Genomic DNA, 144,179 nt, shown 5'->3' on the forward strand with positions numbered 1-144,179 from the left:
CTACTTCCTCCTCGACCTGCCACCATGGGCGGGGCTCCACGTCCCCGACCCTTCGCCACCTGCTGCAGTAACACTCTTGTCTTTAAATCCTTTGCCTTCTTTTCTTGCCTGTCCTTATTCTCATTCTCTCTATGCTCGTAGTACTGGGCCATGCTCAAAATTCCAGAGAGAGTGGATGTCGTCCACGTACTCTCCGATGCCTGCAATCGGGTTGATATTTCTGGCAACAAATTTGTTACAAATCTGTTAACAAAAAGTCGCAGCCCTCCATCTTGAGAAATATCCTGACCCCTGAAATCCATGAACGTTTCTTCAAAACGAGTAAAGAAATCTGAAACTGCCTCATCCTTCTTCTGTCTGCAAGCGGTCAACTTATCCCAATCTACTTTCTTAGGGGGGATAAGTGAGTGCATATATTTTATTATACGCCCTGGCAACGCTAAAATCTCAGCCTTCGGCTTCTCCCCTGGCTTCCGCTCCTGATCCCAATCCTTGAATGCCTCTCGGGTACCACCCAGCTCCTCTGCATGATCTGAACCCTTTACCTGTCTCCATACATCCACCGGAACCAACAAACCAAAAAACAATTCTATACCTGCTAGAGTCATGACCGTCGAGGAAGCTGCTTCTGTTAACTCTTTGTAATAAGCTGTCGGGTTTTTCCTCGAGTCGGGTAACTGAGCCTTTAAGGCAAGTACCTCGCTCCTTTTCCAGGGTGTATATACCCATTGTTCCTGGAAATGAGCATCAACACGAGCTCGGGTAACAGTATTTGTTGTCGGATCTAACACTTCAGGTACCTCGGGATGAAAAATTGGGTGTACTTCCCGCATTGGGTGTATCCCAGGAAAATGGGGGTTCCCTGATGATGGTAACTCATTTCTATACTCTAACAAGGATCTCAGACTGCGTAACACATCCTTCATCCCCGTGTTGGCCCTATAGGCTTTATCCTTAATGTCATGTAGAATCGCCGGTGCCTCTCCACCATATCCCTGTTCCCACAACGCTATCAATGTCATTGACATGTGCCATAAAGCATGTTGCTGCATTAAAGGCTCATAATCCTTCATCGTAGACCAAATGTCTTCCAGTGAATAAATATTATTCCTGGCCCATTGACAGGCTTGATTACCTACCATTGTCTTCTTATCCAACCCAACAGCAGAGCGCGTAAGTAACTTCCGTACCTGAGTAAACAGTCCGCTCCCCGCTCCTCGAGTTGGGGTCAGTAACGCGCTCTGGGGAATATTACTGGCGGAAACAGTGGGAATAGCAGGACCTGTGGGGAACGCCGGGGAGAGCACAGAAGAGGCAGACGGGCTCGTCGCAAAGAGAGAGAGCAAGGGTGCGGTGACAGAGGAGGGAGTTTGTTCGACCACAGAGGAGGCAGGGGTACCGGACGAGGGAGGGGCACTCATTTGGGGAACCGAAACCACCGCCGGGGAGGCGGAATCCGTTAGCATGGGGTACAGTGGCTGTGGGGCATATGGGGGAGGGGTCGAGTGTTCAAAATGTCCTCCATCTCATCTTGGTCATCTTCTCTTACTCCATAGCTTTTATTATCTAATAGCCTGAAACGTCTGTCAGCGCGATTCATCCGCAGCTCATTCTCTTTCTTAGTGTGTTCCCTGGCCTTCTGCGCCATTGTTTGTGCCGCCCTCTTCTGAGCCACCTTCTCCTCCCTCATCTGTCGCTCCCTCACCTCCTTCTGCCACATCCGTAAAGAATCGAACATACTCTGGCGACTGCGCCTAGCAAACAGTCTATCTTGTAAGTAATCTAATTTTGCTCCATCGAAAGAGCCAAGCAAAGGCCACTGTAGATCCACATTATCCTTTGTATATTTATGCCACAAAGTAGAAAACAAAATCGGAGGTAAGCCGTGCTTAACATACATTTCAAAATTTGGAGAGCCCTCCACCGGAGCAGGTTGGCTCTCGGCCAATCTAGTGTCCGAGACACCACCGCAGCACCCTAGACACCGTAATTTACTGAAACACGGCATTTCTGCTCACGCAATCACACACCAACACAAAAGGCACACTCTCTCACTCACCCCCAATAAACCACACAATCACTACTTTATATACACAACATCAAATCCTTGCCAAAACACGTGTTTCAAAAATGGGACAAGGCCCGTCGACCAAGTCCTGGGGAACCTGGACCCTACCGCAGACCGAACAGCATACCCGCTGTTCCAAGATTGGAGAACACACCCGTCTCCTGGACAACACTACAAATCGGCATGCACTACACCGCATGAGATCCGGCACTCATTCCCCACGAACCGCCACCCTAGGGGTTCGGGTGAGTCCCGGAATCCCCTCGCAGCAAGCCACACATCGACTGCAGTATCACCCAGTCGGATGACTATAAACCAACGTTCACCCAATCTCCGCCAAGTCTGTCAGAGCGTCACTCGCACTCTGAGTTCCCCGGAGCACACTAGCCCCAGGAGCACACCGGCTCCTCCACTCACCAGAGACACACCGGTCTCTCGGAGCACTCCGGCTCCCTCAAGCAACAGTCGGACCACTCACCTTCTGTACGCGGCACCGACCTCTACCGTTCTCCACCTCCGGCTTCCAGGACCAACACGGTCAGCTCCAAAGTTCCACCTTCCGGACTCCGGCGTAGGATCATAGACCGGGACCTCTCCCGATCAGCAGGGCGGGGCAGCGCTGCGAGAACCAAGCTCGGCATCAAAATGGGTACCCGGGCCCACCGTGCCGACCAGAGGGTCCCCGGCCTTCTGCTACCCACTTACGGGTGAGAAAGATCCTAATCGCGGAGTCCCTGTTCGGGCACCATCTGATAATCGTGGCTCAAATCCACCCGAGTGACTTTCCGCACTCACCTATAATTATCCAATAATAAGTCAGCCGGACAGTGGAGAAGAATAAACAAGCAATTTTATTAGGCCACAAACTCCCATATGAGAGGGCCCTGTCCGACCTCACCCCTAAGAGTGCGCCGAGAGGACTGACTCATACCATCACAGTAACACATTATAATACGTAAAAGTAAAAGTAAAACACGCCCATAGTGGAAAAGTACTGGACCCCGGAGAGGGTGAACAATAGCCTCATACAAGAGGCATCGGCACCTGCAATAGCAACATTTCTGTTATCTCGTCCCAAGGACACGGAGCCAGGCCTTAGCATCTCCAGCACATGAGAACAGTGTGATAAGGGGTTTCGCTAGTAGTTTCAGTCACAGTAAGCCAAGAAGCAAAAACCGCTGACATGTGGAATATTTCTATTTCCTACGGGAGGGGGAATGAGCAAGTGCGACTCACGCACAGAGAGAAATGCTTCAAAATGGTGGCACACAGGCTAAGCTAAGAAAACTGAAATATCGTCACACGCATGAATGATATAAAAAGAATATGAACATAAATGCATAAATGAATATATCATTAGTTAGACACATTCTGCTAACTCATAGGCATAATATACGCAGTGGGCGGGGCATGAAAAACTGAAACCTATCACTCCTATATGGGCGCCAGCCCAGATCGCTCTTGGAAATTACCAAGGAAGCTTGGGAAAGAGAAGAGGCGGCCGATCAAAGATCCCTATTGGAGTACACCAAACAATTAAAATCCAGGTTAGGTAAACTGAGAGATCTAGCCTACTCCTACCTGGAGAGAACTCAGGACAAACAGAAACAACACTATGACAAGGGCAAGAAATGGAGGACGATGAACAAAGGTGACTGGGCCTTGGTACTTCTCCCCTCTTCCACATAAAAGTTTAGAAGCGAATGGAAAGGGCCTTACAAGATCATGGAGACCATAGGCAAAACGACCTACCGAGTACAGGTCACGCCCAGTCGGCAGCAGACCTTCCATATCAATCTTTTGAAGAAATGGATAGGACCCCGCCTAAAACAACCCACCTAGTGTTGCCCTCACGAGACGAAGGCACTACATTAGACCAACTCCCCGTTAACCCAGAGCTGACGGCGACCGAGCAAGGGGACCTCATGCAAAGGCTGCAACGGTTCTCCCCTCTGTTCTCGGATACTCCGGGTTGTACCCATTTAGCAGAACACTGCATAGAGACCGAAAAGGGTAAGGTGGTCAAGCAGAGAGCATATCGTATTCCGGCTGCCAGGAGAGCTGATGTAAAGAGAGAAGTCAGGGACATGCTTCAGCTCGGAGTCATACGACCATCACGAAGTAATTGGGCTTCACCCATAGTGATGGTCCCAAAGCTGGATGGGTCCACCCGGTTTTGTATGGACTTCCGTGCTTTAAACGCTATATCCTCCTTCGATGCCTTCCCTATACCCCGAGTGGACGAGCTGATAGAGAGGATAGGAGAAGCCAGATTCATCACGAAACTAGACCTGACCAAAGGCTACTGGCAGGTACCGCTGCGAGAAAGAGACAGGCATAAAACAGCCTCTGCCACTGACGATGGCTTGTTCGAGTTCAATGTGCTACCGTTCGGGCTACACGGAGCCCCGGCAACGTTCCAGAGATTGATGAACACAGTATTAGACCCCCACACCGAGTACAGTTCAGTGTACCTCGATGACATAGTCATCTTCAGTCTGACTTGGGAGGAACACCTAGAACACATAGACCAAATCCTCACTGCCTTACAACATGCAGGTCTCCATGTGAACTCAAAAAAATCAAGGGCCGCATATCCCAAGGTAAAATACCTGGGGTTTATGTTGGGGGAGGGGGTGATCGCTCCCCAGGAGGAGAAGATACGTGCCATAACTAACTCCCCCTTTCCCTCTAACAAGAAAGAACTAAGGGCCTTCCTGGGTCTTATCGGCTATTACAGGTGGTTCATAATGAACTTCGCAAATGTAGCCGCTCCCCTGACGGACCTCCTCAAAAAGAATGTCAAACTCAACCTAGGAAAACCCCCACCCGAAGAAGCCAGAAGGGCTTTCGAGGAACTAAAGAGAGCCATCACGTCCAGTCCAGTGCTGATACCCTCAAACTACGAGAAACCATTCACTCTAGCAACAGACGCCTCAGATACTGGGGTGGGGGCTGTACTGTCTCAGGAGGGGGAGGACGGTTTAGAACACCCCATCCTCTACATAAGTCGGAAACTCCACCCTAGGGAGCGCAAATACCCAACAGTCGAAAAAGAGTGCCTAGCGATTCGCTGGGCTGTGGACAAATTACGATACTACCTGGAGGGGAGGACTTTCACTCTACACTCGGACCATGCTCCCCTGCAATGGATGCAGACGAATATGTCCCAGAACTCCAGAGTCCTTAGATGGTTTCTTTTCCTCCAACCCTTTTCCTTTAAAATAGTGCACAAAAAGGGGACAGACAATGGCAATGCAGATTATTTATCGAGGGTACCTGTTGTCCCCAATCGGGAGAATCCAAGGGGGGAGGAGTGTAACAGGGTCGGGGCGGGAGGCCTTGAGGACTGGTGGACCCCTGACCCCAACTCCCCTCCTTCCCCGCAGACCGACTCTTCGAGGACAGAATGGGAAAGCCGTTCGGAACAGGACGGTGAATATGACCACGGCGCCTTTAACTGGGCGTAGATGACCTAGACGAGACTCCGCCCCCGGCTTACGTCTGAGGCTCCGGATTGGTGAAAGGGCAGGAAGTCCTGTATGCGGCGTGTGACATCACCCCGGAGGTCGGAGAAGGAAGCGAAGGAGAGGGACCGAAGAAGAAGCAAGGAGAAAATGGAGAGGACAAGAGAATTGAGAGCGGAGGAGAGCCAGGAGGCCAACGACCCCGTGAACCGCCGTGCCACAGTCCCGAGGGAGGAGTGTGACTTTCTCAGGTACGGCGGCGTTGGGCAACCTGGGTGGGGAAAAAGAGCGCCCCTTTGTAAATATTGTAGATTCCCCTGTGTGTGCCTTTCCCGTGTCCTTTCCTAAACCCTCCACCCCTCCTTACCTATCCCACGTTCCTCACGCCACTCCTCCTCCCTCCTGAGCACGAGCACGTTAGCCTTGTACATACCACGGGTGCTCCCTCACAACCACTCGGTCCTAATTCGGGCACGCCGGTATCAGGCGACAAACTAACGGCTTCCCTCTGTTGGTTTCCTTTTTCCATGGGGTCCGGAGACGGCGTACCGGAAAAGGAGGAGAAGACATCTACCAGGAGCTACCTCGGCCAAGAGACTCCGCCACCACGGACAAGCTGGAGTTTGCTAGAGAGAGACTCACTTTTCGAACCCGGCGTACTCTGAAAATAAAACCCAGTTTGAAGCAGTATTCTGGTCTCCAGCCGGTTACTGCTACCGCGCCCATTTCCACCTCCCCTCCCACGCCCACAAACATCTAAAGTAGAGGGTACGTTTGTGTCGCCCAAGGTAGCCATCATTTCATGAATATGGGGCCAGGGTTGGCTCTCTACAACTGCTTGCTGGTTCAGTTGGTGCAGGTCAGTGTGTACCTGATGTCACCCTTTTTCTTCTTCATCACCTCCACCGGCGATAACCATGCATATGTGGCAGTGAGTAAAATCACCCCCTCCTTCAGCCAACTGTTCAACACTTTTTTGATATCTTTGCAGGTGGAAAGGGGAATGTCAAACACTTTCTGCTTGATTGGCACTGCATATTTTTTTAATTTAATGAAGGGAAACATGGCGGCAGCGAGGAAGCTGCCGTAGCGCTCTTGTAGTCCAGGTGCCTTTCCGAGTGTCTGCTGAATGGTAGAAACACTGTTATAATGTATTTTTCCCCTAAACGTACTGGGGCAGCGATTACTTACCCACGAGAGTCTTTCTGTTGTGGTTTGTTCCTCTGTGACATCTTACAGAGCTCCGGAGTGGTTCTGAACGACCCCGCGACGGATTCTGCCGGGCTTCGGAGGAGCAGAGGAGGAGGCTTGACCCTGGAATTGCAGCGTTGCGGAGTGCTGTCTTGCCGCCTGCCGAGAGCCTCACGGGCAGTGGACCTCTAGTGAACTGTTTCGGGGGCCATAACGCTGTAGGCGTATGAGGCGCTGCAAGCGCGAAGGCATTAGACTGCTTACTTCGAGCCCTCCCGGCCGGCACAGTGGGGCCCAGGGAGCCCCAGGGGACTGGGGATTATGGATTATTAAAGCTGAGCAGGCTGTGAGGAGTCGCGGGTCACGGCGAGGCTGCAGTATACCTTGAGAAGAGGTTTCTTTTCCTTCTTTCTCTCGGCAATCGGCTGCCTGTCCTGGGCATTCATGTGCTGGCCAGAGGAATTGGAGCTGGATTTGGCGGACTTGGCGGTTTTTCTTAGACCTCAGCGTGTCCTTCCAGGACTACAGCACGGCCTCTTGCACTGGTATTCAGCCGCCCTTGAGCTGAGAAGAGGGTGCAAGATACGGAGTCTTCTCCGTGAAGCACGAGGGTGTTCCTCTGTGGGTGAGGTTAGCGCTGCATTAACTAGGAGGTGGAAGGAGGTGGGGGGGCTCACGGCTAAGGTGAGTGGGGGTCCTAACCAGTCGTCAGAGCTGTGGGAGCTGGTTCAACAGCAGGAACAGTGGAACTTAGCCCTCTTAGACCCCGTGCCGGCGGATACGGAGGTTAGGGGGAAATGAAGGGCCAAGCGAGAGGGCAAATTTAACTCTGCATTGACGGTATCACAAGGTGTTAAGGGCCTTGGAGGTATTGAGAGTAGGGGCAAACCTCAAGTCGATACAGCTGATATTGTATGCAGTGTGAAGGCTCCTCTTTTTCCACAGGCACCTAAGGACTCCAATGCTACTAGCGCCTCTGGTCGCAGGGTTTGAGTCCTGAGGTCAGTTGCAGTACTAATAAAGAGTCTTCTTTTCTGTGTGCGGAGGTTAAAGCCAAGCATTCTAAGCGGGTTAAGTTAGTAAAAGCTCCCAAGGCCTCTAGGGGTGCTAAGGCTGCTACTCTTGCTCTGAGACAGGGTTCAAAGATAACACTTTCTCTTTGATCCTATTTTAAGACTGTTCCTCAGGTTTTGGATCTAGCTAGAGAAATTCTGGTTACTTCCTCCCCGGCCTCACCCTTTTCTATTCCTTTTTCTCCGCTTGTTTCTGCCTCTGTCTGTTTATCTGGGATAGACTCAGAGATTTCCATGGAGGGAGGGCCTTTAGACATGAGCAACATGGCTGCAAGTAGCGAGTTACAACCGGTGGTAATAAAGGGAACGCCGATCGATAAGAACTTTGATGAACAGGCTGAGCTGGAAGAATTGGTATTAGAATCAGAATTCGATTTGCTAAGGCAGTCCTCCATCCAAGTTAGTGACCCCAGCCAAAACAGCAACAGCAACTAAAGCTGCGAATAGAGGAAAAGATACCAGTAGAGATACCAGCGCAAGTAGCGGTAGCAGCGAACTCTGAGCAATTAAACACATTAGAGTCTTCACTGGGGAACCAGACCGCAGATGCGGATTGTGCTGATTCTATACATCCTATACAGGAGGGTAGTATTGGGGATTCCTCTGACAATAAGTTAAAATCAATGTTCTTATCCTTGACTTCGGATATAAAAAAGGGTTTGAGGTCTCCGCGGCTAATCAGGCAGAAATAAGGAGCTTTTGTGAGTCGCTAGACAATAAAATTGATGGCCTCAACTCTAGAACTACAGCCCTCGAGGAAACAGTGGCCCTGACTTTCACTCTACTTGGACCAGGCCAAGGTTGACATTGCCACAATTAGAAAAGAGGAGATCGATCTCTCTGATCGGATGGAGACGTTAGAAAACAATGCTTGACGTAGTAATTTGCGAATTCTGAATGTACCGGAGGGAAGTGAGGGCTCAGACATTAAGCAATTTGTCATCAAGCTATTAAGGGAGTCCTTGGAGCTTGAGCAATCAGAAGAATTCTTGAGTGTGGATATCCAAAGGATCCATAGGGACCGTTTTAGGTAAAGTCCTCAAAGAACTAAACCAAGGAAGATTCTTGTTAACTTTCACACCTATAGCCTCAAGGAGTCGATTGTTACACAAGCCCTGAAACTAAAGTCCTTAAAGTATAAGGGTTTTACTTTCCAGATTAGATCTGATCTTTCCAGGGTTACATTGGACAAGCAATGGGAATTGGGGAGGAGACTTGAGGCCTTCAGGCAGTTAGGTGCTACTGCCCAACTTAAGTTTCCAGCTGCATTAAAGATCATGCACAAAAATAAAATGTATAACGTAAGATCGATACAAGCGGCAGATGAACTGTTGTTGACCTTGGGTTGTAAAGGTGGGTCGTCCTGTTAACTAGGCTCAGACTTAGCTCGACACAACACTTCAATACGACTCCACTATCTCTGTATTTGGGCATTTTGTGAGGGTTTTCCCTGTTTATTCCCTCTTGTTTTGAAGTATTTTAAGATAAGGGACAAAGAAAGAAAATGAGGAAGGAAGAAGGGAAAGGAAAAGAGAAGAAGGGAAAAAAAGACGAAAAGGAAGAGAAAAAAAACAACAAAAAAACTTTCAGGATCTTCATAGATACACAATAAGGAGGTTCATTTGTTTCCTCTTCTAATATTCACTACACTAAGAGAGTAGAATCCTTTACTGTGTTCACCCCTGGGCTCCAGAGGCCTTTTCTCTTTTCTCTTTCAGGGAATAACTAAAAAAAAAAAAAGGGGGGGGGAAATAGAAAAAAAAGGGGGGAATCAAAAGTAAAAAAAAAAAAAGAACTTATATAATAAGATCAATACACTCGGCTGGGCACGTGGAGGGAGGGGCGCTATCTCTGGACATGTTCCGGATTGATAGGGCAGGGGTTTCCCAGGGTGGGTTGTGGGGTAGGACTGGGCACGGGGTTAGTGGGTGGGAGTGGTTGGGTAGGAAAGCAAAAAAGTTCCTCATTTTTCTCCTGGTCACTCTTGATTATCTGTTTTGTTTTGAAGTGATCTTTGGCATGATCTCTTTGCTTTGGGTCGGAATTTTTTCTCTTTTGGCAGGCTCCGGTAGTATTGTGGGTGATATACAACCCAGCCATGAATAATTGTCAATTTCTCTCCTGGAACATCAATGGCCTTCGTACCAGTCCCCGTACGGACAGTATTTTACAGTATCTACGTGATTGTGAGGCGAGGGTTATTGTTCTCCAGGAGACACATGTGACTGAGATAGAATTTCATGCGCTAGCTACAAAAAATCCATGGGTTGATTTTTTCATCTCTACAACGCAATCTACCCATAATAGGGGAGTTGCGATTCTGTTTAAAAAATCGTTGCAAGCTCGTTTAATATCCAAGCTAGTAGATCCCTCCAGCTGATGGGTTATCGCTACAGTTATTATTTCAGGGGCGCAATTTACTATCGTTGGATACTATGGCCCAAATCTCGATGACCCCTCTGTCCTGGAATCTCTATTTCTTCACTTACTTTCCTTTCCAGAGCCTGTCATTTTTTCTGGTGATTTTAATTTAGTTCTTGACCCTTTGTTAGATAAATCATCAAGCACTCGAGCTTTGATTCACTCGAAGTCTAGAACTCTCCTGTTGGCCAATATGAAATTATATGGTTATCTAGATATATGGAGAGTTAGGTCGGGGAGGCGAATGGGAGTGTCTTTTCGAAATTATAAGTACCATCATCAATCCAGGATTGACTATGTTTTAATTAGTCGGTTACTGGAAAGGGTAGTGAAGAGTATCACGTATCACCCCTTACATCTATCCGATCATTCAGCCGTTTTGATGACATTGGCTATGACTGATTCGCTTAAAGTCGTTCCCAGAAGTTGGTCCTTTGATCGTTCTTTGCTTGCGATTCCGGATGTGATTTCATTCTTGATAAAAGAAAGTGAGAGTTTTTTTAACATTAACATCGGTTCGGCTAACTCTGTAATAGTTTGGGACTCATTCAAGTCCTTTCTACGGGGTCAAATAACTAATAGGGCCTCTCATAGGAGTAAGGTATATAAAATGGAAATATCCTCTAGTGAGGACGAGATAGCTAGTCTCCAAGGTGAAATAGATCTGCACTCAGCCGCCTCCCCTTCTCTTTTGCAAGATCTAAAGAATAAATTGATTCGTGCAAGGGGGGAGTTAGATTCAACACTTAATTCCCATATCCTTCAAAGGTGGGAAGTTAGTAAAATTGCCCACTTTCAGTACGGCGAGGGTGCAGGGAAGCTTTTATCATGGAAAGCAAAGACCGATCGGGTCCGGAACAACATTATCTTAATTCAGATGGATAACGCTTCATATTCTTCAGACGAGGACATCAGGACAATCTTTCAATCCTTTTTCGAAGATATTTATACTGAAGATAAAACCATTAACCAAGCCTCTGCTAATGAATGGCTGAATGAGATCTCTTTGCCATCACTGACCCCACAACAATCTATCGTATTAGACCAAGAGATCACCCAGGAAGAAGTTAAAAAGGCTATTCAGAGCACCAGGTCTGGGAAGGCGGCTGGACCAGATGGCCTCCCGGCCGAGATTTACAGGGCCCTTGAACATGTGGTTGCACCTTTTCTAACCATCTTATTTAATCAAAGTTTTCAGCAAGGGTTGGCACCACCAAAATCTTGGGATCATGCCTTCATTACCTTAATCTTAAAACCAGGTAAATCACCATCATCTTGCGGGTAATACCGACCAATTTCGATTCTAAATGCTGATTATAAGCTTTCTTCTTCCATCTTGGCTAATAGGTTGGGTTTAGTTGCGGGGGATATTTTACATCAGGACCCGAGAGGCTTTGTTAAGGGGCGGCATCTTTCAGAATTGACATACGATCTTATAGGGGCCATTGATATCGCTTCTCATGTTCTCATGCCTCTTTACCATAGGCCGTTCTCACTCTCGATGCCACCAAGGCCTTCGACAGGGTGAATTGGTCATCCCTGTCGGGGGTCTTGGCTAAGTTCAACATTGGGGAAGGCTTCCGTCGGGCAGTGAGACTGTTCTATCAGAACCCTACGGTCTCTCTGTTGGTGAACGGAGCATTGACTGACACCTTTAACATCTCGCGTGGAACGCGGCATGGCTGCCCTCTTTCCCCTCTTTTGGTTGATTTATACATTGAGCCCTTCGCACAGCAATTGAGAGACAATACCACCATCAAGTCTTTCAGTTACAGTGGTTGGGATAAGAGGGTGGCCTTATACGCTGACGATATTTTGATTTTCTCTTCTGACTTTAGTTCTGCCTTGCCGGTTGTCATCAAGTTAGCTCAGAACTTTGGCAAAATCTCCGGATATGAGGTTAATGCCACTAAAACAGAGATTATGACCTGGAACCATGAGCACCTATCAGTGGGGGTTCAACCCAGCTCACGAATGCGATATCTGGGGTTGGAAATTGTCCAGGACATTAATAAGATTGTCGACACTAACTTTTCTCGTATTGCTAGGGAGTGTAGGCAACTTATGAGATCCTGGACCTCGTTGCCATTATCAGTCATAGGAAGGGTTAATTTAATAAAAATGACGGTCTTGCCAAAGATTACTTTTTTGTTTAATAACATCCCTCTTTATTTTGAACCTTCAATGTTTGTCAAATTACAGAGCGATATCAATTCTTTTATTTGGGCATAAAAAGCATCGAGAATAAGTTGGAAAAAGTTGAGACGCCGTAGAGAGAAGGGAGGATTGGCAGCACCAGACCTTCAAATATATGCTTGGGCATTTCAACTAAGTCATTCTCGAATGTTGCTTAAAGTACCCACTTGCGGTGGGATTGGGGATATGTTCAGAGCAATGCTCAGCGGGGATGGCCTTACACAGGATGGGTTTCTTTTTAAGTTCGGGAACCCGAAATTTTTCAAAAAAATTAAACTGAAGGTTCTACAAGGGCTCGCTAAAACATGGGCCAAGGTTAACGCCATCACAAGGACGGGTTACTTCTCAAGTAGGGCGCCCCTATGGGATTCACCCGGGAGCCCTATCTGGCTCGTGGACAGTCTTGCGTTGCCCTTGAGGAAGGCCGGCCTGTCAGTTTGGGGTGATCTATTTGTTGATGGAGTATTATTACCATGGGAAGCTTTAAGTACTACAGTTGGCCCTAATTTTTCCAGATATAAATACATTCAAATAGCTAGCTGGACACGCTCACATGTCACCCCTAGGTCTAAACATTTACTGGGGGGAGGCACCTTGATAGAATCCCAACTTGTCGATAAACCCCCAGCTAAAAAGGAAGTATCATTGTGGTATCATCTAATTCTGGAAGAGATGGAGTGTGATTTACAACTGCCAGAAAAGCTTTGGGCAACATCTTTTCCAGATTTGGAGGTAGGAAGCCTTTGGACCACTTCGTTTAAATTGTTATGGGACATTGTCAAGCCAGCTTGGCTTCGAAGAAATCATCTCTTTGTTCTGCATAGGGCCTATTATTCGCCCCAAAGGCTTTCTAAATTTTCGACAGACCGTCAAGTCTCCTGTGCAAAGTGTGGGGCAATAGCAGCATTTGATTAACATATGTTCTATGAATGTCCACTTTTAACTTCTTTTTGGCATTCTATTAATATTTCTCTTACAGCCAGTTTGGGTTACCCGGTCACGTTAAATCCTGCGTTAATTATTTTTGGAGTTTCGGAGGGGGTAGTGGGTCCTTCAAAAAGTTTGCTCTTTTATTCCATTCATCTGACCAGGAGGGAGATTTGCATGAAGTGGAAGGATTCAGCTCACCCCTCCTTCTCCGATTGGCAGGCCTCAATACTGCAGGTATCGAAACTCGATTTATTAAGATCAGGCAACCCAAAGAAAAGAGCATTCTGGCATCTTTTAAAGTGGGCATAGTTTTAAGACCAAATACGGGGGGGTTGTGTTTTTTTTCCCCATTTGGTCCAATGATTACGCTGCTTTTGGTTATTCCCGATTTTCTCTGCGAGCAGAACCCCGACCTGTAAAACTTTATCTAGGTTGTGGATACTCTGGTGCAGCAAACTATTACCCCGAGGGTGCCTGAGTGAGGGCCAAAGGGAGTTGGACCTCACTAATTGGTAGGCTGGTATATATCATGCCCTCCAAACCAGATCTCTGAGGTAGTGAGCCACTCTCGACTGACTCTTACAACGGACCAGGGTAGATAATGAGGACCAAAAACAAAAACAAAAAAAGAAAAAAAATTGAAATCCCTTCAAATAGCCCAAGTTTCCAGCAAAACCAGATTCAGACTCCATGATGGTTTGTTTACATGTTTTGTGCATTTGGTCTGGTCACTCACATTGCAATGATAGAGGATGGCTACAAGTAGGAACAGGTCCTCTCATCGAGATACGTTCTGTCTTCATCTTGTTCCTGAATGGCAAGTAGTTTCCTATGATGATTGCTAACCTGACAAACCTGTGCAAAATTATCTCTTTTACCACATTTGCTCCATATTTTACCTACAATGGGACAATTTTCGTAGGATGCAACATGGTTACCAGATAAGAAACAATAGCATTCATTAAGGGTTGTGATCTCCGGTTTGGAAGTAAGCGTGCCCACCCTGTTCCTGGATTTCAGGTTTCATGTCTAGACGTGATGTGGGTCTGCACAAGCTTAACTTCAGCAGCATGCTCCGCTGATTTCTTAAGCATTCTCCCCCTTTGATCAATCAATCAATCTGTATTTGTGGGGCACACTTGTCACCCCGAGGGGAATCCAGGCACTGTGTGAGGAGGAGTTTCTCAAACACCCAGGTCTTGAGTCCACTCCTGAAATCTGCGAGGCAGGTAGAGGTTCAGAGGTTGATGAGGAGGTCGTTCCAGGCTTTGGCTGTGAGGTGAGAGAAGGAGCGACCTGTGGCTCAGTACGATGGATGCCGGGGATGGTGGCGAGGGAGGCATACCACAGGTGTCTGGTAGGGTGGTGGAAGGTCAGATGGTAGTTCAGGTATTCTGGACCCGTGTCGTGGCGGGCTTTGTAGGCACGTGTGAGCAGCTTGAAAAGGCATCTCATATTGACAGGAAGCCAGTGCAGGCTACGGAGGTGGAGGGAGATATGGAAATATCTGGGTAGGTCCAGCATGATTCTAACTGCTGTATTCTGGACTGTTTGGAGGCGTGTGAGGAGGAGGGCGGTGGTTCCAGCATAGAAGGTGTTCCCGTAGTCAAGTTACCAAGTCTTGCTCGCCTCTGGACCCATGTCCACTAAAGACCTTGAAAACTTGCAGAAAGTCTGTGCTTCCTCCTCTACTGGAAGTTATGAATCTAGCGATCCATGAGGGTATATTTCCATCTCCTTGGAAGACCGCTATTGTCAGGCCTCTACTTAAAAAACCCTCCCTAGACGCAGAAATCCTGAAGAATTATCGCCCCATCTCCTTGCTCCCGGCTCCAGCCAAGATCTTGGAATCCTATATAAATCAAAATCTGTCTGCTTTCATCGAAAATTCCAACATACTTGACAGCTCCCAACATGGCTTTCGATCAGCCCACAGCACTGAGTCTGCTCTCACTGTTGTGACAAATAAAATCCGATCTGAGGTTGACAAGGGACACCCTTCGCTGCTTGTGTTATTAGATCTCACAGCAGCATTTGACACCTTGTCCCTGTCAATATTGATCTCCAGGCTCAAGGACATCGGATTAGGAGGCTCTGCCCTTAGTTTACTCTCCTCCTTTCTCCATCATAGGGAGCAGAGAGTGAAAATGGGCAACTTCCTTTCCGACCCTCAAAAGGTGCAATGTGGGGTTCCTCAGGGCTCCTCGTTGAGCCCTTTACTATTTAACATCTATGTTACCCCACTTGCAAAAGTGGTTAGATCCTTTGGCCTGGATGTGCTATCGTATGCCGATGACACACAGATATTGGTATCCCTCACCCAGCCAGCCTGCGAGATTGCATCCAAGTTTAGAGCTTGTATGGAGGCAGTCTCGCAGTGGATGGCGCGTAATTTTTTAAAACTAAATGGTGAAAAAACTGAGGTCATGGTTTTTGGAGGGAGTCAAGATCTCTGGTCTAGGGACTGGTGGCCCTCATCCTTGGGAGACTGTCCTACCCCTACCGCTACTGCCAAAAATCTGGACGTACAAATTGATTTGGCCCTCTCGTTCGATCGTCAGGTAAATAGGACAGTGTCAACTTGTTGTGGCATTATTAGAATTTTAAAGAAAATTGCCCCTTACCTATCTCTCGCAGCTCATAAACAAGCAACAGCTGGCTTAGTACTATCGAGGCTGGACTATTGTAATGCCCTCTATGGTGGCATCAATAAAGGGGCTATCCATCGCCTCCAAATGGTGCAAAATGCGGCTGCCAGGGTGGTATTAAGTCTTCCTAGGAGAGCGTCTGCAACAATGGCCAGAAGAGATCTTCACTGGCTGCCGATCCCATCTAGAATTTCTTTTTAAATTCTATGTCTGGCCCATGGTGCCATCCATGGATCAGGATCTGAAGGCATTAGATCGCTTCTGCGTGCCTATACTCCCGCCAGAACTCTTCGTTCATCTTCGAAGAATAGGCTTGCGGCCCCCAGGTTTGCAAAAGTAAAATGGGGAGGCAGAGCCTTTTCCGTCTTGGCTCCTAAACTGTGGAACTCCCTCCCCCTCGAACTCACAAGTCAATCTTCCCTGGTAATTTTTAAAAAACTTTTGAAGACCTGGTTTTTCTCTCAATCATATTAGACTATGCCTTTCCAATGGCGTTTTATTCTGGCTACTTGGTAGTTTGGACTTTTATGTTTGTCTGTATTGCGCCTTGATGCCCCTTGGGGCTAAGTTTTGCGCGGTATAAAAATGCCTTTCATTCATTCATTCATTCACTGGTGATGAGGTTATGAGTAATGGTTTTTCTGGTGCTGGTTGGGATCCATCTCAAGATTTTACGTTGCATTCTGAGAGCGTTGAAGCAGGTGAAGTTAACCTGAAGTCTCATGGAGAGCTCGCTGTTGAGGATGATTCTGAGGTTGCGGGTGTGGGTAATGAGAGTGGATGCTCATCTGATGGCAGTGGGCCACCAGGAGTCGTCCCATGGTGAGGGGATCTTCCGAAGAAGAGCACTTCGGTTTTGTCGGTGTTGAGTCTGAGACAGTTCCCTCTCACCCAGTCGGCGACAGTGGTCGTGGTGTTCTGGAAGTTTGCTCTGGTGGCATCTGTGACTTTGTTGAGGGAAAGTATGAGCTGGGTGTCATCGGCGTAAGAATGTTTGTTGCTCTTGATAGTACTAACAACCTTGTCAAGACTAAGGTTTTTGTGGCATAATAAACTATCCTATGACTTGGTACAGGTGATGTACATGATGACTTGGTTGTGGATCATTTCATTGGCATTAGAAAATTCACATGTCAACACCAGAAGCATAGTAAAAAATACTTCACCAGGCTCTCCTGGGACTTGGTATCTATAATAGATGTTATGTTGTTCCATTATAATGCTAAGGGTGGTGACAAAATGTTCCTCCATCCTCCTTTTAGCCTCAGTGTAATGATCCCAGTCAGCTTCGCCTTCTGATTTTACCACTGGTACCACATTATCAAAAAAGTCATCTACCTTCAGCACACAGACAATTAATTGTCAAGTAGAGCTTACTTGTGGTCTGCAAGCTTCAAATCCACTGACACCACCACTCTTTGGGTGGTCCAGGCAACTCCAAGAAGGTCACTAGCATAGCTACAGCATTCATCACCCCAGTGTGGCATAAGAAACAGGAAAATCTCTGGTGGGTTAGAAACATGAAAAACTGGAAACACTGCATATGGAATGCAAAGTTGTGAGCATGGAGGATTTTTTCCCATGGGCAAAAAGAATTACAAATGTGAAATGAATGGCTGGCCGCACAGAGTGAATTAATGACAATGTCAACAGGTTAGTAAGTGCAGATGTTGTGAAAACATCAACACTGCAAGGTGGTTGGCCCCACACAATGGTAATTCTGAGTAAGTAGGTGGTACATATACTACATAGGCAAGCTATGTGAGAAGTTGGCCTGATATATGATGCTCACTAGTTCTAGTGACCACCTTGTATCAGTCCAAACAACCCTTATGGTGATTGGTTGTAAGTGAACCTTATAGACCAGCTATCCTAATGGTAGCATGGACAAAGCAGTCTTAGGCTAAACTCTTTTGGCATGTGAAGCCAGCTGTTTTACCACAATTTAACCCCTTGAATACCAGATGAAAGGACACCACACAGGTTGTTATGAAAATAAACAATATATTTATTAATAACAAACACCTCTGAACTCTTTATGAGGTCAGAGGGCTAAGCACATGACAATCTCTTAGGAAAAATACGATAAGTTGCACAAAATTACATGGTGCCCTAGGGGCACGGCAAACCATATACTAAGTAAATGGGTTAAGGAAGTCTATAGAAGAAATGGAGCTGTCCAGAGGCTGTAGGACCGCTGGGACTACGCTATCCTAACTTTAGGTAAGTAATAGGAGGCCCACGGGACGCGGGTGCCGAGTGTGAACTCACACGCGGGATGCGTAACAACGTCTATGGACAGTACAGTTCAAGAAAAAGGTGAGTACGGACAATCCTGACTAGTTAGGACTAAAACAACTGTGAATCTGGACACTAGGAGAGTCAAGCTACCCTTGAGCACCGAAATGCTCTTGTTACCTCACCCATGGGCTGCGGGTGCATAGGTGCGAAGTCGTGTCGGGTTTCTGCGTTGAAGTCTATGGAGCCTGAAAGAAAAGATGCTGCAGGCGACCAGGAGGAATATGTCCGGTGTGATCCAAGGGTGGATCAGGAAAGCTGAAGACCTGAAAGCAGAGGGGACAATGTTCAAAGTCACTAGCCAGTGACTGGAGTGGAACCAGGAAGGAACCAGATGTCGTTGTCGCGATCAGGTGAAGAGTGGACGCTTGACTCTGCAGCCACGTGGACCAGGAGGTGTCTTCGATGACCAGGATGGAGGCCCGAGCTGTCCCACGCAGGCTCTCGCTGTCGGCGGTGTCTGTTCCGGATTCGGCGTCAACAGGCCTTCGCAAAGGCAACCCACGCGGTGAGTGGAAAAAGCGTCTGGTGCGGACTAGGAGAGTCCGGGGTGCTCCTCTTTTGGAAGGGAGCAAGGGCCAGTCTGGAGCAACCAGACCAGCAGTGTAGTTTTCAAAGTTCGTCGTCTAAGAGGGCACTACCTAGCCGGCAAGTGACCAGACAACGCGTCGAGCAGCAAACAAGCAGAAGGGCCCCACGCAGATCTCGTGGAGGCTGGAGGGCTGATCTTCGGTGCAGGGGCTGCTCGGGGCTGGGGCTTCTCAATCCCCAAAGCACTTGGTCGAGTTTACCTCGGGAGTTGTGCTGGAAGCGAAGTGCAGTTTCTTTCAAGATGGCCGGTCCCACGTGTCTCGTCGCACCCACGGATCTCAGCTGTGCGGCAGATGTGAGTTGAGGTCGGAGAGGTCTGGGAATCCGGGTCTCGTCGGGCTCTGAAGTCTGGATCCTCGAGGGAAGACAACAAAGTGAAGCCGCTGGATGCTTGATGGTGCCTGCAGTTGCAGGGTGGACACTCCTTGCCCACAAGGGAGATTCTTCAGTCTTCTGTGGAGCAGAACGTCGAAGTCCAGAGTTTCTTCTTGTAAAAGTTGTTCAGGATAATCTAATTTGGAATGGGACCAGCTCCTACCTTTATTCTCCTAAAGGTGGCTGCACTACTGACTAGGTCCCTCCCCTGGGTGAGACCAGGAAGGGGGTGGTTACACCACCTATCCTTTGTCCGGTTTTTGTGCCAGAGCTGGGGCAGGGATGCCCCAGCAACTGGTTTGAACCGGTGTATGCACAGGGCACCTTGTGTGCCCCAGGCATGTCTCATTCCTTTCAGGCCTGTCCTACCCAATACACAAAATCCTGTCTGGGGTGGTGCTAGCACCTCCCAAGGCAGGAAACCCTTTGTCCAAGCCTCCCTCGCTGGAAGGACTCCCAGCAGCAGGAGGTCAGACTTGGGTCTGTGGTGGCAGCATCCATTTTGTGATGCCAAGGCTCGAGTTAATTTTGACCGGGGTTCACAGTTACATACATGTTGTGTCCCTCTAGAAGGGTGGAATGCTACCCCCGTCGCCAGAATTGGCGAGGGGGTAGTATTCCAATTCGTACGACACCTTACTCGACATGTTTTGATAATGCTATACCAAAGTTAGCATTCAACCGCGAGGATGATAATGCACTTAAGAGTATATGGTATAGCGTTATCATGGAACAGCTATTAGGACTTGGTTCCGCAAGCTGCAGACGGGCTCAGCTCATGCCAGAGCACCATCTCACATAATTCCAAGCACTCTGCCTTCAGGATTGATAAGGCCTGCCATAGGAGTGACTGATAGGAGTATATGTGTCAATTTTAGGGTTAGATATAGGTATACTATATCTACAGCAAAGGTGATTACACCACCTTGCCCCAGCTGTCTTAGCAGCCAGTTGTATCTATTTTAGATGGCCAGCCAGGGGTGGCATAATACATGCTTCAGCCCCTGGTAAGCCCTGGGTACACCTATGCCCTGGGTACCTAAGGTACACTGTACAGGGACTGATAAGGTGGCCCAGTACCAATTGGTAAATGCACCTAAAGTACATGGATGTCAATTTAGAGAGAGAACAGCTAGGCTGTGGGTCTGATTAGCAGGCCCACAGCCAGGGAAAGTCGTAAACCAGTGAAGCAAAAAGCAAAAATCTGGGGTGACCATAGGATTGCAGACCCCACTCTCCTAAAAGCTCTACATCATTTCTTTATACAACTTAGTTTCGGTCTTTCTGCAACTCTGTTCTCAGCCATTTGGACTCAAAAAGATTTCTCTTTTTCCTTTAGTTACGAATTCAAATCTTTAAATCCTTCAAGGAGGCCTCACTTCCTTTTCGTCAATCTGTTCCGCATTTATTTCTTCATCAGATTCTTTGTTTAAATCTAGATTCTCGAATTCCTCAAGAATCACATAAGCCCATTCAGGTCCTTTGAATTTGCTACTCAAGCCCTTTAATCTTGGACTTCTTCGAACATTTCTAGTAACTGACTGCTCAGTCTGAGTTTGGCTAGTAATCTCATTTACTTGTTCTGAATTTTCATTTGTTTTTCTCAGGTGATATTTCAATTTTTTGACTCCCCCAGGCCAATTATCACCTTTTCTGACCCGTTTAAATGGTACTGCACTTTCACCTTCTTCGTCTCTTTCACGAGCTCTCTTATTCTTGTTATGTTGTGGCACAACTTGATTTCCTTCGTTTTCTGAGTCTCTCTACCTTTCCTTGTTCAGGTCTTGTCTGTGTGGCTTTTTCTGCCAGAACTCGTTTTCCATTTTCTAACTGTTCCTGTTCAGTGCTTTCTTAATCTGCTCTTCTTCTTCCCGAACTTGTTCTTTTCCTAACTGGTCCTGTTCAGGTCTTATTACAATTTGATCTTCTGCCGCCTGAACGTGTTCTTCTATATCTATTTTTCCCTGCTCAGGTTCTTTGACTGATTGGTGTACCTGAGTTTGTTCTTCTGTCCCTATCTGGTCCTGCTCAGAGTCGCTATTTTCGTGGTTTTCTTTTTCCTGAGGGTGTTTTCCTATACCTAACTGGTCCTCTCTAATCTCCTGCTCTTCTAATCTGGTTCTGCTCCTTGTTTTGATAAACACTTTCGGTATGTCAACCACTGGTATCCAGTCCTCCTGACTTGTGTTCAATTGTTCTCTGTCAGTTTCCCTTGAATCTTGTGCTATACATTCTTCAACTGCACATCCTTCAGCTTCCCCAACTGTTTAAGTTAGTTGTGGTCCTTCTTCATCAGGAGCTGGCACCCTTTTGGTATGACTGGCATGAATCCAGTTTGGTAAACCTGAACACTGCACTGCTATGGTGGTGACTAATATGACTTGCCTTGGTTCATTCCACCTTGGTGCTAGGCACGACTCTCTGGTGTGAATCTTTACTACCACCCAATCTCCTGGATTCAAATCATGTGCTTGATGCAGCAGCCTGGTCACTGCGTCTTCTCCAACCTGGTGAGAGACAGAACACACTAGGTCAGGCCCCAAACGCTTTGCGCCCAAATCCGGAATCAGGATATGACAAAAGAGTTCTGTGGGTCTCGTTTCTTATCAGGTGTATTCTCACATGTGACTAGCTGTGAAGGACACACTTTTCATAATGCATTAAACAGCAAAGACATTTCAAAGTGAAAATCAATTACATTCTTGTTTGACCCTTGGTTAGTCCAACAATTAACAATTAGATGGCGCAGTGGAGGCCCCGGCAACACAGGCTCAGCCAGCCTAATCATGACATCATTTAATAGTCTTTCAACAACAGTCAGTTGACTCAGACACACTCAAGTCACCACTGCCTGCACTGGGCATTGGACAAGCATCAGGATAGTGAGGTTGAGACACATTATGTAAGTGTTCTAAACAAAACAAGAAGTGTGTTCATTTTGTCTATTGTGCATTATTTTGTGTCATTTAAAAGCTGCACTCTCTCTGCAAACATGTGACGTGGCTGGTGCTGGCTTTGCAGACACAGAGGTGGTACACTCTTTCAATAAGAATAATGGTTTCAACTTTCTAGAAAAGTCACAGCTCCGGATCCAACTATCGCTCCTTTTATTATGCTCTAAATTATTAGCAGGCTCCATGCACATCCTGCACAAGAGAGAGGTCCACTGTGCTGTCTGTTAGCTGCAGCAGTGAGCACTAGTATTTATGTGTCTGGCGCTGCACACTTTGTGAGTGCGGCATTGTGTGTGTGCGCACATTTGGAACTTTAAGCGCTGTACTTATACCTCGTAATCCCATCGGCAACTGAAAGATTATGCCCCTCACTTGACTTTTGGGCTAGGGCAGCACACTTACTTTTTTTGCAGTGGGTAAAGGTGCTGCATGTATTGTGTGGTGTTGTGTGTACGCAGCCTGCAGATTTCTTAGCATTACCCTAATCCCGCCAGCATCTGAATGATTATGCCCCTTAGGGCTAGGCCACTTACTTCTTATGTTTTGCTGCGAGCTCACCTGCCCCAAGTCTGGTGAGCTGCAGCGCATGCGCCGCCCGTCACATTCTACTCACCAGCAGGTTATTATATTTAAGCAGCCAGCACTCTCTGGGCCACAGCGTTTGACAGGCACAGCTGAGGAGGCGCTAATATGCATGAGTTCGCATTTCAGTGCGGTGATGCGGACCACCACACTGAAATGCGTTAGTCTAACACCAGATGCATGGTACTTGTCAGGGCTGTCTTTGACACTCTCCTAAGATTGCTAAGATGTTGTCATGTGTCTTCTTTCTCTATATGCTTAGGATAATTCTCTATTTACTTACTTCTTTTGCTAGATCATAGTGGCCCAGGTAATATTAGTTTCCAGTCTAGTTTATTGTAATTGAATCAGGTGGTTCTGTTGATTAATGCATCCACTTGAGGAATCTATGTTTGGCTTCATGGTCACAGGCTTGAATCCTAGTGGGTCCACTTAACCATTTATCCTTCAGAGGCAGGGGCGGTTCCTGTGCCTGAGCATCGGGGCTCCGTCCTCCTAATTTTGTGAAGCATGCAGATGTTTTAATTGCTAAAAGCAAAAGCAATTACCATCCACATGACTAACAAAATAACTCTGTTCCTCTGTGCCTGCCTGTCCTTCACCCTTGCTCAATTGATGGTCAGGCATCCAGGCCATTTTCCAGTGTGGCAAATGCACTTGTGCGCATGTGCCAGACAAAATTTTAGTTTCCTTTTTGCTACGTAGGGCTGACCTAACGCCAGCCCAGGTGTGCTGTAAATGGGGTTCCTCGGGGACCACCCAATAATGATGCGCAGCAGAGCCATATTTTAGAAGCAGCCTGGGCGTGCAGGGCATCAGCCCTGTACTACCGGGGCTGCTTGTCAGTCATTGCTGGGACTGCATCACCATCCCACCCTAACTGCTACCATCCCTGACCCCACCCTCTGACGACCTGGGAAGGGGTGGGGCTGCAGGAGGCTGGTTGTGATTCCCTTGTGTCTATGATCCAGGAATCGTTTTGTGCAAGAGGGGACTGAGGCAGGGCATTAGCACACTCAAACATGCATACTAAGCCCCCACCTTTATTTATCCCTCCTGCCCCTTAACATACACTTGTCCTTGTCCACGTTTCGGTCACTGGACTTATTGTAAAGTCGTAACAGGCATGATGACTCCACTCCGAAGACTAACCGACCCGGCAACAGGGGACTTTGATGTTTCTTCTATTTCCCTGATCCTGGGGTCCTCAGCCCTGTGCAGCTCCCGCCTCCTCTCTTGTACCAGAGTACAAAAAAAGTTGGACATTTTCCAGAGAGTGGAACTGTGTGCCTGGACACCTAGGTATCCACTCCTGCATTTAATTTGTTTACATTATGCTCCACTAGCAAGTGAACAGTGTCTGTTCACTGCTGAAGCACTATTTGTGATTTTGTTGCACACTCTGCAGTGCTTTTACAGCAACAAAGAATGAGGCATTGGCTTAAGAGAAGCCAACCACTACATGAATCAACCAAGAGGCCACTAGGTGTAGTGTACCACATTACAACCCATAAGCACTTGGTGAGGCCTGGTCGCTCTTTTCAGATGTCTAAAGTGATTTATGAACCAAGGCAGGCCGTGAATAATGAAAGTAGCTCTCTTATGGTGGTTTTATACAATAAATGTCTTTCTGTTTTAAATGCATTATAGTGGTTCCTGAGTGGAGACGGTGTGGCTGAGGGGAAACAGCCATCACATTGCATGCGTTACGACGCATGCGATTGATTACAATGCCATTGTTACAACGCCCCGTTGTTACATCACAGTCCCATTACAACACAAGTCGTTACAACGACTTACTCTAGGGGGCGCTCTAAACTAAAAAATAGTATTATTTATTTTTCCAACACCTTCCCTACTGTTGCACACACTGGAGTTGGAATAGTAAATTATACTATTTCTAATTCCAGAGTACCTCTAGAACGAAGTTGATGTAACTACTTGTGTTTTAATGGTACTGCGATGTAACAATGCGGTCGTTGTTACTGCTGCGTTGTAATCGCATGCGTTTTAAAAGCATGCAATGTAACCATCTATTTTCGTGGCTGACTGGCTGTTTTAGTTCTGGATCCTGCCTGGAGAGACGGAGGTGGATAGCAGTTAGCAGCAGGTGATGCTCTTCTTGAAGGATACCTCTGAATGGATGGCAGTTTTGTTTCTTGTGTGCACCAAGTTCTTTAAATTGTAGAAGGGCTGACCTTGGATCTAGTTTGCTTGTAATGGGTGCACGATGAGTACCACGTTTATTTGACACTTCAAAGTCTGTGAATTCCAGAAAGCGCAATGGTTTCCACTTCAAATGCTTTGGTACAGTACCATCTTCGGAGGAAGAGGGGCAGGATGTTTTTCAAGTTCAAGTTTAATAACTCTCACTTTGAATAAATACTTCTCAATGGAGGGATGCAATCTGATATACTAAGGTCAAATGCTTCTTTTAGAATATAACAGGGTGTCTTCAATATTCAAAAAAGTTTATTTTTTAACACCCAGTAGCATTTCACCTTAGTACATCTGATTGTATCTCTCCATTGAGAATCATTTATTGAAAAGTTAGCGTTTTAATACCTGAACTGAGACACATTCCTGGCCCAATTTTAATAGCAATGTTAGTAGTGAACTAAGAAGGAAATCTGTGGTTATGAGACCCTGTATGTGGACTAGATTCCTATTATACATGCACTGTTACACCAATTTTGAAAACAATTCTTACTGCGAGAACCACTTCTCAAAGAAATGTTCGCTTGCTTTGCAAAATTCAGTTCGGAGGTCTGACACAATTAGTACATTGAGTTGGGTAACGTCTGTTATTTAATTTAACATCAAGACGCCCGAGGCTGAACATGCTTTTTACGGTATAAGTCAATATTCTACTAGCCTATTTAACTTTTCGTTTGGAACTAAAGCATATGTCCTTTTGAAATGTAACTGGTCCTATAAAGCGCTCTGACACCTTCGGGTAAAGTTCGCGACTTATAAAAACGCATAAATAAATGCTAAATGCCGCAGCCTAACATGTCACAAGTCCTGTTGCAGGCTTTATGTGCCTTAGTAGCTATTCATTAACTCGATTTTGTAGCACGTACAGTTCTGCTTCCCGGAATAAACAACCTTAGAAACATGTGATAAAGGTGTTCACATCAATTGGTCAGAAAAACAAGATCTTTGCCCGTAAACGTATTCTTAGATGATCATCGACACAAACGAGGTGTTCGTCAATGGTAATAGAAACAGAAGCCAGACAACCCGACCTTTCCGTACTACTGATGTAATTGACAGCGGGATAGGGATGCGATTTTTTTTTTTAACTAGCGCTATTATAAAAAATATATGTTGCAGTTAATTTACAAATCATAGAAGTATAACGATTGGCAAATCGAAGCGTGTCACTCTCATTGTTAAAAAAGGTTCGGTAGTTGCTCCGTATAAAGGTTATCTGGAATGATTGTCACTGCATCGATCGTACACTCACAGGGGATTTTTGTCATTCGATTTTCACTATCACTGCTACGATTCACCATAAAACATGTAGGCGAGGAAGGAAACTAAGGTCAGACTACAATAGCATATGTAGAAGAAAGACTACTGGCCGCTTGTGACGCAGGATAAGAAGAGTCAAATTAACCCGTTTCCCAGGACAGCGGGGCTGGCTCAGGTAGTTAAGGAGAGGGCGCAAAGAGCCGCCTGGTCTCACACATGTTCGAGTTCGAGCCCCGGTCTAGGTTCACTCAGCCTTTCATCCTTCAGAGGTCGATTAAATGAGTACCAATTCGTTGGGTAATAACTGCTGCGCCTACGGATGCGCTTGGGGGACCTAGAAACGGACCTAGATAAGCGCTGCGTTGTATGGAAAAGGCAGGAAGCAGTTATTATTTTTATGCTTTTAAAAAAATCATATAAAGTCATGAAAAAACTACATCGCTCGGTTGTATTTTCAGCGCTCAAAGTGGACAATAAATTAACATTCGAAAGTGTTTTTTTATTCTAACGCTACCATTCCTATTACAAATTTCGATAATGTTAGTCTCATATGTGTATAGAAGCACTATACGTCTAACTTTCTCACCTCACGTGTGTTCAGTAGAACAACAGTCACACGTGCTTAGGGGCAAATCCCCAAAGAACCATTTGCTTAAACCCTGCTCTCAAAGGCGCATGAAGACCTGGATTAATAAAGGAACTCAGCGAGTAGACAGTTTCCGCCATAAAGTGTGATTTTCTTCACTGCTACGTAACAGCCGCTAATAGTAAACTTGGTGAAAACAGTCTTCTATGCAGGTGTCAATATAAACATTAGCATCTAGGGCACAAGTCGGACGCTCGGGTACAGAATACCTCCACTATTTCTAGAAAGAAGATTCAGAATGCATGCCAACATTCTTAAGCAGGCTAACGGGAGACCAAAACAAACAAGCATTGAAAATGCAACAGGTCTCGCCCTCTTTTAAGTTAAAGCAATTCTGTTTGTAATTAGGCTGCTTTTTAGCTTCGCTTTTATTAGTGTTTTTCAAATTTTCATGTACATAACATGCATATGTATGCATATATGTATATGTATGCATGCATACATTTGTATTTATGAGAGGTAGATGTAGAGAGTAGAGAGTAGTAGAGAGAGGTAGAGAGAGAGGTAGAGAGTGAGTAGTATATAGTGAGCAGTAGAGAGTGAGTAGTAGTGAGTAGTAGAGTGTGAGTAGTAGAGAGTAGTAGATTGAGTAGTAGAGAGTGAGTAGTAGAGCATAGTAGAGAGTGAGCAGTAGAGAGTAATAGAGAGTGAGTAGGAGAGGGTGAGTAGTAGTGATAGAGATTGAGTAGTAGAGAGTGAGTAGTAGAGAGTAGTATTGAGTAGTAGAGAGTAGTAGAGAGTGAGAAGTAGAGAGTGAGTAGTATAGAGTAGAGAGTGAGTAGACAGTGGTAGAGAGTAGTAGAAAGTGAGTAGAGAGTAATAGAGAGTGAGTAGTAGAGAGTAGTATTGAGCAGCATAGAGTAGTAGAGAGTGAGAAGTAGAGAGTGAGCAGTAGAGAGTGAGTAGTGAGTAGAGAGTAGTAGAACGGTAGTAGTAGAGAATGAGTAGAGAGTAGTAGAGAATGAGTAGTAGAGAATAGTAGAGAATGAGTAATAGAGAGGTTCGGTATGTACTGCCTGAATTTAACTTTTAAGGATGTAGAAAAATCTACCGATCAGCATAGAAATGAATGTTTTTCTCTGTGTGCCCTCTGAGTACCTACTCTAATCAAACCAACAATACAGCATGGCAACGGTAAACACAATGCAGCGCAACTCAAGCCACAATGCCAACTTTAAATTTGATCTCAGTCCTGTTTTGTGACCAATCCTATTGTAACGGTCACTATTTAGCTGAAAATGTAACACAGTAACAATTACACGAACGTGTTAAAAGAGGCTCAAACACAAGACAGGACGCCTTGATCACATTTCTATATCACAAATAACAATAAAATGAATTTGGTTTGGGTATCACCGTGCAGGATGAATGCTTTTCAAAGTGCTACGGAATTATAGAAGTAAACAAAACGTGAATTTAAGGGCAATGTGAAATATGAACAGTCTCAAACCGAATTCACTTTCATATAGACTCGTCAAAGTCCTTGGAAGCTGTAGTCGCCAAGTAAGAGTGCAACTGTGAATTAACCATTATGAGAAAGTTCGTGGCGTGTTCTGTTTTGAAACTTGGTTTACCTTTCTCTCATGCTAGTGAGATGGGTCCGTGGGGAGCATCGCCTGTTGAGCCCAGACTACAACCTCGAAGGCAGAGACGGATGCCGTACCACGGGGCTGGCTCATCTGTTCATGCCTCCAAGGAGGATCGATCGTTACTGAGTTAAGCAAAGGAGCCTGATCTGAGAGGCGAGAAAGCATACGCTCCATAAAGCCCCATTGAACGCTTGTGATTTGATAACTGTGCTCCATCAGCTTCTTATGGACAGTTGTCATTGGTTTAGAATGCTTTTAACATTTCACCTGCAGCCCTAACACAGGAGATGTGTAGGCATTAACAATGTGGAAAAGTCAACCATTATACCGATGTTGCAGGGGTAAAAAATACCAATGGCTACAAATAGATCGGCACACATGTACAGCTGGTAGACAAATGGAAGCGTACAACAGCTGGGACACAGTCTGTGTACAGATAGATTTATCAGAGACCTTCGCAAAACCAGAAGGTGGAGCAGATAGATACCAGTGATAAGAAAAACAAGGCACATTTTACACGCAATGACAAACACAAACAGAGAAAAGGCATGCATTTTTAGAGGCCGTGGGCCGGGTATCTCAGTGTTCTGGTATACACCGCGCAATGTACAAGTCCATTGAAGAGAAAGAAAAAAAAGGAGAAGATATCTAAGGCAGACCAACACGTACTCACACCGGCAATAGTGTGAATGGCTGTTAGACATGCTGACGGGCCATTTCTTTCGCCTCGTCCAGTGCCTAGACTGTGTACACGGACACTACAGACAGTTGCAGAAGGTGCAGCCTCAGCGTATAATCCAGTGATAGTGTAAGGAGTGCAGAATGCAGGCACCGATCGGCATGTACAGCTGGTAAAATGCAAACAGCAAGGACAATTTGTATCAGAGCACAAACATGAGCAGTCTGTAACCATATATAGATTAAACATACACTCTACATGACAGCACAGGAGAAGCAGTCTATCAAGGCACGCAGTGCTGAGGCACATGTATACTGCAGAAGAAATGTCTGCAATGTACACTATATATATATTACCTGTGTGTACACGGACTTGATACGCACATGCAGCCTGTATTTTTAAGACCCACAGAATCAGCCCTAGTAGCATGTGGGCACAGAGTACATGTGCACACAATGTAATATTAGTTACCTGTAGGGTTAGCGGGTACACGAGACACAGGTGAAGCCTTAATAAAAGACCTGCTCATGAGATCTACGTTTGTGCACAGCCACACAATCTATGCATATGCACAATGTATAAGAAGTTAGCACATGTACAGACTGAGCTCAAGGAGTGTAAGAGCAGAGAGAAAGTTATCTGTGCATGTTCAACATAAAGTACCAAGCTGTACATATACAAACAGTTACAGTAATCAATACTGGCGCATTGTATCAAACATATGCAAAGCATGAGCAATCGGTACGGAGAAACGGAGCTACAGCAAGCGGGCACAATAGCCCAGTCAGTCCATGCATCACATAGAGAAATGACACACCGTGCTTGTATATAAGGAGCTTTTGCCTTCTGAGCATGTCTATATATATGCATATTGTAGTAGCTGTACGCGCATGCATGGGTTGTAAAATTAAGGCACTCGGCTGTGGCTGGTACTCTATACTTGAATGCATGGCCCATTAGCCGTTCGTACACATTAGTCTAGTCAAGTTAGTTAAAAAAATGGGCTAACCTAGAACTAATTGCAATACAATTTCTGTGAGTGGATTCTTATTGAAAATTTGCCGTAGAATGATGGTGAAAAGTCTACCACTCTATCATGACGCGTTAATCCAATATGGCAGATTTTTCAAAATGGCTGCCCATTATTTGAGATATAGGGTATAACTGTTTATATGCCCATGTGTGGTATCATTTTATATGTTTTTAGGGAAGGGAAAGTCAAAAATAACATCAAAAATTGTTTCTGATGACTATAACATCAAATTGAGATTAATACAATAAACAACTATAATTATATGGTAATATGCCAAACATAGTTTTGACATTATTTTTTATTTACATTTTTTTAACATCATTTGAAAAGTATAAACACATTTAAACTATATAATATAGCACTACTCAATATGCCACTGACAAATGAAAATTGTAAAGAGATAAATTCAAACAGCACTCCTTAGTATAAGAAGAGTATGATTCCAATCATCGTCCATGTCCACTTCCATGGATTTGCAACAGCTTATTCCTCGACAATCCGTGCACGCATCTGTGCACACTCTTCCCTGTCTTTTGCATATACATTGCAGAGTCGCACATTGACTCTTGATACAGTTACATTTCACACATTTTAATAAATGATCTGGTGCTGGTGCTTGACTCATTCTAATGGGAGCCAATCTTCCATCTTTCACTTCAAATCCCCACTGTAATGGATCCATATGAATACCCATCCACTGCTGCACCTGATGATATACTCTGAGCAAATGAAATTTTCAGGCCTCCTCTGTAGGAGGCAAGACTTCTGGTTTCACATGTATTGTTGATTTTGTTGCCTTTGAAGTGAAGTTCAAAGTCTCATATCATGTAGTGTGCTGTCTCCTGTTATTCCTCCATACAACGATATAATAGCATTAAGACCAGCATTTTCAATTTCTTATGTTGATTTTTGTGAAGTTTGGAATATGTCAGCACTTTCTTTGAAGCTGCCTGATTTTCTTAGCAACTTTATGGAGTCACGTTTTCCTAATCCAAATGGTTTGGAGGTGGTATCACATCCTAATACGGCGTGCACACATGCAGCGCAACTCAAGCCACAATGCCAACTTTAAATTTGATCTCAGTCCTGTTTTGTGACCAATCCTATTGTAACGGTCACTATTTAGCTGAAAATGTAACACAGTAACAATTACACGAACGTGTTAAAAGAGGATCAAACACAAGACAGGACGCCTTGATCACATTTCTATATCACAAATAACAATAAAATGAATTTGGTTTGGGTATCACCGTGCAGGATGAATGCTTTTCAAAGTGCTACGGAATTATAGAAGTAAACAAAACGTGAATTTAAGGGCAATGTGAAATATGAACAGTCTCAAACCGAATTCACTTTCATATAGACTCGTCAAAGTCCTTGGAAGCTGTAGTCGCCAAGTAAGAGTGCAACTGTGAATTAACCATTTTGAGAAAGTTCGTGGCGTGTTCTGTTTTGAAACTTGGTTTACCTTTCTCTCATGCTAGTGAGATGGGCCCGTGGGGAGCATCGCCTGTTGAGCCCAGACTACAACCTCGAAGGCAGAGACGGGTGCCGTACCACGGGGCTGGCTCATCTGTTCATGCCTCCAAGGAGGATCGATCGTTACTGAGTTAAGCAAAGGAGCCTGATCTGAGAGGCGAGAAAGCATACGCTCCATAAAGCCCCATTGAACGCTTGTGATTTAATAACTGTGCTCCATCAGCTTCTTATGGACAGTTGTCATTGGTTTAGAATGCTTTTAACATTTCACCTGCAGCCCTAACACAGGAGATGTGTAGGCATTAACAATGTGGAAAAGTCAACGATTATACCGATGTTGCAGGGGTAAAAAATACCAATGGCTACAAATAGATCGGCACACATGTACAGCTGGTAGACAAATGGAAGCGTACAACAGCTGGGACACAGTCTGTGTACAGATAGATTTATCAGAGACCTTCGCAAAACCAGAAGGTGGAGCAGATAGATACCAGTGATAAGAAAAACAAGGCACATTTTACACGCAATGACAAACACAAACAGAGAAAAGGCATGCATTTTTAGAGGCCGTGGGCCGGGTATCTCAGTGTTCTGGTATACACCGCGCAATGTACAAGTCCATTGAAGAGAAAGAAAAAAAAGGAGAAGATATCTAAGGCAGACCAACACGTACTCACACCGGCAATAGTGTGAATGGCTGTTAGACATGCTGACGGGCCATTTCTTTCGCCTCGTCCAGTGCCTAGACTGTGTACACGGACACTACAGACCGTTGCAGAAGGTGCAGCCTCAGCGTATAATCCAGTGATAGTGTAAGGAGTGCAGAATGCAGGCACCGATCGGCATGTACAGCTGGTAAAATGCAAACAGCAAGGACAATTTGTATCAGAGCACAAACATGAGCAGTCTGTAACCATATATAGATTAAACATACACTCTACATGACAGCACAGGAGAAGCAGTCTATCAAGGCACGCAGTGCTGAGGCACATGTATACTGCAGAAGAAATGTCTGCAATGTACACTATATATATATTACCTGTGTGTACACGGACTTGATACGCACATGCAGCCTGTATTTTTAAGACCCACAGAATCAGCCCTAGTAGCATGTGGGCACAGAGTACATTTTCACACAATTTAATATTAGTTACCTGTAGGGTTAGCGGGTACACGAGACACAGGTGAAGCCTTAATAAAAGACCTGCTCATGAGATCTACGTTTGTGCACAGCCACACAATCTATGCATATGCACAATGTATAAGAAGTTAGCACATGTACAGACTGAGCTCAAGGAGTGTAAGAGCAGAGAGAAAGTTATCTGTGCATGTTCAACATAAAGTAGCAAGCTGTACATATACAAACAGTTACAGTAATCAATACTGGCGCATTGTATCAAACATACGCAAAGCATGAGCAATCGGTACAGAGAAACGGAGCTACAGCAAGCGTGCACAATAGCCCAGTCAGTCCATGCATCACATAGATAGAGAAATGACACACCGTGCTTGTATATAAGGAGCTTTTGCCTTCTGAGCATGTCTATATATATATGCACATTGTAGTAGCTGTACGCGCATGCATGGGTTAGAAAATTAAGGCACTCGGCTGTGGCTGGTACTCTATACTTGAATGCATGGCCCATTAGCCGTTCGTACACATTAGTCTAGTCAAGTTAGTTAAAAAAACTGGGCTAACCTAGAACTAATTGCAATACAATTTCTGTGAGTGGATTCTTATTGAAAATTTGCCGTAGAATGATGGTGAAAAGTCTACCACTCTATCATGACGCGTTAATCCAATATGGCAGATTTTTCAAAATGGCTGCCCATTATTTGAGATATAGGGTATAACTGTTTATATGCCCATGTGTGGTATCATTTTATATGTTTTTAGGGAAGGGAAAGTCAAAAATAACATCAAAAATTGTTTCTGATGACTATAACATCAAATTGAGATTAATACAATAAACAACTATAATTATATGGTAATATGCCAAACATAGTTTTGACATTATTTTTTATTTACATTTTTTTAACATCATTTGAAAAGTATAAAGACATTTAAACTATATAATATAGCACTACTCAATATGACACTGACAAATGAAAATTGTAAAGAGATAAATTCAAACAGCACTCCTTAGTATAAGAAGAGTATGATTCCAATCATCGTCCATGTCCACTTCCATGGATTTGCAACAGCTTATTCCTCGACAATCCGTGCACGCATCTGTGCACACTCTTCCCTGTCTTTTGCATATACATTGCAGAGTCGCACATTGACTCTTGATACAGTTACATTTCACAAATTTTAATAAATGATCTGGTGCTGGTGCTTGATTCATTCTAATGGGAGCCAATCTTCCATCTTTCACTTCAAATCCCCACTGTAATGGATCCATATGAATACCCATCCACTGCTGCACCTGATGATATACTCTGAGCAAATGAAATTTTCAGGCCTCCTCTGTAGGAGGCAAGACTTCTGGTTTCACATGTATTGTTGATTTTGTTGCCTTTGAAGTGAAGTTCAAAGTCTCATATCATGTAGTGTGCTGTCTCCTGTTATTCCTCCATACAACGATATAATAGCATTAAGACCAGCATTTTCAATTTCTTATGTTGATTTTTGTGAAGTTTGGAATATGGCAGCACTTTCTTTGAAGCTGCCTGATTTTCTTAGCAACTTTATGGAGTCACGTTTTCCTAATCCAAATGGTTTGCTGGTGGTATCACATCCTAATACGGCGTGAGCAAATAAGATGTGAGAGCAGATGTCATTACCTAAATCTTTCGAATTTTGAATTTCGGAGGACTTTCAGAAGGTTCCACAAGGACAGGTATAGTATTTCCTCTTTCTGCTGCAGCTGAACGTTCAAAATGAAGAACTTCTGAATAGGAGCTGCAGAATCCCATATGATTTACTGCTTCAACTACAAATCTCAAACTTGTGTTGTCATGTAATTGAACTGCCAGCCCTAACTGCAACTTTGCAACTAAGACTCATGGGCGCACAGCTTGCATAATGGCATGTCCTATAGAAGCTACTTTTCTCTCTCTGTTGCTTTTATCAGTAACAGAAACTGATAATAAGAGCCTTAACGAATCAGGAATTTAGCTCACATTGTAGTCAACACTACTCATGTTTTCAATGGGTGGATATATTTCTGGTTCTACAGGGATGTCTTTAATATAATTTCTTATTATTTCAGCAGCTGCCATAAGGAGATTGTTTCGATCCTCTTCAACATCTTCATGGCTATGACTGTGGTACTCTTGCAATACATAAGCTGCTGTACTTTTAAAAGTAACGACATCAGCAGTCCCTGCAACTGTTCCCATGAAGATTTCATCTTCAAAATGCTCTTTGAGTTTTTGTTTCTTATACGTCGAACTGTATGGTTCGCTATCTTCTGGCAGTAATTCTCGCATTTTATTAACATGTTCTTTAACAGTAGTTTGTTCTTCATAATTTTCCTTCACGTATTTAACTACTTGAAGAAAAGTTACCTGGCGAACTGAGTCCTCTGGTCGACCTGAAGATATTGGAGGGTTATCAGTGAACTGCCCGGGAATGAATTTTCCAGTATAAAAATTGACGTAACACTGTTTGTGGTAGCATGCATCTACAGCATGTAAATCAGACACATTTTGGATACGTCTCTTAACTTTGTCTACCCATTCATCATTGCGTTAGTTGCATTTTTGCAAAACTGATGATTTGAATTCAACTGTTCGTGCATTAAACCACGCATTTTTTTCCTCTCCCTGAAGTATAAACTTAACTCAGTACCACAGAAATGTTTTTTTTTTCTAAAATCAAACGGGGTTTCACACAACTGTAGAACACGAAAGGTTGTGGGATCTGATTCTTTCTCCAGGAACAGAGTTTTCAAGTTAACACAACGCACTCTACATTTCTTGTGAACTTTCTGCCCAACACAAACGTGAAACTTAGATATTTTTCTCTCCTTGCATGTTTTTTGAATTCCAGTCACTCCTCTTTCAGTGAGTACAGATACATTGTCATCTTCTTGAAACACCACATCACAAATGAAACACTTATCTACGTCCATTTTCACTGTATCTCACAGCAACTCGCAAGAACCTGTAACACATAAAGGAAACATTTTTGATTAACAAAAAAACAAACAATAACAGCAAAGTTACAAAACAAAACACAAACAATAGCAAACTTTTTATTTCAAAAGTTAATTGTAACATTTACGTTTCTTCACACTTTCTCATATAAGTCAACGAAAAAATTATACAAACTTTGTCTATCTGACATATTCCGCGATTATTTGATATTATGGTCATCAGAAACCATTTTTTATGTTATTTTTGACTTTTCCGTCCCTAAAAACATATAAAATGATGCCACACATGGGCATATAAACAGTTTTACCCTATATCTCAAATAATGGGCAGCCATTTGGAAAAATCCGCCATATTGGAATAGCGCGTCATGATAGAGTGGAAGACTTTTCACCATCGTTTTCTACGGAAAAATGTCAATAGCAATCTACTCACAGAAATTGTATTGCAATTAGTTCTAGGTTCCGCAACAAATTGACTAGTCTACATGCACTTTTCGATCAGTCTGTGCGAGGCAAGTTTACATGCTAAAGGTGCTGTAATAGGCCTTAAAGGTCGGTCTCATCGTGACAGAGTGCAGTGTGCGTGCAGTTGACCCTGGTAATCAGTGCGAGACACACCCCGCTTTGAACAGCGCCTGCAGCCAGGAAGATGCCAGAGAGCCGCATAACGCAGCTCCGGGACAAAGGCTGTGGCCTCGGGAAGCACAAAGAGTGAGGGGCTCTCTCCAGCTCTTAACTCGCCCAAAAGTTCCTGCGAGTGCTGTAAGGTGACCCCACGGGCACAGGAAGGGGCTTCCACAGCAGTATTTTTCGTAGCAAACTAAAGTGTGACGTTTGTTAGAATAGTGAATAAAGCAAAAGAGGATCGCTCACCCGAAAGTTCTTTGCCAGGGCGTCCACTCCTACTTACACAGATAAATGGATGGGAGTGTATCTCTCACAGGAGTTTGTATTCAGTAGGGAATGTCTGCCTGTGAAACAGATCAACAAGTGATGTTAATTTCTTATCAAATGTAGCCGTGCCAAAGGTTAATTGTGGCATCCTATTACAGAAATAACCATAATTTGCTGGTTTTCCTGTGATGCACCGTGTGTGTCTACCGAGATAAGATCACTAGACAAACAAGACAGTTGTCTGCTTCACTTGATCTGTTTCCCAAAAACACAAAGTATCAGCCATTGTTTTTGAGATCCTGGTTAGGGAGGGTTGCAGGGGCAGGGCGACAATGGAATAGAGTTAAAGTGCTCTCCCAATTGCGAATTATGTCCTTGGCGACTGTGATTGAAATACGCTCTTCGGCATCCACAGCCAATGCTTCCGTGCTAAACCCCATGAATATTGTTTTGACATTAGGAGAGTTCAGCAAATTCTCGCATCAGCCAACTTCCATGGATCGCAAAAATGTATTTAATTTTTGTTTCTAACATTTTTTAGTCTCCTAAAAAAACGTGAAACACTAACTTTGTCATATGTTCTCAGACAAGTTTGGGGCGGCATGCGTAGCTGGCCGCCACCGACACACAGAGCGCGGGTTTGTGCAGGTGTGTAGCTTCCACTTGTGCAGCAGGTACAGTGGCACCGGGGTCCGTAGTCCTAAAGGACCCACCAAACCCTAATTTTTGTTTGTATTATTCAAACAGCAGACACGGTGTCCATAACACACTAGCTGTCGCTAGTGCCTGCTTCCCCATTGTAAACACATACCTTGTCCTCCATTGAGAGAGAGGGCTCACATGAAAGCGCTATGATGGCGAGCGCATGCCCTACGGTGCTGAAAGCCGGCGCCCCCCCTCCCTTTCGTGGGTGTGAGTGAGTCAAGGACAGCAGGGCAGGAGGGGGGCACGGCAGATCTCGAGCGCAGCCTGAGGCCGCGGGCACTCACCACATTTACACATTTACAAATTCCGGCGCAGACACCACCAGGAGGCCGCATAAAGGCCTGTCTGTGGAAATCTCCACACTGCCCCCACTCGAGCCCTCCCCCACACTCCTACAGTTGGGGATCTGGAGGGGCAGTGTGGGGAAGGGGGGCTGATTATGTATTTCCCCGACACCGTGAGCCTTTCTGATTACTGTTTAATGGATTTAAATGTGAAAAGGTGGCCTTCCTGGAGGGGGCCGTGGGAGGGTCGCCCTTTGTTCGGCATGGCTGCTGAGGCGCTGCGCTTACTTAGCATTCGCTGGGTCTGGGGTCGCTCGCTCTTCCTTTCTATCTGGGGCTCATTAGCATAGCAGTTGTTTCATGAGAGGGGGAGCGAGGACAAAAATAATAAAAAAAAAGAGGGGGCAAACTCGGAGACGGTCCGGGAATGAATGGACCCGAAATAGCCTGAAAGGAGAGAAAAGAATAGAGCAGGTTTGAGGGGGGGGGAGCATTAGGGTGGGCAAGTATCCTGTATTTTGAGTGGCAGTCCTTCACTTTTAGCTCACCAAAAATTACCATTTTAGTCTCCTCGGCTTGTGTACATGCACAGCCATCAGCAGCCGAGCTCCCAAGTGCTCCTCTGCAACATACAGCTGCAAAAAAGGTGCAAGCTTGACGTATAGTTTTCTCTTTTTCTTCCGCCCCACTTGGATGGCCTCGACCTGCTTTCCTTCTGGCGTAAAAGGTTTTTATTATCTTTATGGGGCCATGTCTTTAGCCCCATAAAGATAACAAACCTTTTAAGCCAGAAGGAAGTCAGTCCAGGCCGTCCATGTGGGACGGCTGAAAAAGAGAAAAGTGTACGTCATCAACAGCTCTTTCCCAATGGCTGGCAACCGTTTAGCATAAACGATGACACTGGCCAATTGGAAAGAGGGGCGGGGCTTAAAGCATGCTAGTGAAAGCTACTACAAATCATTAAATCTCGCAAATGCGATACTGCGCGTGCGCAGCCTACGCAGGCTCAACCCAAAATGTTGGCAGAATGTATTTTCAAATACCACACAACACCTCGGGTCTACAAAGGAAGGTGAAAATGAAGAAAGGTAAGGATAAGCATATGTCAAAAAGTTAAGACACCAACCTCCTCTATTCGAGAGGAGAACCTCTTTTGCCAGAACCCATCATTCACAGATTGTGAGGTTTCATCATTTGGGTCTGGCCTCCTCTCACCAGGGAACTCAGTCTCAAGAATTGACTGGGGTACCCTTAGCTGATTGAAGATCTAGAGGATGGCTGATGACTCCACAGAGTACAACATAGAACCCAAAGGCATATACTCATGCTATGTGAAAAGGGTTTCCAACAAAAGAAGAAAAAACGTGCAGCGCTAAATAATACGAAAAAGTGTATTAAAAATGACTAAAGGAACTCCATACCAATTTTATTCCAAGAGTACCCTTCTCATGTTTAAAAAGCAGTATGCTAACATTTGAGATTATCAACTGTTAAGCAGAGAAATTAGGTCGACATGTTTCTGCCCTCACAAGGATCTACTAATATCGGGGCATTCTTCAGGACCAGACAAACAAAAAATACAGAGCTGCTGCTAGTTATCGACAAGTGGAAAACTATACAGTGATGAATGTCAAATGAAACATTTCATATACTACACCGGTAATGTCCAACTAGGCAGAAGTGGAAGAAATTACTGGTTACCTGCAAAGACAATATGCATATATTAAAGTATTGCTTACCCATACCCAACATATTCACCAAAAAAGCTAGCCTCTCTCATATGAAAGGGCTAAAATGAATCCCTGAAGTGGTTTCAAAGAAGTCTATATAGTACATACACTTACCCGTATCAATTGGGTATCAACCTCACCTCTACCTGGTCACTACTCAGGGAAGGGGGCCCGCTCTGTAACAGAAAGTGATGTCCACGATGCAATTTATCATGGCATGTCTATCTATCACAAGATTCTTATTTATTAAACATCCTACACAATAGCGATGCATTCTCAATACAAATAGTGGACTCCTCTAGTGGTTCAAAAAGCAACTCTAATGATTCGCATATTAAAAGATGGTGTAATGCAATCCAATGTAACCCATGGTTACACTCATTCATGGCATACAATAAAGGAAGGCCAAAAACAACATTCAAATGAATTCATAGTTTTGTGACTATTATTGAATATTGTTTTTAAACAGAGTGTATAGTTAAGCTAAATAATGAGTCAATCTTAAATTAGAGGAATATTTCCTTCATCTATGATTATCATTCTATCTCTGCCATTGTGGAAACAGCGTGTCTTATGCGGCAGAGAAACTATACGGACATGCATTTCTAAAGCCCGTTAAGTTAAAAGTCACAAACTAAGGCTCCGTCCTTAAAGAGACGCAGCGTCTCCCGCGGCAGAGAAAACATCCGGACAAGTAAGTCGAAAGCCTAAAAGAATAAGAGTCACGAATTTTATCAAAATAGGCCTTACCTCTCCGTCGGTACCCCAATACGGTCATTTAATAATGACCGGAGGTACCGGCGGCGGCCATGACACGATCTTTTAACCCGGGCGTGGGGTGGCGTCTGGGGTCCTAATAGGTCTCTGATCTACTGCCTATAAGGAAACCCGCAATGTGGTCCTACTGCGCATGACAACTAGGGAAAACGCTCCCCGGTTGCGCATAGTCACATCGATCAAGTGGTTGTGTATTGTTAATAGCCTAAAGCGCACGCGCTGTATTATTATACTTGTCTTTACATAAACTTTATTGAAAACATGCAACAAGCATTGCACAACAATAAAATGGTAGTGTGTTAATAATCATAGGCGCACGCTCTGTTTTATAATACTTGTCTTTACATGAACTTTATTGAAAACAAGCAACAAGCATTGCACAGAAATGGATTAGCGCAATGATTATTAGATGTTATGATTAGCCTTATGTAATTTCATTATCGTCTGTATCGATACATTCTTTATTAATATCAAGTGTTTTGACAAATATAATAAAAAATGAAAATAAGCTTAGCACAATGCAAACAGCTAAAGTGTGTCCAATGGTTATTCAACACCAGTTGGTGATGCCCAACCATTCTTCCCTGGGCCATAAGTACGTACATACACAAAGGTGGATTCTGTATGTACTGTTCTAATCTGCAATCAGATGTTCAAAGTGACAACCATGGTATCTCATCATTGAGCCCAACGAGGTCACTTTTCAATCTATATACCCATCTTTGCTCCCTGCGCAGAAGAAAATGCTGAATATCTGTCACATGTGCAGGGATATATGGTTTCTCTAGAACAACCCAATGGAGATCGGTGTCTGTGTGTCCTGCAGCTATGTAATGGTTCGTGAGTTTAGTTGTGCTTTTTTTGCACCGAATGGTGCTCCTATGCATAGAAATTCTCACTTTGATTTTACGTGAAGTCATGCCCACATATCTCTTGTGGCATGGGCATGTTATCAAATAGATAACCCGGTCGGAATTACAATTGGTATGTTTGTTAAGCACCCAGGGAGTAGATGTACCTATGTCAACCTCTGTCTGGTGACTCGTCAGAGGGCATACTAAGCAATTTCCGCAAGGGAAGTGTCCCTTGACTGGCGGAAGGCCCCATAAACTCGACTCTGCGATTACAGATTTTCTATCTCTGGGGCGAGTGGGCACCAACTGATCTCTCATGCTGTTGCTTCATTTGTAAGCGAACAGTGGTGAAGGTAGTGTCTTACCATCGATTTTAAATACCTTCTAGTTCTTCAAAATGCTTTTCTTTAAGGCATTGGAGTAGCTGCAAAAGGTATTGACACAAGTAATTCTCTGGGTTGAAGGATCTTCTATAAGCGTCACCTTGGGTTCAAGTAGGGAATCCCTATGATTATTGTAGGCCCTTTTCATAGAAGCTTTCACTGTTCTCCTCGGGTATTGTCTATGCCGGAGTTGAGTAGACAAAAGATTAGCATGTTCTCTGTATCTCGAGACATCCGAGCAATTCCGACGGATTCTCAAAAATTGTCCAAAGGGCAAATTTTCTCGTAGTGCTTGAGGATGGTAACTTTTCAAAGTTAGCATCCTCAAGCACTACGAGAAAATTTGCCCTTATATAGCTGCAGGACACACAGACACCGATCTCCATTGGGTTGTTCTAGAGAAACCATATATCCCTGCACATGTTACAGATATTCAGCATTTTCTTCTGCGCAGGGAGCAAAGATGGGTATATAGATTGAAAAGTGACCTCGTTGGGCTCAATGATGAGATACCATGGTTGTCACTTTGAACATCTGATTGCAGATTAGAACAGTACATACAGAATCCACCTTTGTGTATGTACGTACTTATGGCCCAGGGAAGAATGGTTGGGCATCACCAACTGGTGTTGAATAACCATTGGACACACTTTAGCTTTTTGCATTGTGCTAAGCTTATTTTAATTTTTTATTATATTTGTCAAAACACTTGATATTAATAAATAATGTATCGATACAGACGACAATGAAATTACGTAAGGCTAATCATAACATCTAATAATCATTGCGCTAATCCGTTTCTGTGCAATGCTTGTTGCTTGTTTTCAATAAAGTTCATGTAAAGACAAGTATTATAAAACAGAGCGTGCGCCTATGATTATTAACAACACACTACCATTTGATTGTTGTGCAATGCTTGTTGCATGTTTTCAATAAAGTTTATGTAAAGACAAGTATAATAATACAGCGCGTGCGCTTTAGGCTATTAACATTACAGAACCACTTGATCGATGTGACTATGCGCAACGGGGGAGCGTTTTCCCTAGTTGTCATGTGCAGTAGGACCACATTGCGGGTTTCCTTACAGGCAGTAGATCAGAGACCTATTAGGACCCCATACGCCACCCCACGTCTGGGTTAAAAGATCGTGTCATTGCCGCCGACGGTACCTCCGGTCATTATTCAATGACCATCCTGGGGTACCGGCGAAGAGGTAAGGTCTATTTTGATAACATTCGTGACTCTTATTCTTTTAGGCTTTCGAATTACTTGTCCGGATGTTTTCTCTGCCGCGGGAGTGTCACGATTAAGCCATGGAGTAATGAGAAAGTAGACAACTACATCTCCCAGAATGCCTGAAGTCTTGTCCTACTTTCCTTTCTCTTTTCTTTTGCCTATCTAAACCTGCTCCTCCCTTTCCCCGGTGCTTGTCACCTGAGGACTTCCTGGATTTCCCCAAGCCGAGTTCTCTTGTTTGTTCTTCCCCAGGTTACTGGGGTTGTTGTACGAGACTATTTTCAAACCGCGCTGGAGCGCGTTTGTGTTTCTTTACACTCTGCTTTGTTTCTCGACATTGGAATCAGCGCCGGAGCGCATTCACGGCATTAGCCGGACCTAGTGGTATTCCTTGTGCCTCGTGATAAAGAACACGGATTAACGAAGGAAATACTTTTTCCGCCTTGAAGGATATTTAAACGGAAAGGATTTGATTTTGTTAGATATGAGGTATTGACTGAAACTGAATTCGTCATCATTGTGCACCGCTGTTTCTGAAGGAAGAAGCAGCGCAGGATTGCCTGTTTGGAACACCTGAAATCACCTGTATTGCGTGATCGTTCGTAAGGGCAGCTAAGTACAATTCTTTTGACCTTTTACTTATTGGCTAAACATCGGAAAGGTCATGCTGTTAATACCTGGATGATTCATTGACTTTGAAAAGCCTATAGACCCTTGTGATTTCTTTTCTTTATTTTTTTCCATTTGAACTGTTTTTGCTTGGAGCTTGTGGGGCAGTATATTCTGTAAGTGTGTAGTTGGATGTTTCTTACGTCATTGATACCTCCTTCACAAGGGTAGTGAGGGGTTCACTTACTGTTTGTTTGTTAGTGTCACATGCAGGTACTCAGGGGCGCCTAGAGAAGCGAAGATTGCTATCTCCCCCTCAAGTCGAGTCTTCTTGATTTACTGCACCAACGTTTTTGTTTCCTTTGTCCCTTTTTACCCTTTCCCTGGCTATGGTATGTATCTGTAGAGTTCTATTAACTGACTCACAGGTGTTGCCAGAGTAGGGGGATTGGTATCCTAGCATCGCTCCTGTTGTATCCGGCAATTGAGGTTAGTGAACCTGCACTCTGTGACAGGTAGACGCTGCGTCTCTTTAAGGGCGGAGCCTTAGTTCGTGACTTTTAACTTAACGGGCTTTAGAAATGCATGTCCGTATAGTTTCTCTGCCGCATAAGACACGCTGTTTCCACAATGGCAGAGATAGAATGATAATCATAGATGAAGGCAATATTCCTCTAATTTAAGATTCACTCGTTATCTAACTTAACTATACACACTGTTTAAAAACAATATTCAATAATAGTCACAAAACTATGAATTCATTTGAATGTTGTTTTTGGCCTTCCTTTATTGTATGCCATGAATGAGTGTAACCATGGGTTACATTGGATTGCATTACACCATCTTTTAATATGAGAATCATTAGAGTTGCTTTTTGAACCACTAGAGGAGTCCACTGTTTGTGTTGAGAATGCATCGCTATTGTGTAGGATGTTTAATAAATAAGAATCTTGTGATAGATAGACATGCCATGATAAATTGCATCGTGGACATCACTTTCTGTTACAGAGCGGGCCCCCTTCCCTGAGTAGTGACCAGGTAGAGGTGAGGTTGATACCCAATTGATACGGGTAAGTGTATGTACTATATAGACTTCTTTGAAACCACTTCAGGGATTCATTTTAGCCCTTTCATATGAGAGAGGCTAGCTTTTTTGGTGAATATGTTGGGTATGGGTAAGCAATACTTTAATATATGCATATTGTCTTTGCAGGTAACCGGTAATTTCTTCCACTTCTGCCTAGTTGGACATTACCGGTGTAGTATATGAAATGTTTCATTTGACATTCATCACTGTATAGTTTTCCACTTGTCGATAACTAGCAGCAGCTCTGTATTTTTTGTTTGTCTGGTCCTGAAGAATGCCCCGATATTAGTAGATCCTTGTGAGGGCAGAAACATGTCGACCTAATTTCTCTGCTTAACAGTTGATAATCTCAAATGTTAGCTTACTGCTTTTTAAACATGACAAGGGTACTCTTGGAATAAAATTGGTATGGAGTTCCTTTAGTCATTTTTAATACACTTTTTCATATTATTTAGCGCTGCACGTTTTTTCTTCATTTGTTGGAAACCCTTTTCACATAGCATGAGTATATGCCTTTGGGTTCTATGTTGTACTCTGTGGAGTCATCAGCCATCCTCTAGTTCTTCAATCAGCTAAGGGTACCCCAGTCAATTCTTGAGACTGCGTTCCCTGCTGAGAGGAGGCCAGACCCAAATGATGAAACCTCACAATCTGTGAATGATGGGTTCTGGCAAAAGAGGTTCTCCTCTCGAATAGAGGAGGTTGGTGTCTTAACTTTTTGACATATGCTTATCCTTACCTTTCTTCATTTTTCACCTTCCTTTGTAGACCCGAGGTGTTGTGTGGTATTTAAATGTTATATAGGGGAAATACACCTTGCAGGTCTTTAAAATTTCCCTGAGACCTCCCTTAATGTTTTGTTTTCCAGAATGTATTTTCCCCATTGAACTATATTAAATAGAAGGCAATCTGCCTGAATAGGGCCCATTGGCATTTCATTTTTGGCAATTTATCCCCTTCGCTGCTATGCCTTTCCCCATGCTAAGCCTTTTATTAGCTATTTGGGGTAGTAGGCGCTTAGTCACCTGTAACATTTTGTCCATAGAAGGTATCCACGCCAAATTTGCGTGCACTTCTTCCAACATCCTGAGGATAATAAAGGTACCCAGTTTGTGGATTCCTCTGGAGGGGACAGAGATATCCAAAATATAGCTAATTTTTGGGGAAGAAAGCGTCTGTTTTTTCCCCTGCAAATAGTATCAATGAAGGGTTTGCAGTGCTTAAATCACCGTCTTCCCAGCTTTCAGGAACAGGCAGATGTTTTTCAGAAAACCAACATTTTCTACACAGTTTGGCATTATACCGGGACATAGCCTATTTTTCCAAATGTTTGTGCTTTCAACCTCCTTCCAGTTAGTGGTAGAAACGGGTGCGAAACCAATAATGGACCCCGGAAAGCTATACATTTCTAAAAAGTAGACAAAATTCTGAATTTAGCAAGGGCTCATTTGTGTAGATCCTTCAAGGATTTCCTATAGAAATTAACAGTTGAAAAAAAATAATATTGAAATTGAGTTGTAAAAAGCAGCCATTTGTGACTAAGTTTTCACCTGTAACTTCTTTTAAGTATGGCAGCTTTTTAAAAGCAATGTACCATTACGTCTGGAGGACCCTTTTGGTTGCAAGGATATGTAGCACTTGTAGGTTCACCAAGAATCCAGAACCAATAAATGAGCTGTGCCTTGCAATGTTTTTCATTGTGTACCGGGTATACAGCAATTCATTGGGTAAAATATAAAGAGTGGAAAATAGGTGTCAAGGAAACCTATTTCCGTAATTGGAGTAAAATATGGTGTTTAGAAGCAGTGGTTATTTGCGCATCTCCAAATTTGTGGATACCCAAACGCATGTGAATTAGAGAGCATTTTTCAAAATGACGTCTTTTTTTGCGCATTATGCTGCATTTGGAAGTCAGAAATGCATAGGAAATCAATTGGTAATAACACTTAATCTACAATTCTGTTTTCCCCTAAGGCTCCCAATAAGAATGGTACCTCACTTGTGTGGGTAGGCCTAGTGCCCGCGGCAGGAAACGGTCTAAAACACAACGTGGACACAATATTTTTCCAGTGAAAAAAAACGTTTTTTGCAATGTGCCTTGCTGTGGATTTTGGACCCTAGCTCAGGCAACACCTAGGGAATCCTAGCAAACCTGTACATTTCTGAAAACTAGACACCCAGTGGAATTCAGGATGGGGTGACTTGTGTTGCTCTCCCCAGGTTCTGTAACCCAGAATCCCTTGCAAACCTCAAACCTTGTAAAAAACAACACATTTTCTTCACAATTCTGTGATGGAAAGTTCTGGAATCCGTGTGGAGACACAAACTTCAACCCATCCAGCATTCCCCCAAGTCTCCTGATAAAAATGATACCTCACTTGTGTGGGTCACTTGTGTGGGTAGGCCAGGGCCCACGACAGGAAAGGGCCCGTGGACACATCATTTTTCCAGTGGAATCGGACCCTTTTTTGCGGTGTGTCTAGTTGTGGATTTTGGACTCTAGCTCAGTTGCCACCTAGGGAATTCTAGTAAACCTATACATTTTTTTAAACTAGACACCCATGGGAATCCAGGATAGGGTGAGTTATGTGGCTCCCTCCAGGTTCTGTTACCCGGAATCCCCTGCAAACCTCGAACTTGCGGCCATCTAGATAAACCTACCAAACGCAGATATTTCCGAAAACTAGACACCTGGGGAAGTCCAGTGAGCTGTGGCTTGCGTGGATCCGTCAACAAAGAAGGGACTAAGGGCTTTTGGATGGGTCCAGCATAAAGGCCCAGAGATAATAATTTCAACAAAAAGGTTATGCTGTTCCTCTTAAGTGGAGACGGTAAACAGAGGATTATGGGCCAACCAGATCACTGAGGTTCAAGTTGGGAATCCAATATGTTGGATTGGAATGCCCTCACACACCCTGTCGGGTGTCATGCTTCATCATAGGGCTGCTTCTTGTCGGGTTGGCAGTGCAATATCCGACGGGCTCCCTATAGTTATGTTATGTTAAATATATTTGTATCACGCTCAGCTACTCGACAGAGTGTCCCGGCGCGTGCGGAGGTAAAGGCAGACAGTACCAAGGAAACCTCTAAAACAGGAATGTTTTAAAGTTTTTTTTAAACATCACATGGTCCTGAATGCTCCGGAGCACCAAAAGAAGAGCATTCCAGGCTGCACTAGCTTTCCTGACAAGCGAACAACCGCCCAACCTGTGGCGCTTGAATCTGTGGGTCTGCAACAAGAGTTGAGAAGAGGATCTCAGCTGTCTAGCAGGGTAGTAAAAGACACATCTATCCTGAAGATACCTCAGGCTTTTGCCATAAAGGGCCCTGTGGGCAATGGAAAGCAATTTGAATTGAATTCGAGCCTCTGCGGGGAGCCAGTGCAGGGAGCGCATATGCACATGCACACTGCACCTTATTGACAGGCCAAGCAGGAGTCTTGAGGCAGAGTTTTGAGCAACCTGCAATTTACGTAAAAGGTACCCAGGAATGCCCACATACAGGGCATTCGCGTAGTCCAGGCGAGATAAAATTAAAGCGTGAACCACTGTTTTCTTAGCAGGTCCTGGGAGAAAGGGAAGGAATTTTCTCAGGGCCTTCAAGGTGCCGAAGCATGTCCCAACAAGTTTGTTAACTTGTGTCGAGAAGTTCAGATTTTTCGAGAACCAAATCCCTAGATTTTTTGTAGTATTATTCCCTGCACTAGACAGGGGAAAACCTGGAGGCCACAGCTTAGCTCTGAAGTCGACCGGAAAAGTTCCATACAAGAGAACCTCGGACTTCCCTTCATTGCACTTCAACTAAGCCTGGGCCAGCCAATAGAAGACAGAGGCAAGAGAGTGTTGTTCCGACTGGACCAATTCATCGTCTCTTCTCCAAGAGAACAGAAGTTGGGTATCGTCGACGTAGGCCATCACCTTAGCCCCCAGTGATTCCACTAGAAAGACCAGCGGGGTAATATAGATGTTGAATGAAAGGGGACTAAGGGATGATCCCTGCGGGACACCACTGGCCAGCTGCTGAAGCTCTGAGGCACAAGGAGGGAGCCAGACTTTTTGCCTGCAGGCTTCGAGAAAGGACCCAATCCAACCCCAGACAGAGCTAGAGACGCCAATTTCCAAAAGACGAGTGAGGAGCAGAGCGTGCGGCACAGTGTTAAATGCCGCCGAGAGGTCAAGCATAACCAATGCAGCCCTCCCGCCGGCATCCAAACACTCACTAATTGCCTCTGCCACCTCTACCAAAGCTGATTCCGTACTGTGGGCCGCCCGGAAGCCAGATTGTGCTGGATGCAGCAGGCCGAATGCCTCAACATAGTAAGTAAGCTGATTGTTGACTACTTTCTCACAAACCTTGGCTAAACTAGGCAGAAGCGAGATTGGCCTATAATTTCCGGGTATCGCAGGATCAAGCAATGGCTTCTTAAGGAGAGGGAAAATCAGTGTCTGCTTCCATGGCGTAGGAACCATAGCATCACTGAGGGACATATTAATAATTCGGTTAATTTCCGGATTAATAATGTCCGCAGCGGCGGCAAGGAATCTGGCTGCACAAGGGTCCTTAAGGGATCCCGACTTCAAAGCTTTAAGATTTTTTAAAGTGTCCGCTGGATCAACAGGTGCAAAAGTTGACAGCCTATTAGCAAAGCCAGACATCGGATGACTAAATGTGGAGACTGTAAGCCATCCCGTCTGGGCGGAAAAAGGCGCTTGAATGCTACTTATTTTATCCACAAAAAACTGGGAAAGCGTGTTACACCAGGTGATTGAGACAGGCATTGCTCGAGCTAATGCTCAGGGGGCCATGACATTTTGGACTATAACAAATATCTCCTTTGAATCATTATTAGCCAAATCAATCCGTGAGGCATAGTAGAGACTTTTAACGACGACAATGGAAGAGTAATAACTTTTTTGTTTAGCCCTAAGGGCCTACATTGCGATGTAGGACTGTAGCACCCAGAGCGCAAAGTTCGCTCCAAAACTTTGCATTCATGTTTGAGGTCACTCAGCTCCTGGGAAAACCATGGTTTAGAGGGTGAGTCTCTAGCCAACTTGGATCGGCAAGGAGCAGCCAAAGCTAACACTGAATCTGAGATCCAAGAGTTAAACCCATTAATATATCCTTCTAGGTTATCTTGGGGGAGGGGTCTGGAGGCATCCAAGGAACTGATAAACTGAAGGGGGTCAGTTTTGCTATAGGCCGGAGGATGCTGGCAGCCCGCTACCTGAGCTGGCCGCGCCACTTTCCAAGAAAAAAAGACCAGGAAGTGATCCGACCAAGAAACCTGCAGGGGTTCACCTAGATTTGAGCAGATGGGGGTCAAACGTATGACCCGCTTCATGAGTCGAATATGTGACCCATTGATTTAATTGGACCGCTTGAAGTGCTTTAAGGAAGGCAGCCGTTTCCAAGGCCTCTTGGTGGTCCAGATGGAGATGAACATCCCCAAGAATCACATAGTGAAAGAAGCGCAAAGCTCGTTCTGTCATAGCGTCACCGCAAGCATTCAAAAAGCCCTTCGGTGTACCAGGGGCTGATAAATAAGGGACCCACCCAAAGTGAAATGGGTGGAAAGCTCCACATTAAAATCTAGAGCTTCGCAATCACCCCAAAGGCTAGAGGGTTCACTGTGAAGAACCCAATTCGCTCTATACATAATGGCAAGGCAACCTCTCTTACCGACCAGACGATCCGCTCGATGGACTTTATAGCTGTGGCGGAGTGGCCAGTGTAACGATAGGGTCTGATGAGACATCCAGCCACGTTTCAGTGATAAAAAAAGAAAATCCAGAGAATGATTGGCAACCAGATCAAAAATGTCCACATAGTGTTTCTTCATTGATCTGGCATTAATCAGGGCAGGTAATGATAATTGTTTTAAAACAAAGTGCTCCGCAAAGCAACACCATTCAGCCTGAACCCACAGTCCGGGCAGATAAACAACATATTAGACAATGGTGGGTAGCAACAATGTGTGGGGCATGGAGGTGGTCTACAATTAAGAAGCAACTCTCAATTAAAATGGGTATCCTTTCTGCTTACAGGTCCCTCACGGACAGCGTTTCTGGCCCTGGGCTCTGACTTGGTGCGGACGGGCGCAGACGGTCTTGCCTTAGGCGCGCCTTCAGCGTGCATCGGCGCGCCAGCTGCGCAAGTCCACTGCACGTCTGAGGAGAGAACATTGAATGGGGGAAGGCTGATGTGGCGTGCGACGTGCAGTGACTAGAGCGCTGCAGGCAGAAGGCGCAAGGCACGTCCAAGATGGCCGCAGGCCGGGACTAGCCTCGCAAATGTAAAATTCAGAAGGAAAGGAGTATAACACACTCCGAAACAATAGCAGCAAAAATTCAACAGTCCCAAAACATTCTCCCCTGTATAGCCCCCAGATTCAGTTTTTTCTATCAAATTTTTAATAAGAACATAACAGTTTAAAAAGTAGAGCGAGAACCCCCCCAAATTCCCAACTTATACAGAAATGCAGAAATTTTAAAGATTCAGGCGCTAAACAGGCACAGCTAAGCCTTTACCAAAAGCACTGCTCGCCCCAGCACCCCCGTTAAATAGAGGAAGGCTGATGTGGCGTGCGACGTGCAGCGACTAGAGCGCTGCAGACAGAAGGCACGAGGCACGTCCAAGATGGCCACAGGCCGAGACTAGCCACTCAAATGTAAAAATGCAGAAGGAAAGGAGTATAACACACTCCGAAACAATAGCAGCAAAAATTCAACAGTCCCGAAACATTCTCCCCAGTATAGCCCCCTGTGAAAAGGTGCAGGAGGAGGACGAGGACTCACGTCTGTCGACCGTGTTTTTTCCACACGATAATACGGGACTCAAGGAGTTAATCGTAAACCCTCCCTCATCTCTACAGGAAGCTAAGGAGAAGGAAGGGCACACCAACCAATGGGAAAGAAGAAGCTCACCGGAAGAGGCGGGACAACCCACTTTATGGGAGTGGACGCCGGAGAAGACGGGGAGCAAGAACCCGGAAGACGCCGCGGAGGTGGAGGCGACGGATCAACGGGCTAAGAGGAAGGTCCAATGAATGAATGAATGAATGAAATAAAACTTATAAACGCGCGACTTTGCCCGAAGGCGTCAAGGCGCCTACAAAGAAAAATGAAAAAACGAATAGGCAGAACCAAAGAGCTAGGGGTAAGCTTTTACAAAGAGCCATGTCTTCAGGGTCTTTCTCGAAGATTGAATTGAGGGTAGCATCCTAATTTCTAAAGGGACAGTGTTCCACCATCTTGGAGCCAGATTAGAAAAGGCTCTGCCTCTCCACTTAGCTCTTCGCACTCGGGGGGCTGTGAGGAGGGCCTTCAAAGAGGAGCGAAGGTTCCTGGCGGGAACATAGGGAATCAGGAGGTCTTTTACCCCTCCAGTCTCTTTTCTGTTCAGTGCTCCGAACACCAAACAAAGCACTTTAAATGAAATCCTGGCATCAATTGGGAGCCAGTGCAAGGATTTCCTGGCGATAGTAGCTGACGACCTTCTAGGCAGGTCCAGTACAAACTTCGCCACTGCATTTTGCACCAATTTAAGTCTTTGCAACATGCCTTTATTAGCTCCCGCGTATAGGGCATTACAATAATCAAGCCGAGATGTTATCAATGCTACCACAGTTTGTTTCCGGGCTTGCACGGACAGATAGTGCTTAATTTTCCGCAGGATTCCAATGATGCCCCAACAAGTGGAGATGGTCCGCTTTACTTGGAGGCCCATATCGAGGGCCGGGTCAATCATAACCCCCAGATTTCGTGCTGCGAGGGTTGGAGCCGGACAACTCCCCAAGGATAAAGGCCACCATTCCGCCGACCAGATGTCTTCCTTCTCGCCAAACACAAGGATCTCCGTCTTTTCGCCGTTTAGCCGCAATGAATTGTCAATCATCCAATGGGCCACTGCCTCCATACAGAGTCTAAACTTGGAGGCAGAAGATCTGACAGGCTGGGCGAGGGACAGCAAGATCTGAGTGTCATCGGCGTAGGACACTACCTCCATCCCAAAAGATCTAATAAGCCTGGCCAGTGGGGTGACGTAGATGTTGAACAGGGTCGGACTTAACGCCGACCCCTGTGGGACCCCCCACTTCATCGGCAGGGATGGAGATAGGAACTCACCCAGCTTCACTCTCTGTTCCCTCTGGTCCAAGAAGGAGGCCAACAAGCTGAGAGCGGGCCCCTCCACCCCTATCTCCCTCAGACGAGATGTTAAGACGAGGGGAGACAGGGTGTCAAACGCAGCTGTAATATCCAAAAGGATCAGCAACGTACTCCCACCCTTATCGACTGTGGTGCGGATGTTATCAAGCACCACAGTCAGGGCGGATTCCGTGCTATGACCCTTTCGAAAACCATGCTGCGAATGATCCAAAAGACCAGAGGTTTCCGGAAAGGATGAAAGATGCTGGTGAAGATGGATTTCCAGCATCTTTGCTGGGGCTGGGAGCAATGAAATGGGGCGGAAATTTTTAAGCACCTCCGGGTCCAGCGACGGCTTCTTCAAGAGCGGTTTCACCACCGCTTTCTTCCATTGGGAAGGAAAAATGCCATCCCTCAGAGCCCTATTCATGATCTGAAGTAAAGGGGGCAGGAGAGTGTCCTTACATTGTTTAAGGAGATAGAGAGGACAGGGATCGAGAGGTGAACCAGACTTGGTCTTAGCCAGAAGGACTTCCAGTTCCGGTAAGGAAAGTGAGGGAAAGCTAGACAACAAGGTCGTATTAGCAGGTCTAACAGACCCTAGGAGGGGAGGGATCTGAGAAGTAGGAGAGGTAGGGGAAGATGTTGGAGTCCTTTGGAGCTCAAGGGCCGAGACAATATCAGCTATTTTGTCATGGAAAAATTCAGCTATGTTGTCGCACAACTGTTGCGAACAGGTAACAGGATCGGGAGTCTTCAAGGTGATCAATGAGCCCACGATGTTAAAAAGCTCTTTCGGCGAGGTAAAAGCCCCGGTGAGGTTTGAGAAATATTCCTGTTTAGTTCTAATGACCTCAGCCCTATATTCCCTCAAAAGAGTTTTATGAATTATCCTATCCTGTATGTTCCCACTAGTCCTCCAAAGTCGTTCCCGCTTTCTACAGCCTTGTCTTAATAGCCTTAAAGACTCGGCATACCAGGGGGCCGACGGCCTTTTTCTAGCAGTGCAACGTAAGGAAGCAGGTGCAAGCTCATCCACGACGGCAGAGGTGACATCTTCAAACCTCCGTACCGCCGAGTCCACGCCCTCATCCATCGAAATTACCATGGTAGAAATTAAAGGAGCTAATAGCTCATTAGTAACCCTCCTCAGATTCTGCCTGAGTTCCATTTTGCTGGGACCCTTCGGGATATTATTAGTAGGAGTGGTGTCCAATTGCAGCGGCACAGCAAAATGGTCTGACCAGGTGAGCGGTATGGGGGCATCTGTGGACAGAGGCCTATCATTCGAAAAGACGCCATCTAGCGTATGGCCCGCCTGGTGGGTAGCACCTTTAACTAATTGCTGCAGACCACATGCAGATAAGGTGTCTAGGAGACAGAAAGTTTCTTTTTACTCTGGTTTTTCTAAATGAAAATTCATGTCTCCCAGGACTGTAAAATTCTCACAGCCAAAATAGGGTTCTAGAATACTAAGCAGATGCTGACTAAAATCTACTCTGGGCCCCGGGGGTCTATATATAAGCACGCCCATAAACGGGACGGTATAGGATGCATTAATAGAAAAGTGTAGGGCCTGGATAGCTTCATGTGGAGCTGATAGAGGTGTAATGCGACACGAGTGGGAATCCCTATACAAAATACCAAGCCCTCCACCAATACGACCCACTCTATCTAATCTGACTAAGGTATAACCATCTGGGACTGCCTCTACAAGATCCGGCCCAGAGGAATCTTTGGCCCACGTTTCAGTAATAAAGTCCCACGAGGGTTTATTAACCACAACAAAGTCCTTAAAAGAGACGTTGTTCCTAATCAAAGATCTGGCATTAATCAAGAAGCCATGCTCTCCACTTGTGTGGTGTGAGGAATTTACTGAAGAAATTGCGTTTGTGGACCGGGGGGAAAACACAGCTCCTGTACAGCGAGACCTAAGACACCTACAAGTGGGTAAAGAATGCAGAGCCTCGGGGGTGAGCGAGTGGTGGCAGGATAGCCGAGCAGGTTTAAAATCCAGCAAAACCTGGTAAGAATACCTGAATCGGCCATGTCCGCTCTCGATGAAGCTAGGTGCCCCCTCGTCCAGCTCGTCCGTAGCGCGGACGGGCGCAGACGGGCTGGACTCTGGCGTGACTCCGGCGTTACTGCGGCACATACGCCGTGCGCATGCGCCGTGTGCTAGCATCCTCGTGTTTAAGTAGGGCTCAGGCTAGTCAACCTGACTGCTGGAGCGCTAACCTGCAATGGCATCCAGCGTCCCTTTCGGACCCCTAAGGTGGCATGGAGGGTAACGGGGAGCGCGCAGGAGACCAGCTAAACCGCAGTAAGGGCACAATTTAAGGTGCAAGTGTGTGAAGAGTCAATTTAAAAACGAGGTAACAATTAAATCAAAATAACTCAAATAGAAAAAACGGGATATTTAAAAAGCACAGCGCTTTCAGCAAAGCAGTTACACGCAGCAGTGGCTTGCCTTGTCAAGGCTGACCTACCCTTTGTTCAGCCCTTAAATGCACTTTGCGCTCGCCTCAGACCAGTCAACCTGACTGCTGGAGCGCTAACCTGCAATGGCATCCAGCGTCCCTTGCGGACCCCTAAGATGGCGTGGAGGGTAACGAGAGCGCGCAGGAGACCCGCTAAACCGCGGTGAGGGCACAATTTAAGGTGCAAGTGTGTGAGGAGTCAATTTAAAAACGAGGTAACAATTAAATCAAAATAACTCAAATAGAAAAAACGGGATATTTAAAAAGCACAGCGCTTTCAGCAAAGCAGTTACACGCAGCAGTGGGTTGCCTTGTCAAGCGACGACGGAAGAAGACGCTGATGGGGAGGACGTGGAGAACTGGTCTGGGGACTGGTGGACGCCCCCGGAGGTTACTGAAAGGCCGCCGCAACTCTGGAGAGTTGCGGCAGACTTGGTGAGTGTCTTTGAGCAGAAGGGAGGGGAGGAGAAGGGAGAGGAGGGAGAGAAATACAGGTAAAAGATTCGACCACGGGGCACAATGTTTGTTTCCATTCGTGTGCACTGACTCTGGCATGCCCGAAGCTCCTAAGTTCCTAGCACTAAAACCAACTCCCTTGCCCTCACAATTCTGTAGCAAAGTATTTTCAACCGCACGTGTATGATTTTTCTTGGACTTAAGAGGCATCTTTTGAAGAGACCATATACGGCTGTTATATAAACGGGAAATCCTCCCATGACTTAGCCGCCCTTATTCCTTTTAGCCTAAAATGATCAACAGTTTCCCAGTTGAGGGGAAACCGTGCCAAAGAGAGTTTTCAGGCATCTTTTCTTTGTTGTAATTTTCTTTTTCTTTGCAATTTTAATGCACTTCGGGTGTGGTGACGGTAAAATTATTTGAGACCTCAAACAGTCCACTGACCGCTCTTTCCTTCTTTTTAAGCCTTGAGCCTTCCGGGACGGCCATTCCCAAACCTGGACCAAAAAGGAAGAGAAAAGCGAATGGGCAAGGCGATCTACCCCGCAACCACCTGACAATCCATCACAGCCACCTGACCAACCACCGGAACCTTCATCCCATCCACCATAACTTCTGTACTGTACTTTCAATAAAATCTCACAATTCAACCCTCACTCAGGCCTCCTAGTTTCCATTTCCGCCCATCCCTCCGACACCCCTAAATTCTGTTTTTTCTATAAAATGTTTAGTAAGAACATAACAGTTTAAAAAGTAGAGCGAGAACCCCCCAATTCCCAACTTAGACAGAAGTGCCAACATTTAAAAGATTCGGGCGCTAAATGGGCACAGCTAAGCCTTTACCAAAAGCGCCGCTCACCCCAGCACAGCCGGTTTAATGGAGGAAGGTTGATGTGGCGTGCGACGTGCAGCGACTAGAGCGCTGCAGGCAGAAGGCGCGAGGCACGTCCAAGATGGCCGCAGGCCAGGACTAGCCTCGCAAATGTAAAAATGCAGAAGGAAAGGAGTATAACACACTCCAAAACAATAGCAGCAAAAATTCAACAGTCCTAAAACATTCTCCCCAGTATAGCCCCCAAATTCAGTTTTTTCTATAACATTTTTAGTAAGAACATAACAGTTTAAAAAGTAGAGCGAGAAACCCCCAAACCCAACTTATACAGAAGTGCCGAAATGTAAAAGATTCGGGCCCTGAACGGGCATAGCTAAGCCTTTACCAAAAGCGCCGCTCGCCCCAGCACAGCCCGTTAAATTGAGGAAGGCTGATGTGGCGTGCGGCGTTCAGCGACTAGAGCGCTGCAGGCAGAAGGCGTAAGGCACGTCCAAGATGGTCGCAGGCCGGGACTAGCCTTGCAAATATAAAAATGCAGAAGGAAAGGAGTATAACACACTCCGAAACAATTGCAGCAAAAACTCAACAGTCCCAAAACATTCTCCCAGTATAGCCCACAAATTCATTTTTTTCTATAAATTGTTTTGTAAGAACATAACAGTTTAAAAAGTAGAGCGAGAACTCCCCAAATTCCCAACTTATACAGAAGTGCCGAAATTTCAAAGATTCGGGCGCTAAACAGACATAGCTAAGCCTTTACCAAAAGCGTAGCTGTGCCCGTATTAGGGGCACTTTGACGGAGGTCTTTTACCAACAGCCGTTTGGTGAAGTGCGGGGGGGGCCTTGTGTGCGTACCCGGGCCCGGTAGGAGTGGGTGGGTCTACAAGCTCTGTGCAGTCGGCACAAACTACATGAGGAACCCCTCATGTGTTTAACCTACCGGGTAATGTGATGCCTGGATAGTCCATTGGTTAGGATAGTTCTGGTGATACCAGGTATCCGATGATTTAGTCTGATTAGTTGTTGTGAGTGAGCCGCCATAACACCAATTACATTTTAGTTGTAGATAGTAACCCTTGGTCCTGACGAAACAACCCACTACTTATAAGAGCGCCACAATATGGGACATTACTCCAACCTTGCAACTTATAGTTTTTGTTTTTACTCAGGGTAGGAGACCCCTGATTAAAGTTGTTTCCGTAGGTACTCCAACCCTATTTTATATTCACCTCCAAACTCCTGTACACATCTACACACACAAGACCCCCCACCCGCACTTACCAAACACTGTTGGTACAAGACCTCCGTCAAAGTGCCCCTACTATAGGGAGCCCGTCGGGTATTGCATCGCCGACCCGACGAGGAGCAGCCCGATGATGAAGCATGACACCCAGCAGGGTGTGTGAGGGCATTACAATCCGACATATTGGATTCCCAACTTGAACCTCAGTGGTCTGGTTAGCCCATAATCCTCTGTTTACCATCTCTCACTTAAGAGGAACAGCATAACCTTTTTGTTGAAATAAAAAAAAAAGCTTGCATGGATCCCCCAATGTTTTTTTACCCAGAATCGCCTGCAAACCTCAAATTTAGCTTAAAAAAAATCAAATTTTCCTCACATTTCTGTGTAGGTTCAGCATGCCAGCACAAATTTCTTGCCACCCAGCGGTCCGCTCTGTTTCCTGATAAAAATGATACCTCACTTGTGTGGGTGCCCAAAGCAGAGTCAGCCTAAAAATGTATAAAATGAAAACTGAGGGAGAACCAAAGCGTGTCCATAAGGGCAGTTTTTTAAATAAGTTTGTAGGCTGACTCTGCTTTGGGCACCCACACAAGTGAGGTATTATTTTAATCAGGAGATCAAGGAACACTGGGTGGTAGGACATTTGTGGCAGTGTGGTAATAAAAATTCTGGGGGATCTACACAAACCACATCACCAGCTAAGTGCCAGTCCACGCACACCACCTGCAAAGCGCCATCCACGCACACCGCCAGCCAAGCACCATTCAACACACACCGCCAGCCATGCACCATCCAACACACACCGACAGCCAAGCGCCTGTTCACACAATTCCAGGCACGCACTAGTCCACTCACACTGCTACCAAGCACTAGTCCACACACACCACCAGCCAAGGCCAAGTCCACACCCACCACCATCAAAATGCCAGTACACACACAGCCAGCCAAACGCAGGTACACACAGACCATCAGCCAAACTCCAGTTCACACAAAAACTCCCTGGTATCTAGTGGTTTTCTGCCCCCAAGCCCCCCCCTCCCCCCCCCCCCCCCGGGGACGGATGAGATTAAACATATGGGTGATCTGCCCCCAGAGGGGCAGAAGCGGCTAATATTTGTGCCTAAAAAAACAGGAGCAACCCTTGACTCTGGGACCATTCCCTGACATGCCCATAAACATATCTCTAGTGCCTTGTGGGCTTCTTCCCCCACCTGGGGGACACATCAGGTGTAATGGACACCATCTGTCCCCAAGGAGGGGGACAGAAAGACTGTGCCCTTTTTTTGGAGAGCAGTGGGGATAGTGGCATCAGCATGCCCATTCTGGGCAGTCCCACCCCTACACAAAGTATAAATAGTCCCTGGTGTTTCGTGGGATTTCTGCCCCCACAGGGCAAATTGGGGGCTGTTGTCCATATCCGCCCCCCAGGATGGCAGAAAGACTGCATCCATTTGTTTGGGGGAGGGTGGACGCATCGGCTTGCCCCTTCAGGGCAGCCACAACCACTGCACAAGGAAAAAATTAGTCACTGGTGCCTTGTGGGTTTTTTGTGCTCCCTGGGGAGGGCAGAGTTTGGGCTATTGCCACAATATGTCCCCCTGGGGGGCAGAACAACTGTGCTCATTTTTTATGGAGGGGTGGAGACATTCACTCACAGCGGAGCCACGTATGGGGCAGGAAGGAACTTTTCTCTCCAAGGAATCGTAGCAAATTGGCACGACAGTCCCGTACGTGTAAAGACTCATGAGGCATCTATGAAGAAAAAAACATGTTTCGCAACTTGCAGAAACTATTTATCATGAAAACTGTAGGTACATTGTAGCCTGCACTAGATTTCACTTTTGATAAACAAAACTGAATTTTAAATAGAAACACGTGAGTAAGGTGGGGATTTGTGTACCCCGTCCTGAAGAAGGAGTTACGACTCCGAAACATGTTGACACACAGGAGGTAGTGCACATAGTACCGCTTGAACACCTCCATCTGTACCCCTTTTGTAACAGTACCAGCCCGGGGGGTCATTACATTTTTCTGTCTACCCCACGAGCCATGTTCTTTTTAACCATCACTCACTTTATAACCTCACCTCTCACGCACATGGAAAAACCCCTCACATGCACCACACATAGCCATTTAAGTAAGTGCTCCCGCGTAGTCGTAGGTAGGAGCACACCGCATCCCGTAGAGGGGTGTGAAGACCCCAATGATGAAGCATGACACCAAGGGTCCTTTTGGTGTGTGAGGGGTATTTTACAAGCACTGAGTGCGCCCTACCACTGTAGGAAACACTCTCCACATCTAGGTGGATTCCTATTGTTTGTACATACATGACCAGGGAGAACGAATCCATACAATATATATCTCTCTCTCCCCTCCTTTGTTATTTTCTTGGGGTGGGGAACATTGGCATGCCCATTCTGGGCAGACCACAGCCCTACTCTAAAAAAAGAAAACAGTTCCTGGTGCTTAGTGTGCTTTCGGTCCCCGCAGGAGGAAGATATAGAGCTATTACACCCATATGCTCCAGGCAGGCAGAAAGACTGCCCATTTTTGGGGGGGTTGGTGGCATTGGCATGCCCATTCTGGGCAGCCCAATCCCTCTTTTATGAAAATAAAAAATGGCATTGTGTCTAGCGTGCTTTCTGCTCCCCCCTCCCCCAGGGAACATATCGGGCCTTAATACCCCCATCCGCCCCTTGGGGGCAGAAAGACTGCCCCTTTCATGTTTGGGGTGGGGCATTGGCATGCCCATTTTGGGCAGCCACCACCCCTACACATTAAAAAAATGAATCCCTGGTTACTAGTGGGCTTTCTGCCTCCCGGGGGCAGATCAGGGGTAATAACCCTCATCAGCAGGAGGGGCAGAAAAACTCTTATTATTAGGATCTAGGGGTCTGGGGGCAGTGGCATGCATATTGTGGGCAGCCCTTTCACTTATTTATGAAAAAACAATAATCCCAGGTGCCTAGTGGGCCTTCTGCCTCCCCCCCATTGCTGATCTGGGTAATAACCCCATCTGCCCCTGGGGGGGCAAAAAGACTGTCCTTTTTGTTTTTTGAGGGGGTGGGGGCCTTGGCATGCCACCCCTCTTTTATAAAAAAAATAATCCCTGGTTCATATTGGGCTTTCTGCCTCAGGGGTGGGGGGGACATCGGGGGCTCTTGCCCCACATGCCCGCCAAGGGGGAAGGGTGCAGAAAGACTGTGGCAATTTTTGGGAGGGTTGTGGCTTTATAATGCCCATTCAGGGCACCCCCACTTCTAATCATCAGTGATGTCATTTGAGATGTCATCAGTGATGTCATCAGTGATGTCACTGACCATGTCATCAGTGATGTAATATGTGACGTCATCAGCAGTGCATTGCGGGCGCGTGAGTTATTGTTGGCTCAACTAGCTCTGTTTTTTTATGAGTCAAATGTCCAACTAACTATAACGTCCCTGAAACCTATGTTTTTTCAGTGAATTTCTAAGGTTTTTTAAATGCTAATTCCTAACTATAATGTCTGTAAAACCTATGGTTTGTTCAGTGAATTTCAAAGGTTTTTTATATGTTAATTTCATATTTTAATATTTATAAAACCTATATTTTTTGTAATTATTTTTAATATTTTGCAACTCTATTATCCTTTTTTAACTTGAAAAATGAGGTAATATTTTATATCTTCCCCCAAAAATATGTATATCTTTTTTTGTTTTTTTTGTTGAGAAAACTACAGTCCGGTACCGGTAGTCTACCAAGCTCGATCAGCACATGAATCCTATCCACCACATTTAAATGATACGCATTCCGTATCCGACGGGTTTGTGGTACTGTGTCCCGCGTAACAACATATACATATGAGGTCGCACCAGCTGCTACTTTGGTATGCGACAGGTACGCACTACCAAACCTCGCGTTATGTTATATACGTAGGGGGTCACGCCCGCTGCACATTGCGTATGTGACGAGTGCACGCTGCCATGCCCTGTGTTACATCATAGACGTAGGGTGTAGCGCCGCGTACACCATTCCCTCGTTTTTTTTGTCTCAAAACTATATCTAAATAACTTTAAAGTGTATATGAGAGCAAGCGATAATGAAAAATATTTTAAACATTTATATATTTCTAAATGTATAAACTTATATCATAGTAAACATATTTTCTCAAAATCACGTTGGGTTCGGTCTCCTTGCTCGCTGGGTGCGCGATTGTCATGTGACCATAAAAAAAAACATTTCATTAGTTTATAACATTTCCCATTGTGACAGTTGGAAAACGCCATCTATTTTAGTCAATCTCTGTACTGCATTTGATGAGACACACCTCTTCTGCTTAGAGAGCTTTTTTCTAAACTTTTTGCTATGTACACATATCTTACACTACACACAACATGCAACCATCAATATTCATGTTCTGTAAAGTAGCCTTCCACCTGTGATAGCCATGCATCTAAATGATACATAACCGAAGTTTTCTCCACTATCAGAGGTAACATGGTTGCATACGCTGTCCACAGCACAATGTAATGTAGTACGGCCCAGAGGCAGTATCATGCATAGATAATGAACACACGGACACAGATAGATAGTGGAAGTGGGTATGGGCACGTGCGCTCAACTCCTCTTTATTACCAGAGTCACATATCCAGTGACATCTGTGCTGGATGCGTGCAGGGTGAGTTTAAAGCAGCCCTGAGGGGATTGTTGCTGCTAGCATCAACTAAACAGTAATCATTGGATCACACACAGAGATTCAATATTAAAATAATCAATAATTTGTGCTGCAGTAAGGTAGGAACAGTAGATGTGAAATAATACAGAAAAAATTCTATAGTAAAAGAAACACAACTTGTAGTATACTGAGACACATTCAATAGATCTGAAATAATACACAAAAAGATTATATCATAAACGCTCCATCAGTTCTAATGCACTCACATAGCCACATCAAAAGTATTCAGCATGTGAACAGCCAGCGATGATGCGTGCTGCGGGAGGCCGTACTAGGAGCAACATCTGTTGCCATCAACACTGCATCATCTGCAATAGCGACTCGATCTGAATTGGGAACACTGCTGTCTACAGTGTAAGCCAGACAGAGCGGTCACCAAAGGTCCACAGCCACGTAGCATTGACTTAACCCCTTCGACGCTCATGACGAGCTGGGCTCGTCATGAGGTAGCCTCCCAGCACGCTCATGACGAGCCCAGCTCGTCATGAACAATGGGTTTTTGCATATTCCAGCGCAGCAGGGGAAGATGTGCCGCAACGATGCGGTTAAGCTCCACAGTTTACAGTACGGGAAACAACAATAAAAAGCATGTGCAGACCCAGCCATGATGTGCATGAGTGGTGCAGACAGAGCGCACTGCAGCAATATCTTTTCCTACAGGACTGCGTCATCTACAATATGTATTGCGACTTATATAGCGCACATATCACCCGAAGGCATCAAGGCGCTTGCCTTGGGAACCCGTCCTGGCTTTTCCCTGTGAGAGAACCCCTACTGGGTATCCCCAGGGTGAAAGCCAGGCATCCCACAGCGGGTGGGCCGCCGTAGTGGAGATTAAGCAACTATTGCCCAGAGTTGCAGCGTGGGACCCCATGATTAGAATAGGCACCGAGGCGAGAATTATCAAGTCCGTGGACATTTTGGGCTCAGGACCCTGCCGCGTCGGGAATTGAACCCTGGTCCCGGGCCAGACCTCTGCATCAGGGTCTGCCGCTCTAATCAGTGAGCCACACTCCTCCACACTCCAATACTGACTCAATCTCAAATGTGAACACTGCTGTCTGCAGTGTAGGCCAGAGAGAGCGTTCAGCAAGGGCCCACAGACACGTGACATTGACTTGAGCTGCCTAGTTTGGCATACGCAAAGCAAAAACAAAGCGTGTGCGGAGCCTGTAATGATACGTATGCATGGTGCAGACAGAGCGCACTGGAGCAATGTCTTTTCCTACAGAACTGCGTCATCTACAATAGCGACTTGATCTGAATTGTGAACACTGCTGTCTGCAGTGTAAATTGAAGGCAGTACTCAAACAGACATCCATGAATACTTTTTCTCACTTCCTCTTCACAAAATACAACAACATAAATTACAGAAAACTCTGCAATAAATAAATCAAAATAATTTGAATTCCGATTTCTGCTGTCCACAATGTAGACTATTCAGTGTTCCTTTGCACTTCCAAGATAAATTTGGTCGTTGTAATAAACCTATAAGTCATCTAAAAAAATGTCTTCAAGCAAGTATACTAAAAGGATAATGTGTATATTTCAAAAGACTTTGTAGTTACTTGACTACTGGATTCTGTAATTAAACAATCACCACTCGATCTGAATTGTGAACACTTCTGTCTGCAGTGTACGCCAGAGAGAGCGGTCAGCAAGGGCCCACAGCTACGTAACGTGGACTTGAGTTCCCCAGTTTGTCATAAGCAAAGCAACAAAAAGCGTGTGCAGAGCCTGTAATGATACGTATGCATGGTGCAGACAGAGCGCACTGGAGCAATTTTTTTTCCTACAGGACTGCGTCATCAACGATAGCAACTCGTTCTGAATTGTGAACACTGCTGTCTGCAGTGTTAATTGAAGGCAGTACTCACACAGATAACCATAAATTACAGAAAACTCTACAATAAATAAATCAAAACAATTCGAATAGCGATTTCTGCTTTCCACAGTGTAGATTAGTCAGTGTTCCTTTGGACTTGCAAGTTGAATTTGGTAATTGTAGTAAACCTATAAGTCATCTAAAAAAAATTCTTCATGCAAGTATACTAAAAGGATATTGTGGATATTTCAATAGACGTTCTAGTTACTTGACTACTGGATTCTGTAATTAAACAACTACCACTGGATCTAAATTGTGAGTCCTGCTGACCGCAGTGTAGGCCAGAGGCACTATTCATTAACGCTTCACAGCCACATGTTATGTTATGTTACATATTTTTATATAGCGCTCAGCTGCCCCAGCTGCCCCAGCCAAGGGGCGTCCCGGCGCTGTCAAACAGCAAGAAGGGCCGCTACCTCAACATAGCAAGGCAGGCCTTAACATAACAGGCCCTAGGATCTAATCTGAGGGAAAAAGGTAAGTCTTAATGGCTTTCCTGAAAGCCAGGAGATCATTTAAGCCACGCAACTGGGACGGCAAAGCATTCCACAGTTTAGCAGCCAGATAACGGAAGGTGCGACCGCCCATACGAGAGCGTTTCACCCAAGGAACCGCTACCAGATGTTGGCCTTCCGAGCCCAAAGATCATCGGGAGACGTACAGGGTCAGTAGCGGACAGAGCATAGGTGGGGTCGCGAGCTTTAGGATCTTGAATGAGAGACAGAAAGCCTTAAATTGGATCCGCTTGGCCACAGGCAGCCAGTGTAGTTTACTCAAGGTGTCCGCAACCGGATGAGAGCGAGGGAGGCCTACTAAAATTCTTGCTGCCGCATTTTGCACTCGCTGCATTCTTCCAATCTCTGCCTGGTTGGCCCCTAGCAACAAGGAGCTTGCATAATCCAAGCGAGAGAGAATGGTCGATTGCACTATAAGCTGACGGGTAGGAGGGTCAAACATTTTTAAAATAGGTTTGAGATTCCGTAGGATCCCAAAGCATGTAGCTGCCGTGTTCTTGGTGTGAGTACTAAGACTGAGCGAGGAATCTATCCATACCCCAAGGTTTTTTACTTCTGATTTTGGGTCGGGAAAGTTCCCTAGAGTCTTGGGCCACCATATTGCGCCTCATGTGGAAGCATTTTTCCCCACTAATAAAACCTCTGTCTTACTAGCATTGAGCTGTAGGTAATTTTAGGTTATCTAGTTAGCCACTGCCGTTAGGCCACTCTTAAACTTAGTGGCGTTCAAAACGGAGTCATCCGTCAGAGCCACCACTAGCTGTGTTTCATCAGCATATGAGACCATTGATAGCTCCCATTGCTTAGCGACCGCAGCCAGTGGCTGTACGTAAAGATTAAATAGCGTAGGGCTGAGTGCTGAGCCATACCGTTGAATTCGAAAGCATGAAGTTGGTTGCACCAGATCGGAGGGGTTACACAGAAATAATCACAGACTTGAACTTCTAACATCCTCAATCATAGAATCAAGACCCCGTTTCACTGTTCGGACCTGCTGTACCGCGGTGTACTCCACCGACTGGTGTCAACCAAGCACAATAATCATGTGCCACAGTTAGCTATGGAAGCACCGAGTCTGATGCACCTCAATGGAGGGAGTTCTATGAAAACCAAGAAGCAGGTAGTATCGGACATCTTCCATTGTGGAATCAAGACACCGTTCCACTATTGGGACCTACAGTTAGTTGCACCTGATCAGAGATGGTACACAGAAATAATCACAGACTATAACTTCTGACATCCTCAATCATAGAATAAAGACCCCGTTTCACTGTTCGGACCTGCTGTACCGCTGTGTACTCCACCGACTGGTGTCAACCAAGCACAATAATCAGGTCCAACAGTTAGCTACGCAAGCACAGAGTCTGATACACCTCAATGGAGGGAGTTATATGAAAACCAAGCAACAAGTAATATCGGACATCTTCCATTGTGGGATCAAGGCACCGTTCTACTGTTGGGACCTAGAATGGGTTGCACCTGGTGGAAGGGAGTACCTTCATCTCCACTCTCAGATACAGTTCTAACATCGTCCATTGTGGAATCAAGACACCGTTCCACTGTTGGGACCAACAGTTGGTTGCACCTGGTCAGAGGGGGTACACAGAAATTATCACAGACTTTAACTTTTGACATTCTCAATCATAGAATCAAGACCCCTTTCACTGTTCGGACCTGCTGTACCGCGGTGTTGTCCAGCGACTGCCGTCAGCCAAGCCCAATAACCATGTGCATCAGTTGACTACGGAAGCACAGAGTGTGATGCACCTCAATGGAAGGAATTCTGTGAAAAGTAAGCAGCAGGTAATATCGAACATCGTCCATTGTGGGACCAAGACACCGTTCCACTGTTGGGACCTAGAGTTGATTGCACCTGGTCGAAGGGAGTACCTTCATCTCCACTCTCAGATGCAGTTCTAACACTCTCCATTGTGGGATCAAGACACCGTTCCACTGTTGGGACCTAGAGTTGGTTGCACCTGGTCAAAGGGAGTACCTTCATCTCCACTCTCAGATACAGTTCTAGCATCGTCCACTATGGTATCAAAACGCCGTTCCACTGTTGGTACCTGTTGGACTACTGTGTTAGTAGTATACAGAGCACTCCACAATGCTGGGCCTCAGGTTGGGCGCGGTGTGCCTGTATCGCGGTAGCCAGCGTTGATCTCAGGAACCTTCCGACCTCGCAGACCTCGGCCCAGGAGCTTCTGCCGGCACGTGGTGGGCCCTCTTTCACATAATGCTGTAGCGAAAGGTAAACTGTGGGGCATATGTGCGTCGCAGCGGCCATGGCGGTTTCTGGATACCAGCAGGCTGAGAGCATCATTCACGTGGCCACTTTTGCTCACGGGGTCAAACTCATGGCGGTGTAAGCTGGGCAGACCTGGCAGACACGTTCGCCATTCCTGAGCAAAACCACACCCACACAAATGTGCCTTTTATTTATACCCCTATGCCTGACTTGCGTACACCGAGCCAGCCCACTACGCTAAAGATTTGGGGGGGAGGGGCAGGTAAGCGCTATGTTTTCGTAATTTTCCCTACTGACTGTACTATCATGGTTGCGTCCACTGTCTACTTCACTCAATAGACCATAAGTGTATGTTCACATGTACAAGTCTGTGCTCTGCATACTCAAGTCTGTCCGGAACATCCCTTTAACACTTTGCATTTTATACTTTTATAATAGAGAATCACTTCCCACCTTTGCATATACTTTGCTCCCATCTATCCCCGCATTCTGCATTGTATGGCAGAGGTGCCATGCCATGTTTGGTTTGTATACATGGCTAGCCACGGTTCCCACCTTACGTAGTGTCGTTGTGTCTGCTAGGTGTACATGTTGTTTGTCATGTTGCATGTGATTATATAAGGTAGAGCGTTTATTCAAGAGCAGTGGTTTCTCCCATTTACATATCGCTGTCTTAAAGAGGATACAGCGCTTTTTCACACAGGTGAAAAGTGCGACCACATTGGCACTCATTCATTACTATGCAAGAATGTCCAACTGCACGACGCTTCTAAGTTTACAGCCCCCAATCTTGCGTGCTTTCTTAAAACCACGCCAACTCCCACAATCAGCCCAACATTCACACATCTTTCTAACAGCATTTATCTGCTTCTCAATAACATGCAGTCCTATGGAATATGAGCTGGCATACCGTCTGTCCTTACTGTTTCAAACTGAGTAACTTCCCGTGGCAATGTCAATGTCTATTCCCACCCACGCAAAACAACTCCCAAACTTCAACTTGACCTTCAAAACCTACTTTGAAAACAGATTTAATTAAAGTAACCAAAGTGACACAGCTTTTGTTCAGAACAGAAGTGTCCCTCACTTCTGCAAAAGAAATGTATCGACTGCAGATAACACAAACTTCAAGTAAACTACAGTCCCTTTTAAATACGAACCTCCCACTACACTTTGTGAATTGTTACACAATTTTCAACACATCTCACACTCAAGGTCTGGCACACTTTCTCCTCCGGCCTTCTCAAACTCTTTCAAACTGTTTTTGGTATAATACCAGACTTCATTTATTCGATCATCTATGGAATAACAGGAACAGTGCCCATAATTCTCGCTCTCTTTGTGGCCATCCTACTACTATTTTCGCTTGTAAAAAATGGCAGCACTCCCTGTGCTAACATCCATGTCCGACAGAATACGCCTCTACGCAAAGCTACATCAATACTGTCAAAAAATGGAACAACTTTTTGGCTGCCTGCCTCTATCCATTATCGGAGCCAGCTACAACATAACATTTATGTACACATATGTAATTTGCGTACAACCATCTTTGTATTGCAAAACGTGCCCATTTGACTCGCTCCCGATATCCAGCAGGTAATGGAGTATCTTGAAAACCATGAACTTGATTGTTCAGGCAGTGGAGCAATGGCCCTTATGTCTCCACTCTAAACAGGGATCGGTGATGTATGGCCTATGCAAATACGCTATTTACTTGCTAAATTAGCCTAAACCCGACATCCATTTTGAAACCATGTCTATTCTTTTTGCATACGTCTCTCTCTGCCTGCCTGTTATCCACAAAGTCTTTCACACAAATTTACTCTTCCTCAGCCTGTGCTCATAAGCTGGCGATCAAGATTAAAAAACACGACATTGTGTAGGAACTGGTTGGCACAGTGTGGTAATCGTATCCTACCTTTATTTTCATTATACAATTTAGTCATTCATGTCTAATAGCTATTGTTTATGTCACATGGAACTGTAACATGTAATGTGTTATTCACTGATGCAGGAGCTTCGGTTGAATACAGCAGAAGCGGTTGGAGTTTGCCTCAGCTTGATGCCTTACCTTTCTGCACAATAACTTTTTTTTTAAAGAGCAGACGACAATAATGTTTGGTTTGACCACAAGGGTACCGAATGTGCTTCTCAGAAGCACAATGTTTGTATGCCACCTTAAAGTTCCAATGTGGGTAGAACTAATACCAATTCTGACATGCACCAGATAGAATCTACTGTACAACATATTCCTGACTATTCTACTGTTGATAATATTGTGTTACTAAAAAGCAGTACAAGGGTACCTAAAAAGTGTGATGATTACATTTTGCAAAATCTTTTTTTTCTTTGTTTTCTTAAAGGATCCATGTGGTAATCGTATCCTACATTTATTTTCCTTATAGAATTTAGAGTAATTCAAAACAGCACTTTCACACCGGTAAGGGTAAATACTTTGCTTTGGCCAGTATGCTACAGCGCTCACAGCACATAAGTTTACTGCACTCAGCTCACAGTTTAGGCACACGCTTTCATCCCCGAGTTTACCGGCACCTCACCTCACCACCATCTCACTCTGGGCAAAAGACCACTTTCACACTGGTCTTGTGTGAAAAGCTTTTGATGAACTTTGCTCAAAATTCCACTAGACTTAGGAAGGATCTCAGTTCATCCTTGTTGTTGGGCACTCAAGCACTTTTATGGCTTGTAGAAGTTCTCTTTTAGGGCTGATACCATCCCCTGTGATCTCATGGCCGAGAAAAGTCACTGAATTGCGTGCAAATTTACATTTTGCGTGCTTGGCAGTCAAACCCTTTGCATCCAGGATTTCTAATACTTTGATGACCTTACTGTCGTGATCTTCTCTGGTTTTACCCATCACCATGATATCACCCTGAAACAAAAGTACTCAAGGTACTCTGTCAAAGATGTTATGCATAAGTCTCTGAAACTTCGCTGCAGCAGGGGCCAGCCCAAAGGATACCCTGTGAACTGGAAAAACCCAAATGGTGTGATGAAGGGGGTTAGCCTTTTGCTGTCACAATGCACGGGCACCTGGTGGTAAGATGACTTCAAGTCAATTGTGGAGAACAACTTAACACCCTTTGTGGTTGCCAACATTTCGCTAATTTTTGGGAGAGGAAACTGTTCCACAACTATATTGTCGTTGAGGTCTCGCAGATCCACACATAACCTCAGTTTGCCATTGGGTCGTTTAGCAACGACTAAGGGCGCAACCCACTCAGAAGCTTCCACTCTTTCAATGATTCCGTCCTCAAGAAGGTTGCCTAGTTGTGCTTTTACCTCATCCTTTATTGAAAATGGGAGGTTTCTAGGTTTGTGTACCACAGGATTGGCATACGGCTTGACCCTGATTCTATGTTGGTACCCTTTATGAGCCCCCCACCTCCCCACTAAATACTCTAGGGTATTTGCGTAATAAGTCTTTGGCATAGTCATCATTGTTAGAAACAACTGGGTCCGTTTTGCTTGGGTCGAGGATTATAGTTTTCCCTTGTCCACCCATCCAAGTACTGAAGGACCCACATATAGCTTACAGCTGGATTCTCTCCCCATGAACTTGAAGCTAAGCTCCCTGTATCCACAAACGTCTATAGGGTCACCGGTGAGTGGCCTGATGGTGATGTCTGCTTTATCAAGGTGCTCACCTATGCTGAGTTTGAACCTCTCTTCCCAGACTTTTTTATTTACAATAGTGTACGGGGTACCTGAGTCAGCTACGATACTGATGTCTACTCCTCCAATGTTCATGTTGCATACCGGTTTCTTAGTCTTGGTGGTACTGGTCTCATTGACTCCATCTACTTGCTCGTCATCAATGTTCAGCACAAACATGTTGGCGTCATCTTCGTCAGACATGTTATGGTAGTTTGTTTAAGCTTCATCCACAATTTTTACTGAACCTGAGTTACGTTTGCGACATGCCTTGAAGAAATGCCCAATGACACCACAATAGGAAAACCTTACTCCAGGTGCTGGACATTTTAAGTCATCAGCCATATGTGATGTGCTCCCACATCTGTAGCAACGCCCCTTGTTGCTAGTCTGAAATTTGTTGTAAGCCGGTTTAGTACCCTTTTTATTCCAGGTTTGTTTTGGGTTGTGTTTGTGCTCCGTCACCTTACTAACAGTTTCCCCTTCTTTCTTTTCTTTGTTCTCTGTTAGAACCGCCTTTGAGAAGCGGGCCGGTGAGCTCTGCTTTAATCGCAATGTCTATGATATTTTGTAGGGGGTATTCGCCTTTGGCCCACAAATTGTCCTGTATACTGGAATTAGACCCTTGCATGACTATCTGGTCTCTTATAAACTCATCATGCAGTCCCCCAAAATGGCAATTGATGGCAAGGTGTTTTATTGCAGACACTTAGTCATCTATAGATTCTTTCTTTCCCTGTTTTCTGTGGAAGAATTTATATCTATCAACACCAACACATACTGTTAGCTTGTAATACATTTTGAGGTCATCAATCGTATTTAAGAAAACATCCCCCTTATTCTCTGCTCTTATTTTCTTGTTTATAGTATTATACACTTTTATTCCGCGTGCTCTGAGGCAATTCCTAAGCATTTTGTATTTATTTTCTGCCTTTAGTTCCTCCAATGTGGAAATGTAATTCATAAAATACTCTCTCCACTTTTCCCACTTGAGTGAAGCTTCGCCACCTGCTCACAAGAATGTTTATGGTGGTGAAATGTTCCAAACATACCTTGATGCCATGACTGGTGAGAGTTATGCAGGTAAAGTTATGCAGTGGAGGTTTAATTTTACGGCCTGTACTGGTATGAATCGAGGATTCTTCACCTTTGCTTATTGATACACCTGTTTGCTGTTAGTGAAGACGAGCTTTTAAGATGTGCTTATTTTTTTTTTTATGAGTCTCTTTCTCAATGCTTTCCCTTTAAATTGAGTTGTTTGTTTTTTATTTTTTTAACATTAGCTCCAGTTTGGATAAATGTATTGTAGCTTTAAAAAAATAAACAGTACCTTTAGTTATCTTCCGATCCAGCTTGTCAGCCTGTCGGGTGTTTTTTTCTGTAGATCTACCACTATTACTTTCACGAGTGAAGTATTTTTCTTTTTACAATCCAAAATGGTGCTGCGCAAGCGTGCGGGTGATGTCACCGTATCTACATGCGCACACCATGTGATGTTCCAGCTGACGATGATGATGGAGGCAGCTGACGGTTGCTTGAGACGTTGGAGAAGTAAAGGACCGTTTAATTCTATTACAGGACCGGAGGCTTCAGATTATGCTTCTCAATCTTTACTGCAATAAACACAGCAGCCAATGAAAATTTATATTTTCATAAATAACAGTAAAACAAACTACATTTCCCATGAGTACACATGAGTATAGGCACGCCCCCATAGTCCATAAGAACCCCTTGCGTGCTCCCATCATCCTCTTTCTTTGCTGCTCACAGCAAGAGTTAAGTGCACCCTTTTCATGGTCCCCTCAATCTGCTTTAGCATGGGGTATTTTTTCTCATAAGATATGCTTATATAATGACGGTATACTGTATTGCCTGATTGTTACTTTGTTAAGCGCATTAAGAGTTTACCTTGCAAAAACGGAGGTTTTAAAATTGGTGCATTATTACGAAGCTTGTTCCTGCGTCCCACGGTGATCAGGGGTCTAAGTTTGCCGCCGCTGGCTTTTCGCCGGTCTTCTGACGATGTCTTGTACTCGCGCTTTGAGCACGCCTATCGTACGGTCTTTGACCGGCAGGGAGCCGGTCGCTTTGGTCAGTGGAGCCGTTCTCCGGTGGCGCTTCGGCGCGCGTTGGGCTTCCCTTGTACGCCCTTGTACGCGGAGGCCGGGTGGCCCACTGCCGACGCGCGCGCCCAAAACGCGACCAAATTGGGCTGGTTTTGGTAGGATTTTGGTCGCGTTTGGGCTGCGCGCCTCGGCGAGATTCCCGGGCATACATTGAACGCATTTGCGGTGCTTTTTTCACGCGGCAGGCTCCCTGTATGATCGCCTCCCTGAATATTGGTGCAGGTTGTAAGAAAATTAATGGGCCATTGAGTGTGCACACGCTCCTGAGATTTTCTGGCCTAGGTCACTGACCTTATTGACTACAGCATTGCTGAGGGGGTTTGGGTAACGTTGCAACATTAACAGTGTGCTGTGGGCTGACCCCCCCCCCCATTATCCCTCCTGAGTGTGGACAGTGGGCATCTGTCACAATATATTAATACTCCTAGCATTATCACTATGGAAGAGTGGGCCCAAGACCCTGAGGAGTACTATGGAGGAGAGGAGGAAGTTGGAGATGGACAGCAAGAAGCTTTGTTAGAGGACAATATTGTTGAGGCTTTAGATGCTTCGGTCCAGGCTTCAGTGAACAAAGCCATGGAAACTAAGGTTCCTCAGACTGTGCAGCAGGCACTAGCTGTGGCTCTTCGCCCTATTAGGAAGCAACTTGAAGGGTTTGCTAAGCGTTATGGGTATGACAAGCTGAAGAAGCAGAAGAAGGTGCAAGCTCCTTCCAACGCCACTACTTCAGATTCCCAAGATCAGTGGCCACATTCTCAAACACTGGCATCCTTGCCAGCGTCAGGTGCGGCGGAACACGCTTACGCAGGTGGGAAGGCGAAAAGTAAGCGCCCGGCTCCGGTGGATACAGACACTACTACCACCAACACGGACACAGACACTGATACTTCGGAGGAACCTCCTCCTCCTACGAAGGCCAAAGTGGCCCCTAAGGCTGCGGCAGACAAGGTCAGCACTCCTTTCACCTTTGACCCATCAGACATTATGCATCCCCGGTCCTCGGACTGGATCCCGCCCCCGGCGGTGTCTGAATACCTTCATGACAATCTGTGGAAGAGCTTCTCTAGAGAAGTCCACAATCGTTTGAAATCTGAGTGTCCCCGGCCGGAACTGCCTGACAATGTAGCAGAAACTCCAGAAATTGATGCCAGCATGCTGACCTTTCTGAAAAATTCTCCAAGGACCCCAAACGTGGGCTTGACCGTGCTTGGCGAGGTTGCCAAGATAAAATGCTCGACGTCGTGGGTCCCCTAGCGAAGATACTTGAGATGGCTCTGGCAGCCAAGGAGGGCGCAACGCCAGTCGACCCGGACATTTTGGCAGGCTGGACTCAACGCGCTATCTGCCTCGTAGGCAATGCAAATTGTGCGATCTCCGCAGAGAGACGCAAGTCCTTATTCCTTAGGATGGACAGCAACCTGGCGGAACTGGCTGAGGCAGAACTTGCTGCAGAAACACGCGATTGTGCAATGCCAGGGCGGACCTCGCGGTTTCTGCAGCAACGTCTTTATTGTTCAGAAGAAGGGAGGTGGCAACAGGTTAGTGCTCAACCTCAAGGATTTCAACCAGTACCTTAAGTACAACCATTTTAAAATGGAAGGTATTCACCTGTTAGCGGATTTATTATAAGACGGGGATTGGTTAGTCCGTCTGGACCTCAAAGACGCGTATCTGTCCATACCAATTTTTCCTCCACACCGCAGGTTCCTGCAGTTTCTTTGGAACGGCCAGTGTTACGAATATTTGGCTCTTCCTTTCGGGCTCTCCTCAGCTCGCTGGTGCTTCACCAAGGTGATGAAGCCAGTAGTGGCTCATCTCAGAGAGAGGGGGATCAGACTTATAATTTACCTAGACGACATACTGATCATGGCGCAGAGCCAGTTCACGCTCCAGCAGCACTTAGACATGACAACATCACTGCTGCAGAGCTTAGGTTTTGTTATCAATCAGAAGAAGTCGGTGATGGTTCCGACACAGGTGATAGACTTTCTGGGGTTCACGATAGACTCCCAGGCAGCACAGCTGTGCCTTCCTCAGGCGAAATTGAGGGACTTGAAGAAGGAGATTCTAAAGTTACTGGACAGCCAGACGGTTACACTCAGGGCGAATGCCAGAGTGGTGGGAATATTGGCCTCATCCATTCAAGCAATATTACCGGGCCCTCTTCATTACAGGGTACTTCAGCGCCTGAAGATCAAACATCTTCAGAGAGGTCTGTTGTACACGGACTCCATTCCACTGTCGGAGGAGGTCCGAACCGAGTTACAGTGGTGGCTCGGACATATAGAAGCCTGGAACGGCAGGGCGATCTTTGGATCACAACCAGAGGTGGAAATCGAATCAGACGCCAGCAGATGGGGCTGGGGCGCGCGCTGCGGAGATATCTCCACAGGCGGCAGATGGTCCACGCAAGAGCTAGATCTACACATAAACTGCTTAGAGCTGCTCGCAGGGTCGTTTGCGATCCGCACATTATCCCCGAGGCAGACATCTTGTTGTATCCTACTGCGTCTGGACAATGTGTCCGCAGTGAGATACATCAACAAGTTGGGTGGCACAAGGTCGTCGCTTCTTGTTCAAATGGCCAAGGACTTTTGGCATTATTGCCTCAAGAATCAGATCTCGGTGATAGCGGAGTATATTCCGGGGCAATCCAACCAGGTAGCGGATTGGAATTCCAGGTACCTCCGGGACTACAGCGACTGGAAGCTGCTGCCCCAGGTGTTTCAATGGTTACAGACGATTTGGGGTCCTTTTCAGACGGACCTATTCGCCTCCAGGCTGACCTATCAGATTCCCAGGTTCTTCAGCTGGAGCCCGGATCCGATGGCGACTGCAACCGATGCCTTTCTCCAGGATTGGTCGCAGGGGATTCAGTATGCCTTTCCCCCGTTCTTGTTGATCTCCAGGGTAATGACGCAGGTGATCAGACAACGGGCCGAAGCGTTCATGGTGACACCGTGGTGGACGTCTCAAGCTTGGTTTCCCAAGTTGTTGCAGTGGAGCTGCAATCGCCCACGGTTGCTGCCGGACTCGGAGTGGCTATTGCAGGGCCCTCGTCAGGAGCAGCATCCTCTGCTGTTGGAGGGCAGACTAACCCTGATGGCATGGTGGCTTTCAGGGAACAGTGGCAGCTGCCAGGAGTTTCGAGCGAAACTTCAGAATTCATTAAGCAAGCATGGGCACCATTTACCAGGAAGCGTTACTCTGCGGCCTGGAAGAACTGGGTGGATTGGTGCATGGGAAGACAGGTGGATCCCGTGGGGGCAGACTTACCCCACGTATCAGCAAAGTTGGCCATGTTACTTTGCCTGTCAGCATGCAGAAGATCCTCGGACGTGAGAGCACTCGACGTTACAGGTAGAGTGTTTACCCCGGAAGGGGTTTCTTTTACCATTACAGGTCGTACTAAAACGATGTCAAGACATATTGATTATAATGCATTCCCTGACAATGTCAAACTATGTGTAGTCAATTGTTTAAAACCATATGAAGAATGTACAAAGGCCTTGAGGCCTCAGGGTTGTTCACAATTATTGATTGCTTTGCAAAAGCTATTTAAACCTGTGGCGGCGGCCACAATTGCCAGATGGCTTCGCTTCATAATGAAGGAAGCAGGTATTGATACGCAGATCTTTGGTGCTCATTCAGTGAGAGGCGCTATGGCGTCAAAGTCGTATGGTTTAGGATCTAGTCTTCAAGACATTATGAGATGTGCAGATTGGTCTTCTGAATCAACGTTTAAAATGTTTTACTATAAGCCGGAGGGAGATATTACTTCTGTGGTTTTTAATGAGCGTTAAACTGGCATAATCTGAAGCCTCCGGTCCTGTAATAGAATAAAAAATTAGCTAGCATTCGCGCCAAGAATTTTCAATTTTATTAAGGACACGGAGGCGAGGATTTTCCCACCCGGCTTAATTTACAGTGATAAGCTTGCCCACCCAATTATACAGTGATTACGGTGGTATTATTTCCTTTCTTTCAGGATCAGATAAGAAGTCTGATTGATCGACGACGGACGACAGGATGTTTGGCCTGAAACCTTGTTTCTTCCATGTTGGAGGAGTTATTCGTTATTCAAGTTATTGTTGGACTTGGTTCGCCTCAAAGAAAGAGGATGATGGGAGCACGCAAGGGGTTCTTATGGACCATGGGGGCGTGCCTATACTCATGTGTACTCATGGGAAATGTTGTTTCTTTTACTGTTATTTATGAAAATATAAATTTTCATTGGCTGCTGTGTTTATTGCAGTAAAGATTGAGAAGCATAATCCTCGCCTCCGTGTCCTTAATAGAATTGAAAATTCTTGGAGCGAATGCTAGCTAATTTTTGACTGTCTCACTAGGAATCCGTTTTGTCAGATGTCGCAGTGTTGAACTTTATGTGAGAAAACTTGCTGAGATCTTGACAGTGGCTTGAAACATGCGCAGAATGTTTTCATTCAGACCATTTAATTTCTTTTACACTGTATTTAGCCACACTTCTTCCATCAGTCACACATTATCTCCGTTTCAGTTTCCTCTAATTTTAAAACTTCTGTACTTTTTAAATCTGCTGTCTTACGTTCCAGATTCTCAAACAGTCCTTAAGTAATTGCTATTAATTTTCCAGTAGCAGTACGCACAGCATTCTTTTTACGTAAAATATTTCAACAGACTGACCTTTTTTTTCCGTAGAAAGTATCTCCTCTTTACTTCTGTTTCTCTTGCTTGTGCCAGTTGGCTTCTTATGTTCATTAATGTAAATTTTACCCGGTGTAGCTATTCTTCTCTTTTTTTTCCATACATTTTCTTTTGCGTTGGGTTCTTGTGTTGGTGCTCATCGCCGGGTTGTAAAGAATACTCCGACTCTTGAAGTTGCAGTAAGAAAGGTTCTTTAATTAATTCACCAACACAGACTCCGGAAGACGGAGCGCACGTAAAATGGCTACTCCCGTGAGTCATCAGCTGTCAACTGTCAGATGCCAGTTGACAGCTCATGACATGCTGGTGGTATGGTGTCCTTGCAGGGACACGAGAGCTCTAACAGATACAGTGTCCACGCAGGGACACAAATAGTACGATACAACACATGTTCATACTATAATGAGATACAGTCATACCTGCTCTTGAAGATTACTGTATACTATGTCCCATGTGTACGTTGATCTCGAGCTCTGAATAAACCCCTATTTCACTTGCTGGTAAAAACCAAAAATAAGACAATGGCTCTTGAACTGTACATCAATGTGGACACATAACCAATCATCTCTTAATGAACCACAGTTGACATACCTCGATCCTCAGTAAAATTGTGTACTCTATCCATGCGGTCAAAAATGTATTAATGCAGTTGCTGACTCCTGTTTCCAGAACCTCCATTAAATAACACTTTTTTTTTTAAACAGAACCATTTATTTGTGCTAAATTAATCAAAATAATGTATTTCGAAATTTTCTTTTCTTACATTGTACCGGCATTTGCAGCTCAAAGCATTTATTAGTGCTAGGCTATCTTAATTTCTTAGGACCTTTGTTCTGTTTCTAACAAGCATCACAATATTTTAGCTACTCGTCCAGATTTCTAAAAACGTTATCTCAAATATTAATTTTGTCTGTTTTTATAAACTTTTAAAATATTTGTTCACAATTCCGTTCCTAAAAGAGGATAAATGTGACTGCAAATGCAATACATCAACAGTAGTACTACCCAGAGTAGAAGAATTTCAAATGCACCATTTCCATTCAATTCTGGAGAAGCGTGGAAAGGAACACTTTCCCGTCAGCTTTGTCAAAAAATAGCAGTATAGACAGGGCAACATTACTTACTACTAAAACAAATATTAAGATCAGTATAGTGTGCATTACATTCCACATATTTCGACTATTTGAAAGGTTATTGGGCAAATCAGACAGAACTGATGCTTCATGTGAGATCCGTCCTAAGAAAATCCCTGGATATGTCACGTGTACTTAATACTGAACCTGCAATAAAATATTAGCATGGATGTAGGAAGGTAGATCCCTGACTATGGTTGCCCCCAACTTTTTGCCTGGTGTTTTGCTGGTTTTCTGACTTAGTTGACCTGGGGCCCTGCTATTCAGGACCCCAGGCCCACTGCTCTCTCTGTTAAAATGGATTCCATGTACCCTAGGTACATATCCAATTGGATACTGAGTCACCTTATCAGACCCTGTACAGTATACCTTAGGTATCCAGGGCATAGGTGTACCCAGGGCCTACCAAGGGCTGAAGCAGGTATTATGCCACCCCTGGCTGGCCATCCAAAACTGACACAACTGGCTGCTTGACAGCTGGGGCAAGGTGGTGTAATCACCCCTTGCTTTAGATATAGTATACCTATATCTAACCCTAAAATGGACACACAGATCTCCTATCAGTCACTCCTATGGCAGGCCTTGACAATCCTGAAGGCAGAGTGCTTGGAATCGTGTGAGATAGTGCTCTGGCATGAGCTGAGCCTGTCTGCGGCTTTCGGGATCCATCCCTTAGCCGTTTCCATGATATTGCATACCATATACTCTTAAGTGCATTATAATCCTCGCGGTTATATGCCAACTCTGGTATCGCTTTATCAAAACATGTCGAGTAAGGTGTCATACGAATTGGAATACTAACCCCTCGCCAATTCTGGCGACGGGGTTAGCATTCCACCCTTCTAGAGGGACACAACATGTATGTAACCTGTAACCCCGGTTAAAGTCAGACAGAGCCTTAGCTCCACAAAATGGATGCTGCCACCGAGACACAAGTCTGCCCTCCTGCTGCTGGGAGTCCTCCCAGCCCAGGAGGCAAGGACAAAGGGTTTCCTGCCAGGGGCGGTGCCAGCACCGTCCCAGACAGGATTTTGTGTATCCTAGGTAGGCAGGGCTTTAGAGGAAGGTGACTGCAAGTGGCACCCCGGTGCTCACTGTGCATAGGCCGGCTGAAACCAGTTCCAGGGGCACTCCAGCCCCTGGCCTGGGGAAAGCCCGCCAAAGGAGAGGGGTGTAACCACCCCCCTCCTAGTCCCACCCATAGGGCAGGACTTAGTCGCGTGCCAGCCCCCTTTTTCAGGATAAAGGTAGGAACTGGCCCCCTTCCAAATCAGATCATCTTTGAATCCTGAAACTACTTTCCACGAAAGGAACTCAAGACTTCTTCCCAAGATTCTCCCTTGTGACTACGGAGTAGTCACCCTGCAGCAGCAGGCACCAACCAAGTATCGCGGTTTGTTGCCAGTCTCTCCTTCGGATCAAGACTGCTCCAGCACGACGAGAACCGGCTTCCCTGGCACCTCTGACCTCAACCTACATCATCAGCCCAGCTGTGATCCGTGGGTGCGACGAGACCTCGAGGGACCGGCCATCTTCAGAACTGCACGACGCTTGTCCAGCACGACTCCCGAGTGACCCTCGACTGAGTGCTTTGGGGTAAGAGAAGCCCCGACCCTGAGCAGCTCCAGCACCGAAGTTCAGCCCCCCTGCATCCACGAGATCTGCGTGGGGCCCTTCTGCTTTTTGCTGCTCACCGCGTTGTCCAGGTCGCTTGCCCGTTGGCTAGTGGCCCTCTCACGACGCTCCACGACAACTAACACTGCTGGTCTGGTTGCTCCAGACTAGCCCGTGCTCCCCTCCACCAGAGGAGCACCCTGGACCCTCCTGGTCCACTCAAGATGCCATTTTAGGTCCACCGCGTGGGCCTTGCATTTGCCAAGACTTGTTGCCCAATCCTGGGTCCAGCGACGTCGACAGCAAGAACCTTCGTGGGACAGCTCGCACCTCCATCCTGGTCGCCGACAACGCCTCCTGGTCCGAGAGACTGCAGAGCCCAGCAGCGCCCACTCACCTGGCTGAGGTGACTTCGTCCGGTGCCATCCTGGTGCCCACCTAAATCACTGGCTAGTGATTCAGAACTTGGTCCCCTCTGCTTACAGGTTTCTTCTTCCCTGATCCAGGCTTGGATCACCACGAACTTTCTTCACTGGCCGCCTGCCAGCAACTTCTTTCTTCAGGCTCCTGGTTCTTCAACGTGGGTTTCCGACGCAACTTCGACCCTATGCAGCCGCAGCCCCTGGGCTAGGTAAACTGAGTACTCGGGTGCTCCAGCATAGTCCAACACCCTAAGTGTTCGGATCCACTCCCGTTTTCGACCCACCTAGTCGGGTTCGCCCGAGAACAGTAACTTTGCAATTTCTAGCATCCATAAACTTTTTCCCGCCTTCCGCGTGAGAGTTCCCACTCTGCACACGACGTCCACAGGCCTCCTGCTCCTAATCCCAGTGTTTAGAATTGTAGGCCTAGCGATTCCAAAGTCTAGAAAAGTATTACTTACCTGCTAGTAATTTCGCATTCCACTTACTGAGTATATGGTTTTTCGTGCCCCTCGGGCATTTGTGTAAATTGTGCGACTTAAAGTATTTTCGTAAGAGTTTTGTTGTGTGCTTAGCTCCCTGACTCATAAAGAGTTCAGGGTAGACTTGTTATAAATAAATATCTGTTTATTTTCATAACAACTTGTGTGGTGTCCTTTCACTGGGTGTTCAAGGGGTAATGTGATGGTAAAACAGCTGGCTTAACACGCCCTCTAGAGTCTTAGCCTTAGACTGCTCGTATCCATGCTACTAGGATAGCTGGTCTATAAGGTTGACTTACAACCAATCATCAATAAGGGTTGTTTGGACTGATACATAGTGATCACTAGAATAGTGAGCACTGCATATCAGGCCAACTTCTCACATTGGTGAGCAGCGGTTGGGATTTGAGCTTGCTGTTGTTTTACCACACATATCCTAAGAATATCATTTGAAAGATCACATAAGTACTGAGGTACATATAACTTAGCTTAGAATACTCTGAGTTCTACTGAACCAGCTGTTGTAGCTCCTAGGGCTTAGCACACCCTAAACTACAACTCTAGCAAGGGATCAGTAGGCAAACATATAGTGTAGGTAAGTGCACCACTTACACCTCACTAGAAAAGCATGTCTAACCATGGAGAGTCCACTGAGACTCCCCTGGTGAGCATTGACCCTCCACAGGTCACTTCAAGATATGCAGCTCTCAGTTTCCAGGAGATGAGACAAGTGTGTACCTCCAGGAAACTGAAACAGGGGTCTAACCCCACCATTCCCTTTCTAATAGGTCTCTTAGAGACTTATGATGCGAGAAAGATTTCTCAACTAGATGGGAATATGCCAGCCTTAGAGGGTACCTCTGGGGATCCAGACCTCCCCAACACTGCAAATGCAGTTGAGGAGGAGGATCAAGAGGAACTCTCTGGGGATGAGGTAGACAAAGGTCTTGAGGTAGTCAGAAGGCTAACTAGGGCCAACTTAGACTTACTTGGGCTAGGATCTGGGGGACCCCCAGTACTGACCCGAAGTGGGCCTAACCTTGGAGTTAGGAGAGATAGATCTCTTTCTAGGGACTCCAATAGATCTCTGCACTCTAATGCCTCTTCTCAGAGGAGAAGGAACTCTCCCCAGAGGAGATTGACTTCCCCCCAGAGAATAGAGCATGAAGCTAGAATGAGACAGGCTGCTCTGAGGATTGAAAGGGAAGAACTTGCCCTGGCCAAAGAAAAGCTTGCCTTTGCTAGAGAGCAGCAGATGAGTGGGATAGCTCCCACTGGTGGCAGCAATCTCCCAAGAGATAGAGAGAAGGGTTTAGATACTAAACACCTGACAAAGATAGTGCCCCCCTTTAAACAAGGGGATGACATCCAGAAATGGATGGCTGCTCTGGAGAGGGCCTGCACTGTGCAGTGCATTCCCCAGAGTCAGTGGGCAGCTATACTGTGGCTCTCCTTTGATGGCAAAGGTAGAGATAAGCTCCTCACTACTAGAGTTGAGGATGCTAACAATTTCCAGGTCCTGAAAAATGCACTGGTTGATGGGTTTGGCTTAACCACTGAGCAGTACAGGTTGCTGTTCAGAGACACCCAGAAAACTCAGTCTCAGGACTGGTCTGACTTTGTTGATTGTGCCACTAAGGCTTTGGAAGGCTGCCTACTGGGTAGCAAGGTTACTGACTTCACAGGATTGTATAATCTTATTATGAGAGAGCAAGTCTTAAATAATTGTCAGAACCAGTTATTACACCAGCACCTGGTAGACTCTGATCTGACCTCTCCACAAGAATTGGGTAAGAGGGCAGAAAAATGGGTCAGAACCAGGATTAGGCCCAAGAACCAAGGTGGTGACCAGAAAAAGGAATCAACCAAGCCTCAAGAGAAGGGTGGGAATAAATCTACAGATCAAACCACATCAGGGCCCCAAAAATCCTCTGAGGGGGGTGGGTCCCAGAATCCTTCCAACAACCAGAAGAAACCTTATTGTTATCCCTGTAAACAGGTGGGTCATTTGAAAACTGACAGCAGTTGCCCCAAGAATAACAATAAGGAAAACATACCCCCAAGTAACATTCCCAAACCTCCTGTTACTACTAGTAGTAATCCCCCAGGTGGTGGGAGTGCCCCCAAGAATTTGGGTGCATTTACTTTGGGAGTTCCTGGAGACTCTGGCCTAACCAGGTCCCCAAACCTAGATACTCCTGTCTGTGAGACTGGCATGGGGTTTGCCAACTTCACAACTTGTCCCAACACTTTGGGCAAGTACAGACAGGAGCCCCTCATCAATGGTATAAAAGTTGAGGCCTATAGAGATACAGGGGCTAGCATCACCATGGTGACTGAGAGTCTAGTCCCCTCAAGGCAACTTTTACCTGGTGCCACATACCAGGTGACCAATATTGATGGAGTACAGAGAGATCATCCCATGGCAGTAGTTAATCTCAGCTGGGGAGGTGTCACTGGCCACAAGAGAGTGGCAGTGTCACCCAACTTGCCTGTAGATTGCCTACTGGGGAACGATTTAGAGCTCTCAGCCTGGGCTGAAGTAGAGCAAGAAACCCATTCTAAAATGGTAAACTTCCAAGGTAAGGTTAGTGGGGCAGTGATAGCCACAGCCCCAGTCCAAGATGTCCTCTCTGAACAGGTCAGGAGGGCTGTGCCAGTCACAGCCCAATCTCAGACAACTTCATTCCCAGAACAGGTTGTAAAGGCTGTGATGGTCACAGCCCACGCCCAAACTGAGCCCCCTCCTGAAAAGGTTGGGAGAGTTGTGATGGCCACAGCTCAAACTCAGACAGATGATAGTGTTGTGAAGCCTGAAACTATGGATCACTCCACTCAGACAGAGAGCATTGAGGAGGAAGAGAAATCTCCCTCCCACCAGACTTTAGGAAAGGGTCAGCCTCCCCAGGGAACTGATCTGACCCCTTGTGAAGAAACTGCCACAGAGGTAGTCAGGCCTAGCCTGGCAGAACCCCTGATGTCAGTGGACCCTTCCAAGGTGGGACCCAGTCTGGAGCAGGTAACCTGCCCCTCTCTACCCTGCCTCAGTCAGCCCAGGGCTGTAGAGGTCAGGGAGGCCAGTGTTGGACCCCAAAGGGCCCCCTGTCCAAAAGAATCCCCCAATCAGCAGATTAAGGGCACTGAAGCTAGCAGTCCTAGCCAAGGGAAAATAAAACAAACTCCTGAGGGATCCCCCTTAAATTTAGTTAGGGACCTCCCGCAGATGGACACTGTTGGGCACAGCCAGACCTGGGACCTAAGGGCCCCAAACCTGACCTGTCCCTCCAGCAAGCCAAACAGAGGGACCCAACCTCCAGCTGTAGGTAGCCAGAGGTTGACCCTGAGAGCCCAAAACAACTCAGTCTTGGAAAGAAAGGCCTCTATGGTGGAAAATGATTGGAGGAAGCTGAGCCCAAAATTAGTGGAGCCTCACTTCAGTACTCCATTTCAGCACCAGCCTTTTCCTTTGCCAAAACACACCACAGGTAGAGATTCCCTATGGTGGAGACCCTCAGATACCCTTAGGGTGAGGGATTGCTTAGTGGACCATGAGATAGGGGGTAACCAGGCCAGTGCTGGTACTTCCTTATATGGCCACTCAGGCAATATAGGCTTACCTGGCAAGGATAGCCTTATCTCCTTTCGTTTGGGGGGGGGTTATGTAGGAAGGTAGATCCCTGACTATGGTTGCCCCCAACTTTTTGCCTGGTGTTTTGCTGGTTTTCTGACTTAGTTGACCTGGGGCCCTGCTATTCAGGACCCCAGGCCCACTGCTCTCTCTGTTAAAATGGATTCCATGTACCCTAGGTACATATCCAATTGGATACTGAGTCACCTTATCAGACCCTGTACAGTATACCTTAGGTATCCAGGGCATAGGTGTACCCAGGGCCTACCAAGGGCTGAAGCAGGTATTATGCCACCCCTGGCTGGCCATCCAAAACTGACACAACTGGCTGCTTGACAGCTGGGGCAAGGTGGTGTAATCACCCCTTGCTTTAGATATAGTATACCTATATCTAACCCTAAAATGGACACACAGATCTCCTATCAGTCACTCCTATGGCAGGCCTTGACAATCCTGAAGGCAGAGTGCTTGGAATCGTGTGAGATAGTGCTCTGGCATGAGCTGAGCCTGTCTGCGGCTTTCGGGATCCATCCCTTAGCCGTTTCCATGATATCGCATACCATATACTCTTAAGTGCATTATAATCCTCGCGGTTATATGCCAACTCTGGTATCGCTTTATCAAAACATGTTGAGTAAGGTGTCATACGAATTGGAATACTAACCCCTCGCCAATTCTGGCGACGGGGTTAGCATTCCACCCTGCTAGAGGGACACGACATGTATGTAACCTGTAACCCCGGTTAAAGTCAGACAGAGCCTTAGCTCCACAAAATGGATGCTGCCACCGAGACACAAGTCTGCCCTCCTGCTGCTGGGAGTCCTCCAGGCCCAGGAGGCAAGGACAAAGGGTTTCCTGCCAGGGGCGGTGCCAGACAGGATTTTGTGTATCCTAGGTAGGCAGGGCTTTAGAGGAAGGTGACTGCAAGTGGCACCCCGGTGCTCACTGTGCATAGGCCGGCTGAAACCAGTTCCAGGGGCACTCCAGCCCCTGGCCTGGGGAAAGCCCGCCAAAGGAGAGGGGTGTAACCACCCCCCTCCTAGTCCCACCCATAGGGCAGGACTTAGTCGCGTGCCAGACCCCTTTTTCAGGATAAAGGTAGGAACTGGCCCCCTTCCAAATCAGATCATCTTTGAATCCTGAAACTACTTTCCACGAAAGGAACTCAAGACTTCTTCCCAAGATTCTCCCTTGTGACTAAGGAGTAGTCACCCTGCAGCAGCGGGCACCAACCAAGTATCGCGGTTTGTTGCCAGTCTCTCCTTCGGATCAAGACTACTCCAGCACGACGAGAACCGGCTTCCCTGGCACCTCTGACCTCAACCTACATCATCAGCCCAGCTGTGATCCGTGGGTGCGACGAGACCTCGAGGGACCGGCCATCTTCAGAACTGCACGACGCTTGTCCAGCACGACTCCCGAGTGACCCTCGACTGAGTGCTTTGGGGTAAGAGAAGCCCCGACCCTGAGCAGCTCCAGCACCGAAGTTCAGCCCCCCTGCATCCACGAGATCTGCGTGGGGCCCTTCTGCTTTTTGCTGCTCACCGCGTTGTCCAGGTCGCTTGCCCGTTGGCTAGTGGCCCTCTCACGACGCTCCACGACAACTAACACTGCTGGTCTGGTTGCTACAGACTAGCCCGTGCTCCCCTCCACCAGAGGAGCACCCTGGACCCTCCTGGTCCACTCAAGACGCCATTTTAGGTCCACCGCGTGGGCCTTGCATTTGCCAAGACTTGTTGCCCAATCCTGGGTCCAGCTACGTCGACAGCAAGAACCTTCGTGGGACAGCTCGCACCTCCATCCTGGTCGCCGGCAACGCCTCCTGGTCCGAGAGACTGCAGAGCCCAGCAGCACCCACTCACCTGGCTGAGGTGACTTCGTCCGGTGCCATCCTGGTGCCCACCTAAATCACTGGCTAGTGATTCAGAACTTGGTCCCCTCTGCTTACAGGTTTCTTCTTCCCTGATCCAGGCTTGGATCACCACGAACTTTCTTCACTGGCCGCCTGCCAGCAACTTCTTTCTTCAGGCTCCTGGTTCTTCAACGTGGGTTTCCGACGCAACTTCGACCCTATGCAGCCGCAGCCCCTGGGCTAGGTAAACTGAGTACTCCGGTGCTCCAGCATAGTCCAACACCCTAAGTGTTCGGATCCACTCCCGTTTTCGACCCACGTAGTCGGGTTCGCCCGAGAACAGTAACTTTGCAATTTCTAGCATCCATAGACTTTTTCCCGCCTTCCGCGTGAGAGTTCCCACTCTGCACACGACGTCCACAGGCCTCCTGCTCCTAATCCCAGTGTTTAGAATTGTAGGCCTAGCGATTCCAAAGTCTAGAAAAGTATTACTTACCTGCTAGTAATTTCGCATTCCACTTACTGAGTATATGGTTTTTCGTGCCCCTCGGGCATTTGTGTAAATTGTTCGACTTAAAGTATTTTCGTAAGAGTTTTGTTGTGTGCTTAGCTCCCTGACTCATAAAGAGTTCAGGGTAGACTTGTTATAAATAAATATCTGTTTATTTTCATAACAACTTGTGTGGTGTCCTTTCACTGGGTGTTCAAGGGGTAATGTGATGGTAAAACAGCTGGCTTAACACGCCCTCTAGAGTCTTAGCCTTAGACTGCTCGTATCCATGCTACTAGGATAGCTGGTCTATAAGGTTGACTTACAACCAATCATCAATAAGGGTTGTTTGGACTGATACATAGTGATCACTAGAATAGTGAGCACTGCATATCAGGCCAACTTCTCACAATGGAGATACAGTAAAGTTGCATGCATCTCAGGCACTGATTAATGTGTCTGTGTAAAAACATTTTTGCACTGAAGCTTACATCTCCATTTTATTGAAAAGTGGTGAGGGTTTTTTGTATATGTGATAAACAGCAATAAGAAACGTATAATACATCCTTGTCATGCCTCTAATTTTTAGCAAACTGCACTGAAACAAATCTTTAAAAGGCCTCCCTTTAATTTTAGAAACCTGTAAGCCAAGAAATTAAGCATTGGAGCCATGTAAAAAGGCATCCAATATCGTACTGACGAAGAGTAAAGTAGGAAGCGTTCCAGCCAGAGAATGAATACATGAATATCCAGTAAACACTGACAGAAAATTAGGTTGGTAAAAGTGTTGTAGACCAAACAACACCTGCTCCATTTCAGACAAACATTTACAACACAATTAACAGTGAAGCCTATATAACTTCAGTGCAAATAAGTCAAATCCCAATATGCCAGGTTAAGCCTTTGGCTTTTAGTAAACTGCTCCATATTAAGAGTCCATCTCTGGATGCAGAGGCTGCCGAGCACATGCACTATGGCTGAGAGGAGGGGCGCGATGAATGCTGAGAAGAGGCAGAGTGAGAGGCTGGAGAGGAAACTGCAGGATGCACAGGTGGTGGTGGGGGTGGAGGCTGTACTGGGGTCTGTGTGTTTGGCGATGGTGTCGGGGTGGGACGCTTGAATTTGTCCGGACTAGTGCTTCTTCGTGGTAAAGGTCTTGCGATGGCATGAGAGGGACTCATGTGTTGCACGTGAAGACCTGGCGAGTTGTAGTAAGACATTCCAGCTCTAGGTAGTGATGTTGGAGGAGTAAAACCAACATTGTGACTTGGATAAGGTAAACCGGGAGAGATTGGTCTGCTCGAACTTGGTGATGGTGTATAAGGTATTGGACTGGATACAGTGCGAGGTCTCAATCCTTGTGCAGACATCTCATTGAAATATCTTTCATCATCCATTTCTAAGCTTGATTCACTTTCAGACAATTGCCTGCAGAGAGCTTCTCTTCGCTCCATTTCCCTCTGTAATTTTCTTTGGAGTCTTAAGTTTTCTTCCCTCATGTGACGTTCTTCCTCTAAATATTGAGCCATTTTCTCAGTGTGCTGTAATTGAGCTGCTCGGAGTTGCTTCTTTAGTCGCTCCACTTCATTTTTTAAAAATCGGATATATCGCATCATATTTTCTGGTGAATCAATATCCATTGAAATCTCTCTCGGGGATGGTGGAGCAGACACTGGTTGGTCCAATTTCTCCTGAAGAATTCTTTTTTCTGCTTCTAGTTTATCCATTTTCTTCCAAAGGCGATTCACAAGTGCTTCCTGCTCCTGTTCTAATGTGTTCTCAAGGTCAATCTTCTCACGTCTTAGCTGCTCTAGTGTCAGCTGTTTCGAAATGGTATCGTTTTCCAGTTTTTTTATTTTCTTCATTAGTTTGTTGACTTGAAACTCCTGCTCTTGTTCTAAATGCTGCTCCAGTTCAGCCTTCTCGTGCTGTAACTGCATCAATTTTCTTGATAGCTCGTTTGTAAGAAACTCTTCCTCTTTCTCATAGTTGACAGCCAAAGTTTCTTTTTCTTTCTGCAGTGCCTGAATCTTTTTAAACAATGTATTGCTGATGAACTCTTCTTCCTGTTCTGCTCTCGCTTGGATGGTGACGCTGGCCTTGCGCAGGTCGCGGTTCTCTTCCTGCAGGGCTTTGCACTTGAGCTTGTAGGTTTCTAGCTCGATCTTGAGGACCTTGTTCTCCTGCTGCAGAGACGCCAGCCGGTTGCTGAGCTCCTCCAGGCGGAAGGGCGAGATGACGATGCCGGACTTGCTAGAGGAGGAGAAGGATGAGCTCTGCATGGCGGTGGAGCCCGCACCGTCTGTGTCGCTCTCGCTGGCGCTGTCCGCCATGGTTGACCCGGGCCCCGGGGCGACGAGGAGCAGAGACGGCGGCAGAGCGTGCGCGCGAGTGCTTACACTGCGCATGTGCCTAAATAACACTTTTAACTAGCTTCTTCTGCAATAACTATTGAAACAGGACTCAGTTGCTAAAGATCATTGAACAGTGGTCAAAATAGGATCGCCATCTTGTCACTATAAATGCCTGAATGAATAACCTCAGTAGGTTCACTATTACAACCCAAACTATGCTGGTATCAATATTGTGTTCATACAGGATTCATAAACCAAAAAATGGCTCTCTTGCTGTGCACACATGTGCCTGTAAAAATATATCCAAAACCTAAAGGGTGCTTTACATAAACAAAATGCAAGTATGCTGTATTGATTGAATGTTTACAAGCCAAAAATCTTCATTCTTGTATTGCGCGAATGTAATGTGCCAGTAAAAACTCAATCAAAATGCTTTAGAAAACTAATCTAAACTAAAACTATACCCTCCAAATTAAATATGTGAACACGGACGTATGCGAATGTGCATTCATGTGTGTTTCATCAAACACCATTTGTCCGGATGTCAATCAACCATTACCGAAAACACTGACTAGCATTTACAAAGCCTTGTTATCTTATTGTCCCTCGTGACTTTCACATTTAACATTCACTGATCAATCATCTGTAACTGCGAAGCAATTCCTTAATTGCTAAATCAGTACCCTCATAAAAAACAGCCCATGTCTATTTTATTGTTTAAACCCATTGAAGTCATGGTATTGAATTTCCTAATCCCAAAGATTTCTCTCGGTGATAATAATTTAGAAAAATCCTTGCCAAGGTTTTCTGTCAATGTTTCCAAAATTAAAAATCTCAATTGGGCAATGTTGTGTGTAAATTCTAGATCACTAGAGAGCGTAAGGAAAACCCGACGCTACTCGTCGCATAGGTATGGGCAGAGGGCCTCTATGAAGATCAATCGTAAAAGTTATACATTTTTCCTCCTGGATTATTTTTATACATTGAACCATGATTTATCATGCAGTTTCGATATCAATGTACATTACATGACTTTCTAGTTCATCAAAACAAATTATACATTCAATCTGTGAATTCTTTGTTCACTCAACTCAATAATATCAAATGAAACAGTTTAGATTACAGAACTCATTGTAATACCCAATGCATTTCGGGTTCTGAACTGAACCCTTCATTAGGGGATAAGTACCACAACATATTTATAATGATACAAGATTTCTTGATGACTGTTGTATGGTTACTGTCCGGATCTAGAACACAGAAAACAGCAAAAAAAATATTAATGCTTCATATTTCATCAACATGCAGTCAATTCCTGCTCTATGTGGATTCGAGGTAAAACTGGGGAATGACACCACGGAAATCGAAGGGTAGAAAAAAGGAAAAGAAAAGAAAAAGACAACTGGTGCAAAGTGAAATGAAAAACGCCACCCATGTAAAATCGAAAATAACGTTCTGAGAGTGCATCACTCAAGATGTCTGATTCTTAGTAACCGACATAGAGGTCTCTATGATAGTGAAAGTGTAATGTGAGAGGAGTATCCTATACTACACCTAGCGTGACAATAAGGCTCTTCAGTGCAATTATCACGGTGCTTGTGCTCATAGAGGGGTGCTCGGTCTACAACACATGCTGGCAGAATGCAAACCAGTAATCCAACTACCTCTTACCGAACACTCCGTTTAAAGTACTCTAGGTGTTAAATATATGACCCCCAAGATAACCTTTGGATGAGACAACAGAAGTCCTAAAATAAATGGACAATAAGTGTAAGAAAGTTCCTGAGTATACCAATATTCTCAACTAGTTACCAAGAACTCAAAGGTTCATACCTGACTCTTCCTGAAAAAACCCTTCGAGATTCACTCTACTCCTTCGTCAGTACTCTGCAAGTAATCGTACACACGAAAAGAGGTTAAATCACCCTCTGCCCTTCTTATGTTTATCTATCAATCCAAAACAATGGAATTCTTTAATGGACACTCACTAAAATACGCGGAACGCCGCCTCCATAACGTCTCATCAAAAGGCTTAACTCGCGACCGAGGTCACATGATCGAAAAGTTTACACGTGACTGTTTAAAGGTTCTACCTGAGAACCATAAACATCAATAATGGACTATGTATCCGACAACACTAAAAACGGACTACTCTTCAAATATAGTTAAATGCTAGAATGCTCGAAAAACCCGAGTGCGACCATACTGTGTGTAAAAAGATCGGCCAGCGCCCGGTTGTTTTAAAAAAATGAGTATACATATGATTCCCAGTCACACTGTGAAAACGTACGAAAAATAGAAAGCCCATGCAAAGCAAATATGAAATGAGGTAAAAGTGCGAATTATAAAAGCCTGAAGAGGCAAAGAGGTCAATTTTCAATGACTGTGCATCATATTAGTATTCTGCTGATCTTAGCGAAGGGTGCTATTGCACGTGAAATAAATAAAGTAAAAAAATTAATTGATTAGGGGAAAGGATAAAGAAGCAGTGCATTCCCTCACAATCTAACAGGTATGACATTGCAACAAACGTTTACAAATAAAATAGTAGTTCATAGTGGTCATTGAGACCTCCTGGTATCACAGTTCCTAAAGACTTTATCCAGTGGGTTTCCCTACGTGCTAACATTGTGTTTTGGTCTATGCCTGAACCTGGTTGGATATATTCTAGAATTGTGTATCGCAGTTGTGGGATAGTGTGGGGTGTTTCTATCCAGTGTCTTACAAGTGATGAATTAGTGTTCTTATTCCGGATGCGACTTTTATGTTCCACTATCCATGTTTTTATCTTCCTGCTGGTTCTGCCCACATATACTAGCCAACACGGGCATTTTATGGCATACACTACCCCTTCTGTATTACAATCTGATGTGTGTCTCAACTCAATGTTTTAACCTGTGTGAGGGTGTGCAAAATTCTAGCCCATCATAACATTGCCACACTGTCCACAGTTATAGCATTTCATCATGCCCTTGTGTTTGGAACGGGATACTTTTTTTGCAGGTTTCAAAATTTCTCTTAAATTGCTTGCCCTTGTATGCACAAACAATGGAGTGCCTTGGAATACTTGTTGGAAATCCGGCTCATTTTCAATCAATTCCCATCGATTTCTGATAATTGCCTTAATTGCTGATGCCTGTACCGAGTGTTTGATGACGCATACTTCTCGTTTAATTGGTAATTTATTTTTCTGCCTCAAAAGGTCTTCAGGTGTTTGAGAAACTATATGTTGAGCTTCCTTCAATATGGTTTCTGGGTATCCTCGATCCTTATACTCTGTTATTTGGTGCTCAATCAGTCTCTGACATGTGTCTGGTTCAGAGGTGATCCTTTTTATGTGCATCATCTGGGAAATAGGTAAATGCTTTTTTAGAGCATGTGGATGTGCACTTGAGTATAATAGGGCGTTGTTCACATCAGTTGGTTTCTTATATACTGTTGTCTCTAAACCCAATGTCGTCTTCTTAATTTCTATGTCTAAGAAATGAATGGATTTAGTGCTTATTTCAAAAGTGAATTTGATTCTGGGGTTACATTGATTCAGTTCATTAATGCTCCCTTCCAACAATTGTCTCGAACCTGTCCAGATGACTAAAATGTCATTGATGTAACGGATAAAAAGCACTGCATTCTCTTTCCAATGTGTTTTCGATAGTATATGTAGTTCTTCAAAGTGTGACATAAACGTATTTGCATAGGAGGGCGCTCCAGGAAATCCCATGGAGGTCCCCATGCGTTGGATGTAATGGTCTCCTTGCCAGGTAAAGTAGCTATGATATAGCGCGAAGTGCAGCAGTTCCAAAAGAAAGATACTCTTTTCCTCCGAAATATCTGATTGAAGTAGTCTCCATTCTAATGCCTCGATGCCTTCGTTGTGTGCTATTGAGGTATACAATGCTACCACATCTATAGTGCATAGATGAATGTCTTGTAAAATCAAATGTCGTACAGATTCCAGCTTATGTAAACAATCCGTAGTGTCCTTCACGTAGGTTACCTATGCCTGTACAAGTGGTTGAAGATGGAAGTCTAAGTAGTATCGTAATGGTTCATTGATTGATCCACATCCTGCCACGATGGGTCTAAATGGAGGTGTAGTTTTGTGCTTATGAATCTTGGGTAACATGTATATTGTAGAAACCCATGGAGTAGAATTATACAGAAATTTTTTTGTGTTGTCGTCAATGGAACCTTCATCAAATGCTTTCTGTAATATGACTCCTAACGTCAGTAGAATTTCTTTCGTGGGATCAAGTTCCAATTTGATGTAAGTATCTTTATCCGATACATGTTGATTCACACTGTCAATATAAAAATCAGTGTCCAATACCACCAGAGCACCTCCTTTATCGGCAGGATGAAATGTAATAGATTTATATTGTCGCAACTTGTTTAAAATACGTCGCACCCTTGTGGGAGGTGGACCATATTGTATGCTCTCCAGATCCTTTTTCACTAGGACTTCAAATGTATCCAAAGTTTTATGGGAAATGGGGGAAATGGGTGAAATAAATTTGCTCTTTGGTTTGAACTTGTGTAATTTCGGTTCCTCTCCGTTCGATGTAGCCATGCTAGAAAAGAACCATCTTAACCGTAGCTTCCGCATGAATTTAAAGAGAGTCACCTCAGTTTCCAAGGCATTTGATACGTATGTAGGAACAAAAGATATTCCTTTGCTTAGAATAGCTTCTTCATCATGGGTCAAGGGTCTCTTTGAGATATTCACTACCAGCGATTTCATTTCTTTATAGTCCTCTGTGGTCTTCGAGTTTCTTTTGTCGCTTTTGGTTTTTTCACGCTTGACTGTGCGTCTGGATTGGCTAGATTTTTGTCCGAAGGCATCTTGGCGTTGCGGCCTTCCACTAAAAAAGGCGCCATAGCAGTGGATGTCGTTGCTGTCTCGACTGTAGTTGGATGAGATGTTTGAGGCACCAAGGATGCGCTGGGTCGTTGTAATGATAGGTCCTGATCGGTCACGATGCTCTCTTCCTATGATGTCGCTCCAGGTTTTTTAAATACTCTTCTTTGTGCGTATTTTTCGGCCCACGTATACACCTCGTCCAATTTATAATCTATAGTATCCTGACAAAATTTTCGGGTCTTGCGTTCATGAACTTCTTTTGCGTGAATATCCAAATTTTTGTTAATGTTCTCAAGTACCTGGTCCCAATCTTCCTGCTCCATACGTTCGATGATTTCATCCTTAAGTTTATTAATATCTGCTGTTAATTCTCTCAATAAAGTGGAAATCTCCTCAACAATCAAGAGAATGAGATCCAACGAGCATTTATTAAGTATAGCGTACCAGCGTGCCATAAATGTCTTGTCAAATCTAAAGAGCATGGGACGTAGAGCAATCCTTAAACCATGCGGAATTCTTTTTACTGCTAGTCCGTTTTTAGTGTTGTCGGATACATAGTCCATTATTGATGTCTATGGTTCTCAGGTAGAACCTTTAAACAGTCACGTGTAACTTTTTCGTTCATGTGACCTCGGTCGCGAGTTAAGCCTTTTGAAGAGACGTTATGGAGGCGGCGTTCTGCGTATTTTGGTGAGTGCCCATTAAAGAATTCCATTGTTTTGGATTGATAGATAAACATAAGAAGGGCAGAGGGTGATTTAACCTCTTTTCGTGTGTACGATTACTTGCAGAGTACTGACGAAGGAGTAGAGTGAATCTCGAAGGGTTTTTTCAGGAAGAGTCAGGTATGAACCTTTGAGTTCTTGGTAACTAGTTGAGAATTTTGGTATACTCAGAAACTTTCTTACACTTATTGTCGATTTATTTTTAGGACTTCTGTTGTCTCATCCAAAGGTTATCTTTGTGGTCATATATATTGAACACCTTGAGTACTTTAAACGGAGTGTTCGGTAAGAGGTAGTTGGATTACTGGTTTGCATTCTGCCCGCATGTGTTGTAGACCGAGCACCCCTCTATGAGCACAAGCACCGTGATAATTGCACTGAAGAGCCTTATTGTCACGCTAGGTGTAGTATAGGATACTCCTCTCACATTACACTTTCACTATCATAGAGACCTCTAAGTCGGTTACTAAGAATCAGACATCTTGAGTGATGCACTCTCAGAACGTTATTTTCGATTTTACACGGGTGGCGTTTTTCATTTCACTTTGCACCAGTTGTCTTTTTCTTTTCTTTTCCTTTTTTCGACCCTTCGATTTCCGTGGTGTCATTCCCCAGTTTTACCTCGAATCAACATAGAGCAGGAATTGACTGCATGTTGATGAAATATGGAGCACTAACGTTTCTTTTGCTGTTTTCTGTGTTCTAGATCCAGACAGTAACCATACAACAGTCATCAAGAAATCTTGTATCATCATAAATATGTTGTGGTACTTATCCGCTGATGAAGGGTTCAGTTCAGAACCCGAAATGCATTGGGTATTATTCTGAGTTCTGTAATCTAAACTGTTTCATTTGATATTATTGAGTTGAGTGAACAAAGAATTCACAGATTGAATGTATAATTTGTTTTGATGAACTAGAAAGTCATGTAATGTACATTGATATCGAAACTGCATGATAAATCATGGTTCAATGTATAAAAATAAACCAGGAGGAAACATGTATAACTTTTACGATTGATCTTTATAGAGGCCCTCTGCCCATAGCTGTGCGACGAGTAGCGTAGGGTTTTCCTTACGCTCTCTAGTGATCTATTCGTTATTGGAGGGCTTCCGGCACGTGCCCCCACACTTGTCAGCACGCAAAACATCACACACAGTGTAGACTTTAGGTGAAATATTGACAAAAGTAGGTGTGCAGGCCCACCATTACACATACACATCATAACTTGTGTGTAAATTCTAGCCAGTGTACCACTAAATTGGAATTAGTGTTTTAGTTCTGAATTATAATCTTATGTTCTGCAATTCTAGTTTTGATCTTCCATTCCGTTTTGTCAATATATATCGGTCCACATATACATTTAATGCAATAGATGACATTAGATAAATTGCAATCCGCTGAATGTCTGAACATCATTTGTTCGCCAGTCCTAGGATCTGTGATGGTTTTGACAGTTATTACATTATTGCAATAAATGAAGTTATGGCATTTTTTAGTTCCTTCTCCTTGCGGTTTACTCAGTGCCTTTAATGTTGTGAGTAATTCTTTTATGCTCTTTGATGTTGTATAAGCAAAAAGTTGTTTGTGTCTGAACACGTCTCTGAACACAGATCAGTGGCGTAGCAAAGGGGGGAGGTGGCCCGCCTGGGGCCTTTCCCGCGTTTACCTGCATCCGGCACGTAGGGCAAATGCACGAATCGTCACCCCTCCTCTCGCTCTTACATGCAGTTTTTCAATGGGGAATCTTTTAACCACATTTACTGAATGTGTTTTTCATGTTTTTGCTGTTGGGTCACCAGAGAACATCTTATTGGGTTCACATTCATGAGCATGAGTATCACATCAATCATCATGTTACCACTATGGAACTCTGATTGGCCGAGTTGTGAGAGTCAGCACTTAACAAAGACATGAATAGCGTGATCATTTTTCATACACTATAAAAATTGTTTTGTGACAATATTCCTCCTGGTTGTGTTGTTTTGTTGTTATTTTACAGTGTCTCCTGAAGAAGGGATTGCGGCCCGGAAATGCATTGGGCATCCAGAACTCGATTAGTAAATAGGCCATTTTATGTACTTTAAGAAGAACTATAAGGAACACAGAATTTAAATGTGAGTTTTCAGAACAGTGAACTAATGTGTTAATTTTGAGAAACTGAAAATTTTAAAATATTGGTTATAATAGAAGATTGAGTTTGGTTATAGGAATATTGATCAAATTGATCTGTAAAAATTATGATAAATTCAATTGTTGTGCACACAGGTTCCAAGTGGTCAGTGTCACTTGAGGTTTCAGCAATATAATTGGGCGTTTGTCAGACAGCAATACATTCCTGAGCTGCACACTGAGCAGCAAAATCATTGGTTAACCCAATCAAACATTGAAATAGGTGTGTGCAATATGCACATATTTTCAAACTACAAAATAACGCCAAGCAATAGGGCAATACTGACCAACAGAACCTATACTGCAGGGGAAGGAACAACAATCATATAATCTTTGAAAAGATGTATGGTACCATTAACACTCTGTGCTAGTTTATGTGAGTCAAAGTTGCCACGAGACAAAACTCCATCTCTCTCCAGCAGGAACATTAGAAACCAGAGTTATCTTGACATTTTTGTTGTTGTCTAAAAACATTTAAACATACAAGGAACTCTGCAGCAGGTGCTTTCAAACCAACAGATTATTTCTAAACGCAGCACCCCCTCCTCCCCCCTCAAGCTCAGTGCCAGCTGCACTGCCCTAAAGCTGGCCCTGCATTGTTGTGTTCATGTAGTACTTTAATTGTCACAAGCCGTCTCGTGTCACATCACTGATGACACATGGAATCTCCATGTGTCATCGGTGATCAGTTGAGGCAGCAACTAAATTGATGCAGCAGCTGTTCCGAGTTGCTGAAGCGGTGTTGGCCTGTTATATTATTTACTTCAATAAATTACTCAACAAAGTATACAGATTCCGGACATATTTACTTAATATGCATCCTGTTAATGGTCATATTATATATAGCACGGGCCATAGAGTTGTCTATTAGAACTTAGGACCTGATTACGAGTTTGGCGGTCTTTCTGCTGGCTGCCGTGCCTGCACCCTGCAGGCTGCCGTGCCAGCACCCTGCAGGAAGATCTCCAAACTCGTAGTCAGACTGCCTTCTGGATTATAAATTGAATCCTGGTGGGCCGTGTGTGCTGCTGCAATCCCACGGTGGTGCCTTTAGAAAGGCTCAAAGGAGATCATTAGAAAGGCAACACCATGGGAGCGCCGCAGCACATTCCTGCACAGGACGAAATGTATCATGTCGTGCATTTCTTCCTGTGCAGGTACTGGGGGTGCAGAAAGACAGGTGCACGCACCCCCATACACAGAGGAGAAAGGGCCCCCTTAGTTTCCTTACAGCCACCCTTTTCATGACTTGTGTGGCATCCTGCAGGTTGCTTCATTAACAAGACAGCCTTGGGGATGCCATGGAGATGGAATGTGAAGGATGTCATCGGAGTCAGACTCCTAGTGACTGTTATTGAGGAACAGCTGTCATGGGTGGATGGGACACTATATTGTCTACAATAAACTTTAACCATCCTTTTGCCTGAAGAAGTATTATTAACAGAGGGCAACTATGTTATACTGGTGTTGAGCAGAGGTTATGAACTTCTCGTATGATTGAAGACATCCACAGCAACAAGTTACATGCTATTTTAAGGATACTTAGGGTCTCAACACCAAGCGTTTCCTTTCTGCTTTGGAAAGTGTATACCAGCTTAAACCTATGATACAGAAGTCTTCCACTACGTTATTTCGGGCTGCAGACTTCCTGGCAAGTATATTGTAACCTTTTTTGATTTCAAATCTGTTTTATTTAAGATTCAAATAACACAAGAATACTGTGTGTCCATAAAGGATGGACACACAGTAATGGCTCACGGGGGAGGTGGGGTCAACAGTGCATGGAAATGTGCAGTTGGCGTAGCCGTAGGGAATAATAAAAGGTCAGTGATACATCATGCATCATACATGTAATGAATATGCAAAGGGACTGTCAGGATTAGCACTCTGCAGGATTCGCTCGCAGTGATAAGCTCCACCTCCGGACCTCCCAAACACCCCGAACGTATAAACACAGGGTATTTGAGCGATACGGTGAGGGAAAAACCCCAAAAGGGGAAAAAACCCAGGGAGGGAAAAGGAAGGGACAGCAGGGAAAGGAAGCTGTAAAACAAAATAAACAGATTAGCACACTTCCTAATACTACTCTCATTAAGGTCTCGCTAAAAGTAGATTATCACTTGTGCTGTCTATGACTCTAGCATCCAAGCGACGATACTCTCCTTGCCTTCCTTTTCCTACAATACACAAGAAACACAGTTAGCACACATAGCATCCATCAACACACTGCCCAATGTATGTGCTGCTCATATAAGTAACATACCCCCAGAGTGAATTCACTTGAAGTAAAGTAACCAATATCGCCAATCACATCTTGGCCAATTTCTGCTTATTAGAATACCACAGGAAAAATAACGTGATGAACAGTAAAGAAAAGTGCTGGATTCTGTTTCACAGCAACCGGTGCAGATTGCGTCATCCACACCAAACCAATGTCTTAAATACTCCTTCAAGATGCAATTCAGAACCAAATACGGTGGGGCGTAGCGTCAAGGCCACTGCCGCCCGCTTTGGCATTTGTATTCCACAACAATTTTATCAAATAGCGTCATATCTTCATGACGGCAGTGCGGAGGACTCCCCCTGCACTCCGCCACTTGTATACACTGGCCCTTCAATCCAGAAGCTAAAGAAAACAACTAGTTCCTCCCTAGCCAGGGAAGACGAGTAAAACAAACACGAACCCCAAAGGAGCCTGGACTGGCTCAATGGTTCCAAAGACACGAGCGCATAGCGCTCCTATAAGCAAACATAAGAACAAGTCAAATCGTCCGTAACGATACCCAACAGCTGGCCACCAAACGCTGCAGACGCTCCCCTTGGAATCGCTACACGGGACTCTGGTAATACGAGAGCAGCCGCTCCCGCTGACAAACCACAAATCACGAGCGCTGAGCATTCAGTCTGACCGCGCTAAATCCGATCGGCGGCAAAGGCTCATGGGACTTGTAGTTACAGGCCCGTTTCACCTGGAAACTGTAGTTTAGGCAGGCGCAAGGGCTAAATCCTGACAAGGACCATGCAAGTAAATATCAAATAAGAGCATTGTGTAAAACGTCCATACATAAAATCTCGATCCCATGGAGCACATATGAGGGGAAAGATAGAGACAGAAGAAGAGAAGGAGGGGGGAGAACAGAGGAAGAAGAGGAGGAGGGAGAGGGCCAAGCAGCAGCAACATAATTTGAGGTGCTTAATTTGCTTCCGGGCATCTAACACACATTACCGATATAATGCCCAACGTGATATCAAGAGCCATGCGGAGGACATGATGTGTGTTACTCAGTGTATCTAAGGTGGATCATAACACAGTTCCAATGAGTCAAGTAAACTCCAAAGTTTGGTATGAGGCTTTTGCCAAGGGGATGAGCGTAGAACGTCATTGTCCGCTCCCCTCAAAGAAGCCAACCATTCCTGCCAGTGCGTGAAGGAGACTTCAAAGGCATTCTTCCACTTGCTCAGGATGATTGTGCATGCCAGCGTGAGCATAAGGTCCAGGAGGTGCCTGGCATGTTCCCTAGGGATACTTGGATCAATCGCCCCTAGCAGAATATATGTAAAGTCCCTGGGTGGCCTAAAATGGAAGGTGTGTTCAATGTAAGAAAAGATCTTATTCCAAAACTTTTGGATTAACGGACAGTGAAAAAACATATGTGCCATGTCACCCACGTGTGCTTTGCAGTTCCAACAGAGGGGGCTATCCAGGAGCTTAAGTTTGAAGAGTTTCTCAGGTGTCCAGTAGGATCTATTAATCAGCGTGAGTTTGGTCTGGGAGAGTATCGGGGATATTTTATTATAGAAAGGAGTGAGGTGAATCTTTTCCCAATCAAAAGCCAGGGTAGAGGAGTTTGGTTCATTTTCCCAAGCACGCTCACACTTTCTATGTGCTTTCTGCGGTAGAGGTAATATGAGTTTGTACATTTTTGATACCATGTGACCTTGCGACAAGAGGTGGATTAATCTAGTACAAAAAGTAGGTTGCTGTGGTACGATGGCTCTGGCAGAGACAAGGGCTTTGAGGTGTAGAAACTTGTAAAAGTCAAGTGGTTGAAGATCAAACCGCAACTGTATTGTGGCAAAAGGAAGAGGAGAGGTTCCATCATAAATGTCTTGCACTGAATTCAAACCCTTTTTAGCCCAATATTCCCAAAAGAGGAGTCCGCCATCATCCTTCAGAGCCGGGTTGAACCAGAACGACGATAATTTTGATTTGGGGAACTTTATTTTGACTTTACTGTGCCTCTCAAGGCTGAGTAGAGCCCGTTTAGTGTTGAGGAATATATACTTTGATTGATTAAAGGCAGAGGCGTCCATAGTCATTATGGCGGATAGAGGCAAATTATTAATGATTGATTTTTCAACGTCAATCCAAATAGGAGTATATTCCTGATGAGCATAGAACCAGTTCGCCCCTTGCTTGCATAAGAAGGCCGTCTGGTAGCATCTAAAGTTAAGTAAACCTACCCCACCTTTGTCCTTCGGTAATTGGAGTTTCTTCAGGGAGATTCTCGGTTTCTTGTCCTGCCAAATAAAACCGTCGAAAAGCTTATGTATCTTATTGAGGAAGTCGTTCGAGAGTAACATAGGTAACAGGCTGATCAAATAATTAACAAGCGGTGTGATCATCATTTTTAGTGTTTCCACTCTGCCCTACCAGGATAAGAATTTTGGGGACCACCCCTCCAGGAGTGTGGAAATCTTTTTAAATAATGAAATCTCATTAATTTTTAGAGTACTGATTAAGTCCTTCTCGAAGTCAATCCCTAGATATTTAAAGCTCTTCTGTTGCCAGCAGAGACCTGTGTCACCCAGGATGCTCCTTTCACCAATGTCACTAAGCAATTTTACTTCGGTCTTGTCTTTATTGAGCTTATATCCTGATACTTCAGAGAAATCTGCAATATTAGACATCAGTGCTGGGATTGCCACGTCTGCATTTTCGGACACCACCAGAACATCGTCTGCGTAGGCTGAAATTTTGACTATGATGCCTTTGAAATCTATACCTTTAATCAGTTCGTTGTTCCTTAAAGAATAAAGAAATGGTTCAATAGCCAAAAGGAAAAGTGACGGAGAGAGGGGACAGCCTTACCTCCTGCCTTGTTGTAAGGAAAAGGAGTCTGAAAGACATCCACCCGCTCTTACCCGAGCTGAGGGGTTCGAGTATAAGGCCATCACCATGCGTATGAAATTCGTATCCAGATTGAACTTATGTAGAGTGGCTTCCAAGTAGGCCAAGTCAACCTTATCGAAGGCCTTCTCGGCGTCTAGGGTCACGGCCACGGTGGGGGAGTTGGTCTTTTTTGCTCTCTCTAAAATGTGCGCAAGGGTTCGAGTGTTGTCGCTAGACAATCTATTTTTGAGGAACCCTACCTGTGAAGGGTGTATCAGCTAGGGCAGGACCGATTGGATCCTTTTTGCCAACACCATGGCGTAGATCTTGCACTCGAGGTTGATCAGGGATATCGGCCTGTAATTTTTCAGGGCGGATGGGTCCTTCCCATCTTTTGGAAGAACCGCAATAATGGCTTCAGCCGGCGTACCATGGGCTTGGCCATTTATGCTAAAATGTTCGTAAAGGTCTTTCAGTGGTCCCGTCAGGACAGACGAGAAGTTCTTATAAAACGTGGCGTTAAACCCGTCGGGGCCCGGAGCTTTCCCTGTTTTGAGGGATTTAATGGCCTGAACAATGTCTGTTTCGGAAATGGGGCGGTTGAGTGCAACTTGGTCTTGGTCTGCGAGGACATGAAGCTTACATTTATCAAGGTACGACCCCACCTTGGAGCTGTCAATATCTTTGTTTTTACTATATAGGTCGTTGTAGAAATCTCTAAATAAGTCGGCAATTTTGGTGGGATCCGAATGGGCTGTACCTAATTTGTCAACTATGCATTTAATAGTTGATTGTTGTAGTTTAAATTTTAGATATGAGGCAAGGCTTTGGCGGGCTTTGTTACTATGACACAACCTGAAGTTCTTATGATGTTGAAGCCAGACTCCTGCCCTTTAGCTAACAATTTTGTTATATTCGTACTTTTTGTTCATTAAATCATTGAGAGATGAGGGGTCTTTAGAGATTATGTGGCGTTTTTCAAGGGCTGCTATCTCCTCCTCTAGCCGTGATAGGGCGGAGTTCGCATCTCTGTTCATGGCTGCTCGTATTTTGATTAACACCCCTCTAATTGTTGTTTTAAGTGCTTCCCACCTCGTTAGATCTGTAGTATCCCCTTTTTTGTTGTGGCTAAGATAGTCAGTGATTGCTGTCTCTATGGCAGCCCTGTGTGCCTCCTTTTTCAGTACAGTGTTGTTGAATCTCCACAAGGTCGATTTTTTGCCAATTTTATGCAATGCCAGAGTAATTGTAATGCATGAATGATCTGAGATCACGCGTGCTTCAATGGATGTGGCTTCAATGTCTCCCTTGGAGTGAGCAGATGTGAGCAGGTAATCTATACGTGAGTACGAGCCATGGGGTGGGGAATAAAATGTGTAATCTGTGTCTGTCGGGTTCATCAGCCTCCAAGAGTCAACTAGATTAAAACGTGTACAGAGATTGGGAAGTGCTTTATGTGAGTTGGACGATCGGAATGGACAACGCGAATCTCTGTCTAGAAGGGGATCCATAGGGAGATTTAAGTCACTCCCCAAGATATGTGTTGCGGTGTCTGGGATCGTGTCAATGTGGGAGCTAAACTCCTTCCAAAAATCTTGGTCATCTTTGTTGGGGGCATATACATTGGTCACATAGAATTCCTTCCCGCCCTTTGCTAGTTTAATAGAGACCCATCTGCCTTTAATGTCTGCATTACTGTTTAAAACATCTATGTTGGCTTGCTTCGCAATGAGAGTGAGGACCCCAATCTTTTTGCCCAAGGCGTCAGACCCAATCGCCTCACTATAGAGTTTATTTTTCATGGAATTGAATTGTGATGAGTCTATTTTAGTTTCTTGGAGCAATATAATGTCACCCTTTTGCTTGTATAGATAATCTAGAATGTTCCTCTTTTTAATTGGGTGGTTGATACCCTTGACGTTGAGTGATACTATTTTTATAGTCTGTTTATCCGTTGTCATGGCAAGAGAGGGGAAGTGATCTTGGAGTCAGCATGGTATACATAGCCATAGATCTATCTAGCATAACAATCCTAACGTGGGTGAGGCCTAGGGCCCATGAAGAATTTGAACGGGCGTACATGTGCACACATAGAGCATTCTCATCAATACCGGCATCAAGTGCGTTGCTGCAAGAATGTGAAGACAAGAGGTGAGGATGGGGAAGAGACTAGGGTGAAGACACAAAAGGAATCATAAATGAAAACAAAACCAAAAACCCTACCCGAAAAAACCCACGACCCCAACCCACCCACCCCACCCAAACAATGCACCAGGAGCATGGCGACCAAGGAGCAGCAACGACCGTAGCAGCCCCCCTTCGCGGCGAATACTAAGTAACCTGCTTGTATATGTAAGTAAAACAGTGCAAACGGAAATAAACATTGTGAACTACAGGAACCTGTCAAGATCATGTCAGAGGCACAATGCCTCCTAATAGCATGTGTGTTTGCAACTAAACCAACCTAAGGCAGTAAACGCAGCCTTACCCATAGTTCTAACAAGGCTTTATAAATAGAACATTTTGCTGAAACAAAGATTGTGAGTTTTAAAAACATGAAGAGAACATACCAGAGGCATATCAAAGGCGTAATGCCTCCTGCTTATATGCGCAAACAGTGCGACTGTTATATTTGCAAATAATTCAACTTAAGGCAAATAACCGCAGCCCTCCTATACATTTAACAAAACCTTTGTCGTTGAAAACCATAATGCTCGAGTTCTACATCACCAGCTGGTGGGAGAGCATATACTCCCGCCGGATGCATAATAGGCGTCTATGGCGTGCATTATTTAGCAACAACACTCATTCCAATAGGCTTGAGCCTCCTTTCCGTTCAAGAAGTGCCTGAAATTTAACGCCCGCGAAATATGCATTTGAAGAGTTAATGTCAAAGTGGCAGTGTAGTGTAGTTCCTATCTTCCCAATAGGCTCTGCGCATTGGAATAATACCTACAGCAGTAAAGGCCTAGGCCAGACGTTAACTAGGTCTACTACTGTCGATACTAAACTTAAGTTTTGGGTTTGCCAGCGTAGCTCAGAGTTCGCTAGAAACTTTCTCGAATGTTCAGGAAAGAATTAACTCCCCTGATTAGACAAGAAGGGATTTAGTTTCTGACAACCATAGAACATGACAACTTTGCTCTCCCCTAATCAAGAGTGTATCTCCAGAGTCGTGTGAGCACAAGGCAATTATTTTACTCAGTCAGTACGTGCATTCTTAGTCTCATCAGATTGTAGAGAAAAGGAAGAGACGGGCGTGTTCAATAAAAAGGTGTTATTTATTGATCAGTCTCTTTTCTCGTACAAGAGAAATGGATCGATATTATTGCAATACTTATAGTTAAGTAAAGTGCATACATTAAAAGCAATAGTATAAAATAATACTGTAAAAACATTGATATGGTTTCTGAGCCATATGATGTTTAAAATGATTAAAATATATTTACATACACATATACATTTGACTAAACGTACTCAACTGGTGTTTCTAAATACGCCTACCCCGTGTACCTGACCTAAGTCTAATGCGTGGGTGGGAATAGAAAGTTACAGTTTAAGTTAAGTTTGTTTTTGCCAAGTGAATAACTAAAGAATTCTCTGTGAGGGGTTATTCAGTTCTGTACCTGGAAGTTAGGATGAATGAGGAATGGTATCTCTTTCTCTGCTCTCGATATTCCAGGCTGCCTGCGAGGGCTGCCCGAAAGCGCCGGTGCTGGGTCTCTCGGCAAGAGATAGCAGCGCGTCTCTCAGCGCGTCAGGAAGGCGGGGCTGCTGCCAGCGGGGTCTGCTCTGCTTCTGGGCTTCGGCAAGTATGGCTGCTCCGTCTCGTCACCACGCGTGTGTTTGCATAGGGCAAGATCGGCAATATTTATACCTTAAAGGTGCCGAGATTGACGTAAGGATGGACATAGATACGTCAATAAAGATGTCATACGACTTGCTCGTTAGCACATTCTTTTACTGAAGTTCTCTGTGAAATCAAAACAATGGCCGCACGGATTTTCCAGGTTGTCATAGGTTTGATTTGTTATGAGAACGTCGTATGCCTTATCAGGGGCTGGAGGAATGTCGCTTGTCTAATTAGATCTCAAGCGTTATGACCTAATCAGATAACACGTTCCTGTGCCGTAGTGTGACTGCGTCAGATAACGGTATCTGCATCATGGGGGCTTTTCTTGCCTCATGGGCTGACTGTTAGTTAACTTGATAGTTAGTTTAACCAGAATAGGGTCAGGAATAGGGGGATTGATTCAGAACCTATAGGAATACATGACAGCAGGACTGGCGCGCAATTCTTATACAGTCATACAGTCTACATTATAGGACAAAGACACCTGAGCGTTCATGATCCCCGGTATACGGTTGATAAGAGAAAGTACGAGAAAGTACGCCTACCACTCCTCCAGGCTTAATTGCAACCCAAGGCATTGAGGGCCACGGAGATGATACCGCTCCTTGGGAATTGGATGAGCGTTGAGCATTGAGCTAATCTACAACACCCCATCCCATCGTGTGATCGAGTCAAGGCCCCCAGCCGTCAGAGCTGTGGGAGCTGGTTCAAGGGCAGGAACAGCGGAACTTAGCCCTCTTAGACCCCGTGCCGGTAGATACGGAGGTTAGGGGGAAACGAAGGGCCAAGCGAGAGGGCAAATTTAACTCTGCATTGACGGTATCACAAGGTGTTAAGGGCCTTGGAGGTATTGAGAGTAGGGGCGAACCTCAAGTCGATACAGCTGATATTGTATGCAGTGTGAAGGCTCTTCTTTTTCCAAAGGCACCTAAGGACTCCAGTGCTACTAGCGCCTTCTGGTCGCAGGTTTTGAGTCCTGAGGGCGACCTTTGTCAGTTGTGTATGCTGTGCCTGGATGTCGATTTAACCTTTCCCTGACATTGTTGGAATCCCTTTTTATCTGACTTGGGTCCCCGCTGCATGCCTCCTGCCTCCCGCCGCTACACTTGATTTACAGCTCCGAGTGGCCGCCGAGTGGAGGGGGGGCCTCTGTAGCGAGGGGACTCCATTTACCGTCAGCCTTTGCCGGAGCCGCACCTGGGGAGCATCGCGCCAAGCGGCGCATAAATTACCATACTACTTTCCGCGTCGCGGGATCGCGCGCGGGACTAGCCGGGCGAAGCCCGGGCAAAGGGCGGGCCCTCTTAGCCCTCAGAGGCCGAAGGAGGCCGGGCTGGGCCCTTTCTCTTTCTCCTATTTCATCTGCTTAAATCGTCGCCCTGGACTGTACAAATACTCTAACTATAATCCACTAAGTAAGCAGATTCTATTATAATTGTCATTATTATTGTCATTTGGGACCTTTGTTACAAATGTTTTGATAGATATTCGTTTAACCTCATCATTGTAAGAATTGAAGTGGGAGTTTAGTTGGTCCTCCTATTTATTATTTGCTTGTTGCTATAATGTCCTCCACCCAAAAAGAAAAATCCCTTCCCCTTGGAGGAATTAATCGAGGTCCGCTTGATAACTACATTTTTAGGGTTGGTAATGACACTGACAGGGAAACAATGCTTGCAGAGCGTCGGGCAGATAGACGCCGCTCAGTGGAGCTTATCAAGAACAAACGCTCATCTATGGACGCGCTGCTGCAGGCTGTTTCCCCAGTCCCAAATCTTGCTTGCGAAAAGGAGGGTTGTCCTGCATCCCCTGAAGACAGTGTCCCACTAATTTTCCAAACAGATCCCTTACTTTGCCAGTAATTAGTCATTCAACATTAAACGTTTCGACACTCTCTACTAACTGAATCCCAGAGGTTGAAATATTGCTAGACACCCCACCATCAAAAAATAAATCTATCCAAAAGGTTAAAAAAAAAACAATAAATCCATTCCTGCTTTGGGTCCGCCTCCAAAGAAAAGACGTAAAAGAGGTAGTGGTCAGAATAAAAACAAAAATAAGATTACTAATACTACCTCTGGGAATAATAAAGCCGCAGTAGATGAATCATCATTAACACCTGTAGTAGTTACATTACCGCATGTACCACTAAAAGATTCGTCATCCACTGACTTAATGGGTAATATGGAACATCTAATTAAATCCCTTATACTGCCAGTAGCAGAGAGGTTGAAAGAAATAGGTTTGCAACTGGGAATTCTGGAACAAGTCATGGGGGAAATTAAAGAGGCCACAAAAGATCTACAAAAGCTTACGTCCCAAACATTGCAAAACAAAATGTAATCAAATCTGCGAATATACCTAAAATAAAAGCAGTTCCCCGTAAAACATCAGCATCTAATATAAGTACAAAGCAGAAAGATAAGGAGGGTTTGGCAAGTGGGAAATCGATTCCTCCCCAGAGTGCTCCTAAAGCGAATGAGCGAGAAAAGCTTACGAGGGAGATTCCACCGAAAAGGCTCATTGTGGAATTGCCGCCGGAAGCGGTTCCATTTGTGGTGGCTCTAACCGGTGTGCCACCTTTGGAGGAGGGGACTAAAGAAGCCGAATATCAATTAAGGAACAAAGTAATATATTGGCTAAAACAGAATCGTCCTCTACCTCCAAACCTAAATGGCAAAATTTTGTATGTCAGACGTCTTCCCTGGATAGGACATAGGAAAAAAGATATAAAGGGAGATATAATAATAATACATTTTAAAGATAACAGAGCTGTTGGTCATATTATTAATTGGACTTCCCATAATGCCAATAATACCATTATTGCTCGTGACCTGACATATTTTCACCCCAGAACTCCAACGGACCCGGAAACTAATGTTCAATCACTGTTCCAGTACATTGGAAATTATAGAGAGCCCCCATTCCGACATCAGAATGATTGGTCTAGGCATCCATCTTTAAATCTAGAAGGCTATTCCAGGCCTCCGGTAACTAACGCTCGACCACCGTTCCAGTCTATTGGAAACTATAGAGAACCGTTGTTCCAAAATCAGATGGATTGGTTTATGCACCCACCCCCAAATCTGGGAGATTACCCCAGGACCCCTTGTCATCAACAATTCAATCATCCTATTCCACTTTACAACCGCTATGCAGTTTTTTCAGGTATGGAGGGAATTGACTGACTTGATCCAGGGATTGATTCAGGGATTGTAGCTAAAAACAGTTCTGTTAGCCCACAAAAGGTTCCACCGATGACCATTGAGCAACATCTTTCAAATGGCATCTCACCTACCCAATGCCCAAAGCAAGCTTGTTCGAAGGACACAGCGATTGTTTCTGCGACTCCGATCGCATGCCAAAATCACCTCTCCCTACTTTCACATCCCAATCAGGATTACAACTCTAGAACGGATAATAGATCAAAATTAGATAACGGGGGGCCTAAAGGGGTTAAGAATAAACATCGTATCTCTGTCTTATTTTGGAATGTGGCAGGGCAGCGGGCGAAAGTGACTAATGATAAATGGATAGATTTTATTCCAAATTTTGACATCTTAGCACTACAGGAGACCTGGGCATGTGATGTGATACATATGGAGGGATTTAAGACCTATTTCTCACCTGCCAAACCGTCTATCTCAGGCAGAGCGAAAGGAGGCCTAACAATTTATGTCTCAAACCTCCTTAAAATGACTAAAGTTGTACCCATCAAATTAGACCCAAACTTCCAGATTTTATGGTTATGCCTTAATAATAAGGAACATTTTATTGTGGTAAATTTTTACAATAATCTGACAGTTCTTGATGCACTAAATGCGGGAACCCTGATTCGATCTACTTTATTAACTTGCATGAGAAAGACTGATAAGGATGTGACAATTATCTGGGGGGGGGGGACTTCAATCTGGGTCCATGTATCTCTGAGGGTAACGGTATCTGTGGTATCATAGATGAAGTCAGTAACCCAATTACACATTTCAGGCACTGCACTCTAGGCAACCTCCTTAATGAAATACTTTTTGATTTAGATTTAGTAATAGCAAATAACGCTAATAAGGAAGACTTCCTACTCACTCCAACATTTCATGGGAGGGGACATCAAACAGTCATAGACTATATCTTGGTCTCAAATGGTGTTATGCTGGCAGAAGCAGTGTTCACTTCACATAAAATCCCATTAAGTGATCACACTCCAATTAGCATCTCCATGCTATTGTCCCAGAATCCAAGGAGCGGTTATAGTTCCATTTTAACACAAAATAATTTGGCCTTAAACAGAATAAACGGCTGTGCCTTGAAATGGGGGAAAATAGATCCTGCAGAAATAACAAAGCAGGTGGTAGTAAGGGCTCTCCCACATCTTTTAAAATGTCTTAGCTCGGATGTATCCGATCAAGAAATTATTACCAATTTTGAGGTAATTTTAAAAATAATAAAAGAGGCGCTCTGGATTGAAACTAGGCAAAAACCCAGGCAGAAAAAAGGTTGGTTCAACCACGCATGTACGGTGGCCTACTCTAATCTGAAAACTGCCCTCAGGAAGCCAGTTAGGATCCCTCAAGAGGTAAAAGAACTACGGAAGATATATAATTTAGCACTCAAATTGAGGAAGAGGGAATTAAAAAACCAACTATGGGACCAATTGCATGAAAGCTGCACTTACAAGAATTCGGCTGCTTTCTGGCAAGTGGTCAAAACCCCTTTTTTAAATGATAATAACAAGTTCCCGAGAATCGAGGTGGCAATAGCAGAGAAAGACTGGGTTCAACACTTTACCAAGATTTTTTCTCTTAGCACGGACTCTCAAAACTTAAGTGAGCCCAGACCTAATGATCTATCCAGCTCTTACCCTATTGACTTACAGTTTACAACAATACAAATTGAAAAGGCTCTGAAAGTCAGCAAAAATGGGAAGGCGCCTGGTCCTGATGGCGTCCCAATTGATCTGTTCAAAACCCAAATGGATCTATGGACCCCCCTTCTCACCAGAGTCCTGAACGCAACTTGTAACGTTGGCTTATTGGAATCTTGGTCACGTTCCGTGTTAGTCCCAATATTTAAAAAAGGGGATAGAGGGTCTGTTTCTTGCTACCGCCCAATCTCGCTTTTAGACTCCCTTGGTAAAGTGGCAGGTCGAGTCATTTTAGAACTATTACAAGATTGGGCAGAGGAAGGCAGAATTATTTCAGACCTACAATACGGGTTTCGTCAAGGCCTAGGGACTATTGAACAGGTCCTAAACCTCTCCCTCCTGATTGATAAATATGTTTCTATCAAAGGCGGAGACCTTTACATGGTCTACGTAGATTTATCATCTGCGTTCGATTGTGTCTCTCATTCTAAACTCTGCTCTTTGTTGATCGATATGGGGGCACCATCGAACGAAGTAAAGTTCCTGAGAGAACTCTACTCAAATGCCACAGCAAAAGTCCGCTATGGAATGGGAGGAGAGTTGACGGAGGAGTTCTCAATAGAAAGAGGGGTGAGGCAAGGGTGTGTCTTGGCACCCTTCCTCTTCACTCTGTACACGAATGGGCTGGAAAGCGAGATGTTGAAGGATTCCCAAGACCTCCCAATGGTGGAAAATCGCCCTATTCCCGCACTTCTTTATGCGGACGATACAGTTATTCTAGCCCGCACCCCTATTGAATTGCAAAAGAACCTGGACAGATACGCAAGGTTTATGGCTGGTCTGGATTTGAAAATAAATATCAGTAAAACCTTTGTTATGAAGGTAGGATTGAGTCGTAAAAACAAAATGAGGGGGATTTACCTTAACAAAGAAAAAATAGCGACTACTGATAAATACTCATATCTAGGCATAACAATAGACCACAAACTTTCATGGAGAGCAGCCGTGGATACACGTAAACTGCTCTTTTTAAGAACCACAGCTGCCCTAACTAACTTTGCCAGAAAGCTGGGAAAGAGAGCGCCCCCGGAAATTATAAAGATATATAAAGCCAAATGTCTTTCCGTGGCCCTGTTTGGGGCTGGCCTTTGGGGTTTTGTTGCTCTTGATAGCATTCAAAGGGTAGAAAACTCCTTTCTAAGATATCTTTTAGGAGTTCCTGGTAGTTCGGGTACTTTTGCCTGCCATATTGAGCTAGGTCTCTCACATGTTATGGACCTAGCAAAAACGGAACCATTGTTACTGTGGCATAGGATCTGGACCTCAGACAAGGTAACCCTTACCCAGCTCATTCTTTCTGACTGCTTGAAAATGGATGACGTTAATAACTCAAGGTGGCTGCGATACATATCGCGATTTTTTCATGATTTGGGGTGGGACCAATATTATCTAAATCCCTCCCTAATTCGCGAGGTACCGAGAAAGGTTCTAAAAAAGAAATGCCTGGCCCATTTAGAGGCTTTGAGATTAACGAGTGAGATTACTAAACCCTCTGTTACTCATGCCCTGCTTATACAAGCGGAACCTACAATACAGCCGTACCTCACCTACAACACCACGAGTTATGAACGCCATTTGTTGGAAAGGTTTAGAATGAATTCCTTTTATAGATTGGTCGCATTTCCTACTAGAAATAACTGGGCAAAAGCACTTTCCCTTTGTCCCTGTGATGGTGTCTCGTTACAATCTACCGCCCATATTTTATTTTTCTGTACTTTTTATTATAACCTTAGGAAAAAATGGCTTATACCCATACTAAGGAGTACTGGTTTTACACAATACCGTCCAGCATTGCTTTTTCTACAATTGTTACAAGGTGAGCGGTTGGTTTTTTTGGTGGCAAGCTTCCTTAAATGTGTTGTTCGCCATCGTTTGACCCTAGAATGCTCCCTGTACAATACTGAAACCTGAATCTTGATATTGAAATAAGTAATGCTTAGACATTTGTATAAATTCAATTTGCAGGTTGCCAATCGATTAATTTTTTAATCTGTAAATATTGTATTTTTTTAATTGTGCTATAAATGGTTATCTGATGTATTTATTCATGAATATATGTATGACCTGTTATGTATGCTTTTATGATTTGCAACTATAATCGAAATAAAGGCTGACAGTTGGTGAGACAGGCCGCTGAGGCTCTGTGCGTCTATTTGAAATTTTAAAAACCTTATCTGTGTCATTGTAGTCTGATCGCCGCTTTTCGGCGCAACGCGTAATTTGTTGTGCTTTTAAAAACTATTGTACCTTTCTTGAACGCCGCTCCTTGGCGCAACGTTTTATTATTTGCCAGATACTCACTCTCGCTCTAGGCACCGATCCGCCACGGCTTGTGCCGTTTGTAGCGGCGGGACCACACGAGCGCTACTTCCTGCATCCGGCCCAATTATCCTCACTTCCGCCCTGCTGGTCAATCTGCAGGTTAGCGGTCTAGTGAGTTTCTCTCCAACTTGTATTTAATGAAGCAGTGGCGGAAGCGCAGCGGACGAGCGCAGCGGGAGCGCCGACTTCGCGCCGAAGTTGTGCCAAAGTCCTGCCAGTCTGCGCCCGTCCGCGACAGAACGGGACCAGGGGCCACTTCCTTTGCTCCCGTTCACATAACATACTCCCGCACTGCCTTATTGAGTCTGCAGCCGCCTTCCTGCACTTTTGTTCCCGCACTTCGTTGTCAAGATGCGCCGCTGAGATGTCCAAATTGTGCTCTTACCCTTGATTCTGTCACTCCTGAGGTAGGCATTACCTCGTCCACATTTTGGGATACTCCCACTGTCACACATTTTTCATCTATGGCTTACAAAACTTGCCCTGATTTGTGTTTTATCATTTTAAACTGCCGGTCTCTCTCCAAACACAAGAGAGACATTTTTGACCTCCTTATGTCGGCAAGCCCTGCAGCCATGTTTGTGACGGAAACATGGCTAAATGAGAGTTCTGGCCCGGACATCGCCATGGCTCTCCCTAATAATTACACCTTTTTGGGAGAAACCGAGCTCACAAGGAGGGTGGTGGTATTGCTATAATTTTTAAAAGGGAATATTCCTGTAAATGGGAAGATCTTGACTTCCCCAATTGTGAAGCCGGTCTTTTTAAACTTTTACTCTCTCCTAATTTTACTTTGACTGGAACTTTGATTTATCGTTCCCCAGGCTCGGCCTGCGCATGGGCATCCTCCTTTCCAGAGCTCATTGCCCCTTTAATGTTACAATCGACCAACTTTCTAATAGTGGGTGATTTAAATATTCACTTTAACCTCTTATCCTGCCCTATTAGCACTCGTTTGCTACAGGATTTGGCCGCCTTGGACTTACATCTGCATAATTCTGGCCCCACCCATAAAGCTGGTAACTTACTGGACCCTATTTTTTCTAATCTTAATATCATTACTTGCTTTCCCCCTCAGCCTATCGTTTGGTCCGATCATTTCATCATAAATTTTTCTCTAAACATATCGGATTACCACAAACTTTCCACTAGTTTACATCCACATAAAGCCAGTAGAAATTGGAAACGTTTAGATAATGGTAAACTCAACATCTGCCTTGAGAATTCTAGGCCCACGTTTCCCACTATCACTACTAGAGATGTGTCATCTATTAACTCTTCAGAAAAGGGGGTGGTGATGAACAGAGTGTCTGAATTAAGCAGACCACTCTTACCCAGTCCAAAGATCAGGGCTTGATCCATCACCGTTATTTATCTCACTGCCCCATCCCAGCTCAGAACCTGGCTATATGCAAATTAGTCTGTCCCTGGCCCAGTGCATCATGGGAACAGGGCAGACCAAACTACCAAGCCAATTCTTCACCAGAAAGGAGACAAGCTACCGGGGACCGGTTTCTGGCATTTCAGCCTCTTCGGCCCGGCTTGCTTGAATCCTGATGGAGCAGTGAGAAAGGGACTCATGTCTGAGTATACCCTGCCACACCTATAGTGGCCAAAAACGATTCAGAAAAGGGGGTGGTGAATGATGAACAGAGTGTCTGAATTAAGCAGACCACTCTTACCCAGTCCAAAGATCAGGGCGTCATCCATCACCGTTATTTATCTCACTGCCCCATCCCAGCTCAGAACCTGGCTATATGCAAATTAGTCTGTCCCTGGCCCAGTGCATCATGGGAACAGGGCAGACCAAACTACCAAGCCAATTCTTCACCAGAAAGGAGACAAGCTACCGGGACCGGTTTCTGGCATTTCAGCCTCTTCGGCCCAGCTTGCTTGAATCCTGATGGAGCAGTGAGAAAGGGACTCATGTCTGAGTATACCCTGCCACACCTATAGTGGCCAAAAACGATTCAGAAAAGGGGGTGGTGATGAACAGAGTGTCTGAATTAAGCAGACCACTCTTACCCAGTCCAAAGATCAGGGCTTGATCCATCACCGTTATTTATCTCACTGCCCCATCCCAGCTCAGAACCTGGCTATATGCAAATTAGTCTGTCCCTGGCCCAGTGCATCATGGGAACAGGGCAGACCAAACTACCAAGCCAATTCTTCACCAGAAAGGAGACAAGCTACCGGGGACCGGTTTCTGGCATTTCAGCCTCTTCGGCCCGGCTTGCTTGAATCCTGATGGAGCAGTGAGAAAGGGACTCATGTCTGAGTATACCCTGCCACACCTATAGTGGCCAAAAACGATTCAGAAAAGGGGGTGGTGATGAACAGAGTGTCTGAATTAAGCAGACCACTCTTACCCAGTCCAAAGATCAGGGCTTGATCCATCACCGTTATTTATCTCACTGCCCCATCCCAGCTCAGAACCTGGCTATATGCAAATTAGTCTGTCCCTGGCCCAGTGCATCATGGGAACAGGGCAGACCAAACTACCAAGCCAATTCTTCACCAGAAAGGAGACAAGCTACCGGGGACCGGTTTCTGGCATTTCAGCCTCTTCGGCCCGGCTTGCTTGAATCCTGATGGAGCAGTGAGAAAGGGACTCATGTCTGAGTATACCCTGCCACACCTATAGTGGCCAAAAACGATTCAGAAAAGGGGGTGGTGATGAACAGAGTGTCTGAATTAAGCAGACCACTCTTACCCAGTCCAAAGATCAGGGCTTGATCCATCACCGTTATTTATCTCACTGCCCCATCCCAGCTCAGAACCTGGCTATATGCAAATTAGTCTGTCCCTGGCCCAGTGCATCATGGGAACAGGGCAGACCAAACTACCAAGCCAATTCTTCACCAGAAAGGAGACAAGCTACCGGGGACCGGTTTCTGGCATTTCAGCCTCTTCGGCCCGGCTTGCTTGAATCCTGATGGAGCAGTGAGAAAGGGACTCATGTCTGAGTATACCCTGCCACACCTATAGTGGCCAAAAACGATTCAGAAAAGGGGGTGGTGATGAACAGAGTGTCTGAATTAAGCAGACCACTCTTACCCAGTCCAAAGATCAGGGCTTGATCCATCACCGTTATTTATCTCACTGCCCCATCCCAGCTCAGAACCTGGCTATATGCAAATTAGTCTGTCCCTGGCCCAGTGCATCATGGGAACAGGGCAGACCAAACTACCAAGCCAATTCTTCACCAGAAAGGAGACAAGCTACCGGGGACCGGTTTCTGGCATTTCAGCCTCTTCGGCCCGGCTTGCTTGAATCCTGATGGAGCAGTGAGAAAGGGACTCATGTCTGAGTATACCCTGCCACACCTATAGTGGCCAAAAACGATTCAGAAAAGGGGGTGGTGATGAACAGAGTGTCTGAATTAAGGAGACCACTCTTACCCAGTCCAAAGATCAGGGCTTGATCCATCACCGTTATTTATCTCACTGCCCCATCCCAGCTCAGAACCTGGCTATATGCAAATTAGTCTGTCCCTGGCCCAGTGCATCATGGGAACAGGGCAGACCAAACTACCAAGCCAATTCTTCACCAGAAAGGAGACAAGCTACCGGGGACCGGTTTCTGGCATTTCAGCCTCTTCGGCCCGGCTTGCTTGAATCCTGATGGAGCAGTGAGAAAGGGACTCATGTCTGAGTATACCCTGCCACACCTATAGTGGCCAAAAACGATTCAGAAAAGGGGGTGGTGATGAACAGAGTGTCTGAATTAAGCAGACCACTCTTACCCAGTCCAAAGATCAGGGCTTGATCCATCACCGTTATTTATCTCACTGCCCCATCCCAGCTCAGAACCTGGCTATATGCAAATTAGTCTGTCCCTGGCCCAGTGCATCATGGGAACAGGGCAGACCAAACTACCAAGCCAATTCTTCACCAGAAAGGAGACAAGCTACCGGGGACCGGTTTCTGGCATTTCAGCCTCTTCGGCCCGGCTTGCTTGAATGCTGATGGAGCAGTGAGAAAGGGACTCATGTCTGAGTATACCCTGCCACACCTATAGTGGCCAAAAACGATTCAGAAAAGGGGGTGGTGATGAACAGAGTGTCTGAATTAAGCAGACCACTCTTACCCAGTCCAAAGATCAGGGCTTGATCCATCACCGTTATTTATCTCACTGCCCCATCCCAGCTCAGAACCTGGCTATATGCAAATTAGTCTGTCCCTGGCCCAGTGCATCATGGGAACAGGGCAGACCAAACTACCAAGCCAATTCTTCACCAGAAAGGAGACAAGCTACCGGGGACCAGTTTGTGGCATTTCAGCCTCTTCGGCCCGGCTTGCTTGAATCCTGATGGAGCAGTGAGAAAGGGACTCATGTCTGAGTATACCCTGCCACACCTATAGTGGCCAAAAACGATTCAGAAAAGGGGGTGGTGATGAACAGAGTGTCTGAATTAAGCAGACCACTCTTACCCAGTCCAAAGATCAGGGCTTGATCCATCACCGTTATTTATCTCACTGCCCCATCCCAGCTCAGAACCTGGCTATATGCAAATTAGTCTGTCCCTGGCCCAGTGCATCATGGGAACAGGGCAGACCAAACTACCAAGCCAATTCTTCACCAGAAAGGAGACAAGCTACCAGGGACCGGTTTGTGGCATTTCAGCCTCTTCGGCCCGGCTTGCTTGAATCCTGATGGAGCAGTGAGAAAGGGACTCATGTCTGAGTATACCCTGCCACACCTATAGTGGCCAAAAACGATTCAGAAAAGGGGGTGGTGATGAACAGAGTGTCTGAATTAAGCAGACCACTCTTACCCAGTCCAAAGATCAGGGCTTGATCCATCACCGTTATTTATCTCACTGCCCCATCCCAGCTCAGAACCTGGTTATATGCAAATTAGTCTGTCCCTGGCCCAGTGCATCATGGGAACAGGGCAGACCAAACTACCAAGCCAATTCTTCACCAGAAAGGAGACAAGCTACCAGGGACCGGTTTCTGGCATTTCAGCCTCTTCGGCCCGGCTTGCTTGAATCCTGATGGAGCAGTGAGAAAGGGACTCATGTCTGAGTATACCCTGCCACACCTATAGTGGCCAAAAACGATTCAGAAAAGGGGGTGGTGATGAACAGAGTGTCTGAATTAAGCAGACCACTCTTACCCAGTCTAACTCTTGGCTGATATCAGCTTTAGATTCCTGCCTTCCAGCTCAGAGGAATAAGCCTCATATCCATCATCCACCAGCTCCCTGGTTTAATGATTCACTTCGACAAGAAAAATCTCGTTGCAAGAAACTGGAACGCTGTCCTGCGATCTCGCCGCCGTGGTAGGGGTAGGTGCTTACCAGCCTAGTGCCTCGAGCCAACCAGGTAACTACCTAACAGCTCAGGCCCCACAAGGACAGTCTGTGGGGATCGTCTACCAGGGATTAGGGGGTGGGAACCCACGCAGGACTCCTTCCTGCCTTGGTACATCCACCACGCAGGTCGTATGCGAAATTTCTTTCAAATTGTTAGATTTTTCTTAGTAGTTGATGAGCATATTTAGGTCCTGAAGAATTGCCGCAGAGGCATGAAACATGTTGACCACACCATAGGCGAGGGTTGAACGAAGCCAAATCACCTTACCTTTGTGCTTCGGTACCCCTCCCTTCACCAATTTTAATTAGGCAGTGAGCCACATGAATAAAGCAATCTGAAGTGGACTCTACTGACCTCTTTTAACTTTCCCTTCACGCTCACTACTTCACCTCTTTAGGCCCCTCACACGCACGCATCTATTGGCCAGGAACAAAAGAACTCCACTAAAGAGTAGCACGCTGTGCTACCCGTCAGGCATTGCACCGCCAGCCTGTCACTGGAGCAGGAGGCCAATGATGATACAATACAATCATCAGGTAGGATGGCAACAGTCATCCAGCCTTTTAATTGTGTGAGGCATCCTTAGTTCCGATAAGGGATTACCTTTATTCCCTGCCTACGCTTCTACACAACCTTCAGTGAGAGAGTTACTCCCCTATTCTATTACCCTTCCTCTGGGGAACTTTGTACATTTTATTGGTATCTAGTTTAGTAGGACACGTACTTTGGACCCCGGTAAATATTGTCCTTAATCAGTCCCCCCTTGTTGTTAGGTTCCAATTATTGCATCAATAATAAAAAAAAATACAAGACTGCTCTTCAAGCATACCATTCCGCCTGCGACACTGCTAGAGCCAATCATGCCAATATCACTATACTTAATGCCCAAAATCGACCTAAGGCACTTTTTAAAGTTGTAAAAGATCTATCAGGCATGTCCTCTGAATCTAAAGACCCATGTCTTGATACAGAACAATGCAATGCTCTTGCCAATTTTTTTCATGAGAAAATAGATAAAATTTATGTAAACTTTAGCTCCTCTTCTGGGGATGCATCTAGCTCTGATCCACAAACATCCAATTCTTGTTCTGTTGCAGCATCTACTATCACTCCCCATGCCCCTCAACTTCACTCCTGGGATCTGATTTATTTCTCGCTTTTTCGCACATACCTAGCTGAAATAAAATCTGGCTCTCCCCTTGACCCCTTGCCTCCGCAAATACTTGGTACCCTGGACTCATCTACACTTCAGATTATTTTAGATCTTCTGAATGCTTCATTGATTGAAGCCGTGGTTCCTAAAGCATGGAAGCATGCGATGGTGGTCCCGTTGATAAAAAAGGCCAATGCTGACCCAAATAATCCATCTAATTTCCGGCCCATCTCTCTGCTTTCATGCTTTTCCAAAATTTTGGAAAAGCACGTTAACTGTCTTCTGACTTCCTACGTTGAATCTTCACACTTTCTTCACCCTTCACAATCCGGGTTCAGGGCTGGCTTCTCCACTGAGACCACTCTTCTTGGAGTATCAGAGACCATCAGACGACAGGTGGACAATGGGGAGACAGTGGCACTCATTCTGTTAGATTTGAGTGCCGCATTTGACACTGTCTCCCATACCATCCTTTTGTCCACCCTGAAATCTATTGGCATTGATGGCCTTGCCCTGGCCTGGATTGCTAGCTTTCTTTCTGACCGCACTTTCCAAGTTTTCTCCTCCACTTCTGTTTCCTCAACTCATGTTTCTTCTCACGGTGTTCCACAGGGTTCTATCCTTAGTCCCCTCTTTTTTAATCTTTATGTGAGACCTCTAGCTTTCCTAGCTGAGCAAGCTGGTCTCACTATTTATTCTTATGCCGACGATACTCAAATCGTCTATTCGCTTTCAACTAATAAGCATTTTCCCACGTCTTCCCTCCGGTCTGGTCTGGAACAAATTTCTAGCTGGACGCACAGACATAAATTAAAACTTAATGGAGATAAAACGGAGTTGCTTCTGTTTGGCCCGAATCCATCGCTCTGGGGCCCACAACATTGGCCTCAGCAGATGGGCCCTATTCCCACCCCTTCAGTAACAGCTCGTAACCTGGGGGTCCTCTTTGACAACCAGTTGTCAATGAAGCAACATTTGGTAAAAGTCTCAGCCACCTGTATTACCATCATCAGGTGGCTGAGAAAGATCACGTGGATGCTTCCAGCAGACACCCAGAGGACTGTAGTCCAGGCCCTTGTTACATCACGGATGGACTATGGGAACATCCTTCTTCTGGGTGCCTGTAAGGAGGTCACCAAGAAATTACAGGTGGTTCAGAATATGGCAGTTCGCCTCATCTGTAATCTGCCCGCCAGGTCCTCGGTCTCAATCCATCTACGCAATTTGCACTGGCTGCGTATTGAGAGCCGAGTGAAATTTAAAGCTCTCTGTTTAATGCACCATATTAAAACTGGCAAAGCCCCGAAATATCTGTCCTCTTTGGCTCAGCATTATGTCCCCTCCCGTACATTGAGATCCTCTACGCAAAATAAGTTTCAGATCCCACGCTTTAATAAAGTCAAAATGGGCGGTCGCTCGTTTGCGTTCCTGGCACCCTCTCTATGGAACTCTATGCCTCAACCCCTGCGATCCGAAATCTGCTACCTTAAATTTCGGAGGGGAATCAAGACCTGGCTTTTTAATGTCTAAATCTATTGCTTAGTCCTTTTTAGCTTATTTCACCTTCTGTTTGTTCACTAGCGCCGGGAAACCTCTGGGTAGCTGCGCGCTCAATAAATGTAATAATAATAATAATAATAATAAAGCAATATTGAATTGAATTGAGTCCTGAGGTCAGCTGCAGTACTAATAAAGCGTCTTATTTTCTATGTGCGGAGGTTAAAGCCAAACGTTCTAAGGGGGGTAAGTTAGTAAAAGCTCCCAAGGCCGCTAGGGGTGCTAAGGCTGCTACTCTTGCTCTGAGACAGGGTTCAAAGATAACACCTTCTCTTCGATCTTATTTTAAGGCTGTTCCTCAGGTTTTGGATCTAGATAGAGAAATTCAGGTTACTTCCTCCCCGGCCTCACCCTTTTCTATTCCTTTTTCTCCGCTTGTTTCTACCTCTGTCTGTTCGTCTGGGATAGACTCAGAGATTTCCATGGAGGGAGGGCCTTTAGACATGAGCAACATGGCTGCAAGTAGCGAGTTACAACCGGTAGTAATAAAGGGAAAGCCGATCGATAAGAACTTTGATGAGCAGGCTGAGCTGGGAGAATTAGTATTAGAATCAGAATTCGATTTGCTAGGGCAGTCCTCCGTGCAAGTTAGTGACCCCAGCCAAAACAGCAACAACAACTAAAGCTGCGAATAGAGGAAAAGATACCAGTAGAGATACCAGCGCAAGTAGCGGTAGCAGCGAACTCTGAGCAATTAAACGTATTAGAGTCTTCACTGGGGAACCAGACCGCAGATGCGGATTGTGCTGATTCTATACATCCTATACAGGAGGGTAGTATCGGGGGTTCCTCTGACAATATGTTAACATCAATGTTCTTATCCTTGACTTCGGATATAAAAAAACGGTTTGATGTCTCCGCTGCTAATCAGGCAGAAATAAGGAGCTTTTGTGAGTCGCTAAACAATAAAATTGATGGCCTCAACTCTAGAACTACAGCCCTTGAGGAAACAGTGGCTGGACTTTCACTCTACTTGGACCAGGCCATGGTTGACATTGCCACAATTAGAAAAGAGGAGATCGATCTCTCTGATCGGATGGAGACATTAGAAAACAATGCTCGACATAGTAATTTGCGGATTCTGAATGTACCGGAGGGAAGTGAGGACTCAGACATTAAGCAATTTGTCATCAAGCTATTAAGGGAGTCCTTGGAGCTTGAGCAATCAGAAGAACTCTTGAGTGTGGATATCCAAAGGATCCATAGAGACCCTTTTAGGAAAAGTCCTCAAAGAACTAAACCAAGGAAGATTCTTGTTAACTTTCACACCTATAGCCTCAAGGAGTCGATTGTTACACAAGGGCTGAAACTAAAGTCCTTAAAGTATAAGGGTTTTACTTTCCAGATTCGATCTGATCTTTCCAGGGTTACATTAGACAAGCAATGGGATTTGGGGAGGTGACTTGAGGCCTTCAGGCAGTTTGGTGCTACTGCCCAACTTAAGTTTCCAGCTGCATTAAAGATCATGCATGAAAATAAAATGTATAACGTAAGATCGATACAAGCGGCAGATGAACTGTTGTTGACCTTGTGTGGTAAAGGTGGGTCGCCGGGTTAACTAGGCTCAGACTTAGTTCAACACAACACTTCAATACAATTCCACTATCTCTGTATTTGGGCATTTTGTGATAGTTTTCCCTGTTTATTCCCTCTTGTTTTGAAGTATTTTAAGATAAGGGACAAAGAAAGAAAATGAGGAAGGAAGAAGGGAAAGGAAAAAGAGAAGAAGGGAAGGGGAAAAAAAAGACGAAAAGGAAGAGAAAAGAAGAAAAAAACCTTGTAGGATCTTCATAGATACACAATAAGGAGGTTCATGTTTTTCCTCTTCTAATATTCACTACACTAAGAGAGTAAAATCCTTTACTGTGTTCACCCCTGTGTCCCAGAGGCCTTTTCTCTTTTCTCTTTCAGGGAATAACTAAAAAAAAAAAAGGGGGGGGAGTAGAAAAAGGAAAAGAAAATGGGGAATCAAAAATAAACTTATAAAATAAGATCAATACACTCGGCGGGGCACGTGGAGGGAGGGGAACTATCTCTGGACATGTTCCGGATTTATAGGGCAGGGGTTTCCCAGGGTGGGTTGTGGGGTAGGACTGGGCACGGGGTTAGTGGGTGGGAGTGGTTGGGTAGAAAAGCAAAAAAGTTCCTCCTTTTTCTCCTGGTCACTCTTGATTATCTGTTTTGTTTTGAAGTGATCTTTGGCATGATCTCTTTGCTTTGGGTCGGTATTTTTTCTCTTTTGGCAGGCTCCGGTATTATTGTGGGTGATATACAACCCAGTGAAAAACGATGTATAACAACGGGTCAAGAAACAGAGAGAAAAGCCATCAGAACAACTATGTGCTATTAATAGGATACAATCCATGAATCCAAAGTATACATGGTGAAAAATATGTTCCTATCAGATACCCGTCCTGTACCACCCTACATCATTTGGGATCCTTCACCAGAAGGAAGTGGAATAAATTCCACTTTGGATTAGGTAGATTGTGTCCTAATCGTGTTTGAAGGATACAATGATGGATTAATGTAAACTATATTGGTATCAGGGGGTAAAAATTAATTAGCAGTGCAGAAAATGCTATGTGTAGCATGTGAATCAAGTGAAATAATATTGGGTTGTAGGAATGGAAAGAAAGACTTTTAATAGGATCCTACCCACACCCAAGGTTAAAAAACAGTGCAAAGTAGTGTTAACAAATAACTACTTAGGTGTAATCTAGGTCGACATGTTTCTGCAGATTTTATAGGCTCACACGATGCCTGTCTGCTTCATCAGGACCTTCACAATGAAATGCTACTGCTGGTAATAGTGTTTGTAGTGATTAAATCATATCACCCAAAATCTGGGGAATGAACTCTCCACCTCACCCGGCTACAGCTCAGGTACAAATGGAGCACCGCTCTGTCCGTCGGTACTCCTCGCCTCCGTCTTGGCTGTCACCTCCCACTGTGAGCCTATAAAATCTGCAGAAACATGTCGACCTAGATTACACCTAAGTAGTTATTTGTTAACACTACTTTGCACTGTTTTTTAACCTTGGGTGTGGGTAGGATCCTATTAAAAGTCTTTCTTTCCATTCCTACAACCCAATATTATTTCACTTGATTCACATGCTACACATAGCATTTTCTGCACTGCTAATTAATTTTTACCCCCTGATACCAATATAGTTTACATTAATCCATCATTGTATCCTTCAAACACGATTAGGACACAATCTACCTAATCCAAAGTGGAATTTATTCCACTTCCTTCTGGTGAAGGATCCCAAATGATGTAGGGTGGTACAGGACGGGTATCTGATGGGAACATATTTTTCACCATGTATACTTTGGATTCATGGATTGTATCCTATTAATAGCACATAGTTGTTCTGATGGCTTTTCTCTCTGTTTCTTGACCCGTTGTTATACATCGTTTTTCACTGTGCTTAGGGATTATAACAATGCAAGGTCAGTAAATATTTCCCTCATACGCCCTCTCTAATGTATCAATGATATACAACCCAGCCATGAATAATTGGCAATTTCTCTCCTGGAACATCAATGGCCTTCGTACCAGTCCCCGTAGGGACAGGATTTTACAGTATTTACGTGATTGTGAGGCGAGGGTTATTGTTCTCCAGGAGACACATGTGACTGAGATAGAATTTCATGCGCTAGCTACAAAAAATCCATGGGTTGATTTTTTCATCTCTACAACGCAATCTACCCATAATAAGGGAGTTGCGATTCTGTTGAAAGCTCGTTTAATATCCAAGCTAGTAGATCCTTCCGGCAGATGGGTTATCGCTACAGTTATTATTTCAGGGGGGCAATTTACTATTGTTGGATACTGTGGCCAGTATCTCGATGACCCCTCTGTCCTGGAGTCTCTATTTCTTCACTTACTTTCCTTTACAGAGCCTGTCATTTTTTCTAGTGATTTTAATTTAGTTCTTGACCCTTTGTTAGATAAATCATCAAGCAGTTGAGCTTTGATTCACTCGAAGTCTAGAACTCTCCTGTTGGCCAATATGAAATTAATTAGTTATCTAGATATAAGGAGAGTTAGGTTGGGGAGGCGAATGGGAGTCTCTTTTCGAAATTATAAGTACCACCATCAATCCAGGATTGACTATGTTTTAATTAGTCGGTCACTGGAAAGGGTAGTGAAGAGTATCACGTATCACCCCTTACATCTATCCGATCATTCAGCCGTTTTGATGACATTGGCTATGACTGATTTGCTTAAAGTTGTTCCCAGAAGTTGGTCCCTTGATCGTTCTTTGCCTGTGATTCCGGATGAGATTTCATTCTTGATAAAAGAAAGTGAGAGTTTTTTTAACATTGACATCGGTTCGGCTAACTCTGTAATAGTTTGGGACTCATTCAAGGCCTTTCTACGGGGTCAAATAACTAGTAGGGCCTCTCATGGGAGAAATGTATATAAAATGGAAATATCCTCTAGTGAGGACGAGATAGCTAGACTCCAAGGTGAAATAGATCTCGACTCAGCCGCCTCCCCTTCTCTTTTGCAAGATCTAAAGAATAAATTGGTTCGTGCAAGGGGGAGTTAGATTCAACACTTAATTCCCGTATCCTACAAAGGTGGGAAGTTAGTAAAATTGTCCACTTTCAGTACGGCGAGGGTGCAGGGAAGCTTTTATCATGGAAAGCAAAGACCGATCGGGTCCGGAACAACATTAGCTTAATTAAGATAGATAACGCTTCATATTCTTCAGACGAGGACATCAGGACAATCTTTCGATCCTTTTTCAAAGATATTTATACTGAAGATAAAACCATTAACCAAGCCTCTCTTAATGAATGGCTGAATGAGATCTCTTTGCCATTACTGACCCCACAACAATCTATTGTATTAGACCAAGAGATCACGCAGGAAGAAGTTAAAAAGGCTATTCAGAGCACCAGGTCTGGGAAGGCAGCTGGACCAGATGGCCTCCTGGCCGAGATTTACAGGGCCCTTGAACATGTGGTTGCACCTTTTCTAACCATCTTATTTAATCACATTTTTCAGCAAGGGTTGGCACCACCAAAATCTTGGGATAATGCCTCCATTACCTTAATCTCTTAAAACCAGGTAAATCACCATCATCTTGCGGGTCATACCGACCAATTACGATTCTAAATGCTGATTATAAGCTTTTTTCTTCCATCTTGGCTAATAGGTTGGGTTTAGTTGCGGGGGTATTTTACATCAGGACCCGAGAGGCTTTCTTAAGGGGCAGCATCTTTCAGAATTGACATACGATCTTGATATCGCTTCTCATGCCTCTTTACCATTGGCTGTTCTCACTCTCGATGCCACCAAGGCCTTCGACAGGGTGAATTGGTCATACCTGTTGGGGGTCTTGGCTAAGTTCAACATTGGTGAAGGCTTCCGTCGGGCAGTGAGACTGCTCTATCGGAACCCTACGGCCTCTCTGTTGGTGAACGGAGCATTGACTGACACCTTTAACATCTCGCGTGGTACGCGGCAGGGCTGCCCTCTTTCCCCTCTTTTGTTCGATTTATACATTGAGCCCTTCGCACAGCAATTGAGAGACAGTACCACCATCAAGTCTTTCAGTTACAGTGGTTGGGATAAGAGGGTGGCCTTATACGCTGACGATATTTTGATTTTCTCTTCTGACCTAAGTTCTGCCTTGCCGGTTGTCATCAAGTTAGCTCAGAACTTTGGCAAAATCTGAGGTTAATGCCACTAAAACGGAGATTATGACCTGGAAGCATGAGCACCTACCAGTGGGGGTTCAACCCAGCTCACGAATGCGATATCTGGGGTTGGAAATTGTCCAGGACATTAATAAAATTGTCGACACTAACTTTTCTTGTATTGCTAGGGAGTGTAGGCAACTTATGAGATCCTGGACCTCGTTGCCATTATCAGTCATAGAAAGGGTTAATTTAATAAAAATGACGGTCTTGCCAAAGATTACTTTTTTGTTTAATACCATGCCTCTTTATTTTGAACCTTCAATGTTTGTCAAATTACAGAGCAATATCAATTCTTTTATTTGGGCACAAAAAGCATCGAGAATACGTTGGAAAATGTTGAGACGCCGTAGAGAGAAGGGAGGATTGGCAGCCCCAGACCTTCAAATATATGCTTGGGCATTTCAACTAAGTCATTCTCGAATGTTGCTTAAAGTACCCACTTGCGGTGGGATTGGGGATATGTTCAGAGCAATGCTCAGCGGGGATGGCCTTACACAGGATGGGTTTCTTTTTAAGTTCGGGAACCCAACATTTTTCCAAAAAAATTAAACTGAAGGTTCCACAAGGGCTCGCTAAAACATGGGCCAAGGTTAACGCCATCACAAGGACGGGTTAGTTCTCAAGTAGGGCGCCCCTATGGGATTCACCCGGGAGCCCTAGCTGGCTCATGGACAGTCTTGCGTTGCCCTTGAGGGAGTCCGGCCTGTCAGTTTGGGGTGATCTATTTGTTGATGGAGTATTATTACCATGGGAAGCTTTATGTACTACAGTTGGCCCTAATTTTTCCAGATTTAAAAACATTCAAATAGCTAGCTGGACACGCTCCCAGGTCACCCCTAAGTCTAAACATCTACTGGGGGGAGGCACCTTGATAGAATCCCAACTTGTCGATAAACCCCCTGCTAAAAAGGAAGTATCATTGTGGTATCATCTAATTCTGGAAGGAGATGGAGGGTGATTTCCAACTGCCAGAAAAGCTTTGGGCAACATCTTTTTCAGATTTGGAGGTGGGAAGCCTTTGGCCCACTTTGTTTAAATTGTTATGGGACATTGTCAAGCCAGCTTGGCTTCGAAGAAATCATCTCTTTGTTCTGCATAGGGCCTATTATTCGCCCCAAAGGCTTTCTAAATTTTCGACAGACCGTCAAGTCTCCTGTGCAAAGTGTGGGGCAATAGCAGCATCTGATTTACATATGTTCTATGAATGTCCACTTTTAACGTCTTTTTGGCATTCTATTAGTATTTCTTTTACAGCCAGTTTGGGTTACCCGGTCACGTTAAATCCTGCGTTAATTATTTTTGGAGTTACGGAGGGGGTAGTGGGTCCTTCAAAAAGTTTGCTCTTTTATTCCATTCTTCTAGCCAGGAGGGAGATTTGCATGAAGTGGAAGGATTCAGCTCCCCCTCCTTCTTCGATTGTCAGGCCTCAATACTGCAGGTATCGAAACTCGATTTATTAAGATCAGGCAACCCAAAGAAAAGAGCATTCTGGCAGCTTTTAAAGTGGGCATAGTTTTAAGACCAAATACGGGGGCGGGGGTCCCCGTTTGGTTCAATGATTACGCTGCTTTTGGTTATTCCCGATTTTCTCTGCGAGCAGAACCCCGACCTGTAAAACTTTATCTAGGTTGTGGGTACTCTGGTGCAGCAAACTATTACCTCGCGAAGGTGCCTGAGTGAGGGCCGAAGGTAGTTGGACCTCACTAATTGGTAGGCTGGTATATATCATGCCCTCCAAACCAGATCTCTGAGGTAGTGAGCCCCTCTCGACTGACTCTTACAACGGACCAGGGTAGATAATGAGGACCAAAAAAAAAAAAAAATGTTGAAATCCCTTCAAATAGTCCAAGGTTCCAGCAAAACCAGATTCAGACTCTTGCAGGGCATCTTCCACATCAGTTCTAGGAAGACTAAATACATAGGGTGCACTGCTCAGATTGATTAGCATACAGAGATTTTTCTGTTAGAGCCATCCTAGAATATTGACACCTCGGTCCACACATAAACCATGGCCACAGTTATCCTCCCTTAAAATGTTACATTTTCTTCTAAGAACCTTTAAGGAGGATCCTATGCCCTCTGTAGGCACCAGGTGCAATGTGGGTAGGTAGCAGATGTTTTTTTCTGGGAGACAGTTGTAATCTTTCTTGGATATGACCATAATTCGATGTCCACCAACATAGTGACATCATGATGGTTTGTTTACATGCTTTGTGCATTTGGTCTGGTCACTTGCATTGCAATGATAGAGGATGGCTACACGTAGGAACAGGGCCTCTCATCGAGATAGGTTCTGGCTTTATCTTGTTCCTGAATGGCAAGCAGTTTCCTATGATGATTGCTAACCTGACAAACCTGTGCAAAATTATCTCTTTTACCACATTTGCTCCATTTTTTACCTACAATGGGACAGTTTTTGTAGGATGCAACATGGTTATCAGATAAGAAACAATAGCATTCATTAAGGGTTGTGATCTCCGGTTTGGAAGTAAGCGTGCCCACCCTGTTCCTGGATTTCAAGTTTCGTGCCTAGACGTGATGTGGGTCTGCACAAGCTTCACTTCAGCAGCATGCTCCGCTGATTTCTTAAGCATTCTCCCCCTTTGATCAATCAATCAATCTGTATTTGTGGGGCACACTTGTCACCCTGAGGGGAATCCAGGCACTGCGTGAGGAGGAGTTTCTCAAACACCCAGGTCTTGAGTCCACTCCTGAAATCTGCGAAGCAGGTAGAGGTTCAGAGGTTGATGAGGAGGTTGTTCCAGGCTTTGGCTGTTAGGTGAGAGATGGAGCGACCTGCGGCTCAGTATGATGGATGCCGGGGATGGTGGCGAGGGAGGCACACCACAGGTGTCTAGTAGGGTGGTGGAAGGTCAGATGGTAGTGCAGGTATTCTGGACCCGTGTCGTGGAGGGCTTTGTAGGCAAGTGTGAGCAGCTTGAAAAGGCATCTCCTATTGACGGGAAGGCAGTGCAGGCTACGGAGGTGGAGGGAGATATGGGAATATCTGGGTAGGTCCAGCATGATTCTAACTGCTGTATTCTGGACTGTTTGGAGGCGTGTGTGGAGGAGGGTGGTGGTTCCAGCATAGAAGGTGTCCCCGTAGTCAAGTCGACTGGTGATGAGGTTATGAGTGATGGTTTTTCTGGTGCCGGTTGGGATCCATCTCAAGATTTTACGTTGCATTCTGAGAGTGTTGAAGCAGGTGGAGGCAACCAAGTTAACCTGAAGTCTCATGGAGAGCTCACTGTTGAGGATGATTCTGAGGTTGCGGGTGTGGGTAATGGGGGTGGATGCTCATCTGAAGGCAGATGGCCACCAGGAGTCGTCCCATGGTGAGGGGGATCTTCCGAAGAGGAGCACTTTGGTTTTGTCGGTGTTGAGTCTGAGACAGTTCCCTCTCACCCAGTCGGCGACGGTGGTCGTGGTGTTCTGGAAGTTTGCTCTGGTGGCATCTGTGTCTTTGGTGAGGGAAAGTATGAGCTGGGTGTCATCGGCGTAGGAATGTTTGTTGCTCTTGATAGTACTAACAACCCTGTCAAGACTAAGGTTTTTGTGGCATAATAAACTATCCTATGACTTGGTACAGGTGATGTACATGATCACTTGGTTGTGGATCATTTCATTGGCATTAGAAAATTCACATGTCAACACCAGAAGCATAGTAAAAAATACTTCACCAGGCTCTCCTAGGACTTGGCATCTATAATAGATGTTATGTTGTTCCATTATAATGCTAAGGGTGGTGACAAAATGTTCCTCCATCCTCCTTTTAGCCTCAGTGTAATGATCCCAGTCAGCTTCGCCTTCTGATTTTACCACTGGTACCACATTATCAAAAAAGTAATCTACCTTGAGCACAGAGATAATTAATGGTCAAGTAGAGCTTACTTGCGGTCTGCAAGCTTCAAATCCACTGACACCACCACTCTTTGGGTTGTCCAGGCAACTCCAAGAAGGTCACTAGCATAGCTACAGCATTCATCACCCCAGTGTGGCATAAGAAACAGGAACATCTCTGGTGGGTTAGAAACATGAAAAACTGGAAACACTGCATATGGAATGCAAAGTTGGGAGCATGGAGGATTTTTGCCCATGGGCAAAAATAATTACAAATGTGAAATGAATGGCTGGCCGCACAGAGTGAATTAATGAGAATGTCAACAGGTTAGTAAGTGCAGACATTGTGAAAACATCAACACTGCAAGGTGGTTGGCCCCACACAATGGTAATCCTGAGTAAGTAGGTGGTACATATACTACATAGGCAAGCTCTACATCATTTCTTTATACAACTTAGTTTCGGTCTTTCTGCAACTCTGTTCTCAGCCATTTGGACTCAAGAAGATTTCTCTTCTTTCTTTAGTTACAAATTCAAATCTTTAAATCCTTCAAGGAGGCCTCACTTCCTTTTCGTCAATCTGTTCCGCATTTATTTCTTCATCAGATTCATTGTTTAAATCTAGATTCTCGAATTCCTCAAGAATCACATAAGTCCATTCAGGTCCTTTGAATTTGCTACTCAAGACCTTTAATCTTGGACTTCTTCGAAAATTTCTATTAACTGACTGCTCAGTCTAAGTTTGGCTAGTAACTTCATTTACTTGTTCTGAGTTTTCATTTGTTTTTCTCAGGTGATATTTCAATTTTTTTACTCCCCCAGGCCAATTATCACCTTTTCTGACCCGTTTAAATGGTACTGCACTTTCACCTTCATAGTCTCTTTCACGAGCTCTCTTATTCTTGTTATGTTGTGGCACAACTTGGTTTCCTTCGTTTTCAGAGTCTCTCTACCTTTCCTTGTTCAGGTCTTGTCTGTGTGGCTTTTTCTGCCTGAACTCGTTTTCCATTTTCGAACTGTTTCTGTTCAGTGCTTTCTTAATCTGCTCTTCTTCTTCCTGAACTTGTTCTTCTTTTCCTAACTGGTCCTGTTCAGGTCTTATTACAATTTGATCTTCTGCCGCCTGAACGTGTTCTTCTATACCTCTTTGTCCCTGCTCAGGTTCTTTGACTGATTGGTGTACCTGAGTTTGTTCTTCTGTCCCTATCTGGTTCTGCTCAGAGTCGCTATTTTCTTGGTTTTCTTTTTCCTGAGGGTGTTCTTCTATACCTAACTGGTCCTCTCTAATCTCCTGCTCTTCTAATCTGGTTCTGCTCCTTGTTTTGATAAACACTTTCGGTATGTCAACCACTGGTATCCAGTCCTCCTGACTTGTGCTCAGTTGTTCTCTGTCAGTTTCCCTTGAATCGTGTGCTATAATTCTTCAACTGCACAACCTTCAGCTTCCCCAACTGTTTAAGTTAGTTGTGGTCCTTTTTCATCAGGGGATGGCACCCTTTTGGTATGACTGGCATGAATCCAGTTTGGTAAACCTGAACACTGCACTGCTATGGTGGTGACTAATATTTTTTTTTTTTTAAGGCTTTATTTCGATAAAAAGATTATCATAAAAGCTTCACGTAAAATTCATAGGTACAGTAAAAGAAGCCAGGAATAAAACAAATTGCAGAAAGAAACTATGCATAAACAATTAATTACACATCATGGGTTAAAAGAAAATGAAACAATTGATTTAAGCCTTTTGGCTCGGATTAACCAGGCCCATGATAAAAATTTGGCGAGAGCACAAGCATAGGTAGTACGGCTATCAGACACCCAGTTTGCGACATAGATGTTTAAGCCATATTTTCCTAGGTAAATTGTACTTTCCACATTCAAACATAAAATGTGCCAATGTTTCTGGTTTAGCTAAACATACTGGGCAAAGCTCTACAGTTTGTGCAGGCGGTTTCCAATTTGAGGAAAAGGTATACAATGGTAAAATTCCTGCTCTAAATTTAAAATAAAGAGCCCTATCAAAAGGTTTGCCAATAGCGTCCAGATAAAGTTCACATTTTGGAGAGTCCTTAAATTTTAAGAACTCTTCAGTAAGTCTGCCCATAGAAGCATTATTGTTTCGTTGTGACATAATCCAGTTCCAATAAAGTTTCTTGAGGGTTGCCTTTGGAGGAGAAGATCTGGTAGCCCATGAATCTTTTAGGCCCAAGTTAAATAGCAAGATTTTAATGTCACTCAGCCATTTGATTTTGTGCCACCCTGGCAAGGACATAATTTCTGCGAGGCCTTGCGCATATTTACTAAGTTCGGGCACTCGCCACAATCGTGCCCATAGTAAGAGTGGACGTAATCTTGCTAGATCTTCGATAGGGCGACAGCCTAAATCAAGCATTAATGGGACCGTAGGGGTGCCCTGAGGAAGTGACATAATCGCCCTACAGAACTTCCTTTCGGATTTTGGCAATTCATTGGTAATGGATGAGCCCCAAAGTTCCGCCCCATACAGAGCAGAACTAACCCCTTTAGCTTCATAAATATCAAGAACGACAGCTATTGGTCTAATTACACAGGAGCGTTGCTCTTTAAGAATAGCTCCTGTTATCCTTTTGTGGGATAATAACATTTTATCCAAATGTGGAGACCATTGCATTTTGTGAGATAAACGGATGCCGAGGTAATCAAACACCTCTACTCTCTCCAAGGGTTGAGCATTCAGGATTGGAGGGCGTGCTAATTTTTTGGGGGGATTCAACACCAGATATTTAGTCTTTCCTGTATTAATTACGAGGCCCCGTTTGGTACAAAAGGATTGGAAATTATTCAAAAGCCTTTGGAGGCCTAGCGGGGATTTCGATATTAATAGCGTGTCATCCGCGAAGAGGAGGGTGGGTATACGTTCTCCAGCCAGGGATGGTTCATCTGAAGGATGTTCTTAGAGATGCTCCACCACCCCGTTAATATAAAGAGAAAACAGGGTGGGAGCAAGGACACATCCCTGGCGGACCCCTCTCTCTACCGGGATACTGCTAGTTTTCTCCCCTCCTGGACCCCACCTAATCTGGGCAAAACTATTTTCATGCAGCCTAACCAGTAATGTAAGTAAATAGTGTGGCAACCCCATGTCGGCCAGGACTCCCCACAGTGTCTCCCTCGGTACAAGGTCAAAGGCAGTCTTTAAATCGATGAACGCGAGATAAAGACTGCCTTTGCCTATGACCACAATCCTCCGATACACCATCATGAGCCTAAAAACTTGTTCGACTGTCCCAGTACCCACTCTAAATCCTGCCTGATTGTCGTAAAGAATTTTGTTTTCTTCTATCCAGTCCAGTATTCTGACCAGTAGAACCTTGCCAACTACTTTTTGAGTGATATCCAGCAGACTGATCGGTCTGTAGTTGGACGGCTCATCTCTGGCACCTTTTTTAAAAATGGGGACCAGCTCCGCCCATCTCCATGACGAAGGGATCGGAGCACCCTTACAGATGGCAACAAGTAGGGAGTAAATGAATTTACCCCACTTTGTGATATCTAACCTCAAAAGATCGCCAGGAATACCATCCGGACCAGCGGCTTTTTGGGGCTTGATGGTACCTATGGCGTATTCCACCTCTCTGATTGTAAAGCCAAAATTGTCGGGAACAGTACTCCCAACTAATAAATTCATTGTTGAAACCACAAACCTCCCTTCAACATCAATGGGAGCCTCAATAGGTGGCAGATCATCATGTCGGGAGTATAGCTTTGAGAAGTGTTTAACCCACGCTTGGCTTGAAATGTTACATGAAATAAGATCTATATCCGGCCTGTTTCTGGCTCTAATCGTGTCCCAGAAACATTTTGGGTCTTTTTTGAGACTGGCTTCTTTAAGAGTAGACCAGTACTCTTCTACCCATTCTTTTTTTGCGTGTGCCAGTGTAGTCTTATATTTCTTCCTAGCAGTCTGTGTCAAGGATTGGGATTTACTTTTAACGGCCTCAATTAAAAGGGACTTTGCCCGTCTACATGCTGGGGTATACCAATCATGTTTTCCCCTGGGTTTAGGATGGGACAAATTCCTCCCTTCAGAGCCCCTAACCAAAAAGACTTCCCCTATGGACTTAACAACTGCTTCAAAAATAGGTGTTGCCTTTTCAGTTAGTAAAGCTGGATTGATGTTATCCAGTTGTATTTGTGAGGCCATAAGTAATTCGTCTATGGTGGAAATCTTAGTAGCGTCCACAGCAATTTTGTTCCATTTTAGACGTCTTCCACAGGAGGAAACAGTGGTTGTATGAGGGCATTTAGATGAGACTACAGGTTCATTACTAAGCCAGGGGTTCGTTAGAGATAGAGAAAGTGAGTTATGATCACTCTCAACAGTAGCTATCACTACCATGTCATGAACCAAACCCCAGAGTTTTAGGTCCAACAGAATATAATCAATCCTTGAGGAATGATCTACTCTGTTGTACGTATGAGCACCCAGGCGGTCTGAGGCTGTGCGACCATTTGTAGCTCTTAGACCGAATTCTAGTGTCAGCGCATTAAGCTGTATTGCACTACGGGACCATCTTTTTATCGGGGGAATAGTGAGTGCAGGGATACCCCATTTGCTGGCCTCATCACCAAGATCTGAGTTATCTTCCATAGGAAGTGGCTCATAGGTGCAATTAAAGTCATCTGCTACCAAGATATGGTCAGCTTCTTCGTGATCTCTAAGTTGTGTTTCCAAGTCGGAGATCACCATAGAAGTACACCCATTTTTAGTGCCTCTGGCATAAATATTATATAAGGCAAGGGATAAGCCCATACTAGGATTAGTTAATAAGACCCCTAATATATCTGGGCTATTGACCTGCCTGAATGTTATGCAGCAGTTAAGGGAGATACTTATCCAGATAAGAAGTCCCCCTGAGGGACGTACCTTCCCTTGCGTTGCTTTCAGAGCAGGAATAAAATGGGTTACAAAACCAACCCGATGTAGCGGTTCTGTGCTTCAAGTCTCCTGGAAGAGGCAGATTTTATGTGCCTCTACCAAGTCGTTCCATTCGGGGAGGGCCAGTTTCCTATGGATACCTGCAAGGTTCCAACTAAGAATTTTAATTGGTTCCTTGTTCGGTGTATTATTATGGTCACTAATTATATTGAGGGTTTGGGGTTCCAGGCAATCGCTTGCCAGAGTAAAAGGTATTTGCTCAATATCTGTGGCTCTGGACACGTCTACCTCGATCTCCTGAGTCCCACTAGAAAATATTTGTTGTACCAGGGGATTTTGCTGCTCAGGTTCCAGTATCGAATCCCCTGTATTTGCAACTACTATAGGTTCATTTCCCATGTGTTAGTGTAACAACCCATATGTCAATCAACCCCCTCAAGTCCGCTCAAGCAACTAAATCGATTGAAACCATAAAATGGTAACACCGGGCCATGAAAGACTGGTCGAGCATTAAGATCACGGTGTCTACCCCTCCGGGGAACCCTCGTCCAGATATCATGGGCTTGATTGAGATGCTTAGGGGTAGGGGGGAAGAAAAATGACACATGTAGGGTCTGAATTGTTGACTCGAGTGATCTATTCTTCCCTCGACATATATGAGTAACAGTCCCAGCATCACGAAAGCTCACCAAGATACAATCCCCTGTTATGGATTTGTTTGTTATTCCCACCCAAGGGACCCTTCTCACCATAATGATTTCATTATTAAGGTGTACCGGGAGGGGCCTGTTCACATTCAGCCACTTAATGACCCTGCTTTTCAGTGTGCAGAAGTTCTCAACTTCGCCCACTTCGAGCAGGGGAACACCGGCCATAACGACCATAAGGTCGTTTGCCTCTGGAGGGAGATTGGGTCTACGGGGCCTAATATGAGGCTTAACTGGGGGTGGAAAAGCAGTGCTACCATTGGTTGGTATAGAAGGAGCTAAACCTACAGGAGAAGGTGGCTTATTAAGATTTGATGGGTGACCTGGAACTATGTTAGCCATAAGGGGTTGTAAAGGATGAGCAACAGTGGTAATCGGGGGAGGTACTGAAATAACTGGCCTATTGGAGGAGTTCGTAGGGACCATGGGAGGAGAAATAGTCTCAAGAGGTCTAGCCTGGGTACCAGCCACCGATTTCATGCTGTTTAATGTAGTCTCCAATATAGTGAGTCTAATTTCAACCTTTTTTATACTCTCACTAATGGGCAATAATAGAGACCTGAGCAAAAATTCAAGATTTCCCAATGGGACAACAGAAAGAGGGGCATTGGTAGCATTATTTACTGTAGCATCAGCCGTATCAAAAGCAGTGGTTACCTTTTCTCGAGGTGTTGGATGTGCATCTTCCACTGGCCTCTCAGTAGAGGGGGGGGGGTTTGTTATCCTACCAAACTCAGAGTGGGGGATTTTTGTTTTAGATTTTCCTTGGCCACCCCTCGACTTCCTCCTGCGTTTATTTGGTGGGGGCCCATATACCCCTTTAACAGAGGTTTGTTTGGTTTTAACGTTAGCTTTCCTAGCTTTAGTAGCCAATGGAGGCTGGGAAATTAAATCTATAGTCACACTACTTGGACTAGGGGAGGAGGCTAAGTTAGTGATTGGCTCAGTCGGGGTGTTACTACAGTCCCTCAGAAGAAGTGGGACATCATCCGGTGCTAGTGTTTCCTCACTTAGTAATATGGAATTTTCTGCAAAGGGCCTATTTTTCAGATTTTCTATTGAGCGTCTGCGCTCCGCCCTAAGCTTAGTCAAATTACTTTCCTTGTCCCCTTCTCCCACAGCCCTGGGAAAATAATTATCGAGGGTCCTGTTTTTTACCCCTCCCAGCCTCGTAGGAGTCCCCTCCCTAACCGGGGAAGGCATAACTAACCGTGATGGGTACAGAACCTAAAATAATTTAACAATGTAATAAACCTGTGTACAGGGGGCAAACTAAAGAGGGTAGGCCCAGCCCAGCCTAATCTGGCCTAAGACGGCCTTAGACGGTCCCGCCCTTGTCCCGGGCTTCTCCCGGGACACTCCCGCGCAGCGGGTATACTAAGGACTTTAAATACCTATTGGCGTTATGGGCGGGGGGCGTGGCCAGCAGGGAGAGCAGCCCAGCTGTGGACAATGGGGCACGCAGGGGCTCCTGGTCCACGGAGTCCCTGCTTCTTGCTCGCAGCCCTGCCGGTCCGATGGTAATGCCCAGAGTCAGCAGCCCCTTGACAGTACCGCGCTGCGGGACCCGCGTAGCGGGTCCGGCGAGGTAAAAAGATAGATCCCTGAGACAGGAGGGCTTCAGTGGAAGGCGGTTGCCAGCAATCCGGTGCAGCTTACAGCAAAGGAGAGTCCCGTTTGAACGCGGGAGATCCTGCCTGTTATGCTCCGTGGGCGGGGGGCGTGGCCGGCAGGGAGAGCAGCCCAGCTGTTGACAATGGGGCACGCAGGGGCTCCTGGTCCACGGAGTACCTGCTTCGTGCTCGCAGCCCTGCCGGTCCGATGGTAATGCCCAGAGTCAGCAGCCCCTTTACAGTACCGCGCTGCGGGACCCGCGTAGCGGGTCTGACGAGGTAAAAAGATAGATCCCTGAGACAGGAGGGCTTCAGTGGAAGGCGGTTGCCAGCAATCCGGTGCAGCTTACAGCAAAGGAGAGTCCCGTTTGAACGTGGGAGATCCCCCCTGTTATGCTCCGTGGGCGGGGGGCGTGGCCGGCAGGGAGAGCAGCCCAGCTGTTGACAATGGGGCACGCAGGGGCTCCTGGTCCACGGAGTCCCTGCTTCGTGCTCGCAGCCCTGCCGGTCCGATTGTAATGCCCAGAGTCAGCAGCCCCTTGACAGTACCGCGCTGCGGGACCCGCGTAGCGGGTCCGGCGAGGTAAAAAGATAGATCCCTGAGACAGGAGGGCTTCAGTGGAAGGCGGTTGCCAGCAATCCGGTGCAGCTTACAGCAAAGGAGAGTCCCGTTTGAACGCGGGAGATCCCGCCTGTTATGCTCCGTGGACGGGGGGCGTGGCCGGCAGGGAGAGCAGCCCAGCTGTTGACAATGGGGCACGCAGGGGCTCCTGGTCCACGGAGTCCCTGCTTCGTGCTCGCAGCCCTGCCGGTCCGATGGTAATGCCCAGAGTCAGCAGCCCCTTGACAGTACCGCGCTGCGGGACCCGCGTAGCGGGTCCGGCGAGGTAAAAAGATAGATCCCTGAGACAGGAGGGCTTCAGTGGAAGGCGGTTGCCAGCAATCCGGAGCAGCTTACAGCAAAGGAGAGTCCCGTTTGAACGCGGGAGATCCCGCCTGTTATGCTCCGTGGGCGGGGGCGTGGCCGGCAGGGAGAGCAGCCCAGCTGTTGACAATAGGGCACGCAGGGGCTCCTGGTCCACGGAGTCCCTGCTTTGTGCTCGCAGCCCTGCCGGTCCGATGGTAATGCCCAGAGTCAGCAGCCCCTTGACAGTACCGCGCTGCGGGACCCGCGTAGCGGGTCCGGCGAGGTAAAAAGATAGATCCCTGAGACAGGAGGGCTTCAGTGGAAGGCGGTTGCCAGCAATCCGGTGCAGCTTACAGCAAAGGAGAGTCCCGTTTGAACGCGGGAGATCCCGCCTGTTATGCTCCGTGGGCGGGGGGCGTGGCCGGCAGGGAGAGCAGCCCAGCTGTTGACAATGGGGCACGCAGGGGCTCCTGGTCCACGGAGTCCCTGCTTCGTGCCCGCAGCCCTGCCGGTCCGATGGTAATGCCCAGAGTCAGCAGCCCCTTGACAGTACCGCGCTGCGGGACCCGCGTAGCGGGTCCGGCGAGGTAAAAAGATAGATCCCTGAGACAGGAGGGCTTCAGTGGAAGGCGGTTGCCAGTAATCCGGTGCAGCTTACAGCAAAGGAGAGTGACTAATATGACTTGCCTTGGTTCATTCCACCTTGGTGCTAGGCACGACTCTCTGGTGTGAATCTTTACTACCACCCAATCTCCTGGATTCAAATCATGTGCTTGATGCAGCAGCCTGATCACTGTGTCTTCTCCAACCTGGTGAGAGACAGAACACACAAGGTCAGGCCCCAAACGCTTTGCGCCCAAATCCGGAATCAGGATATGACAAAAGAGTTCTATGGGTCTTGTTTCTTATCAGGTGTATTCTAACATGTGACTAGCTGTGAAGGACACACTTTTCATAATACATTAGGCAGCAAAGACATTTCAAAGTGAAAATCAATTACATTCTTGTTTGACCCTTGGTTAGTCCAACAATTAACAATTAGACGGCGCAGTGGAGGCTCCGGCAACACAGGTTCAGCCAGCCTAATCATGACACAATTAAATAGTCTGTCAACAACAGTCAGTTGACTCAGACACACTCAAGTCACCACTGCCTGCACTGGGCATTGGACAAGCCTCAAGATAGTGAGGCTGAGACACATTATGTAAGTGTTCTAAACAAAACAAGAAGTGTGTTCATTTTGTCTATTGCGCATTATTTTGTGTCATTTAAAAGCTGCACTCTCTCTGCAAACATGTGACGTGGCTGGTGCTGGCTTTGCTGACACAGAGATGGTACACTCTTTCAATAAGAATAAAGGTTTCAACTTTCTAGAAAAGTCACAGCTCCGGATCCAACTATCGCTCCTTTCATCATGCTCTAAATTATTAGCAGGCTCCATGCAGAGATCATGCACATCCTGTACAAGAGAGAGATCCACTGTGCTGTCTGTTAGCTGCAGCAGTGAGCACGAGTATTTATGTGTCTGGCGCTGCACACTTTGTGAGTGCGGCATTGTGTGTGTGCGCACATTTGGAACTTTAAGCGCTGTACTAATACCTCGTAATCCCATCGGCAACTGAAAGATTATGCCCCTCACTTGACTTTAGGGCTAGGGCAGCACACTTACTTTTTTGCAGTGAGTAAAGGTGCTGAATGTATTGTGTGGTGTCGTGTGTACGCAGCCTGCAGATTTCTTAGCATTACCCTAATCCCGCCAGCAACTGAATGATTATGCCCCTCAGGGCTAGGCCACTTCTTATTTTTTGCTGCGAGCTCACCTGCCCCAAGTCTGGTGAGCTGCAGCGCATGCGCCGCCCGTCACATTCTACTCACCAGCAGGTTATTATAATTAAGCAGCCAGCACTCTCTGGGCCACAGCGTTTGACAGGCACAGCTGAGGAGGCGCTAATATGCATGAGTTCGCATTTCAGTGCGGTGATGCGGACCACCACACTGAAATGCGTTAGTCTAACACCAGATGCGTGGTACTTGTCAGGGCTGTCTTTGACACTCTTCTAAGTTTGATAAGATATTGTCATGTGTCTTCTCTCTCTATATGCTTAGGATAATTCTCTATGTACTTACTTCTTTGGCTAGATCATAGTGGCCCAGGTAATATTAGTTTCCAGTCTAGTTTATTGTAATTGAATCAGGTGGTTCTGTTGATTAATGCATCCACTTGAGGAATCTGTGTTTGGCTTCATGGTCACAGGCTTGAATCCTAGTGGGTCCACTTAACCATTTATCCTTCAGAGGCAGGGGCGGTTCCTGTGCCTGAGCATCGGGGCTCCGTCCTCCTAATTTTGTTAAGCATGCAGATGTTTTAATTGATAAAAGCAAAAGCAATTACCATCCACATGCCTAACAAAACAACTCTGTTCCTCTGTGCCTGCCTTTCCTTCACCCTTGCTCACTCGATGGTCAGGCATCCAGGCCATTTTCCAGTGTGGCAAATGCACTTGTGCTCATGTGCCAGACAAAGTTTTAGTTTTCTTTTTGCTACGTAGGGCTGACCTAACGCCAGCCCAGGTGTGCTGTAAATGGGGTTCCTCGGGGACCACCCAATAATGATGCGCAGCAGAGCCATATTTTAGAAGCAGCCTGGGCGTGCAGGGCATCAGCCCTGTACTACCGGGGCTGCTTGTCAGTCATTGCTGGGACTGCATCACCATCCCACCCTAACTGCTACCATCCCTGACCCCACCCTCTGACCACCTGGGAAGGGGTGGGGCTACAGGAGGCTGGTAGTGATTCCCTTGTGTCTATGATCCAGGAATCGTTTTGTGCAAGAGGGGACTGAGGCAGGGCATTAGCACACTCAAACATGCATAGTAAGCCCCTACCTTTATTTATCCCTCCTGCCCCTTAACATACACTTGTCCTTGTCCACGTTTCGGTCACTGGACTTATTGTAAAGTCGTAACAGGCATGATGACTTCACTCTGAAGACTAACCGACCCGGCAACAGGGGACTTTGATGTTTCTTCTATTTCCCTGATCCTGGGGTCCTCAGCCCTGTGCAGCTCCTGCCTCCTCTCTTGCACCAGAGTACAAAAAAAGTTGGAATTTTCCAGAGAGTGGAACTGTGTGCCTGGACACCTAGGTATCCGCTCCTGCATTTAATTTGTTTACATTATGCTCCACTAGCAAGTGAACAGTGTCTGTTCATTGCTGAAGCACTATTTGTGATTTTGTTGCATACTCTGCAGTGCCTTTACCGCAACAAAGAATGAGGCATTGGCTTAAGAGAAGCCAACCACCACATGAATCAACCAAGAGGCCAGTAGGTGAAATGTACCACAATACAACCCATAAGCACTTGGTGAGACCTGGTCGCTCTTTTCAGATGTCTAAAGTGATTTATGAACCAAGGCAGGCCGTGAATAATGAAAGTTGCTCTCTTATGGTGGTTTTATACAATAAATGTCTTTCTGTTTTAAATGCATTATAGTGGTTCCTGAGTGGAGACGGTGTGGCTGAGGGGAAACAGCCATCACATTGCATGAGTTACGACGCATGCGATTGATTACAATGCCATTGTTACAATGCTGCGTTGTTACATCACAGTCCCATTACAACACAAGTCGTTACAACGACTTACTCTAGGGGGCGCTCTAAACTAAGGAATAGTATTGTTTATTTTTCCAACACCTTCCCTACTGTTGCACACACTGGAGTTGGAATAGTAAATTATACTATTTCTAATTCCAGAGTTCCTCTAGAACGAAGTTGATGTAACTACTTGTGTTTTAATGGTACTGCGATGTAACAATGCGGTCGTTGTTACTGCTGCGTTGTAATCGCATGCGTTTTAAAAGCATGCAATGTAACCATCTATTTTCGTGGCTGACTGGCTGTTTTAGTTATGGATCCTGCCTGGAGAGACGGAGGTGGATAGCAGTTAGCAGCAGGTGGTGCCCTTCTTGAAGGATACCTCTGAATGGATGGCAGTTTTGTTTCTTGTGTGCACCAAGTTCTTTAAATTGTAGAAGGGCTGACCTTGGATCTAGTTTGCTTGTAATGGGTGCACGATGTGTACCACGTTTATTTGACACTTCAAAGTCTGTGAATTCCAGAAAGCGCAATGGTTTCCACTTCAAATGCTTTGGTACAGTACCATCTTCGGAGGAAGAGGGGCAGGACGTTTTTCAAGTTCAAGTTTAATAACTCTCACTTTGAATAAATACTTCTCAATGGAGGGATGCAATCTGATATACTAAGGTCAAATGCTTCTTTTAGAATATAACAGGGTGTCTTCAATATTCAAAAAAGTTTATTTTTTAACACCCAGTAGCGTTTCACCTTAGTACATCTGATTGTATCTCTCCATTGAGAATCATTTATTGAAAAGTTAGCGTTTTAATACCTGAACTGAGACACATTCCTGACCCAATTCTAATAGCAATGTTAGCAGCGGCGGTGCGTCCATTGGGGCGTTAGGGCGTTGCCCTCCCAATGCGCACTGCCGCAATCCCGGGACCGCCACACTCTGTGCTCAGCACAAATTCAGCATGTAGTTTCTGGCCGGCCGGTCACCGGGCCGGACCAGAAACCATCGGGAACAGGGGGCGGGGGGGGCTGTGCAGACGCGCGACGCAAATGCGCCTAGGACAGGCCATTTTCCTGCCCAGCTGGATCATGCGCACTAGCCCTCCCCCTTGGGAAACCGGGGGTTGCCTCATGCCGCAGCCCCCGGCCTCCTAATAGGGCGGGGAATTTGGCTGCTCCAGCCAATCCTTAGCTGGAGTAAGTCAGTCCGACCTGCCTTTTGTTAAATATAGAAGGGGACCGAGGTGTTGCGCCCTCCGCTATTAAAAGTGCTGAGTGTGTGTCAAAAAAACAACCCCCCCCTTCGAAGTGTATGATGCTGTGCCAGTCTGCGTGCTGTCAATGAACGTGTGCGCATTGAAATCCTGGGTTTAGGTTAGGCTTTTGGATAATCTTTATACACAAAACAAAGCACACACATCCCACCCCTGCGAGTCAAGAAGTCAAGGCTTTCAAGGTCAAGTAACACAGCTAGATTCAAATATTATTTTGTTGCAGATTTATATAGCGCAAAATCGACCCGAAGGTTTTGGAGCGCTTTACATGAG

General features: G+C 45.3%; 1 protein-coding gene across 1 annotated transcript; it reads right to left on the bottom strand.

The window, feature by feature from the left end:
• Positions 1 to 87,655: 87,655 nt before the first annotated feature.
• On the bottom strand, positions 87,656 to 89,353 carry LOC144798273 (coiled-coil domain-containing protein 6). Its single transcript, XM_078669046.1, has one exon. It carries the CDS (start codon positions 89,321 to 89,323, stop codon positions 87,962 to 87,964), a length of 1,362 nt encoding a protein of 453 aa, XP_078525172.1. The 5' UTR covers positions 89,324 to 89,353; the 3' UTR covers positions 87,656 to 87,961.
• Between the last annotated feature and the right edge of the window lie 54,826 nt (positions 89,354 to 144,179).

This window comes from Lissotriton helveticus, chromosome 12 (genome assembly GCF_964261635.1).
Source record: "Lissotriton helveticus chromosome 12, aLisHel1.1, whole genome shotgun sequence".
NCBI classification, from domain to species: domain Eukaryota; kingdom Metazoa; phylum Chordata; class Amphibia; order Caudata; family Salamandridae; genus Lissotriton; species Lissotriton helveticus.

Excerpts from the sequence above, each read along its gene's own strand:
- LOC144798273 (XM_078669046.1), bottom strand. The coding sequence starts at position 89,323 with ATGGCGGACAGCGCCAGCGAGAGCGACACAGACGGTGCGGGCTCCACC.